This window comes from Megalops cyprinoides, chromosome 5 (genome assembly GCF_013368585.1).
Source record: "Megalops cyprinoides isolate fMegCyp1 chromosome 5, fMegCyp1.pri, whole genome shotgun sequence".
NCBI lineage: Eukaryota > Metazoa > Chordata > Actinopteri > Elopiformes > Megalopidae > Megalops > Megalops cyprinoides.
In genome coordinates this window covers 27,858,511-27,966,754 of record NC_050587.1, presented here as the reverse complement: position 1 = coordinate 27,966,754, position 108,244 = coordinate 27,858,511, and the positions used below count along the sequence as shown (strand labels likewise).

The 108,244-nt window shown below is 38.9% G+C and overlaps 5 protein-coding genes across 5 annotated transcripts in view; 3 read left to right on the top strand and 2 right to left on the bottom strand.

The window, feature by feature from the left end:
* pde6b (phosphodiesterase 6B, cGMP-specific, rod, beta) overlaps positions 1-6,459 on the bottom strand; it is a 13,701-nt gene extending 7,242 nt beyond the window's left edge. Inside the window, exons 1-9 of the mRNA XM_036529086.1 lie at positions 5,989-6,459; positions 4,457-4,609; positions 2,798-2,887; positions 2,265-2,405; positions 1,665-1,739; positions 1,307-1,371; positions 1,028-1,094; positions 704-751; positions 323-472 (exon numbers count right to left, since the gene is read on the bottom strand). Coding sequence (XP_036384979.1) covers positions 323-472; positions 704-751; positions 1,028-1,094; positions 1,307-1,371; positions 1,665-1,739; positions 2,265-2,405; positions 2,798-2,887; positions 4,457-4,609; positions 5,989-6,459 — 1,260 coding nt within the window. The remainder of the gene's footprint in view (positions 1-322; positions 473-703; positions 752-1,027; positions 1,095-1,306; positions 1,372-1,664; positions 1,740-2,264; positions 2,406-2,797; positions 2,888-4,456; positions 4,610-5,988) is intronic.
* Positions 6,460-19,793: 13,334 nt separating this feature from the next.
* rbp4l (retinol binding protein 4, like) lies at positions 19,794-21,777 on the top strand. The gene is made up of 5 exons (XM_036529943.1): positions 19,794-19,910; positions 20,232-20,368; positions 20,692-20,804; positions 21,124-21,336; positions 21,767-21,777. The coding sequence occupies exons 1-5, from the start codon at positions 19,794-19,796 to the stop codon at positions 21,775-21,777; spliced, it is 591 nt and encodes a 196-aa protein (XP_036385836.1).
* Positions 21,778-42,365: 20,588 nt separating this feature from the next.
* Positions 42,366-48,418, top strand: slc26a1 (solute carrier family 26 member 1). Its single transcript, XM_036529779.1, has 3 exons — positions 42,366-42,411; positions 44,448-45,096; positions 46,465-48,418. Exons 2-3 carry the CDS (start codon positions 44,494-44,496, stop codon positions 47,980-47,982), a joined length of 2,121 nt encoding a protein of 706 aa, XP_036385672.1. The 5' UTR covers positions 42,366-42,411; positions 44,448-44,493; the 3' UTR covers positions 47,983-48,418.
* A 2,711-nt stretch (positions 48,419-51,129) lies between these two features.
* Positions 51,130-59,662, top strand: zgc:86764 (uncharacterized protein LOC797431 homolog). Its single transcript, XM_036530153.1, has 14 exons — positions 51,130-51,146; positions 51,852-51,984; positions 52,135-52,257; positions 52,555-52,788; positions 54,282-54,452; positions 54,691-54,840; positions 54,951-55,101; positions 55,507-55,643; positions 55,757-55,852; positions 56,587-56,733; positions 58,401-58,496; positions 58,618-58,719; positions 59,175-59,270; positions 59,548-59,662. The coding sequence occupies exons 1-14, from the start codon at positions 51,130-51,132 to the stop codon at positions 59,611-59,613; spliced, it is 1,719 nt and encodes a 572-aa protein (XP_036386046.1). The 3' UTR covers positions 59,614-59,662.
* Positions 59,663-62,522: 2,860 nt separating this feature from the next.
* On the bottom strand, positions 62,523-107,628 carry si:dkey-247m21.3 (5-hydroxytryptamine receptor 4). The gene is made up of 6 exons (XM_036529942.1): positions 107,600-107,628; positions 107,087-107,233; positions 104,166-104,366; positions 99,877-100,030; positions 98,253-98,815; positions 62,523-62,616 (listed from the first exon to the last, which is right to left on the bottom strand). Exons 1-6 carry the CDS (start codon positions 107,626-107,628, stop codon positions 62,523-62,525), a joined length of 1,188 nt encoding a protein of 395 aa, XP_036385835.1.
* Between the last annotated feature and the right edge of the window lie 616 nt (positions 107,629-108,244).

Genomic DNA, 108,244 nt, shown 5'->3' with positions numbered 1-108,244 from the left:
TGTCTAGGTCAATGGGGACAAGGCTGTGCAGATCCTCTGTTTTTCAAAGTATCTGGATGGGCTCATCTCAATCTCTTGGCCTACTCTCAGCCCAGCCAGGTAAGATAAGGATCAGTGGATCCCTTCAGGTCCTATGAAGGCTTTGTCTCATAGCAACATAGTTGGAAAAATGTTCTGAGATTCTAGAACTGGGTTCAGTTTGAAAAACAGAAAAGTCAGAATAAGAACAACAAATGCTTCAAAGGTATGTAAGCCCCATATCTACATAAGGCACTGGTGTAAAAAGGGATTGCATGTAGCCTGGCCTAGAATAAAGTACTACCTCCATCAGTGTCTCATCCTGTTCATCAAATGGTTTGCCATCCTTCCTGTTGTAGAAGGTTGCCACACCCACAATCTCTTCCTTCTTGTTAACAATAGGCAAGGACAGTACATTTTTGATGGTCCATCCACTGCCATCCAGGGCTTCCGTCTACAGGAAGAATATTATGTGTCATCAAATTCATCAAATACATATGCCAGCTTCTAGAAAACCAGGATAGCAGACATCCATTCAATCTAACTGCAAAGCCCTTTGGTCTTCAGGTGAAAAATTACTTCTTTTTTCCCTTCTGCAGGAGCAGTTATTGCCCTTGAAATAAGTATCTTATTAAAATAAACTTGATTTATTATTCGTTTGTATTTAAATTCTAACTCTTTTTACCTGGAACTTGAACATTTCTTCTGCTGGTGCATTCATAATATTGCAGATCTGTAAAATCACAGTAATACACAATTTATCAGTAAAAATTAGAACACATGCCAAATTGCTACATCACAGCATTTGTTCTACTTTTATGAATATTTTAAAATCTGGAATTTTAGATCAGTGTTTATATACAAAAGTAATGATTTTGAACAAGATAAGATAAGATAGTTTTAGACATCACATCAAGATAATTCTCAATAAAGTCAATTGTTCAAGAAGGAAAAAAAAATCTCAGAGACCAGGAAAAATAAGGAAATCTGTAACTTCTGAGAAACTTACAAAACCACTCTCTGCAACATATGTGGGCAGCCCACTTGCCAATGCCCAGTGATCTGCAGTTGGATTTCTGAGAAAAAAGAATTGATAATAATAAAACTGTTAGTGATCTCATGAAAAAATGCTATGCGAATTTTGCAGGGTTCCAGGCAAACATGTACTATGCCTTGTGGTTTCTTCCTGACTACTATTACTCATAGCTTTAAAATTGCACTGTATCTAAGCACAATGCTGTAGACACAGACAACTGAAGGGAAATCTCTGACAGCAAAGAAAACGTACGGAATGACTTTGATGTCTTCTTTTCCATGCAGAATATAGTCAATGACTTTGTAGAAGATGATTTCCTGAAATGAAAAAAAAAAAAAGATGATACACCAAACTGGTTCCCATTTGCAACTTTAAAAAAACTGGCAAAGAGGAGTATTCAATTCTTTGTATTACAAAGTGCAAGAAGTGATCATAGATCATTCCTAGCAAATTCCTAGCATTCCAAGCAAATTGTGCAAAATCCTAGTGTCAATATATTACAAAATGCCCAAAAAGTGCAGTGCACAGCACAGATCTTGCCCTCAGTCACCCTCATTAAATGCATACAAAAACACTGTGACTGAGGGAAGCACACAAGGTTTTCACTCACCCTCCCGTCGGGCGTCACAGGTCCTGAGTACGGAGCCTGTTCCCCCATCAGAACTGGCCAGATGTCAAAGAACTCCTGCAGGGACACAAAAGAAATAGGAGTCATCACATAGACCATGGTGTCAGATGACTTAAAAACAGGATGTTTGCGGATTTACCTAGAAATATCCCGTAATATGTTGCATATCATTATATGGTTTACCTCAAATGCAACATATGGTATAACATATTTTTTGCCTGAAATTCAATATATGATATAATATTATACAATTTACTACAGATGCAACTGTATGTTTATTATATGTTAGTGATTTTCAGTACTTTTTTGCACAAATGTACCATGTGTTTGAGTAATAATATAGCGTCTTTTCTCTCTCTGTCTCTCTCTCTCTCTCTATCTCTCTCTCTCTCTCTCTCTCTCTCTATATATATATATATATATATATATATATATATATATATATGTATATGTATTGTAAAAGTGGTTTGAAATAAAGTGAGATAGGATCTGTTAGGATCACCAATTTGTGAAGATGTATTATGTCAAATGAAGAAATGATATAATTACATCCTGCAGTCACCTGCAGGAATTCAGACACACCTTTTCCTTGGTCATGTCCAGCAGGCCCACTGAGTACCTGTCACAGTTCAGGTAAGCTCTCACTGTGTACAAGGCCTTGTGGAACTGTCGCTCAATGTCTGTCAGCTCTTCAAACACTTTGTTAGCTGACCACAACAGAACCTGCGCAGGGGCAGAACAGAGAAAACAAGAGCATCACACCCAAGGCCCATGATGTTCAGCACCCAGCTTCAATTGAACAAAATTTGTTGTTTGTTCTTGTTGTTTAACTACAAATATAAGCAAGTATAAAATGTGTTAGCCCTAGCAAAACATTTGTGATTTCACTGTACATTACAGCTCAGGATGAGATGGTAACAGTAGGATGCTGATTAAATAACATTGTTGTGTCATTTTGCCATACCTTAGAACCTACCACATTGTGTGGATTGCTACATAGAAACAAACAGCTAGGTAACAATAACACTGAGCTGTAAAAGTGTTACCTTACTTAATTCCACCAACAGCGTAACTCTTCTAGCTCTATGACTCAGTATAACAGCTGGTGTGCTCACCTGTCCTCGCCGTGTCTCACAGTTGTGAAGGTAGCTCAGTTGATAAATCTTGAGGTTCAAAGAGGCAAAGCCCAGGTACTTTAAAAAAAGCTACAAGACAAAAGCAAGAACAGCAATGTTGGACAAGACCATAAAGGAGTAGCATGGCATTTTGGCATACTATTCAGGCATGCTTTAACAGCTATATCTGCACAGGTGCATAACACAGCAGTACAATGGCACAATGCACATGCAGTATGCTTCAATTGTCACACAGTCATGATGGGCAAAACTGCAAATTTACTTCAGCATGCAAAAATAAATAAATAATTGAACCTTTATCAATCCACAATAGACAATGTAAAACTATTCAATGTAATCAGCAAAATGCAGAAAGTGTGGATGCAATCTATGCTTCATGAAAAAAAGAATTAACAATGCATATGGCAAAGAGGGTAGACAATCTCGCCTTCTAGTATGTTTTAGCAGAGCATGTAAGTGTTCAAATCCAAAACAAAACTGGTAGAAAAAACATCACTGGGGTGAGAAATTGTTCTATTCAGTACTTTTCAACCCCCTTGTCTTCACCCATCAATGAGTTTGGTCATGACATTTCAGCAAAGCACTTGGATTTACAACATCTCTCTGGGGATGTTGTATCATGTTCATGACAAGGCTGTTGTATGTGCACACACATCAAGAAGATTTAATTTATGATTGTTAATTGCTCAAAAACACAAACAAACATAACATCAAACATCATTTATGTCAGGGGGCATATGCGATCAACTTTGCAAAAGTACTTGATTACCCACTATAATGAAATAATTTTCTATGTTAAATGTTCAGAAGTAATAACAACCTTACTATGACATCTGAATATTTCAGTACCCATCTGATATTAAAAATACTATCCCTGTGATGCAAATTTAAACCATGGCTTGGACTTTTTTATACCATACTGCAAAGTCAACATCACTTCATTCTCAAGTGCCAAGGAAAATAAAAATATATTTTTTTCTAGCTTAATATCCATCTTCTGACTCTTCTGACCAAATTTTTACATGACTGAAACCCAAAAATAAAATCTAAGGAAATATCCAAGAATAAGCCATAAAAGTGCTGTTCTAAATACATAGCTTGGTGGTGCTTCAAATTCATTCTTATTCATCCAAAAATGAATACTCCATGCCAGACTGCTTTTGTGACATCCGGCCAAAGATCAGTTTCTTTTTACTGATGTTCCCATACAAATTTCTGGCAGCACCCAGTGGCCTAGTACTTTTTCTGTAACAATCAAAGATTCCCATTACCCACATAATTGAATGTGAGTAATTAGACTTGAATCCTGAACCAAGAGCAGGATGTGGTGTCAGAGCAGTATTGCCAGAACAAAAAAAGTTTCCAGATTGGCCTCCAAAAGAATTTTGGACAGACATTGCTGTACGACTGTAAACAGAGGCGAACTGAGCTGATTAGTTTCTTTGCATTTGAGCAGTCTAGTATGATAAAATGCTTAAAAGCATGTTAGTGTCAATATTACTTTGTGAAATAAAAACAATCCTGTGAAGCTACCGCTAGGCTTCAGCAGAGATCTCCAGATGTGGTGACAGAAGAGGGCACCAGAGTGCTCTGGGTTAGGACTGACTAACTGTGGATGCAGTCATCCTCTGTACTCACGTCCTCATCTTCAGCTGTGAAGTGCGGGCCATTTGTCTTGTTCAGGGCCATGACAACAGCCACTATATCCTTGCCGTTCATAATGGGCGTGGCCAGGATGTTCTTGGTGGTGTACTCCGTCAGTTCATCGACAAACGAGCAGAAGTGGCTGCTCTGGGGAGACAAGTATAGAGAAAAAACACCAGAAGTGATTTGTGTGGGCAACTTGTTAACATTAGACAGGAGTTGCATCAGAAAGAAACTGTACTTTACTTAACAGAGAATGGGCTTCTCTGGACTTAAACACCTAGAAATACAGATCATCATATCACCAAAATCTAAGATCATTTAAATGAGAAAAAAATATTCACTATTAACACATTAGTAAACAGCATTTAGTCCAGTTGCACAATAATGTTGTGCACACTCATGTCGTAAATCAAATATGTAAAAAAGGGTGGATGCTGGGATGCGTAAATAGGAGGTTTATCAAAGATTATTTCTACAACATATGCGTATGCTCACATGGATACATATATGCATACCAAACACACACACACACACACACACACACACACACACACGCATGCGCACGCCCACACACACACACACACACACACACACGCACACATACTATATCAAGAATGATGCAACCAGCTTCTTTGTTTTACTTGAAAAACATGAATAGTTGCATTTCTAAATGAATCACTACAATGGGAAAAATAAGGTACCATCATTAATTAATTGATTGTTGGTATGTTTTTGAGAATATGCAGTACAGTTGTCACCCCTGTGGTTAGGACTCCAAAATTATTAGAAAGAAAAATCTCATGTAAGACTTTGTAATTATTTTACATTCAAATGCAAATTCTGGTCAGGACTCCCGACTGGAGTTTTGACCCATTTTACAATTTTGCTGACCCCATTGTAAATGTCAGGAGCTATAATCCCCAATACCTCAGGAGGGTCATGGGATATATATGTTAATGGGATTATGTCAAGAGGATTGCCATCACCTCCATATATTTATTAACATATATAGTTGATAACTACACCTGTGTCTGTATGTATGTGTATATATATATATATATATATATATGGAGAGAGAGAGAGAGAGAGAAAGTAATTCCTTTCCAAAGAAAGATGAAACTGTATTTGCCATATGTTTCAAAATAGTAGCTACGTTTTATATTAGTGACAGTGATCATTGTTAGTATTGGCAACACATCAAATGAAGTATATACAATGTATCATTGTAATGACACTTCTGTCCATGTATGTAGTTCGGATAGATGGGTTCCTGTTTTTGTTACACTCTGCTTCACCTTCCGTTGACATAAGTACATCTATTATCTATGTCAGGGCTCAGCGCTAATTGTCTTTCATCACTCAGCGAAGATAATAGGTTTGAGGAATGAGGAAATTCTTCAAAATATATCTAGTCCCAGGTAAAGGTCTTCGACCCCTAAATAACTGTAACATGAAGGAATTCACAACTTTTTGAAAGATGCATAACCACAGACAATTTTTTGACTAATTGACAGAGGCCTTACCTCTGCGACATCCTTGATATTGGCAGTTTTCTTGGTGTGGGCAACATGCCCTACAACCCCCATGTCAAGAGGAAAGACAATCTCGCAGTCTGGTGCCACCAGGCAGTCGTCCAGAACAGAGTCGTTGTTGACATTGAAGAGGCGTGTGGCGAGCTCAGCGATGCCGTTGCGCTGCCGGTACATGAAGAGGCTGCAGCGGTCAGCGTGGATCAGGAAGCTGATCCTCTTCAGAATCTTGAAGACCACCTTCTCCATGTTGATGCTCTCCTGCATGTCGCTGACTATCTCCCACAGGATCTCCGCTTCCTCCACCTGGATCAAATCCTTGAAATGCTGAAAGTCTATTGTGTTCTCCGGCTGGCCCATCATGGCCGCGATGGCCCCTGGTTTAAGCTGTTTGTCGAAATAAGTCTTGGCAAAACTTGGGTTTCCATCCAGGAACTTTTCTACGTCTTCCTTGGTGACACTCATCTTGGATGTAGGATCTTCTGACCCAGTCCCAGCTGACTATTGTAGGGATGGGTAAAGGTGTTGGTAGATTGATAGCAAAATAGCTCCCGGTTCACAGTTTATAATCCCAAAATGGAAGGAGGAAAGGTTAGTGGAGACCCAGCTGGGAAGAGAAACACCTGCAACAGCAGGGGCAACCTGACTCCAATCCAACTGTCATCAGCAAGGTTTTCTTAATAGTGTTGAAGGTGAACCAGGATCTGCTCATGCAAAACTGATCAGGTGATCTGTGCCAAAGCTGGTACCCAATCCTGTGCGCGCACCGACCTCTTCCCCCTCACGAACCTCCCACTTCATCTAGTGAAAAGAAGGAAACAAAAACGGGTTTGATTTCAAGAGAACTGACTCACTTCCAAAGGCTGTTTGTTAAAGATGTTCTGTTTGGTTTGTTCCCCTCAGTCTCCTCTCCTTGCTGCCTTCCCTTGTCTCACAAGCTCTTTATGTTCTTATGAAAAACACACTCCTCATGACTAAGCCCTATTTAGCCAGGCCACTAGCTGATTATCTCAGCACCCAAAATCTCCCCTCAGTCATTTTGTTACTCCTGCCACACGTGAAGCACCTGAGGGCCTCTCCAAGAGATCTACATCAGTATGGAGTAAATTAAGGCTTGCAAATGTGAGCATTACCATGGAGTTATGGCAGTGTTTTATAACATTTTAATCATGTTTGCTCAGTACAGTTCAGTGTATTCTTTTGGAGCACGTTATGCATCTACATTGTGTATGCCATTTTTGGTTATCAGTGCAGCAGTAAAGGAATAAAGGGGTTATTGACCTCACAGTTATGGCCTTTAGCACATGTAATGTACATATAATTTTTGGGCTTGAGCTTAGCTCTCCAACGACCCCCCTCCTGACTAAAGATACTGGTCTACAAAGAGCTGTAGGACCCTCTGATGAACAATACAGCTTAATCTGTACTTTTCTTTACAGGTTAGTGTCATCAGCACACAAAATAGTAAATACAGGTAAGATTTCCAGGCTAGGTCATTTATGTAAATACAAGAGAAGTGGTCCTAAAACGGACTCTTGAGGCACTCCACATAGATAGCTTGGCCCTAATGGAAATACAACCATTAATGGAGATGTATTGTTGTCCTTTGGGAGCATAGTTTTCAAGCCATGTGAAAACAGCATCCTAAAAATCATAGCAGTGTAATTTGGAGAGGAGACTTTTGTGGTCAACTGTTAATTCTTTGATAGATCTAAGAATATGATGAAATTCTACAAATAAGATGAGGTAGAACCATGTACACTGAGTATGTTCTGTAAATGACTGTAGATCATACATCATATTTTAAAAGTCTACTATAAATGAGTTTCTCCAGTGCTTAAGAAAAGGAAGGTAGAACAAAAATTGTATAGTAATTTGTAAAACAGCTATACACCTGCTTTAAAGGAGGGAGGAGGATATTATTTCTGTTGCAAGATTGGTCTGTTTTCATCATGGTCTGCTGACACATTTTTAAGGTTAATAATAATGTTCCCCATCTCTTTGGAATTGGAGGGGGTTCAACGGTACAAAAGGAGGTATAATGACCTTTTAAATATGATGTTACAATTATGGAATATGTAAAAGTCTGGATTTATTTTAAATCATACAGAATTGTCATAAAATGAAAGGTTGGCAGCCTTCTTCGGTGCACTAATTTGACAATGTCACTTATGTCCATATTTATTTGTAGTTCATACATATACTGTACCATTGTGACAACATTATGTATGTCATGATGTATGCCTTTGGTATTGGTAGGATGTTGCCAAAAAGTTGGTAGTGTTGGCAACAACCAAATGGAATGTGAGCACACAGCAATATACAGTACCAATACGGTCTCATGCAGCTCATCACTTTTCACATGACAAATCCCACAGTGCGCCACAGTGAGGTGATGCTTCACTGACATCATTGGAGCAACTTGTACATGATTGATGAATTGCAAAGCGACGAGAGGCTATATAACAAGGGAATCCCCTGTCCCTGTTGAAACAAACATTTGTTCTGCCACAATATGATCCCAGTCATTGTCAGCACACGACATGCCTGGTTTCCAACCCCACAGCCAGCCTTCAAAGGGAAAGCCTTGGAAACTGAGACACTCGGGGTCCCTTGCAAACTTTGAATGAACTCATTAAGTTGAAAAGCAAATAAACAAAGAACCAAAACAAAACAAAAAGGTGGAAAAAACAAGACCTTGAAAATGTTGTCTATATGTCTTGCAGAATTTTATCAGGTATTGTCTCTTCGAAGTATGTAATATGACTGCAGTGTTTTACAATGGAATGTAAAAGTCAGTAAGGAAAAACTGAAAACATGGAACATGTGTTCCTGATTGAAACTTAAAATAATTCCAGAGAAGGTTTTTTCCCCACTGATGATAGCATATCCTTTCTCTCCATTTCTACACACAAATTTCTGATACCCCAAACTGTCTGAGCTGTACAACTCTCCTTTTCTTTAGCGAACACTCTCAAGCTCTTTAGCCATTTTGCCATTTGTACCTTCAATATTTAGCCTGACTGATTGGATTGGGGTCTGGAGACAGAGATCATGATGAGATGAGAACATTTATTTTGTGCTTATTTCCACATACCTACATAAATGAACCAGGACCATGCCTGGAATTTCTATTTTCGGCCAGGTTTGAGCCTCTTGGCAGAAGGAACCATATTTTTCCCCGGAATGCCTTGTTATGTCTGGGAGCTCATAATTCCCTGGGAGCTCTGTGGGCCCCAGGACCCAAAGATGTAAAATAACTGCTAACCATGTTTTGGTATTCTTTTTCATCATGAGCTTCTCCTTTCTGCCAAACATAAAGCTGATAAGGAGGTCTGAAAACCTTTTTTTCATCATGAGACAATTGTCATTCAGAAAATAAAGTTGCCTCTTTTGTGGTTTCCATTTAAAAGAGGTTTCTTCCTTGTAAACTGGTCGTGAATGCAACAGTCACACATGCAGCTTTGAAGGGTTATTTTTGGCAACTGCAGATGCTAGTTTAGAAGTTCCGGCTCTGTCCCTAAGCACGTGTTTCACAGCCCATGGTGGCAAGACAGACACGGATCCTCTTTCTGGCAGGGTTGCCACTGTATTAGAAGCCTTACATTTCTTAAAGAGGGCACTATAGTGGAAAGTGATTAATTTGGTTTCTTGAATTCTTTATAGTCATCTTTCAAATTATGAAAGTCAATGGGAACTTACACGCCGTCCTCAGAGAGCACCCTGACTTTTTATGGTACTTAATGTTAGTTATAAATGTCTCCTGTGTGTTATTTCCTTTTCTACCACAAGGAAACGGGAAGCCTTTGGATATCCTCATATAGTTCTAGAAGTTTTAATTGATTAATCTATAAAATTTTGTAACTCGTTCGAAGAGAAAAATGATCCTACATGTACACTACTTCTTTTATAACATATTATTGTGTATCTACATAGTCAGGAGTATGAATAAGTATGGGGGTCACTGTACATATGTGTGTCTGTGGGGAGGGGGAGTGGTGGTCCTCTTAATGTCCCGGGATCCCTAGGTTGTATAAAGACATGGTGTAGAACATTACAATGACTGTAATGACAATAATCCTTCCTTCCTTTCATGCACACCGAGGGGACCCTTAACCATCTTAAGCAAAAGGTCATGTGGATAAGCTGCACATTAATAACTCCATACATGCAACTCGACGAGACAGCTTTCAGTTTGCGAGACAGACAAAGCCTTTGCGCAAGGTGTGTGTGAGCCTGACACATGTTGTGCAATGGGAAGGGCTCACTGCTTACACCCGCAACATGTAACCAGTCCAGCTTCACCATCATGAAAACTGCAAGGAAGAACAGCTGTACAGGGGAGACCTTACAGAATGTTTGTTGATTTCATTGGCAGGAGGGTATTGATACCACCTAATATACCTTACATTACATTACATTACTTACATACATGTAATATATGTATGTACATAAAAATGGGTATGAATGGGTAATAAACATGAACAAAATTGTTTGTAAGAATTTACTTTCATCCTATTTTGACCTAATTTTGTATAGTTTACCTATTTCCAAATTTAAGTGGTATGCAGGCAACAATAATGCAAGATAATGCAATTGCATTATATCTGTGCATAATTAATATATTTTAATTAGATTTTCTTTACTTGTAAAAAAAAACCACGGATTTAAAATGCATTTTGTGCCCATCATTCACATTTATCTATACTGTAACATTTTAGAGGTCATAGCTTATATTCATGAATCATAACATCAAAATTAAAATTTCTGCAAAATGCAAAAGAGATAATTAATAGTGAATGAATTAATAACAAAATCCAATACAATGAACTATTTATATCTTGATTACGTATGATCTACTCAGGCACTTCGGGGAAAGGTACATGATGTGTGATATCCGTCCAAGGATAATGTGATTACATTATAAATAAAGCCTCAAACTACACAGAGCTGATGGCCTGTCTACACTCCTTACACATCCGCGTGCTGTTCAGCTGATCAATCTTGTTCTATTTCTGATGGACGTGATGTTCTGAACTACTTTGTGTAACACAACTGAGCCCAACCCACCTTTATCCTGATTGGGCATACTACACTTTCCCTCTTCCGGTTTCCTGCAGTAAGTATACACTGTGTGTGGACACAGAACTTCAGTTCACATGGACATCAATACATCAATAGCACAGGGGTAGAAGTTCTCTCTGAAATGCAACTAAATCAACTAATTCAAGAAAAATTGCTGCCCCCCCACGCCCATCAGTGCTGTCGTAAATTGCTGTGCTTTTTAAATTGTGCTTTTAAATTTGTCTCTTGTTGCCACCTTTACCCTGACGCTCATTGCGCCGTTTGAAGTTGTCGAAGTCCGCCGTGTGAAAGTGTATCGTATTAGTTGCCCTATAGGCTGTAATTGTACAAATCTAATAGTACTGTGTCCTCAAACAGGCGCTGCTCTCAGCTGAGAACTGTCTCATTGTGGAACTGTACACATCCTGTCCCCGTATTGTCGCTATACTTGCTGTATGCACTTTTGTAAGTCGCTTTGGATAAAAGCGTCTGCTAAATAAATAAATGTAAATGTAAATGTAAAAAAAAACCCCAGAAAAAACTAGTGTAAGGCTGCATTTAATGATACAGGAAAAGGTTCTGAATTTGTTCCTCTCTTCAACCTCACAGTTTTTCACAAGAAATGTGTGTTTATAACAATAGACCCATACAGACCATAAGGGAACATTGCTTAGATATCGTGGTATCAACTCAACAGTTATTTTGAAGGGCTGAAGTCTGTGTCTGAAGGTCATCAAGACCAAGATGTCTCCAGATTAGACAAAAGCAGCACTTTTAATTCAAAATGATTCAGGCTGTCTCTGGAACTGCCGTGGGCATAAGGCCAAAAACAGTCCAATGGTCTATGAGATTGTCTTGTACACTGTACACTGACGCAATGCAGACATGCTCTCATGCTTTCCACCCAAAAGCTGTAATTATGTTCTACCAAATCTTTCCCAGTTTGTCACATTTGCTGTGCTGAAAGCAAACTGGGACCCTGTGATCCACAATGAATAGCACAGTACAGGAAGGCACAGTGGAAGGATAATTAATCCGGCTAGCCTGATTTTACAGGTATATAGATGGAAAAATTATTTAACCGACAATATTTTAATACATAGAGGAAAAATACAAATATCAGATTACAATCTAAATCTGTCTCACCACAACACCCAGAAGTGATGAGGAAGGTTGTAGCCAATATCAAAATACCCAGAGTACACTGAAAGTGGGTAGTAACCATGCACGCCCACTAGATGGCAGTGGCCTCAGTGGATTTCACAAGCTACTCTTCTTTTTTTTCTTCATGAAGACCAAGTGCATTCATGTTAACACAAATGAAAAGGAAAAACATCTTACATATAATCTTATATACATTGATCTTGATTAGCTAAAACTGAGAGATTCTCCTTTCAATCACCCAGTTGCATTTCACTTACCTACTTACAAAGAATAGAATGATGAACATTCAACGTCGATAATCACTATTATGCTTTGTAGAATGAATCATATGCTATTTTTAACAACAGTAATATCAAAGATACAATAAATTATTAACATATATTAAATATCCCAACATGAGGCAGAGTGGGGATGAAGTTCTAGGCAATAGGAGTACAGCGTGTTGACCAGCAGATGGCAATCTTCTCTCTGTATTCTTTGGTTGGTGATTAGACTAGAGACCAAGAGTCTATATACAAAAAAAAACTGGGCATTCAAGGACATCTACAACTACAACTGATATAAAAAAATTGTGGGAGCATTAGATGCATCTGGCTTTTGGTGGCTTTGATGTCTTGCTTTAAAATTCAATGGAATATATGGTAAAATAAGGAATACAATTGCTGGATACAGTTGTCTGTCAATAAACAATATTTATCTATCTATGAACAACAACATTTATATGAAGTCAATAACTACTTCAGAATACTTATCTTCTAAGTAACAAGCAGATTAACCACATATAAGAATAAAAAATACATACATATACAAATATCTTTCAAACAGTCACTCATCATACATTTAACCCATACATTTAAGAGCTTTATATATTTAAGAAATGTATGCAATGTATGCACTGTATGCACTTTTGTAAGTCGCTTTGGATAAAAGCGTCTGCTAAATAAATAAATGTAAATGTAAATGTAAATGCTTACTGGGTGCACATTAAAACATATATAATTATGTGATTTATTTAAAACAATATCATGAATCCCAATCTCACAAAAGAGGACATTTTTGATGTGGGTATGTCTTATGACAATTTACCTTTGTATCTTCATGGAAGCCCAGTGGTGCAAAACTGCAAAAAAATAATAACAGGTGAATAAAAAGAAAAACAAACAAATTTAAAAATGAAGCAGGGTAAAATAAATAACAGTCTGAAAAAGTGAAAAGAAGTTTGCAAGAATCCTGAGTTCTAAGATGAGTTCAGCAATTAGAAGTACCTAAATGTCTGTCAATCATACAGTAGCGATTCAGCACTCACTCCCAAAGCACCTTGTCAGTGCAAAATGTGTTCTACCTCACACTGAATATCCCTGTGAAATGTACTGTGCAGCTTCAGTTATTGCCACAAGCATGCCTGTAGCATTAAGTTAACTAACATATGACCTGAGGCACAGAAGTGATTATCACTAGGCTAGATGAGGTAACATTCTTTTCACACACTATTACATAGGACCATAGCCCAATCAGACAAGATTTCAGTATGAATATGAAGAAATAGTGATTTTGCCTATGTATTTATTCAGACTGACATAGATGGAAGGGCTAAGAATTATCAGTTGCTATGAAGATATGTATGTGCAATTTGGGAAGTTTCCCCTGAGCTAACAACAAAAGTGGCCCAAAAATTAAACCACTGAGAAGTTTTGGTTTGAAATCTAAAGAATATATAGTTAAAGAACACAGGGAATCTAAAAATGTCTCATTTTGACCCATCTTCTTGTCATTTCTATACCTCAGATTTGTCCTGTACTGCAACAGCTACTTGTGGAGGAGCATAAGGAAAAGTGAAAGCACTCCTTGGACACACTTGCAGTTCTTCTGCAAGTATTTTCTGCATGTTCCATGGTGCCCCAGGAAGAACACGGCAAACAGAGGACATGTGCTGCTCCACCTATGTCATCCTGGAAACTCACAGCTGCCCAAATGAGACATCGGGTGCAGAGTTTAAGTTTTTGATTTCTTCCGATTCCAGATTTCTGATTTGATTTGATCTGATTCCAGATCTTATTTTCTAGATTTTTAGGTATTTATTTTGTTCATTTTGTGAATGTTCTTGCACAAGATTAACTGAAGGAGAGTTAATCTGGCAAAAGAAATGTGACTCTAATTAAACCGGCCATTCCAGACTCACAATGCTTTGCTGTGGCCAGGAGTGACATGTGCTGGTTAACAGTAATGCTTGAGCCAAGACCATTGGCATTGGTTAGTTGTTATTATTGTGTGCTGGATGCAACAGGTTGAGAGAGGTCCAGGATGGGCACACTGTGGATATTTGTGGATTAAGGAGAGGGATCAGTAAGTGGCATTCACGTGTAGGGGAACTGCAGCGGCTCAGACAGGGGAACAGGTGGACAGGAGATTGAAATTTAGGAATGGGGCAGGGATAAAGAGTGGAGTCAATTACACACACATATGATTTTTGAAAGTCAGAAGCAAGTGTATTGTGAGTGAACCTTTTACACTGCATGAATAGACTGATGTGGAATTAGTGGAGCTGGATCTCACACATTACATGAGTTGTGACTACAGGGACTCATGTCACCACTTCAAGACTTGTCAGTGGCTTCTGACCCATATGGTACAGCCCACTGGTCAATAGTGCTTTCATACAAGAAGTACAAAACAAGTGGTTGTTTATTTACATGTACTTTAACGATGGTGACTCAACATATTTAATGTGCAGCACAACCAGACCTACCAAAGTAGTACTAGTAGAGTGGTTAAAGCAAAACGCAGAAGCCTAATTTCTCCCAACAACATAACCTGAATTCATGTGAGTGTCAGTGTGGCCAAATCAGGGTGCAGTCTTAAGCCAACAAAAGCCGTGTGAATATAAGCAGTGGTTCATAATGTCAGAGCTTTAAAAAAGCTTTAAAAAAAAAAAATCCCCAAGAAGCTCTACTGTAAATACACAACAGCACGGGCAGTGTCTGGAAATAGAATTGACTGAGTGGCTTGACGGTTACGGATGGACTGCTGATGTGCAGATCTGCTTTTGACCTGCATGTGAACAACATGGCTGCTTACATGAGTCACAGTGTGTGTTAAAATACGTCAGACCCCCAAATATCCACTAATGCAAAATACTTTCTCAACTTTTCTCCAGTAAGTTTCATTTATTTTAAAGAATTGGCTTTAGTAATAATAGTAAATGGTATACACAATCTTTCTACACTGCAAAATGTTCTACAGAAAACACAGACTACAGGAGCTGGATTGATGGTTTTGTTTTTTCAGTTTAATATATATATTTTTTAATAGTATTTAATAGTTATTAGTCTCCCAGCTGTAGCTTAGCTAGAAAACTGACTACTACGTGCATCTTATGTAACTTTTCTCCGTGTACTGCAGCAATGTCAAAGAAAAGCACATACAACTGTATTTATATTTATAATTCAATACTGTTAGCTATGTGTCTAGTAACATATAGAAAACATATACAGAGATAAATACAGAAAATAAACATATACAGTTAAACAAGAGCTCTCAAAATAAGACACAATATGATAAGTTATGAATAAAGAGCTTTACCTATCATATATTACAACAGTCTTATGTACAGAAATATTACATGAGTAATGCTACCCTTGCTAGATGCCATTGTAAAACCTGTAAAATCTGACAAAACATTATAAAGAACAGGGAATGTGGAATGTCTAAACACGGTAGATTAACCAGCTGAAAGAACTGAAAATTCGCTATGTACTACGGATACGCTAGCCTGTCGTGGTTTATTTTGGTGATGTAGCCAGTTTTGGGAGGGACATGAGCCAGCAAACGTGTTGGCACTGTCACTGCCTATGAGCTAAGAGGCCTGCAAGGAGTGGACATGCCGAAAATGGTGCCATGAAACTACTTTGCGTCCCTAGCCAATCCGCTTCTCTGTACTCTCATCACCTGCGTTGGCATCTCCTAAAAGAACTCAGATCACCTCAGCGAAAAGATGCTTCTTCTTGAGGATTACACTTTGGTAACAGTTCAGGAGAGATTTTCTTGGAGGTGGGCAAGAAGCACCTCACTCACAAAAGCTAATGACTGAATTACAGACATGCCAAAAACAGGTCTACTTAGACAACACAGCAGCCCCAGAAAATTTTTCAGAATAATCAACCAATAAGCAACAATAAGAAAACAACAAGCATTACCACAGCTGCCAACATAGCCTGCACTAAACTTTGAACTTTTTGACGAGTTAGTAACCTGAAGACACCACAGTTTTGAAAACTAAAAAATGAAATAAATCTTGAAATAAACTGTGTTAATTCAAAAGAAACTAATGCTCATTATGTAGATATATCTAAAACATATGGCTAACACAACCATAATTTGTCCCTCACTTTTTGAAGAGGTTTGGTTGGTCAAGTGTTACTTTTCCATTTCTTCCATTATGATAAGAATATAGAATTAGCTTAAACAATGTATGTTCTGAACCAAACAAAGCAACAATACAACAAAGTAACTTAATTTTAATACTTAGAATGTGTTGCAACAGTGGCACATATATCATCGACTGGCTGGTGTACAGTGAAATTATTTTTATTTCATCCCTGAAGAATTTTCCCAGTGCGTTAAGGGAACACAGCACCTTGATTCCATATGCCACAGTTTTACTTTTGGTTATTCATAAATGGGGGCAGAATGGACCTATCAGTCATATCATAACTCTACACGTCTACCTATCAGCAACAGGCATGATAAAGCCATTCATGTATGATCAGCCATGCTGTATAATCCCAGTCAGCTGCAGAATGGCTTTTAGAGCAGAGAGCAGTGACTAATCACTGGTCAAAACTGAATATCTTTTTTCAAAAAGTAAAACCCCATGTATAATCTGAATTGTTTGCTGCAGAAAATATTAGAAACCCATAAATAATTTGTTATTATTTAAATTGACAACTTTTCACTTTTGAAAACACAATATTGTGTGCATATTTTATTAAATGCTTTCTCATGATAATTAATGTATTTTATGTAAGAATGTATGTATGTTGGTAGGTATTTTGCAATATTTAATAATAATAAAAAAATCATTAAGTGAATTTTGTGCCTGCAATACTCTTACCACCTGGTAATACAGTGGGCTACTTCTTGTCACCTGGCAATACAGTGAGCTACTATACAGTATTTTAATCTATTTATTTCTTTATTATATTTGGAGATTTGAAGCTATGAGCTTCAGACTGTCTGGTACTCTTGAAATAACATATCTGAAGCCAATACTGGGCTCTGTTTCTTTCTCTTTTTAAACTAAATTTGAATTAAAATATAGTAAACCTCACTTGGTTCCATGTAACTAATATAAAACACTTACATTTATATTTAAACCACACATATTGTGGAATTATGAATATAAATTCACATCAAAAATATTATGAAATATATTTAAAAATGTGTGTACCAGTCATCAGTTGCTACTGTTGATAAACAGTTTAATATTGAAAATTAAATAAAATATTGGCTTTCAGTGTTATTATGGCAGCTCTGTGATATAAGAGCTGTTCCTCCAGTACATCTCCTTACGCAACTTGTCTTGTTTTGAGACAGATCATCCCTGTACACACAGATGTTAACTAACTGATACGATCCATCAGCTTAATCCCGGTTTATTCCATAACACGTCAGTTAACACATATATATACTTCATTGTAGAATGTTACATATTTCCAAAACTGTATAAAGTTATTAAATAATTATATGACATATGTAATACAAATGTGAAAACACACAGTATGAAGTTTCCAAAAGAGGTTTTTATCTGCTTTGAGATATTACTGCTATTGTATCTACAGCATAATAACATCTGTGTGTGCTATTGTAGCTTTGTATGTGTGTATTTAGCATAAAATTATAATGCTCTATAATTGATGGAAAGTGTCATTCTCATCTCTTATCAGTTGCAATCTCATTATAAATAGGTGTGTTTAGAGTCTAGTGGCACAGTAATTTTTATGGTCTTTTTGATTGTAATTTATATTTGGGGGCAATAAGGCAATAAGATTCTTTATTAAAGATGACTTCTGGCTTTACATAATGTTGTCATAAATAATAATGTCATAAATTGGGTTAGGCAGGGTGATGTAGAGAAAATAGTTACCTTTTGCCATGTTTTGCCATGTATATTTAATGGATTTTATTAACAACTTAAGTTAAATTTTGCAAATTCGCAACCTTGCGAATATGTTTCTTACAAACCGTCAACACACTTTATGATTTCCATTCATACACTTAAGTGATAAGTAGCTCTGCATGTTAATCCAGCCGAAGGGACCACTTTGTATGGAGCTACAAAAGAGATGCTCTGTTACATAATGGCTTCCCATAACAAGAAAAGCTGCCTGTAATCGTATCTGTCCATTCTGTGAGGGTTAATCAGCAGGGATACATCTGTTAGCTCATAGACAACTGTAGCCTTGTATACCATATGCTGGCTGTAGTGTATATAGACATACATGCAACATTTTAACTTAAGAATGATGTTTACAAATCACATAGACATTAAACTTCAACAGCTTTGCAAAACACATCTTCCTAACTGCATAACGGATTGGTAAATGCATATGGGCGTACGTCCTTTTTTAGAGTAGCAGACAGGGTCTCCGGACTTGAGCTTGTCCCACCAAGACTGTAGTGTGTTAAAACATAAATGCATTAAGTCCCATTACCAGAACGTGTCTCCATGACTTACTAAAACTCAACATCCATAAGTACAGCTGTGCTAATTTGTGTCACTGTTTTACTGTGTGTTTAGGGGCCCACTAATCCCTTTGACCTCCGTGTCCTTTGTGTTCAGACCATTATACATTTTACCAGTGTGCAGGACTTGTTTGGGGTTACATAAAGCCTTAATTGTTTTTACGGCAAGCATGGGAGAGTTCAGCAGTGAGGCCAGATTACAGCAAGGATTTCTCCAACTGGATTAGCTCTAGATTTAAGCCCCTTATTTAGTTACAAGAAGTGAAAATAATCAATAAGCCCGTCTGTGCACACAGTATAAAAAAGGCCCAGGATGGATGAGGCATCAGTCAGTTGGACGACCACAGTAAGAGATTCAACACTTCTGAATCGTACCCACTTTTTTCTCTCCAGATCACTGATCCAGAAACAGGTAAGGCTGGTGGAGGACTTTGCTGTGGTTTTCTTCTGGCTGTGGTTTTCTGCTGCGGATTAATTCTGAAGGGAAGTCCGACTTTAATGAAAGAGGGAAAGATCATCTTAATGTACTATCTAAATGGAAATGTCAAGGAATTCTATGCACATCTGAGTTTATTCCTTCCTCTTTGCAAGGGCTTGGGAATGCATTGCATGCCAGTCCATTATCCTTACCTTCAAAACCATGGGTACACACAGTCTGGAGTATTTACAGAACTGGTTAGTGTGAGGAGCACTAAACAGTTATTATGCCTGCTACTAAACAAGATATGTAATATTATTGTGGACAATGTGTGTACTTATGCACATATTTACTGTTAGAAAAGTTATAAATCTGTAACGTTCTGACGTGTTCTCCCTCTCTCCCACACAGGATGGACTACTCCAAGTTTGCTCTGTTGGTGGTGCTCCTCTCCTACATTGAGCGCTGCTGGTCTGCCTCCTGCGTAGTGGACAGCTTCACAGTCAAGCAGGACTTTGACCCCAAGAGAGTGAGTTTGCAGTCAGACTATCCTTACAGGCTGAATGGTTACAGTTAATTGAATAGCACCATAGTGGCCTCTTTTTGACTAAGCAGGAACCCACTGAAAATTCACCCACAATGTATTTCATACAAACCTCAAGCAATGGTAAACGCACTTCTAAAGACATTTAGATGCAGTTTTCCTATTGCAAATCCTTCAGACCATGCAAGGAGAGGGAAGCAGCCCAGGGCATCAAATTTTTTAAGCACAAAAAACTGGATTGAATCATGGTTCTGCAACCCAACTCCCTTCAGCCTTGTCATCTGCCTCTGTCTTTGTGCATTGCAGTATGCTGGGAAGTGGTATGCCCTGCAGAAGAAAGACCCTGAGGGACTGTTCCTCCAGGACAACATCTCAGCTGAGTACACCATTGACGACGATGGCGCCATGACTGCATCCTCCAAGGGCCGCGTCACTCTTTTCGGGTGAGTTAGCAGCCACAGGGGGCAGGTGTTAGGGAGTCAAAGGCTGCAGTGAGATTCTAACAGACAGGTTTAATATGGCAGATATCCCACTCTAATTCTGTTCAGAGGCCGTTCATATTTCGCACTTATTCGTAATGACAGCCTGAACCTGAGCCTCAGTTACATTGTGAAGGCCCAGCTCAATGAATGTTCTTATGTACTGTAAGTCAATGATGTTGATGAATTGAAATTGATGTATAATTTATTAATACATAGGAGTAAATGGTTTGTTGACTGTTTGAGGGTGTTCTGGCAGTGAGAGCTTGTTTTGCGTACGTCTCTAGGTTCTGGGTTGTGTGCGCTGACATGGCAGCCCAGTACTCCGTCCCTGACCCAGCAACCCCAGGCAAGATGTTCATGAACTACCAGGGCCTAGCCAGCTACCTGTCCAGCGGAGGTGAGTTCCCAAATAAATAAGCATGCACACACGCACTCCAAATAAGTTAATCCATAACTTATTTTAAAACAACTGCTTATAAAAGTTTTCCATGCTGCTGTAGAACATTGTAAGTGATTTTAGGTACTGGCAGATGGAGATACTGCAGCTTGCAAAGCAGTTTTCAGTACTTGAGAGTCAGCTTTAATTTTAGGACTTTATTTCAATGGTATAATTTTGAGAAGGTTTGAGAATAATTGCCTAATGTGCTGGCACAGTTTGCTAAAAAATATGGAATGACTGATCCAACATAAACTCCCTTTCATGTTTGTCCTATAAGGTGACAACTACTGGATCATTGACACCGATTATGACAATTATGCCATCACCTACGCCTGCCGCACCCTGAAGGAGGATGGCAGCTGTGACGACGGCTACTCCCTGGTCTTCTCCCGCAACCCCCGCGGCCTTCCCCCCGCCATCCAGCGTATCGTCCGCCAGAAGCAGGAGGAGATCTGCATGGCTGGACAGTTCGAGCCTGTGCTGCAGTCCGGTGAGTTTGTTACTGTGATAAAACAGCCAGCTCTGAACTCGCGGTGCAGAGAATAAGCATGTGTTATATTGCCAGCTTTGCTTCATTGTCCAAGCAGAAGAAAGATGACAAACACAGTCGCGCTACCACCCTCTTATATTTTAATTTGTTTCCAGCACATATATTCTACATTAAGGCAATTCATTCTTTCTGTAGTCTATCCAGCTTCTAAAATTACTTACATATTTGTTTAGCAGGCAGTTATACATGGTGACAAAGTTCATGTATTGGTATGTCAGTATTAGCAGAAGTAATTCCGGTTAAGATCCTCACTCAACTGCAGAGAAAAGTAATTCTCTTTCGGATAAAAAAGGTGCAGTTCTCCAAGCACTAAGGCACAGTGATGGGTCATACATTGAGCTAATCAAGTATCTCTTGGCTTTTCCCACAGGTGCTTGCTAGGCTGTCTGATCAGCCTCAGAGGGATTCCTTTAGCATGCTGGCATGAGAAGAGGCATCCAGAACCCACTGATAGCACTGCTGTAGAGATATAGCGCAGACCATGTGTCCAGGGAACTACACCAATGTTTCATCCTGTCAAGGGAACAGATTATGTTGTGTTGGGATTGTGAAACAATAAACCGTTTTTTAAACAAACTTCTGCAAATGGTCTTTGTTATAATGGTAACATGTTTGTGTATATGTATTATTGAGATTAAATGCTATGCATGTCTACCTTTTAAAATGTGATATACCTGTATATCAAATCAAAACAAAATGAAATGTGAATATCCAGTCAGATGTATACAGATCTTTCATCTTACATTTTTTTTTCAACAAAGTTGTACACACTGAAGTTTTAGATATACTAGAAATACATACATATACTATAAATACATTCTTACATATATTTTTAAACACATTCTTAAAGTAAAAGAATACAACTAAAGTCTTAGAGACTTACGTCTACTTAAAAGAAAGCTCTTTGTGAAGGGTCAAGGGTCACTGAGACTCTAGAAACTGAAGGGAGACATAATGGGACAGGTGTATTGTTTCCAAAATAGGACTGTCATCCACTTAGTAGTAAACTGCTCTGGCCCGAAGTCTGATGAGGAGGCCAAAGGGCAAAGGAAGCTCTGGTGATCTGAGGTCAGTCTGTAGCATTTCAATCAGTCCAGACAAATAATTATGGCAAGTCACTCCTGGACAAAGCCCGAAGCTCAGAGACAGTTTGAAAAAACTGTAGTTAATTAATTAACCTACACATAATGGTGATGTTATCTGGGTCATCCTGAAATGATTGACTATATTTACATTTCTTTGAATTATTTTGTATGTCACATAGTTCTTTAATTCAGAAATGAGGGAAACTTTAGAGCAACATAGTTTCTGTGACATAACAAAAGCGTGTGGGTACTTTAGAATAATTTCTGTGGGTGGTGGGTAGGGGTCCCAGGTACAAACTCTACACTCCTGTAGAACAGGAAAAAGTGTGCAGTTTGGGCATTAGTTCTATTAAAATCATAACATGTACTAAACTCTCAATGTCTTTTACTGTAAAAAAAAAAAAAAAACTGTCTTTGGCAGCTTCAACTGAAGAAAAAGAACTGTGTGCTGTGATGCCAGAAAAAAAAATTTGCTCATTTTGAAAGATCAGTCGTGAAACACTATTAGCCCACCCTTGTGTCTCCCTGTGCAACATAAGAGGACAGCATACCATCAATGCTGCCTCCCTCACTGGCAGTGAACAACATCAGCTGTCTATTGCTCTAATGCTCCTGCTAGTCCCAATACATGTGGACAGGTCAACATTGTTTACAAGCTCACACACAATCCCAGTTGTACAAATTGCAGCGGATTAGCCCTACATGTTCAGAATCAATTTGTCACTCCAAGTTGATCCATTTCCAACCCTTCCCTGAACTCCAGTCAACTGGGAAGGAAGCATTGTGTAAAAACAGGATTACAAGGGGTGAGATTAAAATCATCTCAGGCAGCATTTGGAAGTTATCTGCTTGTTCCTGGATAACAAACACATTCAGATACGAGCGTTGGGTGATACAAAGGGATCCTAAGCACAAGACAGATCACTGAAGATGCACTTAAATGTAGTGAGCAGAGTCACAGAGAGGGATTGTGTGTTCACCTTTCAAGAGGCCTAATCTCTGCTGCCCTCTGTTATTTGAATACATCCATTTATAGCATTGCTGAATTGAATCATTCAGGCAGACTAGCTATTTACCACTGAAACAGTGTGAGAGCATGGCTGTCTATGGTATGGTCCTGCTGAGAAAGGAAGGGGAGGAGGGATAGGGAATGAAGCAAAATGAAGTTCATTTAAGATAATGCTGTTTGCATTGTGTGCTGTACACTTCATGTACTGTGATCTGTTCAGTATATCTGTTTAGTATTTAAGCGTTGAACAAGAAATGTTTTATCAGTTTATAATGTTACGGGTATGACAGGCTAAAGGTTTCTCACAAAGTGAAGTATTGAGTGTCACAGACACGTTTCTGCATTTTTTGTTTAGCCCATTTTAAATTCAAACTGTAGTTACTTCTCTGCTCTGTTTTGTGCTGATGCTTTGTGCCCTGAAGGGGCTGTGGCTGCTGCAGTGAAATATTCAGTTTTAGAGAGCTTTCAGAATGCGTAATGTAAAATGGATACTAATGTTCCACCATTCCACAAAATGAATTGCCATCGGAGGAGAACGCTCAGGTTAGGAATGGTAAATTAATCTTCAAATGTCAATGATTCATCTTTAACTGAAGTTGAGTTCACCACTTGAAACATAATTTGCTTAAACATAATTCATGCCCTCTTGTCTTTGTAAATATTCCGTAAAAGTCTAAGATTCCAGTCAGCCTGGGTCTAAGGTTCCCCCTGAGGAAAATGCAGCATTAGTTTGAAACACTAACTTCTTTTAGGCCTCTGATTCTAGGCTGGCTTTCCTCTTTGCTGTTTACTATGAAGTAATATAGAAGTAATTGTCCCCACCCTCTTAATATTGATTCCTTAAATAACTAGTGGCCTCACCAGTCGCTCAGTTCATATCAGAAGAAAAATACTGAGGCTCTGTGTCTCACAGGATATAGGTTCCTATAGTAGTGTGTGTATTGGTGACTTCCTGAAAAAAAGCACTTTGTATGGAGAGCTTAATAAGATGTAAGTAAGAATGCTGTAGTGTATGTTCTCATGTGCTGTTATGCTGATACTGCAGGGATAATTATTAAGCCCATAGGCTCAGAGTCCCTAGGAGAAGCTATGTAAATGGAAGAAAATGTTAAACTATTAAGCTGCTTCAGGGATAAGAGGAAAACAAGAAATATATACCCTACATCAGCTAGGGACACAGACCTTTACTGAATGATTTGCTCACATATACTGTATATGTAATCCTTTAGTTCATTTTTTCAATTATTTCCTGCCATTGAAATATGCTTTAACATGTAGTGTATGGGTAGCATACACATTAACATTTGACTTTTTTCTATACAAACATTAATGATAACAGAATGGTGGCTATGTGTGCAAGGTAGTCTGTGAACTGTTGAAGAACCCACACAAGAATTCACGTTCATGTGTTAATGAAAAAGGAAGGTAGCAGGTGTATGCCAATGATGTTTTAAGGGGAGTTCAAGGAATACTGTCCTTAACTGGTTAGCTTTTGGTCATGCATTGTTGATTTTGTCCTGTTCGAATATCTTCAGTTTTTGCCACAAGTTCTTACTTTACTTTCACTAGTATTTTCAAGGTCAGAATCATGGTGCTGTAAAATGCATATTAGATGTATTTTATTATGACTATAGCCATGCATTCAAACAGACTGGAATGGTCTCTGGTGTAATTGCGTTTTAAAACTTTGATGTAGGCCTCCCAAGTCATGACGATGTCTGCAGCTTCCAAATGAGCAATATAAGTTGAATTAATGGCTCAGGCACTGTTTGGACTGGAGTTAATGCCAATGTTTCTGTTCTTTATCCTGAATGGTGAACAGCTCTCAGTGACAGAGCTTTGAAAGCTCTTGCACAGGGCCCATTACCTTACATAATCAATGTACTTAGAGTATATCCTCCATCGAGTTGATGGTTGCACACATCTCACATAGATCATTCAAATTGTTCATCAAGATTTAAATCAATATTTTCCTTGTGATGGTCAGTGCACACAGAAAGTTGTTTTCTGCCATTATTATATGTCCTTTTGTAGAACAGTAAAAAAAAAACTCTACAGCGATTGTTTAAAGAACATAATTACCAAGTCTTGTCCTGAGAGGTGGTCTGTATAATCAAGGCACCACCTTATTACATGAGGACCTGCTAAGTGTCCCTATAAGTTACAGTTTTGTACATATGAGCAAAGAGTCATGTGTTCACATCCACAAAGAGCTGTGACATAAACCAGTCTCTTTCATCTAGAAAGTATTTCAGCAGGGAAAAAAATTAATTCTAATTTTCTCCCTGAGATAAAAGACCCTCTGTGTATTTATAAACAGAACTACATTTTTTGGTTTTTAACACTGTAGAAGAAGATCATATTATATATGCATTCATTAAACAGGTGAGCTATACTGTTAAGATAGTCATTAATAGTTGACCAAATACTTGGTTATTTGTTAACATCTCCCACTCAGATAAAGCAAAATGGCTGTTTTTGTCTATTGTCAGGTGATGTGAGGTGTGTTGGAGAATATGGTCACAACAGTCCAATAGTCCATTTCCCAGAAGCAGCTGGGAATGGCTCTCAGTTGATACATTAGCCATTATTTTATACGATAATACAACATATGAAAACACATTGGGCTAATTCAGTTGATTTCTCTCCTGAATATTTGATCTTGATGGCTCAGGCAATTATATCAACCAAACCACTTTCAAACTGACCAAAGGTCAGTGAATCTATACCGAATTTGCCTAGCATTCATCAAGCTAAGTTGTGCTTTGTGAATAAGATAAAACTTTACACCTTATTCCTGCCTCAGCAGCATTTGCCACCTGAGACTCTTCCTACTGTTTGTGATCATAGTCAACCCTTAACTGCATGACAAGTATATAAACTAAATGCAAGAAAGATATGATACCCAGGTAAGCCAACACTCTTAGGACACTTCCACACTACTTTCAGACTTCAGTTTCTTTGAAGGTACATGGAGAAAAAACTGACAGTGCGGAAATCACATCAGGATGTCAATTAAAACAGCTGAACCAAGACCACATGTCAGGAGCAGTATCAGGCCATTGGGATGGAGCTAGGTGTATCTGTGATTTCAGTCCACCAAAAACTTGTGCCATATGAAATCAATTATATTCACGTTCGATTGAGAAAGAACCTTGCAAAAGAGTGCCAAACTGCATGTGACCTCTCAGGAAGTGATGCATTTGCCTTGCTTCAACCATATCATGTTCTCCAGAAGTCAGTCATGAATCAGTCTGAAAAGAAGAGGGTCTTCCACTGATAGATGCAACTCACTTTCAGTATTTCTACCACAGGTATACCTGTAACACAAATAACACACAAGAAAAGCAAGTGTGTGGAAAAGAGGGTGTCTCTATTCTCTGTCATAACTACATGTTATCCAGAGAACGTCTGCATTTCCCATTCAAACTACAGAATTCTAGTCCAAATGGAGCAGGAAATAGATCAAACAAACACCTTGACATTTTTTTTCCAAATGAAAGCAAGGCACAAAACATAGTAATTGCAAGAAATAAAAACAAGAGTGAGAGAAAATACTGCATCACTAGAGATACAGATACAAAATTCAGATGATTTAAATAAATGGCAGGTGGATTATTAACTTATTTGCCTAACAAACCACATACAAGAGCAGTACCACACTGGGGCCTTGAACCTGCAATTTCCTGCAGCTTCGAAAGAAAAAGGCCTATCCACTACACCCTATTTCCACCCAAGAAATCCTCATACACTCATGCAGTTACCAAGCAGATTGTTTCATTGAATGTTTGTATGTCTGTACCCCACGAACCATGATCTGTGTGTTGTCTCCATTCCATCTGGCACTGCTCCCCCAGACGACAGATTGCTGTCCCTAGGCCTGCATGAGACTCACCTTACTTGCCCTCTTTCATAAGGACCAGGGTTATTAATGTAAGTGGATTGAGCTGCTCAGCTGCAGCTTGGCTGAAGACAAATGAAGAGACCGTACCTTCTGGTCAGGAGCGGGTGTCAAACTGTAGGACTTCCCCTTGTATCTTTAGGAAAAGTGAGAATGGAAAGATACTGAATGTCTACGTTTGTCAGAACATCATCACAGCTGAGTCCGAAGTAAAGATGAGGATAGAATTTCAGGCAGATAGTGTTAAGAAACCGCAACATTATTATCTAATTTAGTCTGTACAATTTACAATCTGATCACAATGTATCAGTTATCGTTTAAATGCTAGTTTTTATTGTGTGAAAATACAACAAAAACATACTTACTTTATGTCAACACACAACTGACTAGAGATTTTAGACAAAACATATGCTTGAAGGAGAAAACATGTAGACCATCACATCTAGTGTGAGATTTTCTACATTTCAAAAAACCTTGATATGGTGCATGTATATCCTTGATTTTATTTACAAGGCTGTATTCGTGTTTTGTATAAGATACACCATAATCAAGGAAATAGTTATTGCAATATCAGGCATGCCATCCAGCAAGTTATGCAGGTTGGTGGGAAAACATCAGACCTTACAAAATTAGTAACAGTGATGTAATGTTGGCAAATATTTTAGGTGAAAGTTGTAAGCATCATATAGATACCAATATACTGACATATGTGATTACATGTGTGCCTGTGAGTAACTTGTGTGTGTACTTTGAAATTGATTGTGTTAGAGTACTCACAGTTTCACAGAAACATACAAAGATCTGTGAACCTAAGCAGGTGCTTGATAAAAACAGAATTCAGCGTCAGAAAAGAACACCTGCAGACTGTCATTATGCTCCCAAGTGAAAATTCCTGTAATGCTTTTCAAAGTTGGGATGATTCTTTTTTTTAAAGGTGAAGCATTGCGTAATCTTTGGTTCAAGGCAAACACAAATTTGTCACCAAAGTGAATTGTGCCAAAGAAGTACAACTCAAACAATTTAACCAGGGATTTTGACACATTTCTGATTAAAAATATTCCCCATTTTTATTTCCTTATTTTCATTCAAATTCTGAAATACCACCATCCCCACTGTAATTAATCTCATCCTTTTTACTTTATAGTCACTATGCAACTAATAGTGAGAAGCTATAGTTTTTAAGGGAAACCTCCAAGAGAAACAACTGACTTCTGTTATAACAATCAAATAGTAATTCCCAATTACATTATTGTTTTGGGGCATATTAGCGAAACCAAGTGCCATTCAAATGCAGCTTTTATTTTTTAAATCCAAATCACCAGTGCAGACTAGTTCATATACTGTAGTCACCTTTCAAAGTTGCTATAAGCCCATTTTTATAATAAAATAGCCCTTACTTATGTTCTGTGGTCCAGCAGTACAACTATAGCATGGGTGGCTTTCTTCACTATCACTTCAGCTGTTCACAGTAGACGTAGAGATTTTGGTTACTACAGAGCTGAGTTTGCCATTGTCTTATACTGTTTCCTGTGTTCCAACTACAGTATATCACAGACTCCCTGAGTTAAGACACTGCCTCCCCTAGTGGTAAGTGCCTGTAGTTGCAACAATTGACAAGGTAAACTATCATATTGTGGGTTTTGCATATGAGAATGAGTGTTGTATCATTTAAAGAATATGATGTAGCTACTGGTGGAGTGATTTTACAAGCCCTTTTATAATTTGATTAAATAAGGCAAATCATTCTCCCTTCTATGATTGTTTTATTTTACAACAGGTCTCTTTTAGGTCGCTTTCATATTTTGCTTTTGTACAATGAGTGCTTACAAAACTTGACAAGTCAAACACAGCAAAATAGGCATAAGCACATATGTATGTAAGTATACATAGGGATCTTTCACAAATGAGCATGGAGGCCTGATTTTTTTTTTTTCAAACATGCCTAAGACATGCAGAATGTCTTTTCTTGATAAATAGCTTATTTCAGGATAACAGGCCTCATTCACCAATAGTATGGAGAACTGTGGGTACGTTTGTAAGTGATTAAAGTTCTATAGCAGAAACACATGTTAGATTGATTATGAATCATTACAAATTGATCCATTAAAACTGGCGTAGGGCAAATTTATACCACTAGGGCGAAGCAATGCCCTCACTCACAATGTGCCTTGTTTTTACAGCTGCGATGTTGCAAAGCATGAGATGATGACAATCTTATGGAGACTCATGTAATGGCACTAAAAACAGAAGGTCATTTCAGTGCTGAGGGTAATTATATTCTTCCTTGCAAGTAAACTCAAAAATCATAAACAGGATTATATGAACAATCATTCACTTCTTTAAAGTTAGTCATTATACTTTACCTTTGTACTACCATATCAAAAACTCCATTGTAGGAGAATAATAACTAGCTGTAATTTTTCTATTACAACAGATAGAGGGAGACCTTAATGCAAAACACTGAAGACAAATTAATGTTTACAACAGGATGAGGTGAAGAACAACTAGGGTTCCTTCAGAGTTCAATGTAAGAGTTCATTGTTATGGGTCACCTGCCTCCTCAACAAAGTGCCTTCATGATGAACTTAGTCAACCTACTTCACTTTTCCATGGTCAGACAGTTGAAAGACAGTTGCAGACTCAAATTAAAGTGTTGACATTACAAAAGACACAATATGTAACTGAAACTGAAGTAATGGAAATTCTGAATAGGAAATTCCTGGTTGGCCATACAGACATGTAATTTCCTCTGTCACTCATCCTTTTCCTCTGAGGTTAGTCACCTTTTCTCACAGACTTTTTGGCATTGCCATTGTGGTCCTTCATGCCACTGTGAAAACACACAGCCATGTCCCAATGGTGCTATGCATATAATATGATCACATACAGTAGTGAAACATCAAGATTACTTATCTAATGTTACATTACATTACGTGCATTTAGCAGACACTCTTATCCCGAGCGACTTCCTATTCAATAGAACAAAAGTGTATCCATTCAAGTTGAACGAGCAACTGTGTTAGAACAGGCTGACAACACTCACAGACCAGTGAGTGTGAGCATAACACCTCCTCTTCTTTCTCTTGTGAGATGATTTTGAAGGTTGTGACTGGCACATAATAATTGCCAGGGACTGGCGTCATAAGCAATTCAATGTATTTTCACTCAACAGAGGTGGCTGCATTCTGGATTCTGGGTTCAGTGGCAGTAGGTATAGACTCACACATCCTATGCCAATGTGGAAGCTCATGGTCCTTAAAGGTGTGGGTTATCTCCCAGCTGTTTAAGGGCTCTGAAAGACATGCGTGAGCTGCTGGGGCACCTGCTCATTTTTTTTTGGGTGAGCTGTGTGGACTGCTGATTCTGGTTGTAGTGGGTGAATTGTCATGGGAGATTGCCCCATTTTTGATGGGCAAGCCCTCAGGAGCACTGGTCCCAATTATGTAGCAGGTTAGCTGAGGGGTGCACTGGTTGAGGTTGTGGTGGGTGAGCTCTTGGGGGCACTGTGGGTCACAGCTGTAGTTGAGTTTGCTCAGGCCTTGTGTGATGACTGAGAAAGAGGTACCAGTATTATCCGGGAAGAGTGAAGAGAGCAGTGCCCTCAGAAGAGAAATGACATAAATGTATCCTCACAATGTAGGCCAGGCAACATTCTGTCTGTTTTGTTCTGAAAGGTTTTTTTTTTTTTTTGAGTGATTGAGTAATTTACAGCTTACAGATTCTGAAATAATTTCACAAATCTAAAATTTATGATTTGCCATGGTGATGGACTAAATATATAACCCCTAATTATCTTGTTTACTTATATGCCTGATGACAATATATGTAGTAATTAGGGAGAAGAACAGGTGATTTCAACTCATATAGTAACAGATGTGGATCAACCAGAGAGAGACATGACGTGGCATCAGTTCCACAGACACAACGTCAGTTGTCTTGGAGAGGTTGTCTCCATTCGGCTTCCTCAAGAAAATTAAGTTTATCCCAACCCAAGGCACAAAGTGACTCCATGTACTGTATGAAGTGTAAAGAGGGGGGCCAGGACATATTATATTTTCATTAGTGTTTTCTTTCAGCCTTATCAGCATTTCACCTACAGTGCTAGTGAAACCATTGGTTACTAATAATAGAAACTTTATGGTGCCACAGTTCATCATATCTTTCAAGACCATACTATCAAGGCTGCTGCTGACACAAATCTCAGGCTTGTTTAAGGAGCTCATGGTGTTTTTTCAAGGTATTGACAACTCACTTGGCCTGATGGAATTTTCTTTTTTTAGAGATAAATGAGGGGGAAATTCTATCACATTTTTTAAAAGATCTAAAGCATACCGATTCCTGCAGACGAAGCCCAGGGTTACTTCACAGTGTTATCCACTCCTCTAGATGGCATCAGTTTTAGATTTTATGCCAGTATACAGCATACCCTACCAATTCCTTAGGCCCTGTTTCTTGACTACTTGCTTGCAGAATATCGGTCATGATTATGTAATAAGTAAAATATTTGGATGGTCATACCAAACCTTTGTACATTGGCATCGTATTGTGTGCAGAATTCACTTCTGTTATACCCCACTGGCAACAAAACCTAAAGTTTCCAAGTAATTTCTTTGGAGAGTAATTTTCCAAAGTGAATAAAAAATTAACACGCATCCGCAACTTCCATGGGTAGAAATAAAACTAATTTAGTGATTTCGGTGATTGTGTCACATTATTATGTAGGTATCTGTATCACTTTTAAATCAGGTAATGAAAAATATTGTTAATTGACTTTCTTGACTTTGTATTGTGACGAAGGAATTAAGCAATTGCATTTTTCATACCTTTGTGGTGCCCTCTAAAAAAATCAGGTAAGCGACACCTGAATGTTTGCTTCTGGGATATCCGCCCCTTCCACCACCTGTTCTTCCATTGTTACAAAGGTATGTGTTAACTTGTAGCACTAGGACTGCAAATTGTTCCAGGGGAATCTGTACTGGCGTGCCGCATTCTGATCAAGCTGCTGATTTGTCTCTGCCATTGTTTCGCCCATGCTTTCTTCTTAGTGTTAGCTAGCCCATATCGAATAGCATAGTGAATATCGTTCGCCCGTTAGACAGTCAGCCTTTACAGTGCATTGTATCTCACTTAGCCCGTATGCAGTATTGCCCAGTTTGCGCGGCGTCTGCGCGGGCTGTGTGATTTATGTAGCGCAGGGTTGTTGTGCATAACTTTTGGTGACCGTGTTTAGTTAACTTTGTCTTTTCTTTTTTCTACTTTATTCGCCTTTTGTATGGGTTTGTGGGTAGGCTATTTGGTGATTTTTGCTTAGTTGGAAGTATAGCCTTGTACCAACTGGCATAACATTTTGTTTAGTGTGCCTATTGCCCAGCTAACACAATTTTCTCTTTATTTAATGCTGCACCTGAGTGCCCCTATTGGGGAGGCTAGTCACCAGGTGGTGGTGTCCCCTCACAGTGTGACGTTTCTAGGAGCACCCTGGTTTGTTTCACCCATTACTGTGTGTGTGTGTATGTGTGCATGTGGCTTGGGACCTGGGCACACCTCCCAATTAGTCTGCCTCCCCTGAAGGTAAGCCTTAGTCCTGCTGCTAAACCTCTTCTCCCGTAGCTACAATGGTGGGCAATTGTTTGTCTGTGTGATAGTGGAAATATTTTAATATATTTTTTGTATGGGTACATTTTTAACAAACTATTTTTGTAATAAGGATTTTACTCACCTACAATAAACATCGTTTTGATATCAGATTGGGTTTTGTTGCTGGAGTATTTTTGTACGCGTTCTGCTTTGTAATAATTCCATTACCTCCTCAGTCAATAAAATTCAATTTTATACCTGAAATCGCGTCTCTTGCTTCTTGGTATCAACGTGTTTTATCACTGTGCTTTGTGTGCAAGTACTAGGTTGAAACTCTGGGTGAAATTCCCAGGGTGGCGTAGCTGGCTGCAATTTAAACATTCTTTAGCTGACTTGGTGTACTTTAAGCGCTCCCTCATGCCACAATAATAAGCCTCCATGTTGAGGATAGAAATGACTAATGTCAAGTCTGGTGACCAGTGACATATTTACCCACTGAACTGTTCACAGGAAAGGTCATAGTTCAAAGGAAATGTAATTTTACCATAAAAAAATCAATAACCACAAACATTCACTTTCATTCCAAGGACTGGGGAATAACCTGACATTTCTCTATTCCCAATGTGATGGGGCATATCATTTATGACAGGACAACTGAAGCAACTAAGCCCTAGTGGAATATTCCATGCTTGTAGGTCCAGCATCTGTGACCTCTTATAGTTGTTTGAACAAGATCATAATCATAAAATGAATAAAGTAATACATTGCACACATTATTGCTGCTATACTGATGTGCTGAGTGCTTTATTTTAGGCCAAAATAGCTGAGCTGCAGTATAGGATTAGAGTTTGGTGGTTGGCCAAACTAAAGAGAACTTTGAGTGTATTGAAAATTAACACTTTCTCATATTTAAACATATTGCAGTGTGGTTGGACTGAAGCCATGGCCGAGTGCAAAGGGCAACTGAGATGTGAACAGCTGAACACAAGTAAAAGAAAGTGGTGAAGACACTATGGCTGCCAAAAAAAGAAACTGATCAACAAAAAGAAAAGGCAAAATATCATATTAATGGAAAAAAGAATGATGTGGTCCAAAACCAATGACAGGCAATGCTGCTTTCAAATACTTCAATCTTGCTCATATACTTTCCCTCTGTCGGTTTGTTGGTTTACTTATGCGGTATAATACTTATACAATTTCACTAGACTCTGTGTCTGCCTGGTCACATACTGTAAGAATAGATGATGTAACGTTTGCAGTCCTTATGGTTAATAGGGTTCTAGCTTTCAGTGTGTATTGTGCTTACATTGTACTTAGATAAGAAATTCCAAGCTCCAACCCTACGTGAGTTAACTTCACAAAGTGAGAACTATGCAGTGTCATAAATGTCAAATTATCTTGATGTACAACATTTATAGCAATGTGATCATCTATCATATCAAAGCAAGTCTGTGTAGTGGACTCATTGACTTGAGATGAATTTGTTCTGTAGTAAAGCTGACTCAAACCTGAACACTGTGTCCAGGTGCATGTGCCAAGGGAGCACAATTATGAGTGAGGACAGTGAGACACTTTGCCAAGCATTTATCCTGGCTTTGGGTTAATTTGAGCCATTCTTTAAACAGCCTGGTTCAAACATTTACATCTGGGGACAATCGCTTTCTGTTCCACAGTTAATAAGTAAAGGCCAGTTGCCTTTCATACAGCACTAGTGTGGACACAGATCTAGCAAAGAAAGCCCAGAACACATCCCCCCGTTCCCATGAGCCTCTGCCAGCTGGCAACCAGGAGAGCTCCTCATATAATCACTTTTGCCTACAATCACATCATTTAAAGCCAGCATAAGGCTATTGCAGACCTTTCATAAAATACAATGATATTCAGACCTATATAGTGCACTGATGACAAAGATTCATTTTAAGGCATGCAGATACAATAGTACATAGTTATAAATCGTACAAAAGACTCCCTGGGTGCCTTCAAGAGAAAGCTGAAAACTCATCTTTTCAAGCTGTATCTCTAGTCTACCTTCCTCTCTATCTATCTATATCTGTCCTATCTATCCCTACATAAAAAAGCACTGTACACTAATCTAACACTTAACTCAGCATCTTACTGACCTCTTGTAATACTCCTCGATAACTACTCTTAACATACTGATGCACTTATTTGGAAGTTGCTCTGGGTAAGTTGCAACTGATGTGATGTAATGTAAATCAAACTCAGAATTCCTCTTTTTGCCAAAATGCCAAGAAGCCTCTGCATGACTTATACATTAAAATGTATTCCAAGCAATTTGTGGTTGAATGTTTGGAAATATTTACTGTCCAATTTTATAATATGTTCATACCCAAGGTTACAACTGAATATTTTGACACTGGATATGTGGCTATGGTTATATTAACAGTTTATACAGTGAAAACCATTTGAGGTCAATAGCACATGAATATATTGTATCGTAGAGATACAATTTAATTTTAAACATAAACATTTAAGATATTTGAAGTGTTTTTAAATATTTGAAATGTTATTTGAAGTGCTCAGATATGAAAAGTAAGACCATACATGCATTCCTACTACAAGTACTGCTACTAATACTACTACTAGTAATCATCATTATCATTAAATATTCAACATTCACATTTACATTTTGCTTTTTGTATATTTTATATTTTAAATATCATACCACTCGACCACGAAAGAATATATTTACCTGTTTTATAGGTAGCTTACCTGACATCAAGCATTAGGAGATCATTTTAGCTAATTCATTACTTCAGTATGTTTAATCATGCAAGTCGAGTGCTAAAGTAAGAAGGAGACCTGGGTCTTTAGCTCAATGAGGTAATGGTGTCAAGAGCTGTGCCCTAACATTGTGAAGGCTGCACCAGGATTTGTTCTGAGAGTAGTTTTGGGAAATGCAATAAAACATAGCCACCTTGTTATGGTAAACATATGCTTGTGAATTTCAAGGTAAATTCAGTTTATCGTTTCTTAGAAAGTCCTTACAATGGCCTACTTGGAAATATTTGTGTGTGTAGTTTGCAGAAAAGTAAAGGGAGAACACTTTAACTAACTTGCAAATATCAATATGGGAACAACAGGCAGTCAGCTGTTTTAGTAAAAAAAAAAAAAAAAAGAAAAGCACATCAGAACTGGTGCAACACCTTTCTTAAATGTGTTTTCTATTAGATAGTCATTGTAAAGTGATGTGTATGTTTGCACATACACATGCACATACACACGCACCTTGGCTCACTTTTACAGTTACAGCACACACCACTGCACCTAACATCTTCACTGCCTGCTACCAAATGTCCAGAGATTACCAGCACTACAACAACAACAACAATAATGATAATAAATGCGTAAATAACAGGATTTCAGTTGATGTTCTACGAGTCATCATGATAGCATGATCAGTGCAAAAATATGAATGAGCTCCCAGAAGTTGGACTTAGGTCTTTGGTGTGATGAGCTAATCATGTTAGAGAGTTGTGCCATGAGGTTGTGAAGGTCACAATAGCTTTTTCTGTTGGAAAACAGAGGTGAATGATTGGGAAATTAATCAAAACTAACCAGCATGTTATGGTAAACAATGCTTGCAAATTAAAGCTAATTGAGCATTTTTTTTTCTCAGAATGTTCTTTACAATAGATTAAGCCTACCTGGAAATATTTTTATCTGAATACTTATCTTGCAGTTTCAAGAAAAGCAAAGGGACACCATTTTAACTAACCCACATATATTAATCCATGGTCAGCCTTAAAATTGTAACAATTGGACTTGTAGCACTTGCTTGAACCAGTTTCTCAATCAATGATTTCCTTTTTTTTTTAAGAACCACCCCCTGTCAAATTTTCAGAGATCACGAGCACAGCTTTGTGCTGAAGAATTGACTGGCTTCTAGTGGATCATATTCTTGTCAATCATGTCCATTGTGTCAGGTCTAAAACAACACAAACAGTGCTACATAGATTGCATTTGCTTAGCAGACGCTCTTCTCCAGAGGGCCTTAAGTGGCTCACAAATTTAGCATATTATTCATTTTTACACCTGGATATTTGCTGAGGTTATTTAGTTTGAGTAACTTGCCCAAGGGTAAAACAATGGTAGCATACCTCCAACCAGCAATGTTTTGGGTTATATAAACTATTCCTTACTATTATGCTACACTACTGCTGTGTACATTCCCAACTACACCTCTGCACTGGGTTTACAGTTGGGGCTGCAGTCCTGCACAAATACCATTTGCATGTTTTTTATGTAGATTATTATGTACTTTCTTATTTTCTCCTTTAGAACTTCCTTTAGATCCTTTCTAAACACACACAATATTAAAAAGGTAAGATATTCAAGCTGTACCTATCTCATAGGCCCAATAACTCAAAAACCTTTAAATTTAAATCACAAACCATAATAATAATCATCATCATCATTGTCACCATTATCATCATCATCATAATTAGTAGTAGTAGCAGTAGTAGTGGTAGTCATGGTGTTACAGAAAAGGAAGAGGAAATATTGTGACAGAGGTGTACTTTGTTCACCATTAAAGTTTAATAACAACATAAACAAAAAGAGATTTTCAAAATGTGAAAACTCTTTTTTACTTTCAAGATATGTAGATGTAGAATGGACAAAACAGAAAAAACAAATTCTATGCTTTGCAACACTCTTACAAATTCAGTCAACATAGAGCATGAGAGGACTACTGTTCTCATGCCTACTGTGTTTCAGGAATGTGCATTTATTGAGCACAACGCAACGATTGAGAGCCACAGCTTTGAAATCCTTAGTCTCCATGGCGACGGGCTGGGCAGCAGCAGGGGGCCCCTCCTCCCACCTTCCTCCCCTTGGACCTCTCTGTGATTGGAGGATGAGGCCTGAATAGAATCGAGGCTGTTTTTCCCATCATCCTTAGCAGTGCCTGCCACTCAGCGCCCCTCACCCAGCCAGATGACGGCTTATGGAACACCCCGGCAAAGGAGGCATGGCTAATGCGTCTGCTGCAAACACACCAAGCTCCACTGATAAGGGTGAGATTTTTTTTTTCTTTTCTCATTGCTGTCATTAGCTGGGTTGCACTTCAAACAGAGATGTTTGCAGGAATGCTCGTGTGAAACAAAGAGCAGCAGCAGCTAGAGGGGAGATGTTATCTCACCAAGCCGCTTGTATAGCTTCATTTAAGCAGCCATGACTGTGATGAACTGTATGGTTCCTCATTATTTGACATGCTGTACTGCTGCATTCATTTTCCTATGTGCCTTTCTCTTGATAGCCGACATTTGTGGCTAAATGTCGTTTTAAGAATGAACCACATGACTAAAGCCTGACATACTGTCTGATCATTTTAATCGTTGCATGACTCACTATTCACTCATGTGAAATTGCTTTTACCATACCCAGTCATTTGCTGTGTTTAGTGGCTTCTTGTCATTTACTGCACCTTTAGTAAGCAACTTTCACTCCAGAGCTTCATGACAAAAAGGCTACTGGAGTTGATACTGGTCAGATCGTTGTTCAGTTATATAAAATCTATAGAAAGATTTTTATTTGTATTAGTGGGTGGAATATGGAGTAGTGCAATATTTTCTATTTCTTTTCACATCCTCTAAATTAGGGCAATCCTGTCTGTTGTCCAGGAAATTAATTATTTTCTGGAAGGCCAAGTAACACTTTGTGAAGATTAGGATTATATTGTTGAAAACCGCATGTCAAGGTAACATGTTACATTAAAAACAATGAAAAATGTTGCCTACTGAAAACTGCGGAAGGCAGCAACAGGTGTTCTGCACACAAGTTGTGCACAAAGCTGTCGTCTTAACACCTGTTGTAAAGTCGTTCATCAGACCTTGTTAAGAGGTTGGATGAAACGAGAACCATTTTGGCATGGTCCTCTCAGATTTTCTCCAAAGCTGGCCCACACAATTCTGCTGTTGAGGCAAAATGGAAATTCTTGAATTAGGATTCAATGAGATTATCTTCAGCCATCTTCTACCTACCCAGGCTCCATGAAAAATTGTTCAGCTTGATTTATAAACAATGGAGACACAGTTCGGGTGTTGTATTAAAGCTCTTTTTCCAACCCATTAGATTAGTGGCCTTTGTGATTGTATTCTTGGTATGTATGTGTATATTCAATGATATTAAAATATTAGTATTTCAAAGATAAGTTGCTTTTTCTCTTTCTGGTAAGGTGTTCTGTTGACACTATTTTTGTGGGTGAGACAAAATGCTGAGTAGGACCATAAGGCATGACTTATTGTATAGAGCTGGAGGGGGCATACATTCTGACCATGCAACACCTACAACGTTATTTTTAATTTCTTTTTGGTAAGCTTGTACATATTCTTTTGTACAATATGAACAATGAACATTTCAAGGTTGCAACACACAAAGGCACTCTTTCTCAGGTGTAATTGGTCTGCTCTATGAGCCAGGCACACCTACAGTAATAAAAAGCCAACAGCAGAAGGCCTCTGGTACATTAATAACTGATCACCACAGTGTGGTAGTTTTCAGACACAAAAACCTGTTGGTGATGCTGCCACTGAAAATGAACAAATAATAAACTGATGATTCCAAACATAAATGCTAAAATCTTTGAGAGTAGGTGATTTGTGCATTGGCATGGCAGCCAGTTTATACTGTTGAGTTTTTTATTGGCGCAATTCAGGTAAAGCAACTTACTCAGCAGCTGAATCAGGGTCGGACTAATTTTAAGCTGTTGTACAATATCATTACCTAACCTGTTAGTGGCTTAGACAGTCTGCCCTGAAGACATGAAGACAGTGACGTAGTCTGGTTGTTACTATCTGTCTGTGCACACTCATGTCTGTATGTGCCCTTGCTCTTGTACAGCTGGTTTGTGTGGTGAGGTAACCACGCTTTTAGAAATATCATAACTTTTGTGACATGGGATGAGTCAGAAGAAAATGAAACTAAGAATAAATCAAAATTTACCAAAGACAAACTTTGTGGATGAGGCTCCAGAGAAAGCAATACACAGGAATGGTTTCCTTTGCCCTGACAAAAAATACACATTCTAGCTCTATTCATTGTGTGCAAAAATAAATCCATGTGCTTAACTCTGCCTTGGCACTGAATTTCAAATTTTGAGTTAAAATAGTAAAATAGCTAAATCTATCATGTGTAATGACATTCATGTCCCTGTTAGGGAAAATTGACATGGATGACATTAAATCTTATAAATGAAATCCAGAGAACCAGGTTTAGTTGGAATGCACCCAATGTGGCTATAGCATTGTCACTTGCACTGAATCTGATTCAACTGGAGGCTGCTACATTTGTTCTCCAACTATGTAGCATAATGTCGTCACTTTGGATGTTACAAATGGCATAGCTTTATTGCCAATTTGGACACACTGGCATAACTCTTATAATTTCAATCATTTTTATCATACATGTAGGAATTATTATATCCCTACACATAATGGACAGAATTATAACCATAAAATGCCCCCATGTTGGATTTGAAGAGTTCTCTTACTTCATGAAATCCTGACAGATTTGTAAACTTCACAAGTGTATTCTCTGAATGCTCACTTTTATGCTTCCTATAATTTTTTATGCATGACAGGAAGAAAAATGATACACATTTTAAAGGATGAAAAGCTATTTCAAAGCCAAAGGAAGCAGAAGGGAGATATGCATGCATAGCTAGATTGTCAGGCATGTGCAAAAAGGTCAAGAAACACTTCATCAATTCAAAATGGAATGTTAACAAAATGAACATCCATTGCCAACTGCCTCAGAATTCACATGACCCTTTTTTACACATTAACTCAGTCACAGCCTATAGGAACATTGGAGGTGATGGTCACCAGCAATTGGATGACCTGTTTTTTTTTTTTTTTTTGCCTGGCCATTTCAGATTGCCCATGCTATAAGACACCATAGAAAATCGATTTGTAAAGTCCTTTCACAAGATACAAACCAAATCATACATTTGTCATGTGACAAAATCCACACATTTACATAAATATATACAAACTACATATATATACATACAGGAATACCTCAGGAATTAATGGAGTCAGGGACTGCAAAAACAGGTTATAATCACAATTGCCTCTAGTACTGAGATAACACCTGAAGTCACACTCAGTACAGGGAATACAAAAAGTACATATTAACAGATGGAATGTTTTTGGTGGGGAGGGGGCTTGTGTCTGTGATTAGTGGTTTACATTGGTTGTCTATGTTCATTAACATTTCTTTCACTTAGCCTAATGATTCACATGTTTAAAACATAAATGTCTCAAATTCTAAGATCATATATATTGGCCAAAATATTATAGTTGCTGACACAACACAAAAAAGCCAAAGGAAGTGATCTGGATCTGGATCATATTAATTCTTTACTCTAATGTTAATTAAAACTGCCTTTGCAAAGTGTTTCCACATGAAACACTTTTCATGTAATTCAAACTAAATTATATCAACATTATATCAAATATATCACACTTGAATGGCAACTGCACTTTTTTAAAAAAAGAAACAGGCAAAAAAAAAAACATTACTCAACCCTATTCAAGATCTCAGCATGAAAAAAACATTTTGTTCTGATGCTGACAGACAAGGCTATTTCAAATCTTAGAACAGAACAAATTTGTCTGCCTAGCAGAAATAAGGTCATTCCCTTTCAATACAGGGGTCAACAGTATGTCAACTGAGTGTAAGATGAGATAATCTTCAAACCCATCTGTATAACAGAACCAATGTGCCATTCAGAAGCCTGGGTGGACGCCACCACAATACAGCAGAAAGCAGAGAGCAATGTTCTCACAAAAGCTCAAAAACACAAGAACGAGAATGCAGGCAAAGCTGCCAGTTTCAGGATCACCAGTTCTGAGGCAAGATATTAAGAATTTAAGAGGACTAAAGTGAAAAGGAGGTATGTTGTTATTTAGTTTCAGTCTTATAACTCCTGCAGTGTGAATGTTTGCAGTGGAAAGACAGCCTGATGACAGACAGAGCCGCCTCCAGTTTAAAGAGTAGAAATTCCCCGCTGTGAAAGATAAGACACATCAGTCAGTAAAAGATTGACTTTCTTTGCCCTCTTGCCCTGAGTGTGATGAGATTGCACAAGGGAGGGCTTAACAAACACGTTTCCATTATGTTTAACCAAAGAGACCTGCCAAATCAACCCCACCCCCTGCATGAGGAGCCTATAGAAAGCACCCAACCTGAGAGAGGGACAGCCCCTTTTTATGAATATGACATGCTTGACATTAGCGCTATTTGGGACATTGCTACATGCATGAGAGAGAGTGAGACAGAAACAGCTCAAAAGGGTTTGAGTCTGCATGAATGCGTGCACTGACAGTTCTTTGGTTAACTACATCCCTCCACACCTTCCTGACAGCACTATTTTGGCTCAGAGTCTGTTCTGACAGTGAACCACAAGCAGTGTGTGGGTGAGTTAGGATTTTTCTGTTTCAGCTTTGTTACTGAGGTATTTTTAAAATCAAATCAACTTTAATTTGTGCTTTTAGTAGCATCTTATCCAAGTATAAGAAGTGATTTAGTCTGTATTCAACATCAAGCATAAGTATAACACATCCATGTTGACCATAGTTTTAATGACATAAACTACAGCGGTCCAATTCAAGTAGTATTGTGGAAGGATCAATGGAAGCAAGCCTTTTAATGAATATGCAAAATATTCAGCAATGTTGAATTGTGTAAAGTGTTCTCCTGACATTGAAAATATGACCGATGCTGTCCTCAGATTTGTTGTGACAATAATTCCATTCATTCTTTCTTTCATGCTTTAATTTCAAGCCATGCTTGATGTAAGCCTGTAATTCCATATGGAATACATCAGGAGTGTATTAGAAACTGAAGCCTATTACAGAAATCAGAACAGCGTCTCTTAAACAGCGATATATGGAATGTTTTTCCTTTAAGCCTCCTAACAACAATTGTACGATTTTAATGGATACTGAAGAACGTATATGTGATTTCGTCATTCCTTAGAGAATTTATTTTGAGCCACATTTAATTGACATTCATCAATCTGAATTTCCCATCTAGAAATTTTGATTAGATTTGATTTTGATCTAGAAATTTTTAGATTAAATGAGACGATGTTCTGACTTTGGCAGAGGAACCAAGTGCAGTTTTGTAATCTATCAGTTACTAGGTGACACTAATGAGGCCTAAATACGTTTTTGTGATAAAGCATCACATGTTAACTCCTCCAAAACATCTGAAACAATCACATCATTTACATGTTCAATAGCTGTGTGGTGTAACATTTATTTTTTGGAAAAAAAAAAACATGCAAATTACATCACATTATTATTTTCTCAAAAGCTTCTAAGTTGTGCTACTAGACATTGTATTATTTGCAAACATGCAAAGTGTATATCTATCTGTACTTTCTGTATAGTCTATATCAAAATCTATATCTATCTATACTTTCTGTTCTATCTTTTGATTCAAATAATCTCCCTTTGGCTGGTAAGGATGTGAATAGAACCCATCGTCCTCGAGAGTGGCTTGCTAAGGATGGTGCATTTAGCTAGAATTACCTCCATAAAACCTAAAAACAAACATAAAAATGCTACAGTCTCCCAAGTCACACTGTTTAAATGTGTGTAATGGACTGTTCATGTTAAACCAGGTTGAGTTCTATTTTTTTCTACATATTTAATGAACACATTGGCCATGACAGCATAAGGTCTACATTACGAGATTTTATAGTTTTATCACCCCAGACTACTGAGGACATTCACATAGCAAGTGCTGCATGCTGAAAAGTGTAAGGTTAATAGTTTCTGAAAAATGAGAGGTTAAGATTCCTTTATTCTGTTCTATTATATTCACTCATTAACCTCCATTTAGTAAAATATAATCATTGGTATAGGTACAACAGAAAGAAAACAGATAAACATGTGAACAGTGTGGACAGCAGTGGAATTTTCCATGATTTTTTCCAGTTAAAGCATATTTTGAGGCTTGCACTACAGCTATGACAAGATATGCGAGTAAACAACCCCATTAAGTACAGTTCAGCTGTTCATAAGACTGGCAGTCTTGCATGAAAGAAAACTATGTTCAGGGACAACATAACCATGACACCACAACCCCTTACCTTGCAATTTGTTCCCAGATTTCTCAAAGGGATTTATGTCAGATGACTGTGGTAGTTAACGCATAACCTCAGTTCTCTTCTCCTCAAATTACACCTTCCAGCACAGTAGCAGGTAGTAATATGCTTGTTATCCTACAGCATGTTTCATTTTGTTTCCTGATGTCATTAATGTCACAAAAACCTTTAAATTCACTGTGTATTATGTTTCAGGTTGTTAAGTATTGAGTAGCTCTCATGTCATCTTTCTGCAAAGGTGTGCATTTCTGTATGTGGGGATTAATTCTTTTTTACTGCCAGGGTACTTGTTAATGACCAAAGATTGTAATCATCTGTGCTCCCTCTGGCTTCCTTCAGGAGCTAGGCTGACCATTACCCTGAGTGCCCGTTGTCTCCAGCAATCATGGAGGGCTGCAAGCTGGCAGAGACGTGCCACCTGGAGCGGAGGGTGCGGAGGCGGCGGGAGGCCAAGGAAATAATCCTGACCAAGCTGAGCCACAGCTTCTCCTGCTCCGTCACCAAGGTGAAAAGCACCCTCACAGGCTTCTTCCCTGTGGTGCACTGGCTGCCAAAGTACAAGCTTAAGGAATATGTGTGGGGGGATGTCATGTCTGGCCTCATAGTGGGCATCATCCTGGTCCCACAAGCCATTGCCTATTGCCTGCTGGCCGGCCTGGAGCCTATCTATGGCCTCTACACCTCCTTCTTTGCCAACATAATCTACTTCTTCATGGGCACCTCCAAGCACGTGTCTGTGGGGATCTTCAGTCTCATGAGCCTGATGGTGGGGCAGGTGGTGGATAGAGAGGTCTATCTGGCGGGGTTCGATCTGAGCGAGGATAGCAAACCGGCCACTCCAGGCTTGGACGGCATTTTCAACGGCACTGGAGTCTCCAGTCCCTCCACAGTCAACTTGACCCTGGGAGGCTACAACATCGAGTGCGGAAAGGAATGCTATGCCATCAGTATTGCAGCAGCCTTGACATTTCTGGCTGGAGTATACCAGGTATTGTGTGTTTCCTGCAATATTCTCTTGCTGTATGCATTTATACATACATAAAGACATACATACATACACAGACACTCACAGAGGGTAGACAAAATAATAGAAACACAACATAATACGTATAAATGAATATTTAGTTTATTAACTAATAAGAAGTTAATCTGCCCTTTGCCTTTAGAACAGCTTCAGTCCTTCTTGGAATGCTATTATGCAAGTTTTTAACAGTTTTAGTGGGATATTGGGATAATATTCAGAAAGAAAGGCCTCCTTCATCTTCTTTGAGTGCTGAAGGCACACTCAATGTTCCAGAACTTCCCTTAAAGATTCAATGATGTTTAAATCTGGTTTATTATGGAGGATGTGGAAGATGTTTTCAACCTGGTGTTCATAAAACCACTCTTGAATCCATTTACCAGTGTGTATGGGGACATTATGGTCTTGGAATATGAGACAATCTTGAGGAAGCAATGTTTGCACCATAGGGTGCATCTGGTTGCCTAGAATGGCTTCATATTCCTTGACCATAATTCTACCATGTAGAGTAAATATTTGGCCCAATGACTCCCACAAGATGGCTGCCTATACCATAACAGTTCCAGCACTATGTTTAACAGTTGGTAATAGGCAAGGGTGGGTTGAAGGCTTTAAATAAACCACTCTGGATGCAATGGCCTTGGTTACAAATGGTTTGCGAATGGCAGCCCTTCCATGAATACTAGGTTTGTGGACCTCAGTTATTGACAGACATACAGTTATTGACATACAGTTATTGTTAAGACTGGGTAACAGATGTAGATTCATTTCTATGGTCATTTTTTAGGCCTTATGGCCTGTTGTTTTTAGCAACTATCCTGTTAAGTGTCCTCCTATCCCTGTCGGTGCACTTTGACTTGTGACTACTAGTGCTCTTACCTGATTTTTCATGATTTTTGACTCTGTTCCCTTTAACACATTAAACAAGTATCCTATTTCTATGAAACACCTGCAATTCATGCACTAACTGTGTGACCGATTTCAAAAATTGTGAGATCTCTCATGTTTCTCATGAAACTCTTATATGCTGCTACATTATTTGTCTTTTGTAACAGAAATTTTATAGCCATTTAGTTACTTCAAAATATGAGTCTTTCTAATTTTGGAGTTTCCATTATTTTGTCTATCCCCATGTATTTATTAGTTCATACAGAACTGCTTACATTTGAAATGCCATTACATTACATTATTGTTGCTTGGCAAATGTTGTTATATAGAGGAGTTTACATACCTGAAAATTTTTACATGTTATATTTAAAAGACTAGATAAATATGATCAAATATGATTCAGCTTGTGTTTGTACAGCTCATAAACTTTTTGTTGTTGCACTCTAGGTTTTGATGGCTGTGCTCCAACTAGGCTTTGTCTCAGTGTACCTCTCTGCTCCGATGCTGGATGGCTTTGCCACTGGTGCCTCCCTCACGATCCTTACTGTGCAGGCTAAGTATCTCTTAGGGCTTAAGATCCCTCGACACCAAGGTTATGGCACAGTAGTGGTCACTTGGATAAATATCTTTAAAAATATCCACAAGACTAACTTCTGTGACATGATAACCAGTGCTATCTGCATCTCAGTCCTGGTGGCCGGAAAAGAGTTCCAGGATCGCTACAAAAACCGTCTGAAAATCCCTCTTCCCACTGAGCTGGTCGTGGTAGCAGCCGCTACTCTTGTGTCCCACTTTACTGACCTCCATGGACGGTACAGCTCCAGCATCTCAGGAGCTATCCCTACAGGGTTCATCCCGCCAAAGGTGCCCAGTATTGACTTGATGACTAAGGTGGCTTTTGATGCCATCCCGCTAGCTGTTATCAGCTTTGCCTTCACGGTCTCGCTTTCTGAAATGTTTGCCAAGAAGCATGGCTACACTGTCAGAGCCAACCAAGAGATGATAGCCATTGGCTTCTGCAACATTATCCCTTCCTTCTTCCATTGCTTCACCACCAGTGCTGCCCTGGCTAAGACTATGGTGAAAGATTCCACAGGGTGCCAGACACAAGTTTCCAGTTTGGTGAGTGCATTTGTCGTCCTCCTGGTCCTGCTCGTCTTTGCTCCATTCTTCTACTCCCTTCAGAAGTGTGTCTTGGCCTGCATCATCATAGTCAGTCTGAGGGGTGCCCTCCGCAAATTCCGGGATGTCCCCAGGCAATGGCGTATAAACAAGGTGGATGCCATTGTCTGGATGGTCACCATGAGTGCATCAGCTCTGGTCAGCGTGGAGATCGGACTGTTGGTCGGGGTAGTTTTCTCCATGCTCTGTGTGGTAGCTAGAACCCAAAACCCGAAGGTGGCTCTTTTGGGCCAGATTCAGCACACAAGCCACTACGAGGACATCAGAGAATATGACAACCTCCTGGCAGTGCCCAAAGTGAAGATATTCCGCTTCCAGGCTCCACTGTACTATGCCAACAAGGACAACTTTCTTAAGTGTTTGTATAAGGCTGTGGGGCTGGAACCCTTCTTAGAGATCACTAAAAGGAAGAAAGCAGAGAAGAAAGCCAAAGAGCAGGCTGCTAAACAGGCCAAAGGCTCAGACAGCACCAACGGGGATGCAAATCTGGGCCTGGTCCCCAGAGATCTAGACTTCCACAGCATCATTTTAGACTGCTCTGCAATATCATTCATAGACACAACTGGCATGCTCACCTTCAAGATGGTTATTAAAGACTATAAAGACATTGGTGTCAGAGTGCTACTGGCTTGTTGTAATCCTCCAGTGATAGATGCACTTAAACGTGGGTCTGTTTTTGGGCCAGGCGACAAGGACATGGAAAATATGAGTTTCCACAGTGTACACGGTGCCACCCTCTTTGCTCAAGACTCTGCAGCAACAGTTGGTGACTTAGCTGTGTAGAGAGGAAGACACTCATAATCAACAGTGCTAACAACAGGGAACCTGCCACAGACTCTAAGAACTTATTGGATAGCTTGTGTGATTTTATATGGTATGGAAATTTTGTGCCTCACTTTTTAATTTCATTATATTGTTGTTGTTGTTTGCTAAGACCCACCATGATTCCAATGTTTTGCACTCTCATGTGAACCAGGCAAGTCTTACACTATACAGACTTTGCGTACTTTCTCAGGTTACAATGAGGCTAGTCCTCAGGAAGACAAATGCAGGGAGTCTGAGCTGTGCAACTCTTATGACTGCCACTCCCGTTTCTTATTTATATCCTGTTGACTGACGTCTGTCAAACTGGGATCTTGAATCCTGTCTGAAGACTTTGCCTTGATGACAGAGTATCATGCTATGAGTAGAGATTTTAGAGCACTGTTTACCAATACATTTCACCACACCACCACAAAACATAAAAATCCATTGATTGGATATTTTGAATAAATCATAATAAAGATCCCATTTTCTCACTTTGGTTTGTACCAATCTTTTTCCACTTGCATTAAATAAATCCATAGACCATGTATGCAAGACAGCAAAGGAGACTGCATCTTAACTGCTGTTATTATAGTATTCATGTATACACACACACACACACACACACACACACATATATGTATATATATATATATATATATATATATATATATATATATATATATATATATATGTTTTAAAGGAATTTGTTTGTTCAGGAAATTATTATTGAAAATAAATATGTTCTTTTTAATTATACTATGGTATTCCTACAATCAAAGAGTTTTTTAGGTACAGCGCTGACATTTAACAGACAGCTGAGAAGTTAATTATTGATCAGTAAACTAACAAATCACAGCAATAGCTGAAAGTATAACTTTCACCTTTCTCTCCAGTTTCTTCTCAGAAGCTATAAAACGTGTGACAAGCTCTGGTACATCATTTCACAATGTATAATAATGATACAATGCTAAAAAGAATGAAATAACCCTTGCAAAAGACAATTTGTAGAATCCTGTAGGATCACAGATTTACCATGGGAGTTTCGTCATGGAGTCTCTGATGTAACTGATATTATAACACATAGACCCACAAATAACACCTCCAGTATAAATCATAATCACAGTTACTACTTCTTGCCTATAAGTACAACTAAAAGCAGCTGACAGATATATTTTTGTTTCACTCCAGCCATCAGATTAGGGGAAATCCTAACTGGTTGAACCCAGATGCAGTCCAAGGTGAATCTTAAGACACCACCTGTAGGTGGCAGCATCTTTACTGTCCTAAGCAAAGTAGGCAGCTCACTCCACCCCAAATAGGCCTAGGCCGAGCAGGGGTAGGCCCTTGCCATAGAGCAGTAGAAAGGAAGGACAGACAGATGACTACCAGTGGAAATGGCCAGAATAGGAGCTGGCCTGCAAGATAGGTGGGTGCAAGTATGTTGTGAAGACTGCACTAGTATTATAAGATGAAATGGTCTGTGATTTCCCTCCAATGTGCAGTGATAAATGAAATGGATTTTATTTTTATCTGTTTTAAACATGTGAAAATAGGTGGAAACAAAGTATGTGGTAAGCAAAACTGCTAAAGAGCACTGAAGCCAACTTTTTCTTTGATCTTTTATCAACTTTTCAACCTTTTCTTTTTTTAACTAATACATTAAAGACAGGATCACAGAATTTAATGACAGATGATTTTACAAGCAGAACAAACCACAATGAATGCTACAGATGAGATAAAAATATCTGTGATGTAGCTGTCCTTTTAACTGATTCGCTTTGTGAAGTTATCAAACTGACTTGGAAAAGCAATTGATTTCAGGCACCTTCAGAGACAGGAAAAGCACTGACACATCAGAAAGGTTGCTAAATTTAATGACAAATGTTAGCAAAAGTCCTTAAGAAGACTTTAACAAGAGAAGGTGGGGACAGTCTTTCCACTCATCAGTTTAAAAAGCAATGGGTGATAGGAGGACAAAAAATAGGCAGATTCATTGTAGCTCACCATGCATGGATATATAGATAATACAGCATATCTGATGCCATGTGAGCATCATAGAACACACTGTCTTTCATCCACATGTTTAGAGTTTCAGTATTGACTAAATGGACAATACTGTATTGATCAATGATTCTGGTCTGCCCTCTTCTGGCAGACAACACCCAGTAAAGTTGTCCACAGCCAGTAATACTACAAAATGGATGAGGAGATGAAAATCACTCTTCCATGACAGATTACAGGGTCTTTTCAGGAACAACTGGAAACTTATTTGTAAAAATATGAAAACCCTCCCAGCCAGTTCAACTTTATGCTGTATTCCATCGTAAATGATTAAATCAGTGTCCTACCTACCTTCCTTAATAGTGTACCACAGACGGATGAGATGGAAAATATATATTTTATGATCAGTACAATATCATGTTTCTGTATTGTGGTGAAGTCTCAGAAAGCCTCTACATATACTCCAAAACCCAAGCCATGATTAGGAGACATTTATTCATGTGTCAGTGTAGGCAGGATATAAATTTATATCCCGGATCCCTATTCTTTTGGGTCTTGTGTCATCATAATGCACACCATAGCATATGTCTGCTCTTTTGTTCCTTAAAGTAGGTAGGTGAACTTTCACTCACAGTTTATTGCTAGTAAGGTATGCTACCAATCCTGTTTATAGAATTTAGGGCAACAGCGTGGCGTATTAGTATTGGGGCAGAACTTTTATCCCTATGTTTGCTGATTCGCTACCCAGGTGGAACACTGACTCTCTATGTGAGTCGCCCTGGATTCATCGTCCGATATGCAAAACGTTAGATACATTCATTCATCTATAGTTAGATAAAAGGGATGTTTTCTCCACGCTAAGCCTGATTGGCCGATTCATAATGTATAAATATTAATATTTATGCGTAACATCTGTCCCCGCCCAAAAACAAACTCTTCAAATTTGTCGGCTCGCTTATTGGCGGATGATCGTCCAATCACCTCGCGAATGTTAGATAGGCAAACATTTGAATCGTGCCGCTTGCAAGCAGGTAGCTGGAGTGGTTACTAAAAGAACTTCGTTGTAGACGAAATTAGTTGGCGAAGGATATTTGAATAATTTCTTTTCTGTTTCCTACTATCATGCCAAGTCGAAGAAGGTAAGTTCGCCAGTGTGATAGTAAACGTATGTAGCCATCGATGTCTTTCTTTAGTTAGCTTGATGGGTGGTATATTCGTTTAGTTAACGTTATGGGTCTTAGAATCTGCCTGCTAGCCTTGTTAGCTAGGCTAGGGGACGTAGTTCATTAACTGTTTCTTGAAGTAAAATTATTTGACATTTTCCAGCAAGCTACCACTAGCTTGGGTAGGTCTTACCAGCCGAATGCGTCTTTCAGTCTATGTGGTTAGAGCTAGCTAACGAAGTTACCTCGATTTTACGACTAGCTACAACTTGCCAGCGCGCTAGACAACTAACCAAACAGCCAGTATGCTAGTTGTTAGTTAGCTAGCAAGCTAACTAGCGACACGTTAACTAAGCAAGCGATGCCATAATATTGCAGACATCATTTCTTAAGGGCTAGCTATGTCATTATCATGAAGACTTCTGTCAATAACTGTGAGTTAAAGCAAGAAACGGGGAATTACCCAGCATTACATAAATAACAAGGTAAACTAACTTATCGCTCAGTCGCATAAAATGTCCGTGTAAGATGGAATCTTATTTTGTGCTGAGGACATACAAGAAGGTTACGCACTAAACTGTGCAATGCAACCAGTGACTTGACGCAGTGCATTTTCTGAACGGCATATAGACATACTCGTTTTAAGATGTAAATACTGCTCCTTGTCATTTTCGTCTGCAGCGAAGCCCTGGCAGTTTCACTGGTGACAGGGATAAATTTAGCCATGGCCAGACTTGTAGATATCTGGGACAGCATTGGCATCATGGAGGAGCAGAGGGTGGAGCGTATGGAGACGGTGAAGAAGCACATCGAGGTGAGCAGCACTCCCTTTATGGTTTGAAGTCTTGTTTAAGCCTACTGAACGGGGCAGAATGACGAATGGTTTACCTAACCACTGTCCTCTCTTGGTGATGCAACATTGTCTTTCATTGTTGTAAGGTTGTCGTTTCTCTTTTTCCTTAAGAGTCTTATGAATGATATGATCGCAGAAGAAGAAGCTTTGAAACATCGCATTGGATCCAATATCGTCGCTTTTCAGAAGCAACTGGAGGGCTTGTATGCGGAGATGTCATTAGAACCTTACAAAGTAAGTGTTAAGCTGAAAACACGTATCCTTTCTGCACAGCTCTTGTGTGAAGAATCTCAGTAAAGGAGAGCATACACTGAAGCCATAGTAGACTGACAAGCTCCCTTGAGTGGTACAGTTCAAACAGCTTTGCTGAGCTATGCTCAGTTTAAGTGCAGGAAAACAACCATTTCCGGACCTGGGAATGTAACGGAACACAATTAAAGTTCAAACGGTTTTGGAAAAGTAGCGGTTATTGGCAGCGGGCAGTTATGTTGTCAGAGAGTTTGTGGGTAACGCAGACTATTATCCCTTCAGTTAGAGGAGGGCCTGACGGTTCTGCAAACGGAGAAGAACCTGCGTCTGCGTCTGGAGGCGCTCCTGAAGGAGAAGAACGACCGCCTGAAGGAGATGCGCAGCCTCCAGCAGCAAGACGAGGAGCTGTGCGTGGAGCTTTGCGCCACGCCCTACTACATCCCCACTGGCAGCATGCCCTCTCGCACGCAGCTGCAGCAGCTCCGAGAGCACATCAAGACCCTGAGCGACGAGAAGGTAAGAGCGATCACAGGCCTCAGCTGTGCACCTCAACGATCTGTTCCCAAATCCTAGAGTAATACTGCTTTTGTACCTTTGAGCATGTGTGAAAAGGTCCGCATTTTTAGTATGTTAGCAGATATTCTTACATTTTAGAAATGTCAGAGAAATAGATCAGCCAGAAAACCAAAACATTAGGAATCGCCCTGCAAGCACAGTAATGGCAACAAGGTGGTTTAAAAGGCTTGTCACCAGTATAATGTTAATCCAAGCCACTGCTCTCATGCATAAATGCCTGCTTATGGTTGTAATGTGACTTTGTATAGGTTAGAGTTTTAGGGTCTGTCGTGGTCCCCGGAAAAAAGTGCATCTTTGTGGAGGGGTTGCTATTTTAAGATTCATAGGGAGGCTCATAATATTAACATTTCAAAGAGAAAAAAATGGAGTAGCATATTTTCCCTTACAAAGCCAATGACCCCAAACTACTCTGGAAGAAGTTTCTTCCTTTACTTCACCGAGGAAAATGATCTGGAGTGTGGCACATTTTGTCTGTTTCTAATTACTGAATCACCCCCATTCCCCTCATATCCATTAAACTGTACAAGTTGATCCTCATATACCCATAGCCTCAGAGAGCCTCACGGGCCCTGCTTCCATCAGAATGTCAGGGTGGATTTAGCCAAATGCGTAGAGTGGTAGTACTGAGTGATTATTGACCTAACAAATGGTTTGTTCTCGGTCTTATTCTGCAATAGCCAACAATAGTGGGTTGAATCAAATGTGCTGCGAGGAAAGACTGAAAATTGCAGGCAAATATGGAGGTTGATAGATTCAAAAATAGAAAGTCTTAAAATGCTTTTGCACGGAATTTTCATTATTTTATTCCAGGCTGTTCTAGTCTGCTTGTCTGGCTGCTTTCTATATTGGTAAAATTGGCAAATTGGCTTTTTACCAGCTTTAATGAAAACCCTTTCTTATCCTACAAACATCTGCTTGTCAAAAACAAACATGTTTGTGAGGTTTTTGGTTCACAATCTTGATATTAGTAATGGTTAGGTAAAGAAGGTGTTGTGCTCAGAGCCTGTATAGTTTTGAATAGTTACATGCATGGAAATATTTTTCCACTAGCTACCACAGTGAAAATAAATCTAATGTTGCTAAGAAGTGGAGTAATTATGTAGACGTAGTCTGTAATTGTTACCCTTCCTGTTGTTTCACATAAATATTACTAGCCATAACATGTCACATTTAAAAATGAGTTTTTATGTTTTGTAACTCAAGTTTAATCTTTTTTTGAAATGAATGTTGATTCTCCAAACACAATTGTGTGCCCATGGTAGACTGGACATTGAATGACGTAATGTGGGGGGGGTGTCTTCCATATTTCCAAATGATGTGTCTAAAATGGCAAGATGTTCCACTTCAAGGTTTTATTTGCTGTATCAATGCGAGACTGTCCCATGACCCATAAACTCTGGCACTGACTTTGTTTGTCCGTTCTGTTTCTGTAGAAGAGCAGGTTGAAGGTGTTCGCGGGCCTCAGGGAGGACATTGCCCGTCTGATGGGAGAGATGGGTCATGAACCTGAGACCAGCCTGGAGAAAGAGGCTGTGAGCAGTGATGATGATGTCTTCCTTCTCACACACGAGAACATTAAGGCCCTTCAGCTGCTGCTTTGTCAGGTAAGTCTTTTTCCCAGAGGTAACAGTCGTTTTGTAATGGCCAGAAAGCATTGGCATTGCTCAGTGACTTCAACAGTTTGAGCAGGGATTCACGACACAGTTTTGATCTCACACGGACAGTTTAACTATCACAGATGAAAAGCTAATCCTCCATCATCTAAGAGAATATATTAGCACCTATGGAGTATTATAATTTGTCAGTGCTGCATTTTTGAAAAACAGTCTTTGTTCACCTCAGCTTCAGGTAAAGAAGGAATCGCTTACTTCAACACGAGATGACCTCAGAAATAGGGCTACTAGCCTGTGGGATCGCCTGGAATGTACGGACCAGGAACGCAGGGAGTTTCAGGATGGCTTACCGGGTACTCTGTCTGATGAGATTGCACAGGTAAGACCTCAAGCAAGCAATCCATCAGCCCATCAAACCATCAGAGATCTTCTGATTGACATTTAGCTTTTAGAAAATGAGTTCCAAGGGTTTCCTGTGTCTCTGTGCAGTGGCAGAAGGAGGTGGATCGTCTGGAGATGCTGCAAAAAGCTAAGCTGGAGGAGGTGATCAACAAGATCAGGCAGGAGCTGGTGCATTTCTGGGACAAGTGCATGTTTGGCCCCAAACAGAGAGAACCATTTAACGCCCACTTCTGTGATAGTGAGTACACTGGAGAGGATGTTCTACTTTGTTCACAGGCTTGTAGAAACTGTGCTTCAGTGTGGGTGTTTCTGAGCTGATTTACCCTGGCACAGAGAAACTGGTGTGCTATAGTGGCACTAGATTAACATTCACAAGTTACTTTATTCCAACATACATCTCTTGTAAATTAATTGCATGATTAGGTGACAAGATTGGCCCTTTATGTGCTCATTCAAAAGACGGCTCTCATACAGTGCAGTGCCCCCATTATCACTCTGGGACATTCATTTTTACTTGGCTAACAATATAATTCCCCGTGATGGTTCACACACACCACCCATAATGGTAATGAAGAGAAACTGATTTAAGAAAAAAGTAGCAGCCTGTTCCACAGAGCCCTCACACTCACCTGTCGACCAATAGGTGACTTTACTGAGGGACTCTTGTTGCTGCATGAAGACGAGCTGCTGCGTGTGAAGGCCTGTTACGAAAAAGCGCGCCCCCTGCTGGAGATCGTGGAGAAGTGGGAGAAGAACTGGGCGCTCTTCCAGGAGTTTGAGGTGCGCCGCAGAGTTGGAAGAATTGAAACAGCTCTCGCTTGTTAGGAGATGCCTTTGGGACTGTGTAGTTCTTTGTTTTATAAGGTATGGGATGATGCTTGTTTCTCCTGCAGAGGAAAGCATCGGATCCAAACCGCTTCTCCAATCGAGGAGGCGCTCTGCTCAAAGAAGCAAAGGAGCGTGTTAGAGTTCAGAAGATGCTACCTAAGGTAAAGAACCTTATCTGATATCATTTATCATTGGTTGTCATGTTCTGGAAGGCTGTTGTGACGCCCAAGTGCTAGTACATATGGAGTATCCAATATCTGAAACCCTATCACAACTGGTAGATATGTAACATCATCAAATAGATTACATTACCTGTATTTTTTATTAATGTAATGTAATCCTCTGTGTTAAAATGCCAAAACAATGAGCTGTCAGCACACTTTTACTGCATAAGTAACAGCATTTTCAGTATAACAAAATATGGTATTAATAAAAGGCCTGCAAAGTGTGCTTTTTGAGACTTATGTCATCACATTTTCTGTACAGCAAAAAATACATACTGAACTTTACATGCGTACCACTGTACATGATGAAAATGATATTCCTGCAACTGAATGTTCCATTGCTAGTACTCCACACCTTAATATTTAATCAGTTCTTTCAGATACCACTTTAAGAATTTCATTGTATTGTTAATCCATAACATTGTGTCAGAATTACTCTAAAAAGTACTAAGAAACTTTAATTTCTTCCGACTAGACTTGAATATCTGCCGTAAAACAATATATAATAGATTAGAGTTGTAAACCATTGTAACAGTGCAAGGCCCATGCAGATGAAGTATCTTGAAACAATTTTGGGTCCTTGATCCAAGACAGTCCTGTCCTTTACCTGCACAGCAAAGAAGGTGTTCCTTTTGCAAAGCCTGAAACCTACGCTGTATGTGTGTGATTAGCTGGAGGAGGAACTGCGGAGTGTGGCGCAGGACTGGGAGAAGCAGCAGGGCTCGCCTTTCCTGGTGCAGGGTCAGGGGGTCATGGAGTACGTCGCCAGCCAGTGGGAGGAGCACCGTCTTCAGAGGGACAAGGAGAAAGGCGAGCGCGTGAGTCAGGCCCCTTCAGCTCTCATTTACAAACTCATTTGTTGCAAATGTGTAAGGATGCCCATTAGCGGTGAATGCAGCTCTCAGGCTCGGTCTGGGCTCTGCGGAGCACAAGGGAAAATATGTGCCAGCGTATAAATGCCCCAGCAGGGTTCCCACAGTTCTTGAAAATCCTTTAAAAGCCACGGAAATGACAAGACATCCTGGAAAATGAATGGAAAGAAAGCCAATTCCATGTACTGCTGCCCACAGTTCCTTTCCCTGTGTCTTGTTACAGGAGAAAGTGTTGCCTCTAATATGATTACATCTTTCCACCAGGGACAGGACCTATTAAATGTTATTATTGAACTCACAGGCTTCATCTTAGATGAGGAGTAAAGGTGTGAAAATTCATGTTTGCTTTTGCTAAGAATGTAATTGGGGGTTGTTTGATGTATTGAATGCTGCAATGATAAGACTTTTGAATAAGTGGTACTGGCATGATTTTTCCATCGTGACCATATGTTACTCATTATTTCATTTGTTATTGAAAAAGAGAAGTTTATACAGACAAGTTGCTCTTTGAACGAACAATAATGTTGTTGGAGGAATGCATTTTAGACACAAATTGTTTGAGACCAATGGATGTAATTATAAATAATTGCAGTGGAAGTGTATGCATTCTGTACTGACCACTGTTTTTCTTATGATCTCTTAAGGTCTTCTCTTATGATCAAAACCATCAGAATCTGATTGAGATGTGGCTGAATACCAAATACTAATATCACAAAGGCCTTAATTTCACCAATAGATGGTATAAAATGGCAAAGCCATGCAACGGAAAGCCCACAGTTGAAATAAATCTTAGAAATAGATCATCTTTATGGACAAGGCCTATATTGTAACATTTGTTGAGTAGTATTATGTGGAGAGTAATAGACAATCAAATGGTTTTATTCTATCATTGCTGTTAGAATCGAAATACACCTACAGCATTAACTGATAGACTCGTAATGTTGAAAGTAGTGAACATAGCACTAAATTATTTTACCCAAAAAAAGAGGGTGTAGCTTCCTTGCTGAACTCTGTTCAGTCTGGTTGAAGCAACAACCTTCTTTATGTTAACATTTTGTTTGTGTTGGGCCCTTTTTATTGCCCACTGTGTATATCATTAATCATTTACCTTTGATAAGCTGATGCTTATGTTTGTAGAAAGCTATGCAGTCACTTTGTCATGTACTAGTCGGGATTTTACAGTGGCTACTTGTGTAAGGAATTTACAAGGTATTAAGTTGGTCTCACTATTTAAACGAAGAGTTACTGTCTTTATCTTATATTTTTATGATATGTTTACTCATGCCTATTTTCACATTTGTAAGTTGTACAGATTACTGCTTGAGCTTCTAGTACAGGCCTTACATGTACATAGTTTTACAGTAACATTTGCTCTTATTTTGCTGAGGAGTTACCATATTCTCTATGTATAACCTCTATTGTTTACCCCAGAGAGAACAACAGTCCTGGAAAATGTTATTGTCTATATATATAGTTATGGAAAATGGAAAATCAAATTTGCGCAGGAAACCTGCTTGAGTTGCTAATGCAGATTGTCACTTCTCGGTGAAGACCAGCCTTGGGGTGAATTTCCATGGACGACTTAAGCACAAACCTTTTTGTTTTGACTCCAGATGACAAAGAAAGGAGAGACCACTCCGTTCAAAACCCCAAGCAAGAGGCCTCACGGGGGAGCCAGCGCGGGCGTCACTCCCAGCAAGATCCGGAAGGTAATTTTTCTGCCGCAAAGGGCACAATCCACACAAAGTGAATTTGTTGTCCCTTGGTGATCATGTGATCATATCTGTGCTTCACTGTTCCCCTTTGAAACTCCTCACCCCTGCTCTGTAGACGCCCAACCAGTCGATGATGCGTACAACCTGTGCTAGCTCTAATGGCACGCCCAGCACATTCATCAGCCTGGCAGGCAAGCCCCCTTTAAGCACCCACAAGGTACCCATTCTTTTGAGTTTCCTTCACTGCGATCCTTTATGTATTTAGCATGTGTTGTTGGAGAAAAAAAGGAACATTTGTCTGATTCAATTTTATCAAAAGAGTTGAAACTGCTTCAGTCTCATAGTAATGAAACAAATGCTCATCCTTCTATATTACAGTTTGTGCTATAACCAGTAGGTGGCACTGTTGCTCAAGAATTGGGAAAAATGAGCCATTTCAAATTTGAATTGAAACAGTTCCAGCTGGAGCTCATCTCACTCAATGCATGTTGAAGGCAAAGTCAAAGCTTGTCCCTTAGAATGTAACATTGCCTCGAAAAACATTTTAGGTCAGAACAACGCTGGCCCGGAGAGAGAGTGGATATAAACTGATGCGACAGTGTATTTTCTATGTGGCTCAGTTTGTTGATCAAGGGCTGTAGTGTTATGTTTGTGTCACATCCTCAGGCCCAGAGGAACAGGGCCCTGGACATCAGCCAGGCATCACCGCTGCAGGAACTCAACGGTGAAAAGAAGCACTTAAGGATCGGCAGTTACTCAGAATTCACAGTAAGTCCATCCCCTCTAACAGTAATATCTCAACTTCTCATTATCATTTGATCTTTAAGATATCTGCAATCTCCCCAGCATCTTAACTTGGATTGATGCACAGTTAAGTTGTTGTATTGTCTCTAACAGGAATAACTTGGCTTTATTGCTATTCCTGATTCAGTATGTACTTGTGCTTAGTGGTTTGTGTCAAAGGTAATTTTTTCTAATAGATGCATTCAGTGTGTGTTCCAATAGATTACTGGCAAATAAAGGTACTGCCTTACCTTTCTTGCAGAACGAACTCTCCAAGAAGGCCAGCTATGAAGCTGTTCTCAACTCAACAGCAAAAGATATTCTCTGATAACATAAACTCTTTAATTCCTACTTATAGCTAGGTTGCCCTTTTTGAATCCTCCATCTGTACATAGTTTTCCTGAGGTCAGTGAAGGTAATGCACATTTCAAGGGATAAGGCTCAAGTTTCATAATCTCCTGAACATTTCACTAGCTTTCAGTTGAACTCTGCGTAGCAGGGTTACAGTGTCCAATGTGAACACGCCTAAGAACAAACAGTGGTATAGAGGGATTCCATTGAGCAAAAAAAGGCTGTCTGAAGTAGAGATGAAGCTTGCCTGATGTACTTTGGATTCTCGTTACATGTAAAGCAAAGCTATGGCTTTTAGTAGCTATGCACTCCAGAGGTTTTAGATTGGTAATGTTCCTTTAAAAAAGAGCACCCTATGTATTTTTAAAAATGATAGCAGCTGACTTGTTCACCCTTGTCACTGCTGGTTTGTGTGTACCAAGATTTCAGCTGCACTCCTGGAGTTTTTGGTGCACCGTGGTCATTTATTGCACAGGATACTCAAAGGGATACTATGTGATATTTATTTTTTTAATGATATTTTTCTTGTTTTCAACAAGGTAGCTTCATATATTTCAAATTCAAACCTTGTATTGTGTACACATCACACAATTCACTGAAACAGCAGCTGACACATTCAGTTCTTCATGTCTCTGTAAATTCTTTGCTTGTGAAAAGATGTCAATATTTCTGTTTTTACGTAGTGTTGGTATGTTTACTTTTTTCAGCAGAAAACCTGTAGCTATTTGTCTGTCTTTGTCTTGAGCATTACTATTTTTCAAGTAAATATTTAAATATAACATTCCTGTCTTCCTCTGAATCTTAATTTGGATGTTACAATTTCTTCAAGCTCAGTTAATACCAGAGAGCATTCACAGGTCACAGGCCCAAACACAGGATGTGCTTGAACTGCACAAATCAGCTAAAATTATCAAAGGATTGACAAGATTTTGTTTCTGTGGTCCGATCACAATAGGAAACTAAAATGACAATGTTGATAAGATCCGATCAGGAGCCACAACAATTTTGTGTCCCGTTGATTGTCTGGCGTGCAAAAACGCAGGCAAGTGTTCAGACTTGGATTTGTTTTGGGCTGTCCTGGACCACGGTAAATCTTTTCGAGCTGAGTTCGCTTCCATTCCAAGATTTCACTGACTGGCATGAGAAAAAAGTTTAAGGCACAAAAATATTTTCCTTATTGAGTTAAAGGCACAGGCTTGTCCTTTTTTCTTGCTGTGAAGACTTTACAACTGCACTTCCATTTACAGTACATTCCATTAGAAAATGTGTTATGGTAGCGTTTACCTGCCTTTGTTCTTAAAAGATCATTCAGTTTGGACTTGAATAGTACAAAGCTTTAATGTATAATTGTCTCATTCAAACAGATGGTACATAATTGTGGGTTTGGACTTCTATAAGTGCTTTCAAGGTAATACAGAGCATTACAAAAGTACAGCTGCTTACTATTCTACAGTCTCCACTCAATCCCTCCTACATGTCAGGGAAACACAATGGCAATGTATTTTATTCATACAAAGGAATAGTTTTATAGTAAATGTCCATCATGACATCATGAAGGCACAATGGAAATGATGCACAGAAAAGCAATTTATTTGACGCAATGAGAACTGAAACCAAGCAAAAATACCAATTTGTGCCATTTTCACTCTTCAAAATGCCACTCCAGATTTCTCCAGTTGCACATTGTTACAATTAACTACATTAATTTTGCACACACTACACTCCAACACAATGCAAAACCAGACTGTAAAAAAAGGCTGTCACATAGTAACAAAAGTCGTCATTGCTCCTTATTTTCGAAGCTGAAGGCGTGCATTGGAATAAATACAATAGTACATTTATGTGTATATAAATTGTCCTACCCTGATCATTTGGCTGCAGTGCAACAGGATGAGTACTAGCTGAGGCAACACCCCAACAACCAAAAAAACAAGTGACTTGATTAACAGAAAATAAATGTTTATATGCTTCCCAGTATCAGAGTGCTGGACAGACTAAAACACCTCAGGGGACTTAACAATTTGGTATTGGGCTCTTGTGCTCTTGTCACCAATTAACACTGCCTGATAGGGCACAGTTCTGGCTGTGACCTCTTGAAAAGATAGAGGACTCGTTTCATGAACTTCAGCTGGTCCACGTCTGCCTGAAAAACAAAAACATCTCAGACCTGCCTTTATAATTTGAGGACATTGAATATGGTCATTAGAGACTTTTTTTCCCAAAAACAACAAGTGGTCCTTGTGCTTAATCATTTTGTTTATTTTTAGAAGTCTTTGGTCCTTTTGAAGTCTAAGAATGGCATGAACCAGTCCTGGGCTCTCTGTTGTCATTTTGTATGGGAGCAGTATGCCTTAGTTAGGGTATAGTTCCTTACCACATGCAGTGAGAGCTGCTTTAGGGTTAGATTTCATTGTAACACGGAGGCTGGAAGTTTAAATCTACTTCACAGCAGTACAGTATTCCCTCATTTTAAGGTGACTTTCAACAGCCTAGTGAGTGTGTGGATTCCATTTATCTAATATAAAACATAACCTGGTGAATGTGTGTGGCTTCTGTTTCTCTAATATAAAACATTATACCATGGGACCTCTATAACGTGGTCTTTTACACAGTCGGCCACAGATAAACAGGAGCAGTTTTTTTTTCTCTCTCAATAATCTCAAAAGTCTTGTAGCATCCAACATTATTAAAGAGACCATGGGAAAATGGAAAAAAATCTGATCTGGTTTTCAGCCGAGTCCGCTGTCCAAGACAAACCTTTAGTCTGACATAGTTGCGTAAAGTGGAGTGACCACATTAATAACAGCAGATGCACTTCATACATCCTTGTATGTCCATGTGTGTTTTGGACTGTAAGGTCTCTTGGGTGCTGCCATCCTCCCCCTGCTAGGGTCCGCCAACGGACTCCTGAGATTCCAGCTCACTGGACAGAATCCGCCGGCCGTTGTCACTGTAGCTCCGGTTGGGCAGAAAAGATAATCTATTGAAGGGAAAAGGGAGCACATTAATGTTAGATGGTCAGGTAAATACACAAAACCTAAATAGGTCTTCACAGACACTAATTACAGAAAAAGACAGGACCAAATCACACATTCGGCTGATGTCATGAAGTTTAATTCTCAGACATCAGAGAAATTTGTATTACTACTGTGAACCACAAATTCAGAGTGAGATATTAAATTGCATGTGGGATGCCATTGAAGAAACAGAATTCTAAAAATGTATCATGTATTTAGCTAGTAGTTTCACATTTATAATAAATGTGTGAAAAGCTCATTTGTGACTACACAAACTTCGAAAGACCTATTGTGTCATTTTAATGAAACGTGTAAAATGCAGACCACAATTTGTGAAAGCATTAAACCCGGCAGAATTTCAAGCTTTTGTTAAAGTTTGTCAACACCTTTGTGTTCCCACTTACTAGGGAAATTTACAACATGAGAGTAAGTAAAGCGATGAGGTAAACAGACTTCATGAACAAGGAGATTATAATGGAGATTTGGTACAGTACTTAGATGATGTAACAACCAAAGCACACGGGAGAGGTTAAACTATGAAGCGCACCCAGAACACTCGGGCTGATTTCACATTTCACAAGTCCTGGTCTTACTAAATGGTTACCGTCAGTTGTTTACTAGCAGTCACAGCTGAGAATCTGCCACTTCTTACCTGTCTGTCAATTGTTTTCAAGTAGATACCTCTGTCTCTGTCTAAACCTCATCATTGATTAAGATAGCACTGATTGGTTAGATGTGTTTTATTGTTGAAACCCTATGCAGCATTCTGAAAGTGATGCCAAGGATGGCCGTTATAATTTTAATTAGATCTTTATAAATATTGTTGTACTGTGACCAGCTCCATGCATTTGAATTTGAGCAATTAACATACTTTAGCATTATGGTTACCCTTCTCAGAGTGATCGGGGCTTAGCATTATACTTTTTACAATCGCAGTGAGCCATGGAAACAGTGCGGTTGGCAGCATCTAAAGATGCTAAATCAAATGCTGTTCACTCCATTTCCAATAATTGAGAAGGATTCATTGTTTGATGGAATATATAGCTCATTTACTGTTGCCAAAACAAAAAATGTTACGTAAGTAGCCAAAGAAAAAAACACTTGCTTAAAATCATTACTCAGAGTTAAAGAAAGTGCATTGCAGTTATATTTGACAGAAGCTATTTTTGGTCAACTTAGAATTGTTCCCTAATAGATTAAAACGCAACAGACACTGGTGGATGTGTTGAATTACTAGCAGGAACAGTTATCTTAGCGTGCGAAAGCAGCAGCTTAGCCACTTTGAATGAAAGGAGAATTCCTTGTGAGCAGCCGTGGAGATCAGGTATTATGTTCACAGGGCTGCTGGAAGACCATCCCTATCAGCCCAGATGTTGGCTCTCTAAAGAGACCACCAAAGTCCTCAATTATAAACCCCGGGGGAAAAAAACAAACAGTGCTGTTTCTTTGCTGCAAAATTAACTTTTTGTTCTATAATTTCACGAGGGCATCCTTTCACTGTCAAAACACACAGTTCATCTTTGAAAACCCACTATTTTCCTTGGCTGAGAGAAGAATGTCAGAGAAGAGATATGTTTGGCTTCCTGCACAAGACCTGAGGTCACAGTCAGGATACGGCTACTTAATTAAACAAGAGTATGTATAGTACTGTACACTGAATATTTATACATTCTATTCATACTTAGACATGTTATTGTATATGGTGGCTTAGATATATTTTCCAAACTCGATTGAAGATTCCAACATTCTGTTTGCATTTTTTCTTAAGTATTTGATGTATAATGACCTGATCACTTCGGTGATCATTTTTGCAGTGAGCAATGAGGGCTGCTGTCAGATTTGGATGTTCCTACTATTCTCTGTTACTGATTTATTTTTGGTTTATTCCTATCATTCCTATGTTGTCTCATGACAGAAATAAGGACAAACAAGAACATGTAAGAATGTAATGTCTACACCAAGACATGACTGATGGCTGCCACAAACACCACAGAGGAGCTGGATATTTATGAATGACGCTGGTTCATGATGAGAATGACACCCCATGCACTGAGGGTCTCTTACTGCCTATGGGGTTCGGTGACAGTGAGCTCCTCCATTGTAACTGTGTCTCAGCAGTTCCTGCAGAGTGGGAGAGGGGGCCTCAAAGCATGTGTTCCTGATTGGTGAAACACAAAATACACAAGACATTATGTCTAGATCAGCATCCTCAACCAAGCTGATGCTATCCTGGTTTTCCAAGGGTGATTCTTTCAATACCTGGGAAGGGGCGCACAAGCTGACATGAAGTTCTGCCAGGACCACAATTGCAGAGAGGGAAACAATCTGCTTGGAGCACAGAGTAACCCTCAATCACTGACCCCGGATCAGTTTCGTATTTTTCACATAATGGCCGGGTATGTTGATCTTGAATAAGTTTTTGGGGTCACACAGTACACTGAGCCAGTCAGAATCAGTCGGAGGCAGTGGCATGGGGATCTGCAGGGCCATAAATTGTTAATGGCGTTCTGAATAAATGGTAACATGATACAGTGATTTTAAACCAAATGCTCCAAATATCTGGCAAAAGAAAGAGGAAAAAAACTTTAATTTAACAACTGAATCCACTCTTAATCCAGGACTACTTGTACCAAGCAAGTATCGCATGATAACAGGAATCTTTGGTTAAGTGTTTTTGAAATTAGCGCATTGCTAAAGTTTGTCATTCTTATTTGTCATCGTTTTCAAATCGCTGCAATAATTTAACCAAATCTTATGATGGATTATCGCAGCACCCACAGAAACACTGGAACTTCAATGACAAGGTAATCATTACAGTATAGAACAAAAATCAATATACAGGGTTTCACATATAAGTGCTTTGCAAAATCACAAATCTGAGGCAAGTTTACTCAGCAAAGCCTAATGTTCTGCCATGTGCCCACGATAATGTATACTGATACTGTAATCAGCTGTGGCATGCATGTTCTACACTGTATTGTAATATTGTATATATGTGCCAACAATGTGTATAAACGGAGCACAGAACATTTCCTTTTAAGGAGAGCAGGCTAACATGACAAATAGAACGTGTCACTATTGTATTTTTTGAGCTCATTACACGAGCGGAGTCCCCACACGGAACAGAGTACACACCATTATCAGTACAAGAGCAAGGACAGATGAATCATGATTTCATAAGGGAAACTTTGTGTCAACTAAATATCAGAAACTTCATTTACTTGTTCAAAACAATAGAAAACATATATTTCCTTGCTTGAGGTTATTTTCTTACAGCTTTTTAAGACCAAACCTAGGGGGAGTGACGTGTGTTTCAGATGTGAAACCGGACCAATGCGCCTTAGGCTGACACTGTGGCAACAACAGATGCTCCACAATCTGAATGTGGCGCCACAAAGCCATTACCAGGTTTAAAATAGCCATTGTTGAAACAATGTCCTCTCATTCTACCTAATAGATACATCTCAGTTTTAACCACAGCCTCAGCTCAGATTCATGTTTGAAAATAACAATGGCACTGCACCTCAGCTAAAGACCTCTAAGGTGTAACAAAATGAAGAATTCACTACAACACTGAATTCAAATTAAGATGGCCGTGTCTTTTGCTATGCCAACATGCCAATAATGTATAGTTCGGTATGGTTTCCATGTCAGTCACATTTTTGGCAGCAGAGAGCATGCAGCTCTTTTGAACTCATAAACCTTCCAAAATGTATTTTTCATAAACATAATGTGAATATTTTGGAACCATCCTGATTTTTTTTTATGCAATAAATTTAAAGTGCCCCAGAGGGAAACAAAAAACTTTTTCATACTCGTACTTGAAGTGAGATGACATAGACCAGAAAGAGCATTATTAACTCCAGAGTCAGGGCTTCATAATCATTATAGAAAACATTACTTTTTGCCATTTTTAACCTCAACAGCTTTATGGCATACTTCCAATCCTTCCCAGAGGTGTGGAATGCTGATAATGGAACCTCAACAAGATCTGACCAGATGTAAACACTGTAAGAATAAGATACTGACCATCACTTGACCTGACAGTTTGACCTGCTCCTTTTCCACATTCCACACCCCTCCCAAACACACAGACACATACACACACATACACACACACATATTTCTGAATGCATAAAAAGAGGGTTCAATCATTGACCTGTTTTTCCTTCCTTTTTTGAGTTATCCCCATAATCTGATAGAAGATCTGAAAAGAACCGAGGCAACATCAGGCTCTGAAAGGCGCCTGATCTCTCCTCATACTTGTATACACTTAGTGCTATGGCAATATTTTATCTGGAACAAAAATTAATCAAAGTTTGTGGGAGTATTTGGTTACCTCAGAAGCAGGCCATAGCAGATAGTTTGGTGATGTTGTTCCCACAGAAATACTGATAGGAAATTAAAAGGGGGGGCTTCATTCTTTTCCAAAACAAATGAAATGTTGATATTAATTGTACCATGACAAATAAACTGATCTTGTAATTGCTACTAAGGAAACAAAGCATAAACAAGGCATAATCTGGAATGTTCTGAATTCTCATTGATGAGTTATTCATCCAAGAGCCTCATTAAAGCAAGCCAATATAACAGTCATTTGCACCAGTTTGCAAGTTGCACAGAAAAAGACAACAGGAAAAGTCTTGTGTATTTTCACAGAAAAATTACTTCCTCTCTTGAATAAATGCCACAGTAAGTCCCAAAACCATAGTCAAGATTTATGTGCATGAGTCAGAGCAATTGACAGGTGAACTAGATTTAAGTGCGACATGACATTAACCTCAAAATATTATTATATTTTTTGTAACATTTTATGCTTTAACAGTAACTCACATTGCATCTTTTTTGGAATGTTAAACTTTATTGAAATTACGTAGTACTTGCTGATAGTAAGGTAAGCAACATACACAGTGGTATAATAGCCCTGTACTACAGTACATTATCGTAAACATTATGAGCATAACAGCTGCAAAGAAGCTCTACTGATGCAATGGACTGAAAGGGTAATTCCGGTTCGGTGGACCTTGTCGCTGTGTCCAAACAAAAGCCCACAGCGTTAAAGTAACAATCAAATGAAAGTAAATTATACAATTCAGCACAAAGGTACAGAATGCTGTGCCCCAACTCTAAATCTAGCATTGGATCGCTTATGAGTTTACTTGCAGATCTCATTACAGAGTGTGATTTGATATCTGTCTCAGAATCAACTGTGACTGCTCAGTTTGTCTCCTTTAAACTGCACTACAGCCATGGGCTGCAATCAGTCAGCCACAACTGGACCACAAATGCTTACGTACAATGAGATGTGGGATCCAGACACCCTACCACAGTACATACAGCTACTTTAGCCATTGGCGAGGGACTTCATGTGCAGGGACCCTACAACCTGTCTGTTGTGGTCTAAAGGCAAATTAAGCAGGTATTTTGTGGTTGTTGTATACAACGCAATATTACTTACATATTGCATGTATTTCCAGAACCCCATTATTTACTGGTGAAAGGACAGCATGCAGCATGTATGGAAACTGATACATGTCTCTGAGATGTACTTGAATTTGACATGATTTTTGCTTCCCAATATGAACTGAGTAGATCCCTACCAATGGGTAATTGGCTTGGCTATCAAAGTTTTTTTTCTCTCCTTTCATCAACTCCATGTCCATCAAGTGTCAATCAATAAAAATCATGGGCAGGGGTGCCAAATCTGACCTGTTTTCCACCTGAGTACTGATCTGGGCTCAACCAATGGAACCAATGTAACCACTACTCCCTGCTCTGAGACTGTCCTGGTCATTAAACAGAGCTAGAACTATGGTATCTCAGGACCTCCATTGGGGATTCTTACCCTCGAACATATCCTGAGCTTGTTAATTGAATGTAAAGTCATTGAAATCAAAACTTCCTCATGCAAACAATGGATTCTGTATATGAAATAATCACTTACGTACACATATACAAATTAAAGATTTGTTGAATTGCAGATAGGGATCCTAGACCTATTTTCCTATAGTACTACACAAACTGGGAATTTTCCTCATCACTGTCTGGTTGAGTGTGCTCTGGGAAGATTTAGATGTTGTCCTCAAACAACAATACATATAAAAATACACATATCAGGACTAATATGACTTAGTCTGATTCCTGAAAATCAATGCACACATTCAATTCATTCACACAAAGACAACCATTGTTACATATGGTAATTGCTATTTTTACTATGACTCTGCTTAGCTGTTGTTACTATTTATTTATGACCATTTTGTATCATTCAATCAGTTCAGTTATGATCCACAAAATGCTTAGTGGGTGACTTAATGGCATTTGAAGGGCAATATGCTAAAAGAAAAAAAAAAAACCAGAATGCTGTATGATTACCCACAGGCACTGAGCACTCTCTTAAAATGGAATATACAACAGCATAACTATGCAGCATTTTACACTTTGTTGGAAGGTCCCAACTGTCACAAGTCAATTTATATTAAATCTACAGTAAAGTTTGCCATACTGCAGAGGAAAATGTTATCATGGGTTACACTTCACAAACACACCTGTGCTTGCCTGCACACTCACACACAAGCACATGCATGAAAGAGAGAGCGAGAGAGCGTGTCTTTGTGGTGAACCTAGTGAGTCAACTGTGTCTGTTGCAGGTGGACTGAGAATTCCACAGGTATCTCTTACTCCCTCCAAGCCAAAATCTCCTACAAAGGCTTGGCTCTCATCTCTTGCACCCATCACTTTGCCCTTGAGTTCCGTCCCGTCACACAACACCGTGAAGTCCACTAACGTGAAGCTCGTCTCAAGCCTGTGTGGACCTAATTCATTTTAAACAAGTTCACAATTTGCATATTGCTTTGGCAGTTAACCAAAGACAACTTTGCAGCTCTCTAAAATGTCAGTCAACCCCAATAAAGTCGACCAAGACTAAATTCTGCTTTTCTCAGAATATCATTTTTCAGGTGAAACAATGATTTGGTTCCTTCCTTTTAAATAACTTAATAGAAACAAAACAAACAAAAAAGTCCAAAAACTGCATATAACTGTATGACGATGTAAAATGTCTGCCTTGGCAATGTTGTCCTATAACATCCATTTCCATTTGAAGCACTGTAACTGGAATGCTCAAAACAGTGTTACCAAGGCAACTCCTCAGGATAATTATTCTGAATGTGTATTCAAAAATGATACGACGATAATGCATACTCTACCAAGTAAAATATAACTGGGTTTGGATATAGTGACTATTTTCTGTGTTCTTTCTATTTCTCTGCTTTTCATCGTTGCATATGAATGAAAAATGCATAGGAATGTTAGTTAAAAATTTTTAAAACATGGGGAAATAGCTGATTAAAAAAGAAGCTATCTGGCTATCACCCTTCTGATATATTTTTTTTGAACACTGGAATACTTCTTTTGTATTTCACTTCTCACTGTAGACATCATTGATTTTTATTTTCACCTGCCTCCATATTGCATCCTTTGAAGTGCTACACCATGATGTTTTTTTGTTTTTTTTTTTTGCTTTGTTGCTGCCTTTTGGCCGAAACTTATGCAGCTATCAACAACGGACACTGTTCATTATGTCTTCCATCTCCAGGGGAGCAGTAATTGGCAGGCTTTCTAAACTGCAATGGTAGTCATTTCAGATGATTAAATTATTTTAGAAGTGTTACGGTACTTGGTTTGTAAACAGCACATCACAGCAAAAAAATCAACCCATTGCTTTCTTTTAGACAGCCTCCTGTGACAGGAAAAAGCCTTCCTCCTTGTGAGGAAGATTCTCTCAGGTGGGTTAGACTGTAGCCAAATAGGTTTAAGAGACCAATAAAAAGAAGATTAAACCCTAATAGGTTCCTTGGCTCCATCTTGTGAGAACAGCAGCAATACCTTCTACAAGTATGACCTGGGAGTTTACTAATGGGGAATGTAAAAAAAAAAACATGTGGTAGGATAGGTCTTATGGGCAGAACATTAAAAAGACAGAAGCAGAAGGCATAGAGGCAATCAATTTTTCAAAAGTACTTCACTCAGTTGGTATACTTTCCTAAACCATCTTAATCAACTGCTATTTATGCCTCTCCACACAGAAGCATTTATTCTCATAATTTCCTGTTCTGTGTGACCCCAGAAGTTCTTTTTAATATCCATCCATCTTGTTTTCTGGACCGAAAGCAACTCTTTCCAATTTGATCAGTGAGATCACTTCAATTTGGTGAAAGGAGCTGAATAAGCCATCCACTGTTTCAAGATGTTTTCTTTTGTGATATTGCACATGGTGCGGATGAGGTTCCCCTGTACCGGAAACTGCACTGTTGGCTCACAGCTCACTCCGTGATAAATATCTATGTTTTCTGAGAAATAAGAAGTCAGGGAAAAATGGTTTTAACCAGACAAAACCACACTTATGAAATAGAACAAACGCTGAAATCACTTTCATTTTGAAATGGCAGTTTACCATTGGATATGATGATTATGTCCTTGGCATACAACTTTTCAACATTTCAGGACATAGGCTCTGTGTGATTTTGATTGGTCTCCTGTTAGTGCACCTAACTCATCTGTGGCAGAGACACCATCTACAGCATTCTCCATAGCACGAATAGTCTTTGTACTATGACGCTTCCTGCTACTTCCTTCACCCACCTACATGGAAAATTCTAATTAAATACACGGAAAGAGGGGCATGGAGAATGACACGCATAAAACAAGACTGAGAGAGAAGCAAAGGGGAGGGCACTAAGGGAAAGCATATGTATATAGTATGTACAGGTACGTAATTATCTAATATGTACAAAATACAGCCTTTAAGTCATTATGTCACAAGTGTGGGAGGTGGTTGTGGGGTTATTAAAACAGTATGCCTTGAACTGAAAAAATCTTAACAGAACATGCAATTTGTCACATTTGTCATCTTGCTATTCATGCTTTGGAACACTGCATATCAAAGCACATTCTAAGTTTGGACTTAGATTGAGAGTTGGGCATTGCTGTGAGGTACAACCTGGGGGTGCAGCTTTTTCATAGCTTTTTCAGTGCTCACAAATACAAAAATAATAAAGATTAATCTGAAGGTTGCATCAGGTACCCTGCCATTGTTCTGTGCTGATTGTTCTGAATTGTCCGTAATGCCTGAGATACTCAAAGTATACGAGTTGATAACGACTGCACAATGCCTGACAGGATTTTCTACTGTAGTGTTTAGACAAATAGATGAAAAACTGCTGCACTGTCTCCTGCTGTGTTGGAGTATTACATTTTAGTTGTTTTTGTCAGGGCATTTTGTTGGTAAGGTGCACCTCCCTAGACAGTGCTTGCATAATGTATTCCAAACCCCACAAAACTGGCCAAGGTTGGACTGTTGGGGAGACATCAGGTCAGTGTGTATGAGTGCCTTTACATCGGTTCCAGCTTTTTGGGTCGTCCTCATTGAAGCGTCCTATGGGTTTTCCTGGCACGGACTACTACTGGAGCTGGGGTCAAATTCACAGTAAGTCCACGTCAACAAAAAAACACTGGCTGCCCTCTAACCTCTCTGAACTCTCTCATCTGAGGGAGAAAAAAGAGCGGTCGGACGTATCCAGGGAAAGGTTACTCCGCTGCATAATTTGCCGTTTAATTTTGCCCCGATTCCCTAGGAGCTCATCCACGTGGTTCCACTTTCCAAAAACATAATGAGATCAATCTCACACGATAAACTCTGAAGCCCAACGGACTCTGATGGAAATAAAACCCAAAACAATGGAATTTAATCCTCCTGGCGGAACGGACCATCTGTGCCCTGCCTGGCTGGAGGTCTCTCTGTAACTGCATGTCAATTAGGTTGAGCTATTAGCTGCTTGCTTCTGATCTCAAAGTGTTTACGGGCTGCTTTGCAGATCGATTGTTGAACAGGGCCTTTTGTTCCTGCTTTGTTTGGAAAGAGGAATAATTGCCATTTTCAGCATGAAAAATCCCAGAGGTGGGTCCCCCGTGACTGCCCCAGTCAAAATAGTTGATGTGCAAAAGAATTCATGCAGCCTTTGAGAAATAATATATCTTCAGCATGTGGTTTCATCAGATCCCTGAGGCTGAACGTGTCACACAAGTTTGGACTAGGGGCAGGTATTTCTTCTTGGCAGACAGAACACCTCAATTTCACCTTAGTCTCCCCCTTTGGAGGCTCTATGGTGCAGCACGCACTAATCTAATCAAAGTGTTCTTACTGGAGCACTGTACAGTCTAGGTCCCACAAAGGCCACACCGCTGCACGCAAGTTTATCGTGGAACCCTTGCTTTTATGAAAACAAAAGTCTTGATTTCTGGTTACATAAATGTGTTATATCTGGCAAGATGTCACATACTCAAAGCAGAAACACTGCGTAGTACACCTTAGGCAACAGGAATGATAAAGAGCATATCTAAAATACTGTATGTAACATTATCAAAGAACAAAATGATATTGGTGTAAGTATTAAAGTCAGTGGGTATAATATATATTAATACACCTAATTTGCGATTGTCCAGATGCATTTTTGCCAAATCTTTTTTTTAAGTGTGAGATTTTTCACCCTAGTTACCCTGCAAGTACCTCTGCTATGTGGTAAGATCAAGTAAAAAAAAAAAAAAAAAAACTACTGCAAGTGGCTTGAGACAGTGCTAGGTCATCAGTCTTACTTTGGATAAAGTTCCCGTACATTAATTGGAGACTGACATCAGAGACTTTCAGTCTCTGTCAGCAAAGCGGGCACAGAAAGATCCACAGTGTTATGCAGCGCGTCGTCAGTTTATGGAAGAATCAGGGGAGCGATGAAAAGTGCTGGGGCTAATTTCATGTCCCAGTACCAGTGTTTGAGTGTGTTTTTCTTAATTAGATTGTGTAAGCCGGAAATTGATTTTGGCACCGCTAGCTTCCCCTCTGAAAGAAGAGTACATGCTTGCAGAGAAACCTTTGGTGCACCTTAGTATTTGCGGTTCTTGAAAATTACACACTACATTACAGTGATATGAAATATAGACTTGCAAAATGGGATAATCCACATGAGGAGTCTAGATTCCAACGAAAATCAGCAAGCCAGTAGGCTGAACTTCATGTGACTGTTGTGACTGATGACCATGAGGTGGTTTAAGTGCAAGATGGGCTAACCAAATGATGTTGCTCAGACCAGCTACTCAAATCCAGGAGCAAGGGAAAACGCCATTGTTTAACATGGTGTGTCTAACTTTGGCTAGACCTGTCACGGTAGCTTTTATCAAAAACACACTTCTCCTTGACCTTATATTCAAAGAGGAATTCAAACAAGTCATACATTTTTTTCTGTCTTACACCTTCCACATCAATGGATAATTTTTGCAGTATTAGTTTTTTTTTTTTTTAACAATCACATCCCATTCTAGTCAACGGTGTCTACTATACAACCTCTGTAAGACTTATTTCCTTCCTGCACGATTGAAATCTCTGTTGCTTTTTGACTTGTTGATTTATATTCTATCCAAAATCATATAAATGCAATTCTACTATCATGGCACTATGCTGAAGTCACTGTTATGGGTTGTAGCAAGTAAACTTTGGGAGACATTTATGGCGTTTTACTGCACTAAAACAGAAAACTTTACAGTTGGGAAAAACATACCACTTGCTTTGATTTGTTGCTCAATGTTCAAGCAAAAGTGCAGCATGGCTGGGCTGCAGAGAGGACTACTTTGAAAACAACCTTGGAATGCTGGTGCAATCTTCTAATTATGCACTTGCATGGTCTCGCTACTATTTACTTTTGATTGTGGTGCAAAATGTCATTCATATGAGGGAGACAAGGTGTATAAATGCCATACGGTTTGTACCACATAAAAAGGTAGTGCTTAAGATAATTGATTAAAGTAATATTTTAGAAATAAACAGAATGAATTTGACATATCATAATATTATGACATAATTATGGTGCTAGTGTGTGGTGAGATGCTACTAATCACACATGATGCAAAGCTTGTAGGGCATGACTGGCCAATGATACATTCAGATTAAGATGATGGCTGAATGTAATTTTGATAGAAATCTTGACCTTTTAGTAAAGGCTTTAAGAATGAATGTCATTCTTTGGTTAGATACATTAAAATATTATTGATACAAAAAGCAATCTGATGCACAAGATGATGCTTTCAGCTCCAGTTCACTCCTGGGCCTGCTGTGGTCCCACTGATGTGACACTAAGCACATTGTATTTTCCCCCTTTATCAAAACTGTCCTGCTGTATATGCAGACAGACCTAGCAAGGCAAAGCCCAAGGAAGTATGAAATGCTTCAAATATTGTACTTATTGCAACAGGCAGATGCAATCGCGATCTTCACCTAAAACAATAAATAACTAACACACAACACACCTGGCTAGAATTCCCTGTCTGTTAAACTGACACGTGGTACACAACATACAGAGGGTTAAATCTGGCTCAGTGTAATACATACTATGTATTTATGTAATATAACATAACAATGGCCCCCAGCTGAAATAAATCGAGGTCAAAAAGTCTTTTGTCTCATTTGTTTTTGCATGTTCACATGGTCCTACTGCTATATTAAGCATGTGTTAGATTGTATCAGTTGTCCACTTCAGCTATGCTCATCCATTTATGAACTATATTAAACTTGTGGTATGCAGTAATACTCCCCATATGTCCAAACAGATTTCCAGTCCCTACACAGCCTTGGACTACACTTTAATGGCATTTAGGAAAAAGCCAGACTTACTCAGATTCAAGTTTGTTTTCCTTGAATAAAAGGAAGACCTTTTCATAAGAGCTAGCCTCCATGCCGATCGTGCTTTTAACCTCTGTTCCCTCTGTAATGAAACTGTCATGGAGCTCACTCTGTGTCAAGTTCCCATGATGCAGCTGAGGCTACTGAAAGCCATCATGCTTGATTTCTCAATTAGGCACTGCAACAAGAACATTAAAATTTTGGATGCTTCCCTATAAATGACCTTGTTTCCTGTTGGCTTGCCCTGCAAATTCATTTTTATGATAATTATGATAAATGTGATTATTTATGATAATGTCTATCAATGCAAAAACAAGTATTGTATTGAAGAACTGGAGAGAGAGAATTAGCAATGAGTTAGGAAAGTGAAGACTGGGACCGGTGTCAGTCAGACACCTTTATCAAAGTATTTCAAACCCCTTTTACCTGTAAACATTCACTCCTTGGCAAATAAAAATGCTTTTTTACACATTACATCCCTTGTGCTTCTTCTGAAACATACATTGCAGTTTCCTACTATGCCTGCAACAACGTCTTACAGGTCTGTCTCATGAGAAAAGGCAAACCTAACCCTGTACTTACAGCATACTGTATCATCTTTTTGTTGGTTTAACTAATGGTTGGTTTAACTAATTTCAGAGTCTAAGCATCCCCAAAGAACCATACCTCTGAGGGCTCTACACAATGACAGCCCAATAACCCATTACATTACATGTCACTTGTAATTCTCTTAAATCTGGATGTACTCTAGCTTTGCACTTAAGTACCCAAATTTGCAGGAAGGTTTAAGCTTTTGCCAAGTAGTTCAGTAGTGACACCTGGTGGTTCAGTGTGGGTATGACACCTGCCTTGCTCAGATCCTTCATGTCATTTTGCTTTCTGCTTCATTGAAGCTAGTGAGAGATAATCCATTCGTGAATGCGTCAGACTGATGTCATCATTTTATTATAACTGTATGAGCAATTTCAATTAACTATATATGTACAATGCAGCCATATTTTCGTTCAATATTTATGAATATGGAGAGTAGGATACACATCTGTATTAATTCCATTTAGCATGCTTTCCTTTTATAATCTTATTATTCCAATTACATTTTTGTTTGTACATATTTATAAAATGTGGTTTATTTAGACCTGCTGTAGCCATACAATTGCCTGTCGCATTAGTAAATCTGACCAACGCTAACACTGTGGTGTCTTCCAGACCTATCACACATTCATGAGTCTAGGAGTGGATTGCGCACCATATGCAGGAAACTGCCTTAAAGGGAGAACATCTGGGGGCAGTAGAGAGTTTTTAAAGACACAGTGCCTTCTTCATGGATAGAGCTAACAAATATATCGCAATAATTACATTTGTTTCCAACCATATATCATACTAACATCTAAAATATGTTAATCCCTAGGGTACTCTCAAAGTCCCATCATTGCATTGCATTTACTAAGAAAAACGTCATGTAACGTAAAGACAATGTATGAAAGACAAATATCCTTGGAACAATTTCCGAACCCATTTAAAGCAAAACCATGCAGGCCTCTATCTGGTCCAAGACAATCCAAAAGTTAAAGGGATTGACTCACTGGCAAGAGTGTACTGTGGTTTAAGATAAAACTGATGAAGCCCAGGAATTTGGCTCCTATGTATATTGTTAAATGTCCCCTAGGTGGGAAGGTCTACAGCATCCACACCATCACTGGACTGTATGTCTGAATAGCCACAGTGGAAAAGGAACATTTTTGGCAAATCTAACATATCAGTGCTGTCTGCTTCAGAGAGTTGCAAATATGTTTTATTTTGCATGGGACAGGAATGATCCCTAGAATTACAGCTGGCAACTCCGGTCTCCGGTGTTACCTGGTATGAATGTGAACATTGACATCATAAGCACAAAACTGCTTTCACTTGGAATCATGAATAAAATGCTGCTTCCATCTGTTTGCCGTTATCTACAAATTCTTTGGCCTCATGCATTTTTTGGAAAACATGAAGCTGCATGAAAAACACACATATTAGCCCTGTCCTCTGTGAATGATATTCAGTAAATATCATCTGCCATTTCAGAATCATCTGCATTATACAACATACATAGCCTCTGAATTGAAGCAAATATATTAACTGCTTGAATACCATGATCTGAGATAGCTGACATTTTATTATGAGGGTTAGGAACATGTCACAAAGCAAATGGATTCATATGTGGCTATGATGCCAAATTACATTACATTATTACAATATATTATTGGCATTTAGCAGACAATCTTATCCAGGATGACTTACATAGGTTATAATTTTTGCATGTTATGCATTTATACAGCTGGATATGTACTGATGCAATTCTGGGTTAGGTACCTGGCCTATGGATACAACAGCAGTGCCCCAGCAGGGAATCAAATCAGCAACCTTACAGTTACAAGCTCTGCTCCTTACACTGTGCTATACTGCTACCCATAACATTGCGAATGAGAAGAATAAATTGTTAGTACAGTAACTTTTTAACAAGAATAATCTGAAGTATAAAGGAGGGGATGGTAAGACTGGCATTTCTATGTGCTTATTTCTTCAGTGTTGATTTTATCTTAAGTTCCTTGTCTTAAACACCATTTTGAGTTCCTTCAAGAAAACAGGCCTTGATTTTTGCTTTCAGAAAAGGTTTTTCAAGCTGTTATATGTAATATCATCAACTGTTGAATTTTGAAAATGAGATTACATAAAACAGTGCTGGTTAGTAGGAGACAGAATATGATCTATCAAACCTTTTATTAAGATAAGATAACACTTTATTGATCCCTAGGCAGGGAAATTTGGGATTACATATATACCTTACGTACCTACTGCTGTAGCTTGAGAAAAGTAACCCAAATTGCTTCAGTAAATAACCAGTGGTATAGATCATTCGCAAATGATCTATTTGTAGTCATTAACAAAACAATTTTGACTGTGGTTTGCTTGCTGATTTGCAAGAAAGACATTTGAAAAAAAAAACCAAGGCCACGCTGCAAGCAAGTTATTTGCAGAGTATATTGTATGATCTTGTCTGTACACAGTCTCAGATTGTGCTTCCACCTGCAGATTTTCATTTTTTTTTGCTTCAGGTATTGCAATTCTGGGTTTCATTTGAATGGCATCTTTGCTAAATTTTTGATATCCGTGATACACACAGAAAGTGGATCATTCCGTATTTTTGAATGGTCTTCTCTAAACGGCTCATTATTAACAGACCCCACATCCCATATAGGCTATGGTTTCTGGATTGTTCTCTCTGGTTTCATTTTACCATTTCAGTATTAAGCTAGAAATGTAGCTAAGTCCTTTATTTGCACCTAAATATATCATAATAAATACAGCTCACAAAAAATCAGAGCCACTGAGAGAAAATGAGTTTATCATCAAGACCAGCTGAACAAAATATCTTGATAATATCAAAAGAAATGTATTGTCCTTGATAGGTAGCTATAAAGGCAAAATGAATCTGGAACACATTATATTTTTCCACATACTTCTGTAATAGTTTAGTGAAACATGGAAGACATACTTCTCTCCATCTCTGTTATCATCTAATTTCATATAAATATTATAATATATCCTTGGGTTGATTTACCATGTTTACCATATACTTGCTCATCTGGAAGCTACATTAGTGTAGTTTTTTTGTGGTGTAAACTGTGTAAAATATACTGTTGGGCATGTTTATTTTTAATGTTTGGATATACACTGAAATGTTTCTTTTAAAGGGAAGGGAAACAACATTCTTAACATATGAAGAAATTACTGACTTTGAAAGTAAGTACAATATTCTGCCAGTAAACATTTTTGGTGCAGAGTTTTCTATCTGTACAATTGAAGACAGATGAAAGAAGTATTTTAAGCCTTGGTGATTTTTATTGGGAGTAACAGGCTGAACTCTGGCACCAATGACACATACCAATGTCATTTTCTACGCCTCATACTGTACTATTCCAAATGCTTGAAAGTTGTGAAGCATATATTACATGAAGATGGAAGGTTGTCTTTATGAAGTTATATATGACTGTTCCCCTGCCATTTAAAGGTGATACTGTTGAATGATGATATGCAATAAGACTTTTTCACTATTACTCTACAGAGGGGTGATCTTCATGTGTTCTGCAAAACAAAGAGATGAATTATGCTTTTTATTGCAATCCCAATCTCAGCCTCACTTTTCAAATACCTCTCCTGGAATTGGCCGTGACTTGCTGTTCACCACCTCATTTAACAATGGATGTTAGATGTACCTTCCCTCTGAATAACTGTTCTGTCTAAAGCTTTATTGTAAAAATAGAGCTTTCAGTCAATCCATCCTTTCAGTTCATGTAGCTACCCTCTTTCACTTTATGGAAAGTAAATGATTCATGCACACACACCACTGAAAATGTGTCTTTTTATCATTTTCAGCAAACAATATTTGTAATATTTTGGACTTCTCAAGGTCTGACAGCTGTTAAAATGAGGCAATAAACTAATGCTTAGAAAAATCAAATTGAACTGAATACTAGCTAATATGTATTTTTTTTAAAACACAAAAAGGAAATTCTTACTTGTTCCAAATAGCTGACGTCACCGCATCATTGTTTTCAGATTATTACTTTCCATTGGGCATTTTCACCTCTCTAAAAGAGGATCCTAACATGCTTTCAAGGGTAATGCTTCCCTGTGTAGGTCTTACATCTGCAGTGGACACTCCATAAACATCTCATCAGACCCTTCCAAACAAGACACTGCATGATCCCAAGACAACTGCCTTAACCGAGAGAACAAAAGCACAAAGATATGAGACCGATATCGCTAAGGACAGGACTTCAAAGACTGTGAGGACGAAGAGTGGAAATTTCAGTCGACTGTATAGAAAGTTGCAGATTTCAGAAACTGAAATACATTTTTATCAAAACAGTACATTGTTTTTTCTCTCCCAAAATGAGATAATGACAATGGGCAAATAAATGTTTATTTGGAAGCATATCAGTTGGACTGATGATCATAACCCATGAACTAATATGACTTTAACCTGAGATGGAAAGATTTTGTGCACCTATTATTAACTGTGTCCCAGTTTTACCAAAAATGGGAACATCCTCTTCAACCGTGGATTAAACACAAAAGTTTTCAAATGTCAAATGCTTACCCACTGTAGATAACTGCTCATGCAGATATTTTCTTAGTAACAGTAACCATGGTGATTAGCAATACTACTTGGACAATTTTCCATTTTGGTAATCGAAAATTGTTATGGAGTGAATACCTAGGCTTTTAATCAATAAGCTTTTTTTAAAGCCAGTAAAGATCAAATGCAACTCAGCAACTCAGATTATGACTGCAAAACAAATAAACTCTTTATAAATGGCACTTTTTGCCTCTTCACCTTTTCTGTAGGCTCCAAATGCACAAAGTATGACTTTATTTGATTTTATATATGATTAGATAGATAGATAGATCAACATGATTTTCATTATTCTGAGACATTATTTTCATAAATTACAAACCTCTGTTCACCTACACGTGCTGCTAAAAATCAGTTTGAAGGTGCTACTCTAGACATTTTGTGAAAATATCAAACAATTTTATATTTTAATGATGATGCAATTATGCCTTTCCTTGCTTTAAAACAGTTCTGGAGCATGTGCCATTCAATTGGGAAAATGTCACCTTCACAATCGTACAGGCTGAATTTGAAAAGCAGTCCACTGTGTTCAAGTTTGTCATCCTTTTGGCATCCTTTTCACCATAGGTTCAGGTAAGTTTTTCATTGCACAGGGATTCTCATTGTAGGGCTATACCCTTAAAAAGCATGGCTTGACAACAGGAGCTTTATGTGGCTTTGACGTATGGTCCCCTGCAAGCTTCACTGGCTAAGCAGAGTGATGGACCAGAAAAATGCATACATTGGAAATACAATTCAGGCAGATGGAGTAAAACTTGTAAATGAGGGCAAACAGCTCAACTGAAATCACGCTCCTAAATGCAACAGCCTCAAATGCTCATTCGATGCAATGCCTACTACACAAAAACACACAAACAATAACATTTGTGATCACATCATAAAGTTAAAAGAGTGTTTTTGGCTCCCAGAAAAATTACAGCCACCTTGCATACTTTATTTGTCTGGTTGGCTAGGCAACCGATTGCCTTGCAAGAGAGGCTTGGCTTGACTTAGTCCCATGAAAGTTCTATCGGAATGTACAAATGGCACAAAAATGAGTTTGTAAAAGCTCATAAATCAAAAAGTACAAAGTTTATCAACAATCCCATAAATAGCGCACAAAGTTGGCCACAGCACTATAACTTTGTGAAGTGTGGTGTATGTAGCCTAAAAGATGTAGGAGGAGTTTAATCTCTTTGTAGAAAAATGTAAATTAGGCATAATGTACAATGACCCTGACAAATATCCATATTTTTTTCTAAGTGCTATACCTGGTGTAGTGCTGCTCCAAGAGCCAGTTCCTATTCTTACAAAATTCCATTATAACAGATTTATAACGCCTTATTGAATCTATGGCCTACAGTACAACAAATGATTATGTATCCAATATCCTGTAGCATACAAGGGTTGCAGTATAGGTTCATGCATTTGGCGACTGATCATTGAACATTATTCCATGTTATGATTTATTACACAAAGTAGAGTGTGCCTATTGATGAATCTGAATAACAGAACAAAAACTGTTTAATCTGAATGACTTGTTTATATGTCTATATAATGTTTATATGTATTAGAAAGATATATCTGTATGCAAAGGTAGTCATTCATTATTAATTTGAAATGTAGTTTAACCTTGAAATGTCAAGATCATCGATACTTTATAATGGTGTATAAAGTTAAAAAAAAATACTCTAGCACTAACCTTGCTCACCAGCCACATGTTTGGGGCCAGTTCTACCAGCATGGTATAATAAAGTTTGCCTGCCTGATTTTCTGATCTGAAGTTACATCAGTTATACCAATCTAAAATCAGCTTTGTTGTAGCTACATCCAATGTAATGCAAACAAACACATAACAATAACTGCTACTAGACAGCACTTGTTAGCGAAGCCATACTTAGTTTTCTTTTACCCTTGTGCTGCAAAATACTGTACCACAAGCCTAATATTACCTAAATGCATCTTCTGGTTAAATGTGGGTTAAAACTTGAGTATTGTGAATATAAGTGGAAAAAAGTCAGATTCAGAAAGAAACTGGCTGAATTATAGTCATAGCAGTTAAAAAAGACAATGACTGCTAGACATAAAAATTGGTGCTGTGTGGATAGGATGCAGTGGATTCCTGTATGATATGCCTGCATTATTCCTTTGAAACACCCCATTTGCAAAATCTAGTGTCATTAGTGTCTGCCAGGTGCATGACAACACACCGTTTCAGTCAGATACAAAGTGTCAAAGTGCATGCCCAATGTATTGTTCTGGTCTCAAATAATTCTTTCCAGTATAAATGCCTGATTTTAAAATTTATGAACCAAAGGCGAAATTTATGTACCTTGTCATATGCTTACATTTGCAAATGAAGTGTGCAAATAATGATTAATTTCAATTTGTGTTACCATGGAGAACATCCTACGCCTGTTTTCTAATACATGTAGAATCTGCACCCAGGCATAACAGAAAGGGACTTAAGTCCAGGGGGTAGAACAGGTGTACATCTGGCTTTGATCTCTGGTCTACTTCATGCACAGCACTACTAGTAGGCGTATTCTCAGCTTGTGCAAACTGTTCCCGGTGGGATCCATGCTCTAAACTGAGATAATGTCTGTAAAAACGGTGAGCAATCAAAAGCAGTGGGGGTGTTTCACCTGTTAAGTCAGTGTGAACCAAGCGTTTCTTATTATAATTCAGGGTTTTCTGATTGCAGAGCAACATTGTTTCCCTCAAACTGAAAAAAAAAACCATAAGAAATAAAAAGTGACTCTGCTCTGGTGTAGGATCAAAGTTTAAAGTGGTTTGCAGCGCACTTCAGGTCAAAATTAAGGTCAACCTTGATCTTGAAACAGCACTCAGACCTGCATTTAACGGACAGTGTTTATTTCTGAAGGTAAAACCAGTAAGACAGACTGACCCACTCTTTCTGCCGTCTCAATGCTTGATGTCCTCAGCCTTGAGTTTAACACAATAACATCAGCATGTAAGAATGACATTATTCATCGGATTAGCTCTGAAAGTTTTACCTTCTTCAAGTTTTCGCAGCCAGATGACTGTACCTCTGATGCGATGCTAAAATGAGCAGAATTAATTCATCAGTAGCGCTGGCTCTGCTCAAGTTCATTTGAAGCCTGTTGGCTCAGGTGGTAATTTGATTGCTACATTGATTCTGGCACACCCTTTTGCCAGGACCAGCTGCGAAGCTGAGAAGCAGACAATACCTCTCATGGAGACCCAATTACCCAAGTGCTGTCTGAGTGTGACTCCTTCACAAACAACGGATGACTTCCTCCAAGACTGTGTCGAAGGGGCATTCCTTATGATTGTAAACATCCTTGCCTGGTCCAATCATTAACCAGGTCGATTACTCATCTTGGGCTTTACAGTCTGCAGTAAATACATTCCAGATAATTTAATAAAGTGCCATAAAGCACAACTGCCGCCTACAAGCCACGTCACACAGGAACACAGAGTTCTGGAATCGTCAATGTGTTCTGACAGCGGTGCTCATGCATTTTATCCCCAGAGTAGAATGAGTCTGAATTCTTAAGCACAGAGATTAGGTGGGGAGTGTAATATAAGAACAGTATAATATATTTGTTACTCTCACCATTATATGTCCCCATATTATGACGCTGATATTTTGGGGTGATTATTATCAATAATATTATTATCCTGTTGTTGTTATGTAGTCCAGCCTTTAATTAAGTTACTGTAGGATTACTATTCTGATATTAGATGTTTAATTGTCAATATACATTGCACTAAATTTAGACATACATTTATAAATTTAGTATTTAGACAATCCAGTCCTATCCTTTTTTTCTCTATGTTGGTATACCTTTTTGGTACTAAGGATGAAGAGAAAAATAAAGGGTAGGAGAAGATAGGGGATGAAACCCAAGTACAAAATGAGTGAGACAGGCACAGAGGTACAGAAAAAAGAATAGCAGAGACATAAAAGCTATAGAGTACACAAGAAAAAAAAACCAGAAGGAAACACAAGAAGGACGAGGAGGAAGAAGGCTCAAGACATAGCACGGGAACAGAAATCAAACATAAGAGGATGGACATGTGCTTGCCTGTATAAACCGCCCAACTGATCAATGATACGCAAACCTTTTAACTAGTCATTGCCTTTTGACACTACTGGAGTGATTAATATGCATAGGGAAGGCAGGAGGATACTAAGCAGAGAGACAGATTGCCAGAGAGAGAAAGAGAGAGAAGAGAAAGATGAAATGACAGCGCTGGTGAGTAGGAGGAGAGACAGAATGGAAAACGTAACGGTGCAGATTTCACTGTCCAACTGAAATTGAACAATTAGCTACAAAGACTGCAGTGCAGTAGGTCTTACAGTTAATTACTTGGAATACTAAGCATATGTGATGAATCATTATACACCTAATGACATCTGTGCTCAGCACCAGGATAATTAGCTGAAGGGTATGGCCGCTGTACGAGCTGCCAAATCTTCATCTAATAATTATTTCTGAATGATATAATGATGCAAGGTGAGACTTCAAGCCAAGGTGGCCATTCCTGCCAGAAGGTCGAGGTGGAGTTCAATATAAATAACTCATATATGTCCAGCTGGACAGCAAGACTAGCTAGCACCTACAATAGCTAACCAGTCACCTAATTAACTACCTAGCTAACTACAAATGTAGCACTGTATCAAAAAAACATGCCTGAGTTCATCATTTTGGTAATTAGCAAGATTAGTATTTTAAGTTAGCTAGGTACCTACATTTTTGATTGCCTACAGAAATTACAGGAATTCCATAAACAATTATGAAATGCTCTTCTGCAATTTTTAGTCAATTCCATATTCAGATTGAATTGTTCCTTCATGTAGTCTGGACACTTGTTCCATCATTATGAATATCAATGGGAATGCTACAAAAAGTACTGGATTGTCAGACCACTGAATTGTCAGGCCACATTTCCTTCCATTTTTCACCAGTGCAAATTATCAATAAAATCTCAATCTACAAACATCAATTTCAGAAAAAAGAGATACAAGGGCTTCACTGATTGAACAGAACACACAATAGGCCTTACATCCAGTATTATAAACTCAATCAAATCCTCTGAGATCTCAATTTTGCTGTTGCAGCCAATGCTGGGAGGATACGTAACCAAAACATCATAGGGGCCTCTTCGATTACTTTGTCACAGTGATTTCAATATGGATCTGTTAATTAAACTTTCAGCTGCATTCATTCTCAGATCATTCCACCTCTCTTGGATGTGCCAAAAGCACTCAGCAGGATGGAGGAATGAAAGGATGTGAAGAGGAGGAGGAGGAACAAGGAGGAAAGGAGGGAAAAATGAAACTCAAAAAGAAGAAAAGAGAGGAAGAGAGATTATGAAACAAAAATGCACACACATGAGAAGGAGCAGCAGAGGACAAGTATGCCTCGGGGAACAGAAAGGACTGAGGAAAAGCTACCAGAGAGGGATGGAGACAGAGAGGAGGCAGAGGAAGAAAAATAAGATTAGATTATATTTGCTTAGCAGACACTGTTATCCAGAGTGACTTACATAGCTTATAGTTTTTACATGTTATCCATTTCTGTAGCTGGATATTTACTGAGGCAGTCTGGGTGAAGTTGTACCCAAGGGAACAATATCAGTGCCCCACCTGTGTGAATCAAACAACCAGCCTTTAGGTTAAAAGCTGGTCTACTCACCACTATGCCATAGCTGCTGTTGTAGAAAAGACGCAGAGATGAATCTTGAGAGGAAGATAAGGAGCAGAAAGGAAAAAAATATATCTCTCATGAAAGGGCAAAGGAGTGATCTAGGACCAAAAGTATTTCATACGGCAAAATGCGCAAGGTGAAAAAAAATTGCAGGTGATGATTAAATAAAACAGTGAACAATCATCTCAGCATTTTTGCTTCGGCTTTCTAAGGGCACAAACAGGGTAGAGTGTCACAGACAAGCCTTGCACTGGCTGGGGGACTGGCAATTCAATCTGCAATAATTGGACATAATGGTAATAGATACATGATGTACAATACTAGGTCAGACAATTCAATCTGTAATAATTGGACATAATGGTAATAGATACATGATGTACAATACTAGGTCAGACACTACTCCACTGGCCATATCATTCTAAATTTACCAGAGAGATGTATGTGCTGAATAGCTTTTGAACTTGAACTATTAACGGTTTTGAACCTGTTTAACAAGCTTGCCAATTTTAGTAAGGATCATCCACTGTTTGGTGAGCCCAACATTCTAGGAATTCCTTTGTGCACTTACAATCTACTGTAACCATTTTAATTATAACAAACAGCTCAGGTTACATTGAACACTTTGGATTATGACAAAGAGATCAGAGATCATTTTAACTGAAAAGTACTTTCTCATTACGCTAAAACGATTTAATATGAATTGTACAGAGATGTTAGATACAGTGAAGTAAAGAATAAAAAATCAGCTGCTAATGGGTGATAATTACTTAAACTGTAATGCTCGTTAATCCAACAAAACAATAATTTTTTTTTTGACCAGGATAATTAGGAGTGTTATCTGCCTTCCCTATCTGCATTTCACCACCAGTGCTGATCTATGTCTAACATATTTCTGTTGACATTTTGTCAAAAACATATATTCCACACATTAAGTAAAATTATTTAGTGTTTAACTACATTTTGTGATTTAACATATATTTACAGGTGAACTTTACTAGGTGCCCCTTTTACATACAGTACATTCAGTACTGCTATAAATCCAGCAACACTACTTTTTGATTGATGCACTACAGTCAGTAGGAGTAATTGTACAGAATACATTTTGCTACTTATAGTTTAATTACTGTTGCTCCCAAGTCTAAGACTGGACTATTACATGGCTCTAAATAATAGTGCATTTAAAATAAAAGGTTGTGCACTAACATTTTCATCTGGATACAGAAGCATTTGATTTGGACACCAAAAAGCCTATTCAAAAACATGTCCAAATTAAGAAATCAAATTATGACATCTTGAAAATAATAAAACTATGCTGAAAAAAAAAACACGAAGAAATGTGCATATCAATTAAAAATGTTCCATTTTCACTTAGGGGCATTAAAAACTCAAGGCACCCATTCTTTTGGCCCTGTGTATATTAAGCCACAGCCTTTCTGTAGAGCCCTACACAAGGACGTCACATTCCGTGCATGCTTCAGGAAGTAACGTTCATACAGCAGGCATACACAAAAGCAGTTTAAAAGTTTAAGTGGAGTTTGACTCCCTGGCCTGAATCCAAAAGAACCGCGCACAGGAATAGAGGTAGCAGAGAGAGGAAATCAGGCATCCGGCATTAGTCTTCTATCAAATTGCCTTCTCTCATTTAAATTGATAAAAAACAATGAAATAATGAAGTGAAAAAATGGCGGGTGGGGGGGGGGGGGGGGGGGGGGGGTGGGGGGGGGGGGGGGGGGGGGGGGGGGGGGGGGGGGCAGAAGATGGTGGCTCACATGCTGCATGAGCTGAGGTTAAACCTGCTTTGAGAGGCCCAGGCTTCACTTTCACCTTTTTCCTTGTTGCAACACTGTGTTGCAACAAGGCTTGAGCTTCAGCCCATACAGCATGTGCCTTTCCTTACAGATTACAGTCCTCAATCCTTACTTTGTTCCATGCTCTCAAAGCAGCTTTATGAAACTCCACTCAACAAAGCACATTACAGCCAAAGCTACTGGAAAACACTAACGTGTCCCCATTGGCTGACGCAATTAGGCCGCAATGGTGTCAATTACAATTCCCAAGAAACAGACGAAAAATAAGAAATGCAGGAAAAACTCAATATGAGGTCAATCATTACTATGAGGGCTTAATCAGATTGATATAACCTTTCCTGGCTGGGTCTTTGTTGCAATGAATAATAATATCAGTCACTGGTCTGGGTTTTATTAACATTAATCCTTACCTCTGACTCACAATTAAATAAAAGCATTACTGTCAGTCCGCCCACAGTTTGGGGAATTCACAGATTACCAAATTAATGACAAGAATTGTGTTTGCAGCAAAAAAGGTAACAGTTTGTAAGTCAAAGCAGTCATTTGTCAGTCCAAGTTAAGGATATGTTGAGTCCAGGACTTAGCTTTAAGTCTACACAAGAAGGCAGCAAAGACATGATTTCTTCAAAACATAATGGGAGTTTTTATTATTCATTGCAAAGGACATGATAAGATCCAAACATGTTTCAGCCATGTGGCTTTCTTCACACTGAATACAATGAATAATAAAAAGCACGATCGTTCACTGAAGAAATCAAGTCATCAGTGCTGTCAGATGAGCGTGGCCTTTTTAAAAAACATGTTGGATGGGTGGTGGGTGGGGGGGATGAGGGGACACTACTATATTTACCTTACCAGCTCTCCTCTTCCTTGGATGGGACCACTGTCTTATTTTAAGGAGTAAGGGGGATGGGACGGATTTTTCTACATGTTACTGTAGTAACCCTTTTCAATTAGAGTGCTGTACTATAACCAAGACAATTTTAAGGCAAGTGGAAAATGGCCTAACAAGCACCTCTGCCTTAGATCAAGGACTTAGAAGGAGCTACAATTTATGGAACTGACCAAACAAAAATGTCTGCTTACTGTGTATCACCAGAACAATGCCAACATACTAAAGAAAGCACAAAAAAACATTGAGGGCTGGGAGGTGTTCGTCTGTGTTCACACTTTTATGGAAAAGACCTGGCTGTGTCTGCACAGCGATGCAGGTGTTTGCCATAGTGTTGCATGGGAGAAACGGAGAAGTAGTTCTGCTCAACACTCAACTTTGTTTTGTGACAAATAAAAAATATGCACTGATGTGTTGAGGAAAGTTAAGTAAAGAATCACATGGGTATGGTGAAGACATGGACCATCCCATTTCAGGCAATCCATACTCTAAGGTATGGAACTGGCTGTGGTTTTTCACAAAGTGTTAGTTTCACAAAATGTTAGTCTACAACTGCCTAATATTGGAAACAAAGACAACTTTTGTGATTTCCATGGTACAGCATGCTGATGGAAAAACTGAATGAGACAGAGTATGCTGCAACTAAAGAAGAGTAGTGCCCTGAGACAGGGAGTTGGTTGAGGGATAAACATGGAACCAAACAAGGGAAAATATAGAAAACAAACATTTACCAGTAAAAGCCGGTAGGAAAAATATGACACAAGCAGGGTCACCCTCCCATTGACCAAGGGTCAAGAAACAACACAAGCAAAGCCAGCAAAGGTCAGCAGCGCCCTATAGTTTAGTTCAAGGGGCCTGGGGGAATAAGAATAAGAATAAGAAATACTTTATTAATCCCGAAGCAAATTTGAGTGTCACAACTGCACCGTCCGGCACACATCAAAAACAACAAAAGAATAAATTGAACAAAATAAACAGAGAGGTATAAAATACAACAAATAGAAAGACATTTGTGCAATTATGCGTTGTGCAGTACTTCTGTAGCTGTCATATAATAAATAAATGAGAATAGTGAGATGGAGAAGTTCAATCATGCTTGTGCTATGATTATATACATAGTATAAAATGAATTATGAAACAAGAATAAACAAGGGTAAGGTTATTGCTATTATACAGTATGAAGTGCAGTAGAAAAAGAGTTATTGTTGTACAATATGCAAAACAATGATAACTGTATAGTGCAAATCCTGACCAGATGGCTAGAGAACAGTTATTGTCCCATGTGCAAAGATTATGTGTGTGGGGGGGACAGCACAGGGCATCAGGTGCCAGAAGCTGTGTTGACCAAAAACAATCCTGCAAAACAGCCGCCTAGGGCCCAGAAAGACACTGTAAATGTCAGCTGAATACATGCGTCTGTTGGAGCTGACAAAGCAGGGCATTGTGGGAATGAACTTTTTCTTCTTTTACTCTTGGGCGGCATGGTAGAAAAACCAGAGGGTAGCATGTTCGAATTCCAGATAGGTCACTGCTGTTGTACCCTTGAGCAAGGTAGTTACTGTAAGCTCAGAAAATATTCTGCTGCGTCAATGGATAATATGTAAAATCCAAGTCTGTAAGTGCCCTCAGTGTCTGCTAAGCAAATAAATAATGTAGTATCCAAGGAGAGAGCGTCTGCTTCTGCTGTTGTAGCAGATGCACTGTTGGTCGGTAGCATACAGAATTAGCAATCATTCACCATAATATATACGCCCTCACAGAGCAAGGGAACTTCAAACAGCAAAGTTGCCAACAAACCAAATTTGCTGGCAGATCTCAAAACAATTGGGGAATATCTGAACATTTTTGGCAATACATTAGCAGAATGCAAGTGTTATTCATACTAGACCCTGCTCATTTGAAGGATATACACACATAAGAAGCAGAATGTTCATTTTGCAGGATCTGTGGTCCAAAAAACAAGAGACTTTTAACAAACAAACCTGACAAATGCCTGCTCTAGAGCACTGGCTGTCTTATCCAACAAAAGTGAGTCCTCCAAGAATGGCTCATGCTTGGTTTCAACTTTCAAAACGCAAACACCAATATTTTCTCTGTTGCAATGAAACGCGCTCGCATGTGCTCCACCCTGCTGCCAAAACAGCTGCCATTATAAGTCCAGGACCACCAAGTGGAGCAGACCTGTTTGTGAGGCACTGCATCTTGATGTGGGGGGGGGAGGGGGGGGGGGTAGGCTTTTCCACTGCAGGAGGATGGGGTCACACATCCAGCTGAACAAGTTCCCATCCGCCACTGACAGTTTCACTACTCATATGTTATCTTGCAGCAGTGCCTTTCCCCTGACCCAGCAGGTCTTGCACAAACACACGCTGTAGGCCTCCCCAACGTCGAGGCCTGAAGAAACAGCAAGGCCTGCCCTGCACAGCTGTCTGGGCCTTTTCCAAAGCAAGCTGTACTTTGCCACTGAATTTAAGCAGAAACCGACAAAGGGAGACAAACAAATGGGCTGCAATAATGACACATTATTAACTCACTGTATCAGATTATAGAAGTATAAATTAGCATCAGCACTGCACCCATCAGACTGCTTTAAACCACTTTCAAATATGCCACGGGTAAGCAGAACATGCGTGAGAGGAGCCACGGGCAGCCATAGTCATTTATGTAATTATGTGATTATGTGATAAGTAATGAGATACTTTTCTACGTTTCCCTCAATTACAGAGTATGATATTCCGTTAAAAGCAGAGAGGAGACATCTTTTTAATCTGTATGGATATCCTACCTTATTTCTGTGGAAAGAGCTTACGAATAATCGTCTTCTATCATCTTCATTTAGTTGATGTTCTCCGTCAATGTGAGTGGAATTTAAGGCAATTTAAATTCTGTGTTTATATGAACTCTGCCATGGTTAAACTACAGGCTCCAGTACTGTGTATCTGTCAAACATTCTTTGCCATTTAGCAGGCACACATTTATTTATGCAGATGAATGGAAGGGTATAAGCATTCTTAAATATTTAAATAACTTGTATAATAATTAAAAATGCCTTTGACTCAGTGTCTGCTGAACAGCCTTGGATAGAATGACTAAGTGCTACAGAACACTAAATACTAATGCTGGGCTTGTTGATTATGCCTATTGATTATTCTAAAGGACTGCATGTCATTCTGAGTAATTACACGATAACGTTCAGACATTTGTGGAGAAACAAAACAAGTCACACTTAAAACATACAGTATTGTGCCTAATGAGTAATTCCGATCACTGAACCCCTTGCACTGAAGTCATTCTACTGTTCTGAGCCCTGGGTCTTCTAACATGGTGGTTTGAGCACTTTAATAGGGACAAGTATATTCCATGGGGTTGTGAATATTCTACTCACAGACTGATTTGGACTGCACAGGCTACACAGATGTGAGTGTTCACAGCATACAGGAATGAGATGGAAATGTTTTTATTTATTTATTTTTTTTATACGAAGGGCTTCTGATTTCTGTAAGCAGTCAACAGATGATTCACAGGTGAAAATGAGGGGGGTTTGATCCATTCAGATGAGCGCTGCTGCGGAGCCATCTGGTCAAGCGTGCCCTGAACTTCACGTGAGGCTCAATCAGCAGCCCAGCAACATGTGGCAGAGAAGCAGGAGCCACTTTGGCCGGGCCCGATGGTCAATCAGTTATCAGGTGAGTTAAAGTGTCATTTTGAGGGGCTGAGAACAATGACTCAACAGTTGCGGAAAGGGCCAGTGGGAGAGGAGAGGAGAGAGGAGGAGAGGAGAGGAGAGGAGAGGAGAAGAGAAGAGGGGTGCACAGCATGGAGGAATGCAGGTCCTGCTCACAGCTCCAACAGCTGCATGGATATAAGCTAACGAGACAGATGGGACGGAAGCAAACGCAATGAGAGGAAATGCGGGGCGAGGAGCTTCAAGGGCACACGTCGTGGTCGCGCTTGAAAATACTGTACATCCGGCTACTGCTTAATGTTGGGCGCAACAGAGTGCCGCTGGAATCGCTGATCCCAGCACCAGCTGTAAGCTTCTAAGCAAAGAAAAAGCGCCAAAGCAACGTGCGCACGCGCTTGTGTTCCCCTTTAAACTGAGGCATCTATAGTGCAGTAACAAATGGTCTGATTTCACTTCCATATGTGAAAGTTATGGCCTTGGCGTTGAACACAAAGACCAAATCAGCATACTGCACCATTCCTGCCTTTCCGCTAATGCTTAGGTATGGGTTCAATACTGAGGAACAGTTGTTACGATAGCATTGTGCTTCCAAAGTTGGTGCTTTTGAACTGGGAAAATGTCAGTTACATTTTCGGTGAGATGGTCACTACAAAAAATGTTCGGCATTTTACTGCATATTATATTCCACGGTAAAACGAACAAATATATAATTTATTTTATCTGGAATGAGTCATCCACAATTTCTATTCTAGAGTCAGTAATGAGACTCTCAGAAAAAAAAAAATTCTGCTTTATGTCTCATCTGCTTTTAAATGCAAAGCAGTTATGGTGTCAAATAGAGTTTGTTTTGGACTTCCTGTGTTAAACTGATAGATTTAAGTACCAATCACCATAGCAGTAAATAGATAGAATGTCACGTATGAATTTTCTTTTTTTTTGATAAATGAGAGGAAGAAAACACAGACTGCAAGTTAACACTCGGTAGGGACCATGGTCAAAATCATGAAATGTCCAAAGAAACCAAAATGGTGTTTTTTTTCTCTAGTTTGGTAGCACAATCCAAGAACCACTGAAGAAATAACATCAAATTCAGATATTATTAGCATGTGTTGTCAGATGATGGCATCTGTCGTACCATGGATTCAAAAGAACAAATGAACAAATACTTGAACAAGCAATGATTGTCACTAAACAGCTTGTAGACATAATTGATATTCGGTTAAAATGAAACTCTACAATTGCGTCACTGAGTTTTTGTTCAGGGGGCCTTTATGATGTTATCAGTTGTGTCTCTGCAAAGCTGTGAGGCCCAGGAAAAGTGCTCTCCAAACACATGAGCCCGTCTCTCATGGCACTAGAAAACAACGAATCCAAATCGGGTCTGGAAAAACAATTGCATAACTGCAAATCTAAATCTCTAAGATGATATCCTGTCCTCCACTTGCCGAACCATCACCTGTGCTTACTTTCAACTGTGCCTTCAAGGGCATATTTCTTTTGAAGTGATGGTTTCTTATCCCTTAACATTCAGTCTCCTTAGAGAATGCAATTGAAATAAAAGCTTTAAGAAACGCTATTGCTATTGCTATTATTTATCATACAGCAGAAAGCTCTTCTATTTCTGGGCCATGTTCATATGTTATATAGTGAAATATATTGTTATTACTATGATGATAATGTTAGACTTCTTAATTTTTGAGTCATTTCTTCATAACTATATAAGTTAAGTGTAGGCAAATACACCACTGATGATTAACAAAGAAGAGAATGTGTTAAAACTATTAAAAACAAACATGTCAAAAGAGATACATATTAAAAAATTGTAGAAGATTTATATCTTTTTTTGATGTGAGATTTAAAATCTGGAATTTCCATGGTATGTCTGGTCCTGCAAGTACAAAGCTGTTGCCATGGCAATGGCCTCTTATTCTGCGTCAAAAATTCTAAATTCAGACACATTTCGGAGTAATTTGAATACTTACAATATAATCACAAAAACTCTCTCTCTGTACACACACACAAGAAAAAACTGCACAACATCTATGACGGTTAATGCAACCTGTGCCTTGTCTACTCCAGTGTGTAGAAAAGAAACATAAACAGCAGGTGTTCAAACAGTTGAGCAAGGTGAAAGCATTCTTGTCAGACCCTCTTCATTGTTACACAGACATGAATGTGGAGGACTACGATCCTGGGTTATGGCTTCATAAGAATACCTTTCTCCATTTTTAGGTGCAAAAAAATACGCCTGTACTGTTTGATTGCCATTTCGTTTGTAAAAAATGGAGCTGGAAACAAGCTGATACAGAAATGTTCTAAGAGCACTTTAAGACCATGAATAAAAACCTTCATACTGCTGTCTCCGCATTATTTAACTTGTATGTCCTTGCTTACATTCATGGATAGTAACTTTTGAGCAAAGAGGTTTCAACTGGTATTTTTAAAGAAAAAAGGACAAGCTGTCCTTGTAAGAAAACAACAAAGACCTCTCCTATATTTTTTTTAAAGTCTTGTTTAAATTGAAAATCAGCTAAAGGCATAAACAGGAGGAAAATAAGTTTAAAATATACAAAAAACTGATAAAAAAACAGTGTTATAAAAAGCATATATTCTTAATTGGCATACAACAGAAAAAATATAAAACAAAACTTCAAAATATAAGAAAATGTGTAACTAATTTCAATTAGTAATGCAAAATAAATAAATACAATATAATAAGCTTAATCATCAACATTGGTGTGATGTTTGTGTAACGGGTGGTATCTTGCGTTGTGTGTTTAATATGATGTTACGTGGGTCGGCGAGCGAGCGAGTTTCGAACCGAGGTTCTTACTGCTCGCTGCCAACCCCTTAAAGCCAGCGTCGTTGCCAGTTGAGCTAAAAGCAAATTGCCGTTAGCCTGTCGGCGACAACGCTACTTAACCAGGTCTCAGGGGGAGTGACGTAGCCGCTGCAACCACTCGGCTACCTGCTACCCGCTACCTAAGGCTTTACGCAGGACTCACACGAGCTAATCACTTCAGCTCCGCTACATTTGCTTCATATTTATAAATTTGCCGTTACATTAGCAGATGTTCTTCCATAGTTTGCATTTCCTTCATTTATACAGCTGGGTAACTACTGTGGCAATTTGGGTTAAGTACCCTGCCCAACCGTACAACAGTAGTGCCCCACCCTGGAAATAAACTAATGACCTTTGGGTTGCTCTGCTCCATACCACATCATCTAGCTAGTCTGCTAACTAGCCTTTGCAGTTCCATGACTGACAATGCTGACCAGCAATGTCGTGTTATTTTTCCCTACTATGTCAGATACGTGGTTTCTTACTTGAAAAATGATAGGACAAGGCCTGTTCTATTCACATTAAACTAAGGGAAGAGGGTTGGTCTTGAATCTCCACTGCCTCCTGTGTATACTGATCCATATTAGTTACGCTCTTTGTTCCTAGGGTAGACAGGTGGTGTCTTCAGTTGTTTTATACCCCAAGGGTTGACATCCTGACCCCTGTTTTAAGAGTTTTCAAACAATCAAAATTTTCCTGTCTTCAGGGCAGAAGTGTCCACAAGCCAAAATTCATTCCAGAAAACACAAATGTGCTCACCTACAAGAGTGTTATGTTGAAAATTCCACTTATTATATGAAATATGACTACAAGTAAGACGAGCCATGAAGTTATCTAAAGCATTCAATTAAAAAACAACAACAGCTCCAGATGAATCTGGTGCCATATTAAAATTAAGTGACCCCTGGATCTAATCGAAAGCACAAAGCCATTCTGAGGGCAAATTTTACTTTGTCTGAATGTCTGCTTTTTTAATTAAATACCACTTTTCATTAAAATAATTTGCTATTTTTCACTGAATCCAGGGATGAGCTCATTCCAAAGAAGTGCACAAGGTATGTTTGAATAATCCCATGATACAGGCTGTGATGGGTTTATTAGTGCATGTCTGGAATGCAGACTCTAGAACCATAAATAGTTCTCAGGTCATCACAGGTTACATCCTCGGAAACCAAAATGGAGCCCAGACAGAGCCAACCAATCAGAATTCAAGAACTGGTAACTGAGTGACAGTACTTGAATGGGCCAGATTTGCTCATGTTTGTGGGGGGGGGGGCTACCTCAGTGGGCAATGATTTGCTATACACTATAGCGGAGAAGAGACCGAAATTTACTGAGAGAGGTCATGCAGGAAATGAACATAGGCATAGGCAGGGGAAATTAACTAAAAGAGGCTTATACTGTTGAATAAATGAAACCCCAAACTAAAGACAGTTTTGCAATGAATTTGTTCCATTTTTACTTTGGTTCCAGTCCATCTTTAAGTTTTAGTGAAGGGTTCCATGCGAGCTAAATTTTGTTTTACTGAACATAAACAGGCAATAAAGAAAATTACTTAAGCAAAAGCACTGCAGATATGCCAAAAGTGATAAAATACACAAAATCTTCCAGCCTATAGGAGGTATTCAACTAACAATGTATATTATGTGTTATGTTTTATAGAATTACGGTTATCTAAGGTTAATCTGAAAGGACTATGGAAACTATGAGTGTGTATTTGCTAGTTAAACAGTGAACACTCCCTCACTGGTGAGATACTGTGTGTGTCTCTTCAATGAATTGATTTATAATATAATAAAGGTTCTTCTGTAGACAAACAGATGATGGATACCTTCCAGCTGGCTAACTAGGTTCTTCAGGAATTAGACCCCCCACATAGCATTTATACTGCTGTAAAAATGAAAAGGACATTTTTCCAGTGGCATAAGGCAGGCTGGTTCCCTGAACTCTGAACACTGGTTCATTCTGGAGGCTTTCTGTAACCAATTCACAAAATGTAAAAAAAAAATAATAATACCTACTGTTTTGCTGCTCCATATATTTGGAATCCAAATAACACAGCAGCATTTGCAGGAAAGAATTTCATACTTAGGTCTTGAGTATTGCGCTGCTTGGATCCAGTCAAGACAATTTCAATCCAATATTTTTTTCATTTGTTAGCAGTGAACTCATTGCTTTTGATTCTATCTTTAGTTGATCTGAGCTGCCACATCAGTGCTAACTAGTTAATTGCTAACCTTGCCATGCTAACACTACTTTGTACAGTGCAGCTGAATGTATCTCTTAAAACCTACTGATTGATCAAAGAGTGGTTCAACAGAAACTGAACTTGTGTTACAACAATTTTGCTATATTATTTAAATATTTTACTTTTACACATAATAATACAATGAATCCAGCAGCACTTCAGAAATTCCTTAGTTCAGTTCAAGCAATTACATGCAGAATGCTGTTGTAGCATGCAATTTTATAACAGGAATATAGAATTTCTTTTTTTACATTACAATTACATTTTTCACAGAAAAGGTTACCATGGATACCGCACAAGGAGGTTGTGAGCCACGGGGCACTGCAGTCACAGGTAACCATTTTAAATGCAAGCTGGTAAAATTAACAAAGAAAATAAACTCTGTGCAGCACATCTCTGTAAGCAGAGCTGGAAGATAATTGTGGATGCCTTATGCTCCACATGGAGCAAAGAGAATGAATAAAATGAATGAATGAACCACATCTCTGCAATTTCAAACCTCTGACAAAAGAATGAAAAGAAAAAGCAGCCTGCTCTTACCTGAGCGCGATGGATGTCCCGTTGACGGAGCCGGAATAGGGCCGCGAAGGGCCGAAGCTCCCGTGGCGGGTGTAGCGCTCGTCCCCGCAGCACAGGATCATGAGGAAGGCCCGGCGGAAAGCCCGGTTCAGGAAGGCGTAGAGGAAGGGGTTGAGGCCCGAGTTGATGTAGCCCAGCCACAGCCAGGCGGTCCACATCTGCCAGGGCACGCTGTACTGGATGAAAGGGTCCACCACGTTGGTGACAAAGAAAGGCGCCCAGCAGAGGCAGAAGCAGCCCATGATGACTGCCAGGGTCTTGGCCGCTTTGGTCTCGATCTTCATGCGGCTGGAGCCTTGGTGGTCTGGGCCAAAGTAGTGTTCGGGCGCAGACCCCGCCCGCTGAAGTGTCCCAATTTGCCGCGCATGCTCCATGGCGGTCACGTAGATCCGCTGGTATGCCAGGACCATGAGCCCCAAGGGCACATAGAAAGCTACTGCAGAGCATATTAGGGCATATGGACGGTTCACCAGGAAGACACAATAGGTCTCATTAGTGGTGCTGCTGAACTTCCTCTCTTCAATCTGTAAGAAAAACGAGAGACAAATGTAAGTACACACTACTTACTGCAAGAACAAGTCCTCCACATACTTTGCAGAAAATACAAGGCCTGCAATACAAAGTCATGGTAAATGCACTGCACTACTGACCAGACGGTTGTGTCTGAATCTCTAAATGGATGATGCCATTGTACTCTTGTGTGGAGCACATTATATGTAATAACAGAAAAATACAGCGCTACGAAATGGTAAAAAATAGTAGGCACCCTCAATGCCAAGATTACAAAATGCAATTTTGTTCAAGATCAATAACTCACTTAAACTACTTCATAGTTCCATGATGCAGAAACACTGTATTTTTAAAAATAAAACAAAAGTGATACTTAATACTATTAATGAGTTAATACTACCTCCTATCCTTATTATTTATGTTTGTAGAAGAACAGCGTTTCTTCAACTACACAGCAAAATTGTACACACCTTCATGTCTGTCATGTCAACAGTGCCATAATGTGCAGTTCTCAAGCTGTGGGGGCGGTGGTCAGACAGTTCATTTACTAACACCAACCTCTGAAAGAGGCCTCAATTTGAGCAGATTTAGCTCAGAATGGCTAATTATGCAATTCGTCATGGTGAATACTCTACTGTCAATCGTGCCACTCTTACATGAGTCACATTTCACATCCATGGGATGCAAAATTAATGAATGAACCTCTTGATCTGAGAAATCAGATTGCGGGACCAGGGGACAGGGGTATATGCACCATCATGTTACTAATGTCAGTAATTGCGTAGCTCTCAGTCAACACAGTGGATTCTGTAACATCCACCTTTAAGAAAGTTATATTATTGCAAATGAATAAAATAAAGAGGCCTCCATACTTGTTTTCTTAATCTGTGTATGCATTAAATGTTATCCAATTTCCTTTTTATGCTAAAATATGGACATCAGCATAACATTTGCTGTGATAACTAGATGTCACAGAACAGATTTAATCCCCAACCACCAATTGGTCAGTTGATCAGGAAGTTCAGGCTTAGAATTTTGTAGGCCTTCAACTTCAAGACCCTGGAAAGTTACTTACTAAGTCTTCAATGCCAATGGCATTCCAGCTTTGCATTATGGGAAGGAAGGAGATGAAGGATGGGATGATCCAGCATCCCCCTAACATCAGAGCCACTCTTATGGGCGTCATCTTATTCCTGTACACCAGAGGCTGACAGCAAATCGCGTAGTACCTGCCAAACAATCAAAAGAGGGAGAGTGAAATCAGAGTCACCCGACAGACTTATTTTGCATCACGTTTCGCTGCCAAATCCTCATAATTGACACCTTCTGCATGATTCTCTGTACGCTTGTAGTGATGCAACTGTATATAACAACATTTCAGGCAGGTTTTGTGTTAGAAATGGTCAATTATGCGATTTTTTCATTTACGTCACACGCAAACAGAGGATGGCAAATACTCTGCTGGCACCCGCGCTGTTCTGTCATGAGTCACATTTCACAACTCCGTCCGGGGACGCGAGATAAATGAAGGGACCTCTTGAGCTGATAAATCAGACAGGGGGGACGAGGGGGCGTGAGAGTGACTCACTCGCCCGCCGTATGGGCCAGGTGCAGGCTACGGACTCCCAGCTGCTCCTGGAACGGCGCTTGGAGCCAGCATCATCCTAATGGATGTGCCGGGGAAACAATAATCACATCAAATAAAATAACACGCAACAGAAAATGGCACTCAATTACCTTCTGATGAGCAAGGGGAGACAGCTGGAAATGCACGCTGGCTTTGTGAGGCTATTTTCCTCTTAGTGATGCTGGTTTTATGTGGTAATTTTGGTAGTGCAAAGACAGCACCAGTGATTCTTAAATAGCCATGACTAATGGATAACGGCTACAGTATATTTGCAGGTTATACACAATCAGTTGATCTAAAGTTACACATCCTCTTGAGCAACTGCTTTTGCTGAGGTTTTCAGAATCAAAATAGAATTTCCAAACCATCTTGGATTACGAAAAGAGAACTGAAAAAAAAAAAATTACAGTGTGTATCTAAACACCACCAGACTAAATCAAACAAATGAAAAGCCTATTGAAAATGATGGCTTGCGCAAATGCAAAGTGAATTCCCTTAGGAATAAATGGAGTTAATGCAATGACAGTAAACCTAACAGAATAACGCAGATGTCAGTAATAAAATGTGTACAAGACTGCAGGAAATAAATGGAGTCATGGAGACTGAAGCTAAAAGAAGAACCACAGATCTATCATGAGCTCAAAAGATTCTGGGTAGAGCAATGGCAGTGGACAATGTGCTGACAGCCTTTGAATACCATCTATTGAACAAATGACTAATTCCTTTATATAAAAAAGGAATACTTCACGTTCATTCAAACTTAAATAATGAGATCAAATGGCATCTACAAAACATAGTAACAAATCTGAATAGCAAGAATCCGTAGAAACCTGTAGAATATGTAAAATGACATATCATTAAAAAAAATTTCCAGAAACCGTAGGTCACTTCTAAATATATCTGACACAGTAAATATGACATCACAGGCACCATCAAAGGCTTCATTTTCATATTGAACAGTCATACAATTGAACAAAGGCATGAACTCATAAAATATACTAAAACACAATGTAAAAAGCTATATAAATGGATATTTGATTTCATTTTTTGGATTCATGTTGGAAATCTTGAATTGACAATCATTTTGAAAGTTTTTTGACCACTTTGAATACCACCTTATTTAGTAATTCAGGTTGAAGATGTTTGGATTTTGGCTCATTACCGAAAAATATACATTCAACTGACGTGTGTTCTCCCACACATTCTGGGGGAATGATGTGACATCATACACTGCTCACATACTTATGTAGGCATTGCACATCACAGGAGTAGTATAAAGTCAATGGGATTAGAATAGGACCAGCTGCATTCTACACAGTAAAAGAGAGTGTGCAATTATCCAATATGCAATTACAGGGAGGAAACTGCACTGTACATCAAACTGCATACAGCAATCAGTATGACAGAAACTGCAATTCTCATGTACTGACTGCAAAACTCACACATGTTGACTGCTTATTATCCTCTCCATCTTAGATCTGGCTCTCGCCTAATTTGCAACTGGAATTTTTATCTTCTTCCATTTCATTTCAGTCTCTGCACTGAAGAGTCATTTGTTACAAAAGAGACAAAAGTGACACCTATAAGTTGTTTCTGTTAGAGTGGTGATTGTCTTATTGAAGATGAGCACAGCAGAGTGTGATACAATAACCATTTACTCCACACTTCTAGTAAGCACTTAATCTTCAGGAGCATATCAAACCCAAGAGTGTCCCGCCTGGCAAACTCTCGGATCCCTGATACGTTTGTGTGGATGAACTTTACAGGGCAGCTGCAGCAAATAGCTGCATTAGAGTGGTTCAAAACTTAGACCTTAGGTTTTTTTTTGTTGTTGTTCATTTTACTTGGTGGAAGGAAATCCAGTTTTCTACAAGAACAATACTCCTCCAGATGGTTTGCCTTGGAAGTCAAAGTAATGTGTATCCAATAACAGAAATGACAATGAATGACAACAGTTTTCAATGGGATGACAGAAGCAAATACAGACAGTTCTAACATCACTTTAATCTATTGTCATTGCAGAGACAATGGTTGTTCCTATGGGCATTGTCATTGGCAGGGCAGGTGTCATTTTGCCTGTTTTGATACCTCGTGCTAACTGTTTCAGTTAGTGGGAATAAATTATTTTAAAAACAGCTCTGCATCTTTGCTGAGCACCTGCTTTTCATATTGATATGAAAGTGATAGAAAGAGTGGGCAGTTAAATTCAGTCTAAATTCACTAGCATTACTAACCTAAAAAGCAGCCATCAGTAGAACCATTCACTAGCACAGAAGTACACAAAAATATTGAAGCATACGGACCAATAAAATGTCACAAATAGGGTCTCTGAGACTAACTACATTAGATGAACATTTAAAGAAAAAAACAAATGGTAAAAAAGTAGGAAGCACTAAGTATACAATCTGTGGAGACTTTCAACTGAAACCTTTTTACAGAAGGGGGTAGAGAGGGAGAACCTGCCACTACAAAGCACACATAGAGTTTACCTTGTCCATTCTAGATCCAAGAAGCCGGTTTTCCGCAATGCAGCTGTTCTCTGTATACTTTTCTCAAATCTAAGACCACCCTGTGCCTTTCTGGATCAATACATAGGGACACAATTGCCTAAGTGGTGCAACCTGTGAATCTTCTGCCCAAAAACATTGGATTTGTATGCGAAAGCAGATGACTTCATCCAATTCATAACAGCTCAAATATTCGCCACTCAAGATGAAGTGAAAAGCATTATAGAGTCGTCTCCTTGTTCCTGCATAATAGGAAAATGCGTGAGGTTTTATCACACGGCATTCAGTCAGACCCCTGCACTTTTTGCCACTCCTGTGGCAATATGTTTCAGCCGAACGCATTTTCTTTTAATGTAGAATTACGTTAAAACGGTGAAGCTATTTGAAGCAATTATTTGAGATGATTACTGGAGCAGGGTACATAAAGCAGGGAGTACACAGCAATCCTTAGGCCTAGACACTGTTCAAAGCACGAATCCCAACAAGACAAAGGCTTTTTAGGAGCTCTTGTTAATCCAATTCTTTGGAAAGTATTGAAGGTGTGGATGTATGACAAAATACCAAATCCTTCTGGTACCTTAAAATAACACTGCATCGGTGTGCAGTATATTGTTTTTTGCACTGACATATTAGAGCTAACACAACCCTACAAGTTACGATGGACTAGTGCTGTAAGACCAATTTAAAGTAATTATCTAATTAAAAAAATACTTATCTTAATTATCTCACAGTGCAATTGCCATGATTAACTCTCCTGTTACTGTGTGTGGAAACTGCAATAAATTCAAAACAGGGCAGACGTGCCTGTACTGCAAAAGGCACCCCTAAAAATACATTTAAAAAAAACTAGAATAGATTACAAATGATACCAGCACCATGTGACACTTCACTGACATAAACAGTTGAGGTTTATACAAAATAATCTCACACACTTTGTTAACGTTTAAGTGGTTTCATGGCTCTAGCAATAAGACATTGATGTAAGGATCTGCTTGTCTTGTTCATTTATCTATGTTCACGTCTGAGACAAGAAAAATGTATGACTTCGTAATGGTTACCTGTAGATTTTTGTTCTTCCAGGACAACTGTGCAGCGCAGTTTGAGTTCTGAGGTTTTTCTGAGTCACTATATGCTATTGCCTGTCCAGTATGAGTCATTGTGTATTTTCACCTGTCCTATTACAAGTCAATGTTCACATCGGTTGTGGTATGAGTCAGTGCATGTTCTCACCTGTCAAGAGCAATGCAGCACAGGTGTAGGATGGATGCAGTAGTCAGCAAGACGTCCAGCGAAGTGCGGATTAAGCAGAATGTCTCTCCATACCTCCAGCTACCTGTGGTCAGCTCAATGGCTGCAAACGGCATGACCACCAGTGCCACCAGGAGGTCAGCGAATGCCAATGACACAATGAAGTAGTTGGTCTTCTTTTTCCTGGTGGAGCAGAGTTAGGAATATGAATGCAGTGATGGCCAAGAACAACGTTCCAGGTACAGGAAAAATAATGCTATTAAGTGGAGGGAAATAACAGAATATGACTCAGTGCTGGCTTTGTTCTTAACCACTTGATTATACTACCCATTGTCATGATAGAGCCAATTATCTTTACACCCAAGTGGCATTAGTATTCAGAGGGCTGGCAAACCAGCTTAACTGTAGCCATGATACAAAGTATCCATTTTTGTTGTTATTCTAAATGCAAAAAACCCCCCATTTAAACACGTCTTTGCCAACCAATTATAATATGTCCTTAGACACACTGTCTGCCTTTTCAAACATTAAAGAGGAGCTCCATTTTTTAACCTAGGTGAACCCTCTGGACAAATGCATTCCCCATCCACATGATCACTGCAGTGATTCTTTATAATCCCTTGAGAGACTTGAGTCTCTATTAAAATATGCTTGGAAAGTGCTACATGTCCTTTACGGGCTTGCAACCCAGTCTCCCGTGGCCTTGTTTAATTCTGAGCGAACTGTTAGCTCACGGTAAATATTTATTCATTGGGAATTACTCTGTAGACACACGTTCCATTAAAGGGTTGGACATCATTCTTGATAGGAAGATACGGAGAAGGATGGTTAGAACAAAAATACCATAACCCTTTTAACATTTAACAAAAGGCTTGTTTCTGGCTATGGGAGACCATTTGATACCATTTTCAGAATGGAAATGACACTATTCACCTACAGTGAAAAATGCACATCTTGTCAAAGTAAATATTTTGCGAAGCTACTACAATTAAGTAGTTGAGATGATGGAATGGCTAACAGAAAGCATTTTGAAACCACTTTGAAAGCAGTGTTTATCGTGTTAATGTGATGGTGTTGTTCTTGAGGGAGTAACTTTCCAAAATGTATACTGTATATTCTCCATTCAGAGAATATTAATTGAGAATTTTGCAGCATCATACACACCTACTCCCAGCACTTAAGGTGCAATCAGTCTTTCATTGGGTGTCACTTCAAGAAGAGTAGATGCTGTAATTTGGTAACTCATTAAGTAATTTAAAATTTTTCTTGTAGTCATTTTTCAGGTTCAAGACTACAAACAAGCTAACAGGGGATGGGTGAATCCGTCCACAAACGTATTTCTCACACAGATTATTCTATTCCTTAGAAATCATTTTCTACAAGGTCTGTCGGTGCATCGGCAGACATATACATACAAATTTGTCTTTTATTCCCAGGAAAGCTCTGACCTTGTTTAGTCCAGATTTATTTTTGAACCAGGAGGTCACTCATTTCAGGCAGTGCTCTTTGCCGAGATTAATAAATGTACCACATGGAATTCAAAGCCAGAAAGGGCACAGTAAACGGGACAGAAAGGACTTCACATAAGCATGCCGAATTGTGCATCACAAAGGGCCACTTGAAAAGAGATAAGGAGACTAGCATGTAGAGAAGGGAAACAATTGTCACCATAGCAACCACACACATTCAATGTCATTTTAATGAACTGTTCAAAACATGTCATTTTTACTCGGTACACAAATAAAGATATGTAGAATGAAACATGTATATTCTATGTAAAATTAAATGGATGTCACTGTGCATTGAAATGAAATTCCTATATATAGTCCATTTATGGTGTGTCAATCGTCTGTCACCGTATGATGCAACTGCAGTCTAGGGCAGATTTTTTTATTGCCATTGTTTGTGAATTGGCATATACATTTACAGTGTTTATTGCACAATAAAAAATGAGGAGAATAATAAAATGCTGCACAGCAAATGTATCTCTAAAATCAGAACGTGTATCAATGATGTCATTGCAGGCTACCTATGAAACCACATCACTGGACAAACTGCATGTATTCACAGTACAACACTTATTATTGTCTGATGTTGGGTAAAACTAGGCTTGAGTATCAAAACATGACATTTCATTTATAAACATTATTTAATATTTAATATAACAGTATTGCAACTTCTTGATAATGAGTTATCAGCTGTGACTCCGCTAGACATGGGCATACAAGCATTATTTTGTTCAAGGATATGCACTCTGTCTGATAGCATAATTTGACAAGTAGAATTAAATGATTTCACATTGACGTTAATAATGTCATACTGAATGTGTCCCAATGGCATGGGAGTTGAATCCAAGAAAGGGGGGGGTGGGTCTAGGGTCTATGATAGCAGTGTTGTTAAGGAAATGAAGTACCTACCTAGTTGGACTAGCTTGCCCACTACTGAAACACATAAATAGCATCTATTATAGCTAAAGTATTGATAGCAAGCAGAATTTTAACTGCCAGCAATGAATGTTAACCAAGTGTTGGCTTGAAGGCCAATGATGCCAGCTATTGGACATTTGGTTGAATACTTTCCTCGTAACATGCTTATGACAACCAAACATGCAAACTTACTGAGCCCTGCTTTTCCGCTCAAACTATTCTGTCATAGCACACAATTGTTGCCAGATGCTGAATAAGTAGGGGAAATTTTACACCTCCAGCCTTTTCCCCCCTTCACTTACTATTTGCTGACTAAAGTGGTGAATAGTAAAGTGGTGAATAGTAAAGTGGTATATAATAGTAAGGAGGAGGCCTAAAGTTAAAGTTATGGGAGAGAGGGGATAGACTGGTATACAGTTGGAGGCTTTATACTGCAGGTGCAGGAAGTACTAATCACATGATAGGAAGTGACCTCACCTCAGGTGTCGGTCTTTACACAGCGCCACCATCACCAGGAGATTGCCGAGGACAGTCATGATGATGAGAGTGGCCAGGAAGATGCTGAGAATGATCCTCTCGGCATGGTTCAGTATATGCTCTGCATTTACTTCTTCATTGATTGAACTGTGAATATATCACATTTTATACAGCAGTCACGTTCGCAATCATCAGCGTTAAATGATATAATCATACTCTTAAAGGAAATCATGATAATAAATGAATAGTGAAAAGAAAAAGAAAAAAACCTCATTAAAATTAAAACTTTGGAATTCTGTTCATCTACTGCATGTACATCCACAGTTGCCATGTAATAACCATAATGCAGACGTTTTCACGAATCTAAGAAAGGACAGTGCTCTGATAAATTATCATATGAACATCCTCCATCAAAACAAAAAAGACTGCCATTATCAGGCTTGGGCTTTGCGACTTTTGATCAGCTGATATACGTGACCATTTCCATGCTCATACTTTTGTCTGGCTCCTTACTTTTCTGTTGGGTCTGATTCTGTGGCCATCACTGGTCACCTGCATGGGGGTTGTCAGATGTGATTCCTCCACGCAAGGCCCCACAGCCCCTCTTTGGAGAGAGAAACAGAATTTCAGTATTCATTAGTGCTGACTTTGCAGATTTGTGCAGAGGATTTTAGTTCTTCAACTATTGGCCCAGATGAACTCATGGCAAGGCTGAGGTTCTGAAAATCACTCTCAGACCTTCAAAACAAGTGAGGAATATGAGGCTTTGAAATGTGCAAATGTGTAAAAACTGGGGAGATGATTCATTACCCAAATGTAATTGCAATGCCATAAAGCATAAAGAGAAATGATAGTATTGGCAATAAGATTTTGTAGTTATGCTTACAGCACGCACACATGCACACACACACACACACACACACACACACACACACACACACACGCGCGCGTGCGCGCGCACACACACACACACAAACGTATGTTATGCTTGAGTTTACTATACTTTTCAAATGAATACAATTTCATCTGCTACCTAGCTTTTTGTATGTGGTATGCAAGAGGCATTCACCTCCACTGGACCTTTACATCTAAGCAGTTTCAACTGAAATGCAAAGTGCTTTGTCCTTAATGTCTGATTATCTAAGTTCAACAGTCAGT

Excerpts from the sequence above, each read along its gene's own strand:
- rbp4l (XM_036529943.1), top strand. The coding sequence starts at position 19,794 with ATGGACTACTCCAAGTTTGCTCTGTTGGTGGTGCTCCTCTCCTACATT. Across the intron at positions 19,911-20,231 it reads AGGACTTTGACCCCAAGAGA|TATGCTGGGAAGTGGTATGC; the intron begins GTGAGTTTGCAG and ends TGTGCATTGCAG. Across the intron at positions 20,369-20,691 it reads GGCCGCGTCACTCTTTTCGG|GTTCTGGGTTGTGTGCGCTG; the intron begins GTGAGTTAGCAG and ends GTACGTCTCTAG.
- slc26a1 (XM_036529779.1), top strand. The coding sequence starts at position 44,494 with ATGGAGGGCTGCAAGCTGGCAGAGACGTGCCACCTGGAGCGGAGGGTG. Across the intron at positions 45,097-46,464 it reads TTCTGGCTGGAGTATACCAG|GTTTTGATGGCTGTGCTCCA; the intron begins GTATTGTGTGTT and ends GTTGCACTCTAG.
- zgc:86764 (XM_036530153.1), top strand. Across the intron at positions 55,853-56,586 it reads TTCAGAAGATGCTACCTAAG|CTGGAGGAGGAACTGCGGAG; the intron begins GTAAAGAACCTT and ends GTGTGTGATTAG. Across the intron at positions 56,734-58,400 it reads ACAAGGAGAAAGGCGAGCGC|ATGACAAAGAAAGGAGAGAC; the intron begins GTGAGTCAGGCC and ends TTTTGACTCCAG.
- si:dkey-247m21.3 (XM_036529942.1), bottom strand. The coding sequence starts at position 107,628 with ATGGCCACAGAATCAGACCCAACAGAAAA. Across the intron at positions 100,031-104,165 it reads TGCTGCATTGCTCTTGACAG|GTACTACGCGATTTGCTGTC; the intron begins GTGAGAACATGC and ends ATTGTTTGGCAG. Across the intron at positions 62,617-98,252 it reads GGGACATCCATCGCGCTCAG|ATTATCTTTTCTGCCCAACC; the intron begins GTAAGAGCAGGC and ends TCCCTTCAATAG.